Source organism: Zosterops lateralis (assembly GCF_965231275.1).
Source record: "Zosterops lateralis genome assembly, chromosome: 19".
Classification (NCBI taxonomy): domain Eukaryota; kingdom Metazoa; phylum Chordata; class Aves; order Passeriformes; family Zosteropidae; genus Zosterops; species Zosterops lateralis.
In genome coordinates this window covers 6,250,111-6,387,726 of record NC_139779.1, presented here as the reverse complement: position 1 = coordinate 6,387,726, position 137,616 = coordinate 6,250,111, and the positions used below count along the sequence as shown (strand labels likewise).

Below are 137,616 nucleotides of genomic sequence, written 5' to 3'. Positions count from 1 at the left end.
CCCTGTCCCTCCGCCTCCGGCTCCTCGCCTCCTCCTGGGGGCCGGGATGCTGATGGGGGTTGATGTCCAGGTTGGGGGGCCCCGCTGATCCCCTGGTCCAAGTGCCCAACCCCCAGCCCTTCCCCAGCCCCCTGCCCTTCAGTAGGGATGGGGCTGCTCTAGGACGGGTATCCTCGAGTTCCTGGGCAGGGAGAGGGGAGGACTGAGCTGCCCTCGGGGGATGAGTGTCCCCAACCCCAGTGCAGGAGGGGTGTCCTTGGGTAGCTGTGACATGGGGGACAGCAGGGCCAGGGGGTCACTCTCTGCCAGCACAAACACAAAAAGGCACTTAGCAGCCACTGGAACATTGGGGCAGCTTTCCCCTGCCATGGGTGGAGTGGGGTGGTGGGTGGGCAGAGATTGCCCCAACTCCTCCCCGATGCCACCAACCCAGGACACAGAGCTGAGCATCCACCTCTGCCCCTGCACAGGAGAAAGGCTGAGGCAGGTCCCTGCTGCAGAGGGAAACTGAGGCACGGGTTGTGCCCCGAGTATTGGCCCCAGATGCTGCCACCTCTCAGGCTCAGAGTCCAGGGCAGCCCCCTCCCCACAGGACTGTGACCACCCTGCCTGGTGCTGCCTACCAGCCCTGCAGAGCTCAGAGCTGCTTCTGGAGGGACCGAGACAGGCAGGGCTTTTTTTAGGTGCTCCATAAGTGCCGTCTGGGCGGTATTTATATCGGCTCCTTAAATAAGAGCTGCCATCTGAGCCTGACGAGCCTGCTTAATTATTAATGCCCCGTAGGGAAGCAGCACGCCTGCTTGGTCCCGGCCCACCTTCCCCCTGGGATCCCACATCCCAGCTCCCCCCGGCTCCCCACCAGCACCCAGACAGAGTTGTGACAACCTTGACATCCCAGAGCACCCTGGCTTCCCATGGGAACATGTCTTATGTGGGAGCATCTCCCCGAGGGCAGGGAAGAAGGCTGAGAGGGGATTTTCCAAGAGGAGGGTGCCATGGGCATGGGCATTGCTGCAGTTCTTAGCAGGTATTGGGAATAAGGGGAGAGTGGGAGGCACGGGGTGATGCTCTCCCATCCCATCCCTGTAGCTTGAGGTGGTTCCAGGGAAAATCATTCCTGGAAGCCCCGAGGGATAGGGGCAGCCCTGCTTCGAGACAGAGCTTATGCTAAACAGCACGGGAGGGCAGCTGCTGCAGCAGAATTAATTTGGGCTTGGAAAGTGCTTTGAAAGGCTGAGATGAAAAGCCAGGGCTGGGTACAAAGCGCTGCAGCTCCACAGACAGGGGGAAGGAAACTCCCAGCAAAGCACCCTTGGTCTGTCATCAGCCTCACCAGCCATGGCCCTCTCCATTGCCTCCTGTCCCAGGTGAGGCAGCCTCTGTCTCTGGGACGTTTTGGGGAGGGTTGGTGAAGCCCTGAGCTCACCCAGCTGGTGGTTGTGGGGTCCTACTTGGTTGGATGTGACCCCCCAGCTCTGGTTTGTGTCAGGGTGGAGGGGCCAAGGCTGCACCTTGGGGCTGGGGAGGTGCAGGGGAAGAGGGGAAAGGGGCCAGGGTGCCACAGCATTGGGACCAGGAAGGGGTCAGGCAGGGAGGACATGAGGGCACCACTGTCCTGCAACCTCAGGGAAGGGGACGCTGAATCCAGAGGTTTCCTCAGCTTGTTTTTCCACCAACATAATTGCAAGTCACACAAGTGCTCCCCTGGGCAGGCAGCCCCTTCCTCAGGGCAATCCAAGCAGCAGCTGCCTGGGCAGGGGGACTTGGGGTGTGCACCCATCCAGGGAACCCTGGGCAGCATCCCAGGGATGGGACCCACCCCAGCCCACACACCAGCCCTGGGAAATGCCACCCTGTGTCCCCTGGTCTCCACCCAGCAGCTGAAGACACCAAGCAGTCAGGTCACAGTTGGTGTGAGGAGTGGCAGGTGTGCTGGTGTATCTGTAGTGACAACCCCTGGTGTGGGGACAGGCTGGGACACCTGCACCACCCATCTCCCGTGCTGGGCATCCCCTTCCCTGGGCATCTCCCTGGCTCCAAGCAAGCAGACATGGAGGGAAAAGGCACCAGGGTAGGGGCACATGAGTGTCGCTCTCCTGCAGGAAGAGGGGTGAGGATTTCTGGATCCATTTTCATAGCAGTCAGCAGCTCACCCAAGCAAACCTCCAAGTCGCAGAGAATTTCCTGCCTTCCCTCACAGTGTCACAAGGCATTGACAAGACATAGCAAGAAAGGCAAGGAAATGCAAAGAGAAAGACTCCTCTTCCAGGCCACAGGAATTAGCAAAGTGGCACATTTGAACACAGAGAAGTATTTTTAATCTCGCAGGCGGAATTGAGGTTATTAGGTTTTTCTGGGACATCTGCAGAATAGACCCACATCCTTTGGGTCATTGTGATTTCCCAACACAGCAGCTGCCCCAGCCTTTCACTGAGGGCTGTCTGCAGGCACCAGAGGTGGGAAAAATGGATTTAGTGATGTCCAGCCAGCTAACACCTCCAGCTGCTCATGCTGCCCACCAGAACCTTCTAATTTGGACCATCCACCACCAAACCTTCACCCCACTGCTGCTCAGGCTGTGCAACAGAGGAATTAGGTGTTGTGAGGGGTGTTGATTTATACATCAGAGCTCAAAAAGGGGGCTGGATTCACTGCAGATAAATATTACAGCCGGATTGCTACTCTGAAGAATTTACAGCATCATGAATATCCTGTTCTGACCTGTGATGGGGAAGGAAATCATCTGCGTTGGGAAATATATTTATGGCTCTGGTGCTCTGACAGAAATAAATCAGTATTTGCTCGTTTTGGGACAAAAACAGGGTCACTGTAAATCGTCAGAGCTGGGCTGGCTGAGAATGTGCCAGGTTTATGGAAAATACTAGATAAGAGTCCAAAGGTTTGTATGGAGAGGCAACAGTTTTTATTAGGACTGTTGATATATTTGGAAAAATCAGGGGCTCTTCCAGGTGCAAAAGTACTTCTTCAGGTCTGGGCTGGTGTTCAATATTGTCCATGAGAACCCAGGAATTGTACCCAAGGGATAATATTATTTATTTTCCGAGTTAGAGGATGCATATATCCAGCCCAAATGCAGTAGGATCTGTCAAAAGGGGATGAGCAGGGAGCCTGCTCTCATTCATTCACAGGTCTGTGTGTGCTTGGCCCAGATGGGGTGATGCCCCACAGACACCTCCAGATTACTGATAAGAAATGACAGCAACAACTGCAAAAAAAAAAAAAAAAAAAAAAAAAAAAAAAAAAAAAAAAAAATTGGGAATCAAACTCCTTTAACACTCTCTTCCATTCTGCACTTTTTTTACTCAAACCCTCTCCCAAAACTGGCTCTAGGGTGACAACAACCCAGAGCCCCAGTGCAGAGCTCTCCAGAGATGACAGCGAGCCCCCTCGGGAGGATGAATGAGCCTTTATCAGGGGAGAGGAATAAACTGCCCTTGTCTGCGGGATCCCTCCTCGGGGCTGGCCGGGGCAGTAAACAAAGGCCGGGCACAAAAGGCTCCTCTCACCCGGAGCCACGTGCGCTGCGGGGTGTGAGGAGACAGAGTCTGAGCTTTGTAGAGGAAATGGAGAGGATCCGGGCGTGTTTCTGCTCCTGTTTATCACAAGGGGGGGGATTTCTTCTGCTCTAGGAAGCTGTAAACAAAGGAGGATTTTGTGCTACACAAAATCCAGGCGATGCCATTCGTTGTTATTTGCAGAGCGGTGCTAAACCCACAATAACGACGGAGATCTTGCCCCAAAAGGGTGTTGCTCACCATCAGCAGCATTCCCAAACCTGTTTGTCCCCACCCACGTGGGTGAGAGCGTGGCCATGGGCTGTGGACAGCCACAGCAATGCCCTGAGGACACTGACAGGTCCCAGTGCCACCCAGGGCTCCTGTGAGGTTTCAGGAGGAAACCATAGGGCACAGGGACTGGCAAGTGGGATGGCTGAGTCCTCCAGGGTCATCCCCACACATCCCAAAGCACCCGTGTGAGGACAGTGGCTTTGGGAAGGGCCAGGGACATGTGGCACGTGAAGGACAGTGTTCATCTGTGCATCAGCACTGCCTGGCTCTCTCCAACCAGGATAAAGTGTTTCCACTGGGATCACTCCGTTTATTAGACCCCTTTCCTTTCTCCCAGTGCCACAGCATCCTCTCAGCACTGCTTTATCCAGAGGCTTTTTAGGAAAACAGGACCATTAAACCCTTTCATTTCTCCCAGTGCTGTAGCCCCCTCTCAATGTCACTTTACCCATAGATTCTTTAGGAAAGTGGGATATCTTATGATTCCCAATGGCTCTCCCCATGCGGCAGAGCCCCACAAGGCTGGAGCAGATGTGTTTTCATCCCAGGGGTTATCCATGAGTGAGAGCACTGTGTGCCCAAGGTGATCTCCAGTGGGAATGCTCTCCTCTATCGATCAGGACCCTGCCATAGTGGGGAAAAGGGGCCAGGGAAAAGCAGGAGGAAGGGATTTGCCCCAGGATGTGTCACCACAACCTGGCCCAGCACTGCCACAGTGCCAGAGACCCCAGGCACAACAACGCTGGCAGGGTCTCCACAGGAGAATGGTGCATGGGCTGTGAGCAGGACCAGGATGGGAACAGGTCTGGGTTTTGAGTGGATTAGGGTTTTCAGTGGGATTTGGCCGTGAGTGGGCCTGGGCTGTGTGAGTGGGTTTGGACTGTGGGTGGGTTCAGGCTGTGAGTGTGACCAGGCTGTGAGTGGGTCATGCTGTGAGCGGGTCTGGTAATGAGTGTGCCCAGGCCGTGTGTGTGCCCAGGCCCTGAGACCAGCCTGCGGTGGGTCCGAGCTGAGTGACCGTGGGTTATGGATGGGCCTGGGCTGTTGAGCGGGCACGGCGAGGCCGGGCTGTGTGCGGTGTGTGCGGGCCTGGGCTCTGACTGAGTGCACTCCGTGTGCGAGCCCCGCGGGTGTGCCCGGGCTGCGGGAGCGTCCACGCCCTGAGCGTGTCCATGCTGCCAATGGCTCCTGGGCCGTGAGCGGGACCAGGCTGGGAGTGTGCGCGGCCTGCGGGTGCGCCCCTGCCCTGCGTGGGCCCGTGCCCGGCGCTGTCCCGCAGCTCCGTCCCGAGGCCCGCCAGCCCCACGGCGCCTCCCGGGGCTCCCCCCGCTCCCCCCGGGGCCGGCCGCGCCCTCCGCGGCCCACCCGGGCCGGGCTCCGGTGAATCAGCACAGGCGGGGCCCAGAGGGGCGAGGGGGCGGTGCTTTGCCGCGGGGCACGCCGGGAGGTGTAGTCCTAGAGAGAGGCGCCGGTCCGCGCGAACCCAGCGCGGCTTCCGCACCTGAGGACTTCATCTCCCGTCGTGCCCCGCGGGCGAAGGGAGTGGGCGGGGCCGCGGGGGAGGGGCGGGGCGGGGCGGGGCGCGCGCAGGGGGGTTGTGGTGGCCCGCGGCGCGCGCACAGCACCGGGCGCAGCCGCCGCCGCCGCCTCAGCCGCAGCAGCGCCGAGACCGCCGCGCCCTCCTCGTCCTCCTCTTCCTCCTTCTCCTTCCTCCTCCTCCTCCCGGAGCCCGCAGCCTCCTCGCCCCTCTCCCCCCCGGACGCCGCGAAGATGGTGGACCGCGAGCAGCTGGTGCAGAAGGCCCGGCTGGCCGAGCAAGCCGAGCGATACGACGACATGGCGGCCGCCATGAAGAACGTGAGTCCCGTCCCGCGGCCGTCGCGCTCCCCACACACACACACGCACCCTCTCCTTCTCCTCCTCTCGCCCCGCTGGGGCCGCCCTCCCCTCGCCGTTCCCGCGCGTTCCCCGCGGTGGGTGGTGGGCTCGGCCGGGGGGGCCGGGGGGTGTGGGGCCCCGGTCTCTCGCTCTCCGACACCCCCATCTGAGTCTCGTTCCCGCCGCTTTTCCCGATCCAGGGTTACTTTGCTTTTTCCCGACCTCCATCCCCTGCCCTGGAGCCCCCCACGCATCCCTTACCCTGCTCTAGGGCCCTCACCCAGCCCCAGGCATTCTGCTCGCCTGTCCTGGAGCCCCCTCCCCACATCATTCGCCTGCTCTGGGGCTCGCATCCAGCCCCACGCATCTCTCTCTCCTGCCCTAAACCCCCCACCGCGTCTTCTCCCTTATTCCAAGGCCCCCACCCAGTCCCGCACATCCCCCTTCTCTGCCCTAGGGCCGCCTCCCCATCCTCCCCTTGCTCTAAACCCCCGCGCTGTGTCCCCCCCGCCGCCCTGCTGCCTCACCGAGCCCCCCGCATCCCCCTCCCCTGCCCTAGAGCACCCCCTCTGCCTTAAAACCCCTTGCCTCCGCAGCCCTGCAGCCCCCCACATCACCTTCCAGGCGCATTTCTCCTCTCCCCCCACGCCAGGGCCCCCTGCCTGTTCACTTATCCCCTCCCGTGCCCCCCTCCCTCGGCGTGGCGGGGCACAGGAGCCAGCCTGGGGGTGCAGCGCTGCCCGGGGGGGTCACACCGGCTCGGGGCCCCGTGGGGTGAGGCACGGGGGAGATCCACACCTCTCCCCGCTGCCGACATACCTCGCCCGTGCATCCCTTCCCACGCGTGGTCGCTGGGGCTGGTGTGTGTGTGTGTGTGTGTGTGCCCCTGACCCCAAAGATCGGCAGCCCTTTCACTGTCAAAGCTCTTATTTTTACTGCTCTTGGTTGGAGATTTATGAATTGAGTCATGTTGTATTCATTTCACGCTCTTAAAATAAAGACTCTGCATATAGCAGGCTGATCTGATTTGTGACACTGAACGCTCCCCTTCAATACTGACATTTTGACAATATAAGAAGGGAAAAAAAAACATATCTCTGATCTGATCTTGCAAACAAAGCAATCGTGGGAGGCAGGATCAAGTCATTCCAGAAGATTCTGCATTTGTCATATTGCAGAGAGGCTAGACTGGGTGGAGGGAGGGAGGGGGTGCTTTAAAGGGGAAAACTGTTCTTTATGTTTGTCTTCTTAGTCAGGTCTGAACCTTTGCTGGGAGCTGGGGTGTCCTCCCCGGCTGATGAAAAGTGAATGCCGATCTGGGAATGTCGCAGTCTGCCGTGGGTGCAGCTCTGTTTGCCCATATTGCACCATTTTGTCAATAACCTTGCATTTATCAAACAGACAAAACTGTCACAGCCCGAGCCCGGGGAGGGAGGAGATGTCTTATCAAGGAATGAAATACGGATAATCGGAACGAGATATTATCACATTAAACCAGCCGGGCTGTCCCTCTGCTGCACTGTGGCTTTTATACCATTTTCTGGTAGCGGCATCTATTAATTTTAAAGCAAAGCCTGCTGTGTGAGCAGATCCTACAGCTCATTTCCTACGGATAATACAGCCGCCGTGACAAAGCCAGCAGGGATATGCCCGGGGCTCACAGCCATGTTGCACTGTGAATTTCTCTTAGCCTGCTTCCCCAGGCTGAGTGCTCGAACCCCAGGTGTTGTTAAGGGCTCATATATGTGATTTTTCCTTCCAGCCCTTATGGGCCCTGGTGAAACAGTAACCGGGCTAACGCCTCTTATCAGCTGCCGAGTAGTTTGGTCGTAAGGAAACGATTCCCAGCGGGAGCGCTGACGCCTCCCTTCACCAGCAAACAAAAGGCAGAGCTTTGTTCTTCCTCTCCGCACCGCGCTGCCCCAACTCCGGCACGGCCGGTGCGGCGGCCGCGGGCATGTCACAGCCGTGTCACCGCCGGTTATCCCCGTCCCCGCGCTGCCCAGCCCCCAGCCCCGGTTGTGCGGGAGGCTGATGACCTCGCACTCATTTCCGTAGCAACGCCTAGTGATGTCATATGCCATGGTCCAAGCTGCAATGCACCCAGGCGGTAGCAGAGAGCATGCGGGCTGCGCCTAGCGAAGGTGATGCAGAGCCATCCTGCCCTCCAAGCCGAGCCCTCCCTAGCACCCCGCTGAGAAATGCTGGATGGTTCTCCCTTCAAACCTGTCGGGTATAAAAGAGGCTCGTTTTCCTGCAGCTTTGTCTCACCCTCGCGTTTTGGTGGTTGCCTCACATGGGGCAGCTGGGTGGGATGTTCAGCCTCAGCCCTGTCTGCTTGGGAACCTGTGCTGAATGGCCGTGTTAATGGTTTTAAATGGAAATGGTGTGTTGGGGTTCTTGCTGTCTGCTGATTCATCCAGTGGTGTCTGGGATCGCAATAGATTCTCAAAAATAATATTTATATATAATAACTTGTAGCTCCTTCCTTATTGCAAGTGCTAGCTGCCAGTGCCCCTAATTGCTGCCTGCAGTTATGTCGCTGCTACAGGTGCAGGATTGCTCCTTCAGCCCCCAAAAGGGGCAGGTTTACCCGGGGAGGGGTCTCTGAAAACACAGCAGGTGGTTCCCTCACCTACCAGAGGGAGCAGAAGGTGATGCCACACCCAGGAAGGGTGCAGGGCTGGGCCCATCGATCCAGGGTGTGTCTTCATGACCTTGGTCATGTCCCTTGTCACCTCAGCACTGTCTGGGGGTACCATCAGCCCTGTCAGGTGTTGGGGGACAGGAAAGCTCTCCTCCAGTGCCCAGGATGGTCAGTGGTCAGACACTGGCCTCAGGCTTGCTTGCTGGAGTTTCACTTCCCACAGTGCTGGTGGCTGGAGGGAGATGCATTTTTGTGTGGTTCAGCTTCAGGAAGAGCTTTAGTGTCTGAGCCATGCCAGGGCTGGGGATCGATACCCATTAGCTGGGGAGAGCAGAGCTGCTGGAGGCTTTCCGGGGTGGGAGCCCTGCCAAGCCCCTGCCCAGCACTGCCCAGGGAGCAGAGCATGGGCCTCCACACAGACCTTGATGTTGGGGGCATGTGCAGGTGAATGAACAAGATGATTGCAATAACTTATTCAGCTAACAAGTCGTCTTTTAAAGTGTGTGGGGAGAGTTATTGCACTGCACCTATGGATGGTGTTGGTGAGGGGAACACTTGACTTTGGGGGGCCCAACCTCTGCAGCAGGGCTGTGGCTGTGCTTTATGCAAGGACCACCAAGTGTGGGTGTGGAGGGGGGAATGCTGGAGATGCTGGAAAGCAGATGGATGCTCCAAGCTTTAGACATCTTTAGACAACTTGGTGCAGTAAATGGTCATTGTGGGTGGAGGAGGAGCGTGAGGATGGGGAATTGCAGGCCTTCCCTGGCACTGGGTGTGTGGGCTTCTCCCGTGATGGTCACCAGCTGGGCAGGTTATCATCCCCCACATCCAGTGTATCAGTGCTCATAGCGAGGCTTCACACAGACAGCAGGCTCATCCTTGGAGAAAGGGGGAGTAACACAAATCCATCCTGTCTGGAGAGTCCACAGGAGGCAGAGCAGGGATGATTAGCTGCTTTCTGCTCGCAGTGTACACAGACAAAAGGATGGTGTGGAAAGGCTTCTCCAGGAGGAGTGCTGGGCAGGCCATCTGTGATGGTGGGAGGGGACCAAGGAGTGTGAGCTGCTGTAGTAGCACTTCCCAGGGGGGCTGGGGAAGGCTTTGGAGGAACCATTCCCAGTGCTGAGGTGGATGGTGCAGTCATTAGCTGTTGGCATCTAATGGCAGCATTGATGCTCTTGTGCAGGCGGGTTGAATTCTGCCCAGCCTCACGGTGCCTCTCCACATCACTGGTGGAGATTGGAGACAGCCTGACTCAGGAGCAGGGCTTCCTTCCTGCAGGTCCATGGGCTCAGGACAGGATGGTGGCTGTCAGGAGCTCCTGTCCTTCTGACCTTGTTCACAGTGTGGGGTTGTCTCTGTGTGACTCAGCCTTGGGACCTCGTAGCAGTAGCCCGAGTCACATCTGCACCTAAGCCACAGATAGGGAACAATGTCCCTTGTATGCAACTGGAGTGGATGCTGCTCACAGTATCTGGCCAGTCTTCAGCAGATCAAGCTTTTAAAAATTCCTCTTTGAGCTCCTGTGAGTTCTTGTTTAGTCCATTTTGGAAGAGTCACTGGCATACAAGACCATGCTGGATTTCTTAGTTGGGCAAGTGTAGCAGCCAGGGTGGATTTGACCCAAAATATCTCTTCTTGAACTAAACAAAAATGGTGTTTAGACTGTGATGGAGGATTTAGCAGTTGAATTATATCTGGGGGCATAGGAACAGTACAACTTGTGCAAGGGTTCTCCATGAACCCCTGGATTATTTTGGTTTATCCAGTAAATCTCTTGGATGATGTCTAACCATGAAAGTGAAAAAAGATTGGTATGAGTTGTCTTGATTTATTAAATTTTTTTTCAACCACCTTTATTTGCTGCTTCTTGTGTAAAAAATTGGCTGGTTCACAGGAGATTCAATTGTTTTAATACACCAAATAAGTTTCATAATGTTAGTGGATGAGCCCTATCCGCCCCAGCTGTGTTCACCAGTTGATCCCAAAGTTGCTCTCTGGAATAAACTCTTTGGACACTGATGATGTGTACTTGGGCTTGCTGGAATACTCAGGAACAGCAATTGAGGGACAACCACAGACCTTCAGCTCCAGAAATGTTTTGTGGGTTGAAAACTCCAGCATCTAGGGGCATATACACTGTTCTAGGCAAGTGGATGATGTCTTTGGCATCCTCTTGGTGGTTCTCATGGATGTTCTGGGTGGTGCTGTCAAGAGGGTTGTCCACATAACTGTGGTGTATCCCTCTGCCTCCTGCAGCTGGGATTTGGTTTCTGATCTGGGAGATGAAAAACATGGTTCTGCCTCAGCTTCTGCAGCTGATGGAATTAAGATTTTCATTAATTTGAAGATCCCCAGCATACTTTTTCCTCTTCTTCATGTGTATTACTGAACCACTTTTCTTTTGCCTGGTCGAGTAGCATTCATGCTGCTCAGAGGCATGCTCAGCTTGGCTTTCCAAGTAGGAATAAGCAGCCTCAGCTTTGCTAAGTTTAAGATCAGAGAGGTGGAGTAAAAGTGACCTGATGGTCCCCATTAGCCTATGGAGGACTCTGGGTTTTCTTCCCAAGCTGGTGAGTGACCCAAGGTCACAATCCTGAGGACAAGGATTTTTCAGAGCCTCATAGTTCTACTACCTCCGCAGGCTTGTAGGTGGGAATTGGATCTAGTAGGTGTTGCTCCTGAGGACAGGAGGAGGAACATGGCTCAGGGTGCAGCTGATGGAGCAAGGGCTGGGGAGGAGAGTGGTAGCCATGGCCTGACATCTGGAGAAACCTCCATGGATGGTGACACAGCTGGCAGGGCCTAATGCACCAACTCCATGACTGACCTCCTGAGCTTCTGTTTGGAGCACCTTCATGCCATGTAAACCATCCACAGAAGTTGTGTGCAAGGGTAACCTATTTAGGAAAAATAAAGGATCCAAGCTTTTGCATGTCCCAACTGCTGGTGCTTGAGTAATCAGCTGCTTTTTGGGAGGTGGCTTTGTCTGAGCTCAGACGTGTCCTTGGATGTGGAGCACTGCTGAACTTGTTGGTGCTGCTTTTTCCTTGGCAGAGGTGAGTGGTGTGCTGGGAGCTCAATTCCAGTCTGGCAGGGAAGAGCCATGAGGACTGTCAGACTAGTTCAGACCAGAGCTGGCAGCTCGGTGTCCCAGCCAAACACCAGGCTGTTCAGAGGCAGGTTCAGGGAAAGAGGCATTGGAAAATGCCTCCAGTCTAACCTGAGGGAGCTTTTCCTCAGATGGGTCAATGCATGAGGCATTTAGGACTCTGCCTTGTGCTTTTCTGCCCTGTTCAGCTGCCAGAGAATGCATATTAGAATAACTGCAGTACAAAGCACAGTGGAACAGGATTTGCCTGGCTTCCCAAGCGTTTCTTCATTGACAGTCTTGCTAGGATCCAGGCATCATCTTCCACCTCACCATGGCAAAGCTGTGATGCAGGGCTGAGGTTGTCTCTGGGTAGCTGCTGCACCCTCGATGCTTCCAGGCGTTCTTCTACGCCTCACTGCTCTGCAGCTCTTGACAGATCCTTCCAAAGCTGATACTGTGAGGAATATTTTTGTGCTAACTGGTTTGGAGCCAGCTTAGACCTTCTTTCCTTCACTGGTCAAGTCTTTGTCTTTTCCTTCTGGAAAGGTGAAAGCCTTCAACAGCTTCTGCTCTTTACTGGAAAGGTAACTAACCTAACTGGTCCTTAGCTGAGGTCTTGTTCCCCAATGTTAGATTTGTGTGACTGCAGAGAAATGGCAACTGCCTTGCCTGGGAAGCAAAAATTGAGTGAAAACATAAATAATGACTCGATTTGACTAGTGATGGTCACTGCTGGCCAGCAATAGCCTGGAAACCAGCTAACACCAAGGGGAACTAGCTATGGATTGGTCACTGGGCTGCATTTTGGGTGGCTTTGTCTCTCATCCTCTGAAACCTTTGGCTTGACTTGAAGAAGCTGTCTAGGTAAATGGTGGTGGCCAGTTTTATGCTGGTGGCATTGAGATAAAGTGTTCTGCCATGGCTGCTGACTGCCAGGCTCTGCCTGTGCTCCTGTCAGTGCAGCTTGCGGTCATTGAAGGTGGGGGTACTCTTCTCTCCCCATGGAAATGAAATGGGTTTGTGGGAATGTTTTTCCCCTGTCTGCTTGATCTAATGAGCAAAGTCCTTCCTCCCAGCCTAAAATGAAGGAAAATGGGGACCAATTTACTTTCATTCTGCTGTTTAAATTAATCTCTTTTTTTAAGTTAGAAGCCTGAGACTTTTTACCAGAATCCAGACGTCAAGATGTGGGATTCCCACCCATGACTCTGGGTGGGGAGTGTGCCTGTGGGAGGAGCTCAGCAGTGGGATGGCTTTGTCCACCTTTTCAGCGTACACAATGACAGTGAGGCTGAGCTGCTGCATCTTTCTGGTCCATTCTGTGGGCTGGAGCCCTGGGAGCTGCTGGGGCTGGTAAATCATAAGAGTTGATCTTCACCCAGGAGTCTCATGCTGGATGCAGTGCTGGTTATCTCGGTCTAGTCTGGAAGAGCTCAGAAATGGTAAATTCTGGAAAATGGAGCTGAAATGATGAGGCAGCAGTTCTTGGGCTGCAGGAAACACTGACAAGGCAGTCTCTCAAAAGCAAAGCCTTCATGTAGCAGGCAAAACAAAAGCCTTTGTCTGCCTATTTAAGGGCAAACTTCCCCCAGTTTCAGGTTTTTCTATGCTAACCCAGATTTAGTCACATCTCTGACATGACCTAGTACATGCTCAATTAGATATCAAATAAACCTGATTTTTGGCCCCAAGCTAGTGATCTAGTGACCAGGGGCAGTGCATTAGTTAATTGCAGTGGGAGAGTAACTGGAGAACATGTCACTGATGATGGCGTGAGATTCCCTTAAAGTGATCCCCAGATTAGGGATTAGAGTACTTAATATTTTTCTTCTCTAAAGGAGATGTTGGAATTGAGTCCCTCTGTGGGTGTTTGAGGCAGCTGCGCTTGGACAAGCGCAACTCTGCAGGGATTCCAAGTGCAAACCATTCCTTAATTGTTTGCAAATTCCCTCTGATCTCTGCTAGATGGGTTGGCTTGCTTGGGATGTGTCTTTGCTTACGTACCAAGCAAAGCTACTTGGCGTGTCAGTGTGCTGCTGACTCCTCTCTAAGATGGTTTCAGCAAGGCTCTAGGAAAAACACCAGTGAGAAGTCTCAGCCTCAGTGCTAACGAGGCTACTGATGGACACGTTGTTTGGACAGTTGTGGTGCTCAGCAGCATCAAGTTTATTAATAGTAGGTGGAGAAGCTGTTGCTGTGCCATGTGCTAACAGACACGCTCAACAATTGCTGTAGGAGATCTCAACTTGTAAAACGCTAATGCTCAGTGTTGAGCAGTGGATGAGAACTTGGGGGAGATTAACAGCCTTTGATTTACACCCAGCTGGGGCAGGCGTTGGAGCGTTGCCTGTTTATGCTGTTGGGCTTTGTTACACGGGATGAATATTTCATTACCTACAAGTTGGGAGCTTGGTTTCTTGCATTTGGTGGTGTCAAGATGATGTCAGCACCTGAGGGGTTCTGTCACCTGTGATGAACTGAGATGGAATCTGTGGTGGGAGTCCCTTGGGCTTCAGAAAGGGCTGGGAGGAGATGGCTGGAGCCAGGCAAGGGGAGTTAAACAGTTGGATCTAGGATAGTAAAGTGACCCTCCTTGTAATTGAAAATTGGTTGCAGTGCTCCAGAAAGCTGCCAGAGCAAAAACTTGACTTTCTTCTGTTCTGCAAGTTCATTTAAGAAATTAAATAAAACTGCCTTTGCTAGAGGTGTGTAAGATCAAGCCTGAAATCCCCAAACCAGTGGGAGGGTAAAGTACATCTTGAGGGATAATCACCTTACCCACTGATGCAGAAATTGAACCTATCGTGGAGCTGGCATAGAGGAATCCACCTGGGTGTTCTGGAAGTCTCTTGCTTACTCTGGTAAAACATGTTTGAGACACCAAGGAACTGTTGGATCTGCAGACCAAGAGACCTAGAGCAAAAATCTTATGAGGTGCTTTTTTTTTAATATTTCCAGAATCTTACCTTGATGTGCACCAAGCAGGTGTTTCCAAAGTGTTTGGGGGAGTGACATGGAGCAGCTAAAAAACATGCATTCTCACTGCAGGGAGTTTTGTATGGCTGCAGCTTCTCCCATTTCACCCTTTGGAACAGCAGCTTGCAGCTGCCATGGCAGCAGTGACTCTGCTGTCCCCAAGGAAGCCATGCCAGCAGACAGGAATGGCCCAGTCCATCCTGCTCCAGCAGACCTGGGAACAGGCTCTCCCAGCAACCAGAACCTGCTCTGAGCCTTGGGATGGCCTGCCCAGGGCACATCATGTCTTATCTCTCCGCTTGGCTCAACTAGGCAGAGGTCATGGGCACAGGCATTTTTTGAGCCCCTGATTAAGGACAAGCCCTGGCAGTTGATGCTCTGGGGAGGATTTGATGATCTGGTGGCAGGATTCTTACTGCCTGGCAGTGGGGCTGGAGGTGAGCAGGAAAGCACTAAGATCTGAGCCAGATTAGTACCCTTGGAAGCTGTGAGGTAAATCTTTAAGCAGCTAATGCTCCCAGCAGCACTAAACACCCTCCCCACATGAAACTTGGTGCATTTATCTAGAGAGTCCCTGAAATCTGTCTAGCTTGGGTTTGTTTTACCATGAATTGGAAAGACAAAAACCATCTTCCTCTGCGTGGACCAACTCTTAAGACTCTAGAGATGTCCAGTGGCCATCGTGTGGATGGCTGCTTTAGCTCAAAAGCCTATGAGTAGATGGAATCTTCTGAGGAATAATGCTTTAGCAGAAATTTGAAAACCTCCAAATCTTTAAACTCGTATAGAAATGCTTCTGAGGAAAGAGCTGCAGTTACTCTTGAAGAGCTCTTCAGCTCTCACCTGGAAAAGCTTAATGCAGCCCAGAAGAGCCTATAGCAACCATGAATTGTCATTCTCCTTCCAAAAGGATCAGCGGATCAACTCTGAGCTCCTGAAACTTGCTGTGAGCTCCAGGGGTACATCTGAGCTCTCACAGCAGTGGCACTGCTCTTCCACATGCTCAGCAGGGAGCTTGGAGAGCAGGCCTGTCAGCAGGGAAGAGAGCAGATAATCTGAGGCAGGAGAGCTCCCCAAGCTGTTGGATGATGGAGAAGGCTGGTGGTGATCCTGGGCTGCTGCTGAGGCACTCACAGAACACAGCAGTGGGCAGATGATGCTGCCAGCCTGCCATATCCTGGGGAAGGAAGAGCTTGGCATCCCTTCTGTTGCTCTGTAGTTAGCAGGCAAAGGTGCTGGTATCCCATCTGCCAGAGACAGTGCGATGAGCCCTGAGTGACAATCGCCTGAAATGCTGGGGCTGATGTGGTTGGACTTGCTGCTCTCTCCATCTGCTGGCTGGAAGGCACTAGGCCAACAGAGGTTGATCGTTTTCCCCAAGAGTTTTAACAAGTACGAGGCAGGTAGTGGCAGCAAGATGCTGAAACAAGTTGTCCTAGGGCCAGTTTTCATCTTGTTTAATAGCCTGTCAGTAGGGCTAATGGGAGTCAGGGTGTTAATAAGGAAAACAAGAAAACTTGAGAGCATAATTCCTGGCTCAAAAAGCACATGCTGGTTAGAGGAGCAGCTCCCTGTGACAGGACTGTGCAATGCTAACTCAGAAATGGTTTGTAACTCCTTGAACATTTGTTTGTAGAACACTTGAACATACACCAAACTGGGAGGCTGGGGTTTTTCTTTCCAGTTGGTTACTGGGATGTGTCTGGGCTTCTCTCTGTCCACAATAGCCATGGCAGGCAGATGCTCCCTCGTGTTTGCCTTATCTCAAGCTGCAGAAGAAGTCAGGGATACAAATCAATGGCACCCAGGTGTTCTGTAGTGGGGAAAAAAAAAACAACAGAGTCGTTAGACCAAGTGCTGGAACTGCAGTGCTAGAGATAAGGGCTGGTATACAAAACACTGCTGCCAGACACTGAATGGAGCAGCTCAGGGCTCTGCTGCTCTTACTGGTTTTCTCACCTTGGCTCACTTCAACCTTTCATGTGCAAGAATGACCCAAGTAGCTGAAATTGCTTTTTCTCTAACTGAAATCCATGATGGCCACACTGAAACTGGAGTAGGAGGTCTGCAGGCTCCAAGGACTGATCAAACCTGAAGGCAGTGTGATCACATGTAGTTATTAAGCTACAAAGGCCAATGAAATAAATGAGCTCTTGGTTTCCACATCTCCCAGTTTGAAGACTTTGTCTTGGGCGGTTCAAAGTCGCCTTAAGTAATAAAGGCTGCAGAGTGGGATGAAAGCTGCTGTTAAGTGTAGGAACATGCATAAATCCTAATTGGTGTCTGGAGTGCCTGAGTAGCCTTAGATGCAGTTGGGCTACAAGCAATAAACAGTTCTCTGCAGACACTGGTCCTTGAGGCACTGGGAGCAATTTGAAGTGTAATGGCAGAGCCATCCCATGTGCCTTCAGCTGCTGTCCTGTGATGTGAACTGGCCCTGCCAGCTTAGAAAACGGGAACTAGCAGATTATTATTCATACTGAAACAGGCAAAGGAGAAGGCAGTGGGGAACTTGTGTCTGCCCACAACCTGCACGTGCTTTTTTTTTGGTCTTGTCTGGGATGAGAGGAAGGGCTTGACCTACAGCCCAAAACCCCCCTGGCCACACTGAGTTAAAACATGAGCAGAGGGCAGCGGAAGGGGTCAGCGAGCAGAGCAGCAGTTATGGTGTGACTTCCACTTGGGAAGTGTGACATGGGGGCGAAGGCAAGGCAACAGGGAAAAGAGCCCAAACCAATCTGGTAACATTTTAGATTTAGGTCTGGTTTAACACACGCCTACCTCGGCAAAGTAGGACAGCGCTTAAGAAAAGCGTTTTCCCGACGCTGTGATGGAGTTGTAGGACAGCTCACTCTGGGGCTTGGGGAGAAGCTGTTCTTGGTGAGGCTGTGTGACATCGAGTCGTGACTCTCACCAGGCTGCTGGGTCATGGTGACAATTTCATGTGCTTGAGGGCAGCCATTTCTTCAAGTTAGGGTGAGCTGGGGACAGAAAAAAACAGGCAGTCTGTCAGTCATGACCTTCCAAAATGACAGCACTTGGGCTGCCGAAGGTGGACTCGTCACAGAATCATTAAGGTTGGAAAAGACCTTCAAGATTAGAGTCCAACCTTTAACCAGTCACCACCTTGTCAACCAGACCAGAGCACTTAGTGCCATGTCCAGTCATATCTTGGATACTTCCTGGGGTGGGAACTCCACCAACTCCCTGGGCAGTCCCTTCTGATACATGGCAACCCTTTCTGTGAAGAAATTCTTCCTGATGTCCAGCCTGAACCTCCCCTGGTACAGCCTGAGGCCATGTCCTCTTGTCCCTGCACATGGGTGGTGGGGTCCCAGCATCAGACAGCAGCTAGAGATGGGGAGAAAGGTGACATGTCTGCAGGTACTGTGACCTTTTTCAGCTGCTTGAGCCTGGAGGGGTTGTGTGCTGGCTGCTCTCCTTGCCAGTGGCTACAGACCAAGAAGGAATTTCAGTGGTTGGACTTGGTCAGAACATTGTTTCAAAAGCACATTTGCCTTTCAAAAAATCAAACAGAGAAGCAGACCTTCAGGCCAGAGCTCAGACTGAGGAGCTGCATGTGAAGGCAAACAAGGCTCTTGCTAGGGTTTGTGTGGAGAGATAACAAACTTAATTACATGGTGCAGGAGCTTTAGATAGAACAGGAACCCAGGAACCACGAGTGCTGAAGGGGAGATGGATGTTGTGTATCCTGGTGGGAGAGGAGCTCTGGTGATCTTTAAAAGCTGTTCTCAGTGAACAATTTGAAGTTCTTATGGCTTTCTCTGTCTCTCCAGGAAAGCTTAGCTCATTTGTAGCTGTCTGATGTCTCGAAGGACTCAGATTCTCTTTCAGGCAATAAGAAGAGCAAGTGTTGATGTTTATAACATGGGTTAAACTGTCAGATGTTGGTGGCATTCCTCAGGGAAGGATCTCTGGGTCTTCTCAGCTTGGCAGTGCTGTCTGCTTTAAGATAAGACATCAAAGGCAGGCAGAAGCTGTAAATGGGTGGGCACTTAATTATCAAACTAAGTGAAAAGTGTGCAAGGATAAACAGGTAGAATGTGATGGATCTTCACTGCAGTCACTGAACAGACCTCAAAAACAGTCATTTCCTGATGTGTACTCAGACCTACTCATGCAAGATGAGCAGTGGAGGATGGGAGTCCTGGAATAAGCCCCGAACCAACCTAACTTGCTGTTCTCTGGGAGCAAACCTTCCCAGTGGGTCTCACCACAACCTGTTAATCAGGATACTTCCAGAAAGAAGATGCTGTAGAGCCAACCCTTGGGCTTTTGGAGTTTACATACCTTCACATGAGGGGCAGGTAGAGTTTTGCTTGCTCCCTGGCTTCTCCTCATGAGGCTGAACCTTGCCTGGCTGCAATGTGATCCTCGGGCATGCCAGGAGCCTGCCAGGTTTTGGGCAGGGTGCTGAGTCAGAGCTCCAGCTGTAGTGGAGAAATCAGAAGAACCTTCTCAGAGATGGTGCTGCCTCTGCAGTGCTTTGTTGCAGGGGCTTAGATTTGTACAAACCCCATGTCTCCCAAGCAGTATAAGCTCTAAACTTCCAGTATTTTTTGTCCAATGGGAACTCACAGAGTTTCCCCATGGCTTAAAGGCACTTGAGTCTTAGTGGTGCAGACAGTGTGCCACCAGAGAACTGGTGAGACTGGAACTGGCAGTGCCCTCCAGCTTGGTGATGGCCCATGCCTCCCAGCCAGAGCCTGGCAGCATGGACTGCTCCATGCCAAACTCCTGCACTCCCTGCCTAGGTGTCCTTGTGCAGTCTGCTCCTGGCAGGTGTGTTCTCTTTTTTTTTTTTTTTCCAGAATAGCTAAAAGCTTTTCCTCTATCAAGTTTCCACCATGTGGATCAGCTCCTTGTCCTTGGCTGTTTATGCCACTTGACACCATTTCAGGCTCATGCACCTCCTGCCCCTTTCCCCAGTCTCCATGGGCACAAGAATGAGATGAGGCTGGACAGTTACTGAGATTTGCAGAGCAAATTCTGCTGTTCTCTGCAGGCAGCCAAGGAAGTAAAACTCCAAACTGACTGAGCTTCCCAAAGAGCAGGTAGACTCCAGCCAGGGGCTGATGGCTTTGTGCTCCTGCCAAGCCTTCCTAATGCCAAATAAAGATTTTCCTTTGGCTATTTGAAGTCTCTGACTCCATGCAACAGTGCTGGGAATGACATCAGGGGACCTGATCTGGGTAATGCTCTTCTTTGGGGAGGTGAGACCCCTTCAGGCTCTGAGTTAAGAAGGGGGAAGGTTCTGCCCTTCCATAATATGACTACTGCAGTGTGATCCAGGCCTGATGCAAGGTATTGCCTTATTTAATGTTATATCAGAGGCATTCAGGGCAATGCTACAAACTCAATATATCAGACCCTGCTGTTTAGCCTGTGGCTTGATTGACCTCACTTTGTTTCGGTATCCTGCAGTGCAAGAAAAAGAGAAAAAATCAGGATTTGTTTTGGCCAGCACAGGCTACAGAGAAGGCACAGTCCCACATACATGTGACAGGCTGGTGCAGAGGTGTTGGAGTGGTTTCTGCTGGAGATGGACATTGCTGTGGGAAGAGCAGGGTGACAGTGACTGCACAGTCTGGAGTGTGGAGGGGGCTGTGGCAGGAAATGCCAGCACAGGCAAGTGGGCAGCAGGCAGCTCTGGGCAGACCAAGGGCAGGGATGTCCTCAAAGGCAGCTGAACCTGGGATACATCTTTTCCACCTTTTTCTGACTCTGATGAGGCAGCTCAATGTACCCTGCTGTCTGATACCTCATGTCTTGGGCATCTTGCATTTTCTTCCTGCTGGGAATGCAAGAGCCAGATGGTTTTCTGTTCTTCCTCCCTCAGCTCAGCTGTGAACTCAAGTGTGTGGGACTCCATCCTCTTCCCTCTCCTGGTGCTGAGGGCCATGGTCCTTGTCCCCACCCATATAACATCTTGGCCATGCCTCTGCAGTGCTCCTTCCTGGGAGTCTGGGTCCTGCTAGAAAGCAGTGACGTGGTTAACAAGGCTCCCTTCCTTCTTTTACAAGTTCCCTGTGAGCTCCCTGGGGGAATCTGCTGTCTCCACAGGTGTACCTTCCATCTGTCAGCCAGTTTGTTGAAAGGATTTTGACAGGCAACTTTCCTCTGTAATCCTTAATAGCTTCGAATTTATAATGTTTATGGCAAAGCTAATCCCATGAAACTCCCTGTAGTTTTAATAAATCTGTCCTCCAGCAAGACTCTGCTGGTGAGAGGAGCTAAATCTACTTCTTCCTGCAGTGATAAGTATCTGCAGACGTGGCTGTGGGGCACCTGCGTGTTCCTCACTTCAAAACTGGTATCTCTTTTCAGGGAGCATCTTGCTAAGAGCAAAATTTCATGTGGTGATCAATCTTCACAGCCCCTGTCAGGACAGAAAACCCTTGGAATCAGTGAGTCTCTTATATGGCTGTTGGTGTTGGACACTCCATTTACAGCTGGAAGATAATAACTCAGGCTGGGATTTTTGGGTGTTTCTAGTTTCAAATCCCTCACTCAAAACAGGGCAGCTTAGGAGGGACAAGCTCTCAGGAAACCTGGTGGAGTCCTTCGTATCTCTGAGGACAAACAACCCATAAGCTCTGGGGCAGGGGGAGACCTTGGTTGTGCTCCCAGAGACATCTTCAGCTCACAGAATCATTACTGTGTGTTTGTGCAGGTGTCACTGAGAGGGAGGAATGAAGGGAGACATTGTGTAAAACTGCAGAGTAGAGACCTCAGTGCCCCAGGCAGGCTGGAGCAGCGTGAGTGTCTCACCACGGGTATGTGGGCACGTTGTGGTTGTACTCTGCCTGGCCCTGCTGCAGGAAGCAGGATATCACAGGGATCCAGGGCCCTGTGGTTAAACAGTCACCGTTGTCCTGGCTGGGAGAGTGGTGTGAGGGTTGGCCTGGCACTGGGAGCTGCCTGGGCAGCTCTGCCCTGCTTACCTTGGGCGGGAGCACTGGGAGCTGCCCTGGCATCCTGCTCTGTGCTCTTTGTCCTGTGCTGCTGGCAGCTGCTGATAGTCCCAGGAGATCCTGCCCTCATTAATGTGACACCCACTTCCCTGCTCCCTGGGCTGTCTCTTACCCTGGAGCAGAAGCAGTTGTGCTGCTTTGCACAGGAAGACCATCTTCTATATGGAAAAGGGGCTGTCTGCTGTTCCTCTGCCAGGCTCTAGAGCATCCTGTGCAGCAGCACATCCACACAGCAGCAGGGTGGGAGCAGAGGGTCTGCTTGCTGCCTCTGCCTTGAGGGAAAGGGCTAGAGGGGGTCTGATCAGAGACTCTGCTTGGTGTGGGGGAAACAGGCTTAGCTATACCCTGGTTTGGGGAGGAGGCATTAGCCAGAGCATGGCTGAAGAGCTGCAGGAGGAGTGGATGTGCTGGAATGTGCAGGTCAATATGGTGTGAGCAACTGTGAGTCATTCCAGGCCATTCAAATGAGGTCCTGAAGTGGGCCTTTGGCCTCCTGATCCCCATCATAAATATGTTATCTGGACCCAGAGCAAACCTTGTCCTTACAGATCCTTGTGAAAGTGACTCAGTGTTTGCAGAAGCCTCTCATATCCAAACCATTACCTAATCCTTTACTGCCGTGAGGTGGCTCACAGGTTCCTGCTCTGCTGGCCCGATTCCCGGGTGACTGTGCCCAGGGTGTGGATGTGGGGTGGGGGCGTGTCCTGGGGAAAAGGGGACAGTGGCCCTGTCAGCCTTGAAGTGCCACTTGGCAGCTGTAACTGCCCCAGGGGAGTGGCCGTGTGCAGCTGCCTCGTGGTGTCCTGACTGCTCCAAGGGCTTCTCCTGCCCCTGGAGGTGGGAAACTGGTGCAGTCTTGGCCAGAGGTGCTGCCAGGGTGGCTCCACCCAGCAATGGTGTTGTGGGAGCTGGAATGGGATTATTGGGATACCAAGGTATGTTTCCCGAGTTACTGAGGGAGCTCTGTGCTTGTCATCTCTATAATCCCTGTGTGGTTTTTGTGGTGCATGAGGCAGGTGTTAACCTCAATGAGGAAAATCCAGTGTGGGGGATTTCCCCCTCACCATGTGAGCTTTTAAGTCCTCATCTGTGCAGGTGCCTGAGGCAGTTGTAATAGTACCATCTCAGAGATTCTTTGGGTGTGTCTGAAGCGTGCCCCGTGCTCGTGGGAAGCAGAAAAGATGAACACCCTGTAGCTGTGGTGGTGTTAATCCATGCAGGTAGCTCATAACACTGGACCATCTCCTCCCTCTTGCTTTGACTGTCCCTCTCCCCTGCCATCATCAAGCCCAACTCTCATCCTACAGGTGAAAGGCATCTCTTTCCTCTAGAAGATTTTTCTCGTACTGGAAGATTCTGATCTCTCAAATAAAACCCAACTCATGCTCTTCTTGTTGGGGGTCTGGACCACAGCTGGCTCGTGCTGGGATGAGAGCAGAGACAGAGCTGGATGACAGGGCAGGACTTTGCAAGCCAACTGCCTCATCCTGCCTCTCTCTAGAGAAGCTCAGGAACACCCAAAGGTGTGATGGGAATGTCAAACAGCTGGGGCTTAACCCAAACGTCTCTTTTCTCTCCCCCTCTCTCCACGCAGGTGACGGAGCTGAACGAGCCCCTGTCCAACGAAGAGAGGAACCTGCTGTCCGTGGCCTACAAGAACGTGGTGGGGGCGCGGCGCTCATCCTGGCGAGTCATCAGCAGCATCGAGCAGAAGACCTCTGCCGACGGCAACGAGAAGAAGATCGAGATGGTCCGCGCCTACCGCGAGAAGATCGAGAAGGAGTTGGAAGCCGTGTGCCAGGATGTGCTGAGCCTGCTGGACAACTACCTGATCAAGAACTGCAGCGAGACGCAGTACGAGAGCAAAGTCTTCTACCTGAAGATGAAAGGGGACTATTACCGCTACCTGGCCGAGGTGGCCACCGGGGAGAAGAGGGCGACCGTGGTGGAGTCTTCAGAGAAGGCCTATAGCGAAGCCCACGAGATCAGCAAGGAGCACATGCAGCCCACCCACCCCATCCGGCTGGGGCTGGCCCTTAACTACTCGGTTTTCTACTACGAGATCCAGAACGCGCCGGAGCAGGCCTGCCACCTGGCCAAGACGGCCTTCGACGACGCCATTGCTGAGCTGGACACCCTCAACGAGGACTCCTACAAGGACTCAACGCTCATCATGCAGCTCCTCCGCGACAACCTAACGCTCTGGACGAGCGATCAGCAAGACGACGACGGTGGAGAAGGCAACAACTAGACCCCCCCGATGGACTGGCAGCCGCACGCTGATGCTAACTACTGCAGTCTTTATTTTTTTCCCACAAGTGGGGGGGGGTCCGGGGTGGGGGAGGGAAAGGGAGGGGACACCTTCCCAGGGAGGCCCCCCACAACCTGTCTTTGATTGCCTCGTTGACATTTTTGCCAAAACACCACTAGTGGAAGTCAGGCTGGCTGTGCTGGTATGGAATAGCAGCCTCACTGGCATATGGACTGTTCTGTAGATTATTAATACAAGTGGAGCTGTCTTTAATTTAACTTTATTGCTAGAAATAAAAAAAAAAAAAAAGGGTTTTAAGACGAATTTGCGTGGATGGAATGGCCCTCGTTTTTAAGGAAAGCAATGCAAAAAAACATTTGAAAAAAGAAAAAAAAAAGAAGGGAGTTCTGTGGTTCCAGTAAGGCTTCGAGCGTTTGTTTCCGCAGCCCAGGTGCCGTGTGCCCGCACCACCTCGCGGGGCCTCTCTCTGCAGCCCTCTGCCTGCCAGGGCACAGCTGCAAATCCCCAAATTGAGAAGGAATTAAAAAAACAAAACCAACAAAACTAAAGAATTTGGGGCTCTCAAAGCCCTGGGATTTAGGCCATCCAATCTTTTTTTTTTTCTTCTTTTTTTTTTTTTTTTCCTGGTTTTTTTTTTTTTTTTTGTTCTCGATTGAGATATTTATTAGGGTAGCTTACAGTATTAACAGTAAATTGCAGTTTACAGTATTTCTACATTACAGCCATATGACATCAAGCCTTTGATTGTCTGTTTTTCTTTCTTTTGCTAGTTCTTTTGGCTTGCCTTCCTGAGCAGTCCTCGCCTGTGGACTGGCTTTAGCTATTCTGTGTCGCCCAAGGCAAGAAGACCGCCCGCCCGAGGAACATCAAAGCTGCTCTAGTTTTTTGGTCAACAGCTTAACAGGTGCTTGGCTAGCGGCTGTTTCAACTATTTTAAGTCCACAGCAAAAGGTTTAAGAACTTAATTAGACAAAGGGGGAAGTGTTTAAACTTAAAAATGCCACTTAAATAAAAAACAATAAAAAAATTAAAAAAAAAAAGAGCATTCAGGTCTGTATGTCATGTACTGTGTTTGGTATTTCAAAAGACCATCCTGATTTAAGGTGCCACAGCTGCTTCCTCAGGGATTGCACTGCCATTTCACTCTGCCTGACTTTCTCCCACTGTACCATGAGGTTTGTCAGCAGATCTCCGGCACCCAGGGCTCCCTTGTTTGTCACCAGGGAAGCCGGGTGTGTTTTCCTTTCTCCTGGGGAAGCTTGTGGTGTAATGAGTGAACTTCAGGAGCTTAGACACTAATTTGGTAGAGAAATTCCTCAAGGGAAGAGCTACAATCATAGACATTTCTATCCACCATCGGGAGCCCAGGAACCTAGTTCTCTTCTTAGCAAAATCTTTTCCGAGTCTGTCTGATCTGGCCGGGGGTGGGAGTCGAGGCATCTGAGTTGCTTAGCAGGTAATACTTACCCCATTTTGAGTAAAGTTAGCTTTAATTTTGATTTTTTTTCCCATGGTTGTTGGAGGTTCAGCGCTGTTCTCTGGCTGGCGGAGCACTGCGCCCTGCAGCGCCTCCCGCCCCAGCGCTGCGCAGTGAGGAGAACCCGCGCTCGTGCTTTAATTCCTTATTGTGATGCTGACGCTGATTTTGGAACCAGGCTTTCCCCGTCTCTTGCGAGAGCCGGCCCGACGCGGGGCGTGCTGAGGCACACACGGCACCGGGGGACGGACACGGCTCCAGCCCGAGCCGCTGCCCCAGTGCCCGGGAGCGCCTCAGCCCCGGCCCTGCCCCCTGGCTGGGCTTTCTTTGGGCCGGGGTCCCCTCCCCCTGCCCCGAGTCTCCCGCAGGGAACTGGGGGCTCAGCATCCCGGGGCGAGGCTGTGCGGTGCCGCTGCGTGCCGGGACCGGGAGATGCTTTAGGCTTCTGACCTTCCTCTCTCTCTCTCTCTCATTGACCCCCGTCTCCCGTGAGTAGTGTTGTCCCAGCTGTATAATTTGGAAGTGATTTACTGGAATTACAAAACTTATCTTCTCTTTTTTTTTTTTTTCCCTTCTTCTTCTTCTTTTTTTTTTTTTTTCTCTCCAAATAATTACTACTCTTTTTGGCTTTTTGCTCTGGCTGCTTTAGGAAACTTACGCAGGAGAGATGGCACAAGAGGGCTAAAAACGGAGTGGGGGTCAGGGACTTGATTTTTAAGCAGCTTGAATGGTTTCTTTCATTTTTTAAGAGATGCACTTGCCTATGATACTGTCTCTCCAGTGAAATGATTACTGCTCCATTACTCTATTGATACAATATTGTGCATGCTAGTGTCGTATTTCTATACAGTAGCTTGAAATTTATTAACTTATACTGTAGATGTTATGTATTCCTATGACAAAATAGTCTTCAATTTTTTTAAAAAGTTTTTTAATTTATTTTTCTTTCCTTTTTTTTTTTTTTTTCGGGGGTAAAGTTTGCTCTACCAAATAGTGATCGTAACAAACTGATCTGTTATGGATGTTGCTATAGTGACATGCAATTATATATGATTTTGTTTTTAAAAAGGAAAAAAAAAAAAAGCAAAAGAAAACACCAGTGTTAGCTTAATCTTAATGTCTGGTGTTCGTCATGGTGAAATTATAACTATTACAGTGTAGGAGAACAATGACTGTGTTCTTTGAATGAGCCTTTGTTTGTGCTTTTTGTCATGTTATGCAGTGAACTATTTTTAAGGTCTAATCAGTGATTATTTTTCCAACTCCGTGTTTCTGTAAGGAATTATTTCACACACGGACCATTCTTAGCAGTTTTTCCTCAGTGATGGAATATCATGAATGTGAGTCATTATGTAGCCGTCGTACATTGAGCAAATAAACTTACAGATCTGACGTCAGCGCTGCTTAATTGTCATCGCCTGTCTCGACTTTCTGGGGGGCTCCGTGGGACGGAGGGGGCTCCTGGGGACCTGGGCTGGAGCCTGGGGCCTGGGCTCTGCTCCTGGGGCCGCCTCCCTTCCGCTGCTGCTGCTGCTGCTGCTGAGGATCCGCGTCCGGCGGGGTGAGGCCAGAGCCCTGCGGGGCGGGGGGAGCCGTGGGGAGGCTCCCGTGGGTTCAGGACCGGCCGGGTGGGTGTTTCCTCACCTCCGTCCTTCCCCACCTCCCTCCCTTCCCCGATGGTTTTCCGCTCGCAGCCACACGCGCGGTGACTCACGCTGTAAAAATACTCCCCTCCCCGGGAAACTATAAACAGAAAATGCGCCTTGACTCACGCGCCCCGCCGGGGACCGGGGGCTGCAGGACCGACAGCCCCGGGAAGGGGCTGGGAAGAGCTCCCGGGCCCGGCAGGGAGGGGCTGGGGGCTCACCGAGCACCCCCGCACAGAGAGGGACACCCCGGCCCCACCCCCGGCCCCGGGGCTTTTGGGGAAGCGAAAGGCACCGTGGCCTGGGCACAGGAGAGGGGAGGGGGCCGGGGATGCTCCTCGGGGGCCTCTTCCCCTGGAGTCACCTGGGGCTGGAAAAGCCTCACACACACACACGGGAACCCCCCAGGCACAGGCAGCAGGAATTGATCCCCCGGATCTGCCTGAGACGCGTCAAACTCATCCCAGCCGAGAGTGCCGGGCAGAGGGGGCGGGGGGCAGGAGCTCAGGGGGGACATGGAGCCCCCCGAGCTCGGAGAGAGGCCTCGCAGCTGCAGGATTCCTCCCAGGTCACCGTCTGCCTGCGGGATGACTCAGGGAGGATTAGTGGGATTTGACAGGGCCGGGAACATCGGGGGACATGGGAGCCGTGGGCCTGACCTCGGCCATGTAGGGCCAGTCCTGCCCTGAGACCCGGGGCCAGGGAGGGCACGGGGGACACGGGGCCAGCCAGGGCCAAATGGCACAGGGACAACAAGCCAGCCCCTCCTCGGCCCCACAGGGAGGCTGCGGCCCCTCAGCTGGACCCCTCAGACAATGGGGCGGGAGGAAGGGGAGCACTGTGGGACAGGCCTGGGGCTCAAGGGGCTGCACTGCTGGGGTGGGTTCTTCCCCATGAAGCCCCTGTTTGCCCTCTGACCCAAAGGGGGTGTTTGTGTACTTGTTTCTCAGGGATGCAGCATCCCAGGATGGTGACACTGGGATGTGCAAACCCCAAATATTCTGACAGGGCATGTGGAGACTCTGAGTGTGGGAGAGCAGGGATGAGGAGACTCACTGTGCTGAGATCTGGGATTGGAGACACATAGGATGTAGGAGACCAGATTGTGGGAAATTGGAATGCTGAGCCAGGGGTGTTGGAGACCTGGCATGTGAACACCAGAGAGGTTGGAGATCTGGGATGTAAACCCCCCAGAATGCTGGAGGTGGATATGGAGAGCTGAGATGTAGGTGTGGGATATCCAGGATAGGGAGACTCAGGGTGTGAGGTCTGGGATATTGACCCCAGCACGCTGAGGCCAGATTGTGAAGACTCGGGATGAGAACACATGGGATGTGGAGCCCTGGGTTGTGGAGCCCCAGTGCTGGGCAGGGCTCAGGGACTCTCTTGCTGTCCCCTCTGGGTGCTCTGGTCCTGCTGCAGGACCAGGAGCTGCACAGCCGCGGTGCCAGGGGTGGACACAGCACAAGGACAGGTTTCTTTCACCAGCTTTTATTCCGGCTGATTCTTCACATTCATTCAAGGCACTCAGTGGCAAGGGCGAGTACAAAATCAACAATAAAAAGGGGGTGGGTGTGAGGGGGCAGCTGGGGGGCAGTGGCGGCTTCTCCTCTTCCTCCTCCTCTGTCTCCTCCTCCTCGGTGCCGCCTACTTCTTGGCCGGCTCCTTGGCCTGGCTCTCCACGGTGACGGGGATGGTGATTTCGGCAGACTGGATGGCGGGTTTGGGCAGGGGCGCCTCCACCGTCAGCATCCCATCGGGAGACAGCGAGGACCGCACGGCCGTGGCTTCGACGCCAGGGGGAAGGCTGGGAGGGGAGGGGAGGGGAGATAAAGGCTGCAGCACCAACCCGGGGGACGCAATGCTCAGTCCCAAATTGCTGCCTCTCCCACTCCCAGCTGGACTGAGCAGCATTCCCGGTTTGGCCAGTAGGATTTGGAGGGTGTGGGGGGGTGGGAGAACGTCCCCAAAGACCATCAGGGGGCTGTGCCGGGTGTCTCCCCTCCTCCCTGGTACTTACGTGTATTTTCGGGTGAAGCACCTGGAGATGAAGCCGTGCTCATCCTGCTTCTCCTCGTGTTTGCCTAGAAAAAAACAAAACCACTCGATGGCTGAAGGGACTGGCTGGGCGGGAACCTTCCTGCCCCAGCCCAGCACTTGTGAGGGGCTGATTCTGCCCATACTGGCTTTTTCACCATAATATCAGCCTGGAGCAACTTGGGGGGACCAGGGTCTGGGGGACCACTCGGGGTGCATCCCCCAAATTTGAGCTGAGGAAAATGCAGGGCCAGGAGCTGGAGGTGGCCCAAGGGGCCCAACAGTGTCCCCACGGCTTGGCAGGGCTGGAGACTGAGCACGCCCCTCTCTCTGGGGCTGCACCCCGAACTCATCTGGCTGGGGAATTGCTCCCATTCCTTGCAGGGCCCCCCTCAGGCAGCAGGAAGCACATCCTGGCCTGGTGCCACAGATCTGGGCTTTGTCACGGCATCCAGGGGCTGTGGGGGAGCACAAGGGGCTCTGGGGGCTGGTGACAGCCCTTGTCACCCCCGGGTCCCTCTGGGGCTCCAGCCAGGGGGTCCCTCCCCGTGTCCTTCCAGAACAGCAGCGAGGGGTCAATGTGTGGGGCTGGGGAGGGGTCTGTGCACCTGAGTGCACCCTGAGACTGAGCTGGGCCTTCCTCTGCGCCTCCATTTCCTCTTTCCCTTTCAATTTCCCTTTTTTCTCTTGCCTCTCCTCTCCTCCATCTCCCTCTACTTTTCCTCCCCTCACTTCCCATCCCTTACTCCAGCCTTTCTCCCCCAGCAAGCTCCAGAGGGGGGGAGAGCCCGCAGAGCCCCAGCCCAGCACCCACCGGTTATCTCCACGATGTTATCCTTGGTCTTGACCACCAGCTCCTCAGGTGCGAAGTGGTTGACGTCCAGGGTGACCTTCCAGCTGTCGGCGGTCTGGCGGATCTCGGAGATGCCGCTGCTGAGCTGCCGGGTCAGCGCCTGCCCGAAGGGCGAGCCCGGCGCGGGCATCAGGGCGCTCTCCCGGGGCAGCAGGCGGAAATATCCCGGCCAGGCGGTGCCGCTGGGCCACTTGTACCAATCCTCGGGGATGTGCGGCATCCCGAAGGACTGGTCGAAGAGGCGGCTGCCATGGTACCAGTCGCGGAAGGGGTCCCAGCTGGGGCTGCGCAGGAAGGTGAAGGGGACGCGGCGCTCGGCCATGGCTTGTGTGGGTGAGGGGGGAGCGCCCGCCGGGGCCTTATGAAGAGGGCCCGGGGTTATTTTTAGCCGGGCCGCTCAGCTGGCTATTAATGGAAATTGCGGCAGCCCCGGGGAAGGGACGAGAAACTTGTCCGGGGCTCGGGGCGGCCACACGCAGCCGCAGTGGGTGGGTGGGTGGGTGTGCGGGGAGGGGGCTGGCAGCCTCCAGGGCTTCCCCTGCCAAGGAGATGTCCGTCCTCCTTTCATCGTGAGAGGCTTGGCCTGCTTGGGAGTGATGGATGGCTCTTGGAGCGGCTCCCGGCCTCTCCCGCCCGCCTTGCCCGGAAAACAATCCCCAGGACGCGGCGTGAGAGGGGCTGGGGCCGGGCCAGCGCCCCGGGAACGGCGGGGTGACTCAGTGCAGGAGGCTGTCAGTGGCCCTGCACTGCGTCAGCGCCGGCCAGAAGGTTCCAGAGCCCCCCAGCTCTGCTCACTCACCTGCCAGAAGGTTCCAGAGCCCCCCAGCTCTGCTCACTCACCAGCCAGAAGGTTCCAGAGCCCCTCAGCTCCTGGTCACACATCACCAAGAAGGTTCCAGAGCCCCCCCAGCTCTGGTCACTCACCAGCCAGAAGGTTCCAGAGCCCCCCAGCTCTGGTCATCCATCAGTCAGAAGGTTCCAGAGCCCCCCCCCCCCCCCCCCCCCCCCAGCCCTCTGTGGCTCCAGTGCTCAGCACTGTGGGTAGGAAGCACCAGCACCCATTTGGGCTGCTCCAGTCCCCATGGGTGGGGGTCCCTGAGGTCCTTGGTGAGGGTCTTGGGGGCCAGTGGGAGCTGTAGGGGGTGTTTGGGGCTTACAGGACCTGATTGGGGACCGGGAGGCTGATTGTGATAATAGGGTTAGGGGGGCTCTAGGGGGGCAGAGGGACTGGAGGGGACAGGGGGCTGGAAGGGGCAGCATCCTCTCATCCAACAAGTGTCCCTACACACCTGGCACCAGGAAGGGATTCCCATCTTGGGCCAGACCCCAAGCTCCCATCCTGGGGAAGGTTTGTTTTTTTTCCAGTCCAGCAGCTCTGGGACCCCCTCACCTCTGCCCAGTTCCCCTCTGCCCCCAGAGTTGCCTTGGAGAAGACGGGAGGTGAGTGACAGCTGAGCCCTGACACACTCAGTGCATTAATTAGTGACCTCTAGCAGCGTGTGGGGGGGATGCAGCAGCAGGAAATTTGGGGGTGTCCTTTGCCTGGGGCGGAGCCTAGTGCTGACCCTGGAATGGCAGTGAGGGGGAAGGGGCTGTGGGGAGCTGAGCCGTGTGGGGCTGGGCAGGCCGAGGCCAGGGGAACCAGGGGAAGAAGGGGCACTGCAGAGGGGAGGGAGTGGGAGGGATGTGGGGAAACAAGAGGGATGTGGGAGGGAGGGGGAGATGCAGGCGGGGATGCAGGGAAATGGAGAGGATGCAGGGAAGGATGCAGAGGACGATGCAGAGAGGGATGCTGGGAGGGAGGGGGAGGGATCAGAGGAGGGATGCAGGGAGGAATGGAAGGGCTGCAGGTGGGAATGCAGGGAAGGGATGCAGGGAAATGGGAGGGATGAGAGGGATACAGGCAGGAACGCAGGGAGGAGCAGGGAAGGACGGGAGGGATGAGGAGAGGGATGCGGCAGGTATGGAATGGATGGGAGAGTTGCAGGCAAATGGGAGGGGTGCAGGGAGGGATGCCGGGATGTGGAGAGAGGGGAGGGATGCAGGGATGCAGGCAGAGATGCAGATAAGGATGCAGGGAGGGATGCAGGCAGGATGGATGGGAGCTGGCAGGCAAACGGGAGTGACGCAGGGAAGGACGGAGGGAGCCCGGAGGACAGCAAAGGAGCCTCGGAGGGTTCCCCACACAGCGGGATCCTCGGTGGGATCAGACACAAAACTCCCGGTGCTGCTCCGCATGGAGCCAGAGGGAAGAGCAGGGCGGATCCGCGGGGAGCCGGACGGAGGGAGCAGGGTAACCCTGCCGTGCTCCCGGCAGGAAGAAACCTCTCAGTGCCCAGCAGAGTCATTTACAATATATACTGTATATTTATTATAATTGCACCAGCTCACGGCATCTACAGCTGTACTCACAACCCAGAGAGAGAGCGCACGCGCGACAGGAAAATACTGAAGTATTTCTACAGAGTATTTGTTCCAGTTGGCTCCCTCCGCGGCAGGAGACAGAGACTGTAAAAGAGGAAGACTGGAATTTTTCCCTGATGTGCTGGCTGGTCCGCGGCGCCGCTGCAGTCGGGTCTCGGGTTTCTGGGAGCCGCGGCCCCACGGGGGCTGCAGGGCTGGGGCTGCTGGGGAAATCCCCCGCTGCTGGCTTGGGTTGGGATGTTCTCAGGGGATTCCCCCATATCCCAGCAGGACTGGGGGGTCCAGCGGCCGGTCTGAGCTTCCCGTGGGGCGATGCGGGGGGGACGGGGCTGTGGGGCAGCAGCTGGAGTTGCTGGGATGGTTTTTGGAGCGCGTGGCTCAGGGTTTGTAGGGATGCTGGGGGATCTCACGTCCTCCATCTCCCCAGGCTCCAGGAGAGCAGGGCCCTTTGTCTCCTCTTTCTGCCACAGTCGCATCCAGAGCTGCCACCCTGCCCGGAGCTGGCACATGGGGACAAGCTCCACCACGGAGTGCCACGAGTGTTCACCCCATTTCTAACACCTCTGCTTGTTCAGGTGGCCGGGACACCCAGGGGTCTGCACCCATCACTGCCCAGCTCCTGGGATTTTTCTCCAAGGGCTGGTGAATCCTCAGCCTCTGGCTGATCAAGACACGCCAGGTTTGGGAGGCTGACCCTGAAGTGCCCCTTTGCTCCCCCCTCTGCCCTCCCTGATCCTCTGCTTCATCAGGCCACGGCTAACGAGGCTGAGCTGGACTCCAAAGGATGCTCCCCATCCCGAGCGGCTGGAAACCAACGGGATGGCCAAAGCCTGGCTTTCCATCCGGGGGCAGCGGGTTAATCCGGGCAGCTGCTCTCCCACCCAGGGAGGCTCATCCCCATTGTCCTGCTCCAGCCGTGCGGAGAACACGGGGCCACCGGGATTAAACACCAACCAACCGTGCCCAGGGGCCACCGCTGTCCTCAGCGCCTCGGGGGCTTTTTTTTTTTGCTTTTTTTTTTTTTTTTTTTTTTTTTTTTTTTTTTTTTTTTTTTTTTTTTTTTTTTTTTGGAAATCAGCAAAATCCTGCAAAAGCCGGGCTGCGGGCCAAGCCCGGGACCCTCCTGCCTCTCTCTTCCCATAATTCAGTTTAAAAAAGCAGCCACTTCTCCCTCAGAGCAGGAGGGGACTGGGGGCCGCGAGCCCAGAGGTGGGACAGGCCAGAGGAGAGCTGGATGCACCCCCAGGAGTGGAAAACCTCCTCCCCAGCCCTGGGCCCTGCAGCCCCCTCCTCCCGGGGGTGACAGCTCCGTGCCCCCAAACTGGGTGGGGTGGGTGGGTGCCAGGGCCGGCTCCTGAGCTGGGACGAGCAGCGTTGTTCCCTGGATCTCCCCGCTTGGGAAGAGACTTGCAGGCGCTGCCGTCTTTGTTCATCCATGGCTCGGCGTGTGCTCAGGTCTGGGGGGACCCCAAAATGTTTTGCAGTGCCCCTGTCCCCCATGACACCCTGGGGACAACTTCACTGGGGGAAACAGGGTCTTGCTCACCTCTGGTTGGCGTCACAGCCTCCAGCTGAGCCTGCCTGCCCCTCCCCGCTCCCCTCCCCGGGATGCTCTTGTGCTAAAAAACAGTCAAACCAAACCAAAAAAAGCACAGAGGGGCCCCAGAGGTGTCCCCAGCCACCCCCACCCGCTGGCCCCAAGGTCTCTGCAGAGCATTTGTTCCCTCGCTCTGTGCTCGCCCGCCCCACCCTGCCCCACCCCGGCACTCGCACAAGTCAGAAGAAATCCTCCCCTTCCCCATCCCGACCCCAAAACAGCCCGGAGCAGGGGGAACCGCCCCCTCCCGGGGCGTCGCAAGGACCCATTTGAGTTCCCGTCCGCGCTTTCCCCCGCTGCCGGGTCCATCCTTAACATCCCCCGGCCCCTTTCCGCCTCCCCGGCGGTCCCGTCCCTTCTGGGGGCGCAGGCGGCGCGGAGGGGGCAGAGCTGGGCTGTCGGGGGGCTGCGGCCGGGGCCCGGGGGGCTCAGAAGCCGGCGCTCTCCGAGCTGCTGCGGCTGTTGTAGCTGGGGCTGCGGCTGGGGCTGCGGGAGCGGCTGGGGGGGCTGCGAGTCCGGCTGCGGCTGCGGCTGGAGCTGTAGCTGTCGTAGCTGCGGCTGCGGCTCCGGCTGTACGAGTAGGTGCTCAGCGAGCTGGAGGACGAGGGGCTGGGCCGGTAGTAGGGGATGGGACGCTTGCGGGCGCTGCAGATGGAAAAGGGGAAGCTGAGTCAGGCCCCCCGCGGCCGCTCGGGGAAGAGGATCCGGCGCCGGACCCCCGGCATGGCCAAGCATCTAGCCAGGGCAGCCGAGCGTCCCGGCGGCCGGGCTCGGACCGCTCAGGATGCGGCCACCCGGCATCACCTCCCCTTCCATCCAAGCCCGTTCCTCCTCCCCAGCCCCCTCCCCCGGGGTGTTAGTCCCGGATTAGGCAGCGTCGAGGGCGGAAAGTGAGCAGGTTAATGTGGCTTTTGTGTTTCCCAGACACCAAAGACTGAAAGCTGCTGAAAAAGAGACGTTTGGGATTAGCGGGAGGCGAGCTGTGGCCCGCTGGCGCCTGAGGATGAGGAAGGACACGGGGACAGTGGGGTGGGGGGACACAGGGGGCACCGACATCAGGAGTCGGCCCCTTGTCCCTTCTCCCAGCCTGGTGTTAGTGGAAGCAGAGAGTGGCTGGGTGCTGAGGGCATCCTAAGGGGTGAGGAGACACAGAGGGGTCCAGGAGGAAGAGGAGGAGGAAGAGGAGGAGGAGGAAGGGGGAAGGTTACCCTGGGAGCCAGGCTGGCGGCGATGCTCTCCGGGAGGGACCTTGGGATGAAATGGAAAAGGAGAAGTTGGCATCACTGAGGTAGGACCACACGGTGGAGGAGCGTGATGGGAACTGGGGACAGGGCAGGAGGGCAAAGAAAAGCCCTGGGGCTTCTGGCTGGGCTATGGGACAGGCAAGGGGGGCTGGGGGTGTTTCCCTGGATGCCCCCTCCCCACAGCACCCTCTATGCCTCACAGAAATGGCTCTGCTCCTCCTGAACCCCGAGCAGAGCAGGGTCTGCCATCCCCGGCCACCGCAAGGATGGGGATGGGATGAATAGTCCCCACAGGGACCTTGGACTGTGTTGTCCAGCCGAGCCCTGCCACCTCCCTGGGGACATCCTGGTAAAAGCAGGAGCAGGAGGGATGGAAAACCAGACAGTGGAACCTGGGCTGGGAGCAGTTTTCCCAGCCCATTCTCTTTCCAGGGCATCCATCAGGGAGAACTGTGGGGAGCTCTAACCCGTGGGCTCTGCAGTGTTTCTCCTCTCTTTTCTCCTGTCCTCCCTCCTGACAATTCCAGTTCTGCCCAGGCAAAACAAAATCCCTCCCACAGGGAGGCAGAGCTGATTTCTGAAAATCCAGCCCCCCCCTGATCTCCCAGCTGATAGTGGGAAAGACAAATAGGTCAGGAAGGAGGTAATCTCGGCTCGGCACGGCCCCGCCGCCAGCGCTGCATCTTAACGAGGTGCTACATATGCACACAGTGTTTTGTCTGGCACAAAATATTGCCTGTCTTACAGCTCAGGATCCTGAGGCAATAGGATCCCAAGGAGGAGAAACCAGCTTTTGGAGGGCAGGAGAGATGTGATTGCGGACGTGCGTATTGCTGGAGTATGCACAGGCGGATTAAAATTAATTCCTGTTTTCATGCCTCGAAATAGGAAGAGATCAGAAGGCCACAGTATTGGAGGCAGTCTGGTTACCCATCTGTCTGGGCCAGCTGATTCACCCAGTCATCCTCAGGGCTATCTGTGCATCCACAGAGCTGCTGTTGTCTGTCTGTGTGTCTGTGTGTCTGTCCGTCCATCCATCCATCCATCCGTCCATCCGTCCATCCGTCCATCCATCCATCCATCTGTGTGTCCATCCATCCATTCATCCGTCCATCTCTCCATCCATCCATCTGTATGTCCAACCATCCATCCATCCATCCGTCCATCCATCCATCCATCCGTCTGTCCATCCATCCATCCATCCACCTGTATGTCCATCTGTCCATCCATCTGTCCACCCACCCGGGCCCCCTTTGGGCTCAGCTGGCAGCAGAGCTCAGCTCCGGGCCATGGCAGAGCCTTTGCCCCGTGCCAGGACACACCTGGTGATCCTCCTGGGCTCCATGAAGCTGGGGGAGTCACGTCTCCTCTTCCTGATGGGGGAGTAGCTCCTGGAGCGGCGCCGAGGGCGGGCGGGATCGGGATCACCGTGACGTGTTCGGGGCTCGTTGTCCTTCTCTCTACAGCCCGGGGAGGAGGAGGAGGGTCAGGGGATGAGCTGGGGTCCCGCGTGGGACGCGGTGACACCCCGTGACAGCAGTTCCCTGCACGGATGACACTCCCGCCTGGGGCTGGCGTTTCTAGTGTGACCAGCAATGACTTGTGACCCCTCCCCGAGGCCCGGGGCAGCCGGGACCCCTGAGCCCACTGCTCGGCCCCCGCGGTGTCCCCCGTGCCCGTGTCCCCCCAGCCTGACCTGCTGGCTGGCTTTTTCGGCGAGGGCGAGCGGGAGCGGCTGCGTCCTGCTCTCTTCTCCCGGGAGCGGGAGCGCGATTTGGAGAGGGAGCCGCTGGAGCTCCAGGAGCTGCTGCGCTGGCCCGGGCTGCGGGACGGGCTCTTCCTCCGCTCCGAGGCGTGCCGGGAGTGCTTGGCTGACGACTCCGAGCTGCTGTTGGGCCGGCCGCGGTGGTGCCGCTCCTTCACCCTGTGAAGGCAGATCCCAGCACTGCCACGCGCCTCGTCCCGGCTGGCAGCGGCCCCCGGTTCCCATAAGGAACACCTACATGGCACCAGTTTCCCACTGGGCTACATCCCTGGTTGTAAAGCACAGGGCTTTCATTTGTCCCGCATCCTGTGGGGTGCTGTAATCCCATGCTGCCCTCCAGGTGCTGCCCTTGGCAGTGGGATAATCCCTTGCCGGGATGACCCTTCCTACAGCGTGCTAGCATTGACCCGCTGTGGCTCTTTGTCCCCAAACCCATCTCTTCCCTGTCATCATCCCAGGCTCCGTCTCCATCCCCATTCCCATCGCCAACCCGTCCTTATTGCCATTCCCATTCCTGTCCCTTTCCCATCCCTATTCCCACCCCCATCCCCTTCCCATCCCAACGCAGCCCCGTTCCCCAGTTTAGCCCTCGGTGCTTTGCCTGGATGGATTTAAGGCGCCCGCAGGGAGCCGCACCCCAAACACCCTATCCCAGCTCCCGTATCCCGGCAGGGATGACAGGACCCCGTCCCCGGGGACTCCCTTACTTCTTGCCGTGGTTCCTGTCGGGGCCGGCGGGCGGGTGGTAGGGGTGGGAGCCGGCCGAGCCCTCCGAGTCGCTGCTGTAGCCGGCGGGGCTGAGCGGCGGCGGCGGCGGCTCCCGGGGCGCCGGGGGCCGGCCCTTGCTCTGGCCGCGGTGTCGGGACGGCGGCGAGGCGCTGCGGGAGCGATGCCGGTGGCCGTGCTTGGCCCGCTCCGGCGTGGGCGACCGGGGGCTGCGGGCGCCGTGTCGGGCCCCCCGGGGGCGGGGGGACGGCGGCTCCGTCCTGCCGTGGGCCCGCGGAGAGGGGGACGCCGAGGCCGGCCTCTGGCAAGGGGGGAGAGAGAGACAAGGAGGGAGAGGAGGAAGGGGAGGAAGAAGAGAAGAAAGAAGGAGAAAGGGGATTTTAACGGGGGGCGCCGGGCCGGGGCCGCAGATCACAACGTCAATGCACATCGCATAAGGCAGGCTACACAGACGCTACTCTGCACCTTCCTCTCGCCCTCAACAACGTGGGTCATGCAAACCTCCGCATGCAAAACGCCAAAAAAATATAACTCAACTCAAAATCGTAATAAAAACCCAAAGGAAGGGGTGGGATGGGAGGAAACTAAATAAATCCAAGGAAGCCCCAAGTCGTCGGGGAAGGAGAGCTCGAAGGGAAAGAAACGACCCCCTCCCCCAAAAACACCTGGAGAGGGGATAAAGCAAACCCTGGTGCCCGCCCGCCCCGACCAAGAAAGGGGAAGGGAAAAGTGGGACAAAACCCAAACGAAGGAAGGAAAATGGGGGAAATTAAAAACAAAATTAAAAAAAAAAAATTTAAAAAAAAAAGAAGAAAAAGAAAAGATGAGAGGAGGGAAGGTGGGGCAGTGGGGCAGAGTAAATCAGACTGAGCCGAGGGGAAAGGGTCGAACCAAAGAGGGCTGGAGGTGATGGGGTCTGCTCACACAGAGGCATGCACATATATAGAGATATATGTTCTGATACGTGTAGTTTTTATCAATAGTACAGCTTTTGGCTTAAAACAAATCCAGAAACGAGGAAAAAACGGCACAGAGCGACAATGGAGGGCAAGGCAGGGGAGGGGGCCGAGGGGGCGAGAAGGCATAAAAGAAACCAACAAAAAAGAAAGTAGAAAACCATCCAAATCAAATTTAAAAAAAAAAAAATAAATAAATAAATAAAATACAAAGCAAAACTTCACAAATGTCCTCGTTACTGAGATAAACGAATGTCTCTGAGCTCTTCCTGGGACACGCATTGAGCTGTTAGCTGTGACTCTGCAGGGAACTGCTAAGTCCTCATCAGCACTCAACACAGACTTTGCTTTCTGCTTCCTTTTTAAATTTTTTTTTTCCATTATATGCTTTTTTTTTTTTTTTTTTAAGTCCCTCTTGGTTAACATCCACTTACCAAAAAAGTGGCATTTCCTCCTTTAGTAGGTAAGGTATGAAGAGAAGGGAAAAGCGGGGCAATATAAGTGCATCATTAGATTCACAAAAATGCAAGAGAGAAAGAAAGAGCGAGAGAAGGAGGAGAGACAGAGACAGAGCCAGAGAGAGGAGAAATAAAACAAACCAACTCACTTCTCCTACAGGGAGGGGAAACCTTGGGCCACCACCGTGGCCCAGCCCTGAGCCAGGCTCTCACTGAGACCTCAAGGGATTTTGCCCAGCCCTGAGGCTCCCAAATATCTGAGCTCCTCTGAGCCACAAACGCTGCCTGGGTGTTCCCCCCATCTTTGCAAACACCACGAGACTAATAAGATGTGTGGAAACGGCTCCTGCAACACCAGTTCTGACCAGGCTGGCAAACCCCAGCCTGGGGGACTTTAGGGTCTCCTTCCCCCTGGCCACAGCCCAGTGCCAGGTCCCTGAGAATCCCTGGAAGGGTGAATCCTGCACAGGGCATGGCTGAGTCCAGCTGAGGGGATCAAAGGGAGTTCAGGGATGGTGCCAGGATTGGGCCACCACACCCAGTGCTGGTGACTCCTGTTCCTCACCATCCCCTTGCCCCAAATACAACAATGGATGGTCAGTGAATCCTTGAGGCTGAGGTTCTCTCCACCCATCCCACTGTGTTCTCAATGCCACTTTTCTCCCCCCAAAAAAGAAGGGGGCAGGGTGAAGGGCTGGGATTCTGGGGACCACCACAAAGATGCTGCAAAAGAGATCCCAGACTGCTCCACACCCCATCATCCCCTTGTCCCCATGGAAAAGCCAATCTGTCCAGCCACAGAGCAGCAAGCTGCAGCCAAAATGAGGGGACTTGGGGTTTTTATTAAAAACCAGCTGCTGTTGCAATGGCTGCAGCGAGGGGGAGGCTGGCAGTGATGATCAGCTCTGCCCAGCTGCCCTGCAAGCACTGGGGGACATGGATCTGCTCCAGAGGGATGCAGCAGCCCCAGAATAGGGGATCAGGGGAGCCCATGCCCAGCCCCACATCCCTGGAGAGGAACATTAAAGCAGAGAAGATGATGATGAAGAAGAGGATGATGAAGAGAGAAAGAGAAGAGGTTCCTCTTTCCCAGGGTGGCATTTTGGCACTGGCTGGCCATGCCGTGGGCTCGGGCTGTGGGATGCAGGGTTTCCACCCAAACCCTGGAGTCTCCTGCCCTGGCCTGCAGGAAGGCAACAAAGGTAAAAGCATCCCAAAGAAACCCAAATTGCCAAAGACTCAGCTTAAGAGGGGAAACACACACTGGGCACTTGTGGGGGTGGGACAGCCAGTGCAGGGAGCTGTCCCCTGCCCCTCACAGACTGGGATGTCCTGGACCTGCCTCTCTCCACGCAGGAAGATTTAAACCTTTCCCTACTGCAGCCTCCCTCAGTATTTTCCCTGAGCTGGGTTTTTACCCCCTGAGGAGGGGCTAAACCCACACATCTCCCCAGATTTCTCATTTCTTGCCCCATCCATCCACCCCAAAACCCTCTGTACCCACTTCTACCCATGACCACTACCCCTATTTCTCCTTAATTACATTTGCCTTAATTACCCGGCCACTAATGGGGGACTGAAAGGGAACAGCTGTGCTCGGCCCCTGAATGGAAACGAACACAAATTCAGAGGGCTGAAAGACACAGAAATGCATTCTACCGACAGCACGAGGAGACGGGGAAGAGAAAAGGGGGGAAGAAAGAAAAAAATATTACGTGGACAGGGCAAAAAATAAAATATATAAAAATAAAGAACATAAGAGAAGAGCATGGCTTTGCAGCTAACTGGGGAAAACCATACAAATAATAAAAAAAATATATATAGCCACCAAAAAGAGACAAAATGAGAGACAGAGAAGGAGAGCGAGAAAGAAGGAGAAAGAAAGTCAGAAAGAGAAAATAACATTAAATCAAGCTACGGTGCTTTTCAACAGGCTCATCTGCAGAAGTGAACGTGCAGAGGTGGACAAAATACCTACCTTCGGAATTGGCAGTGACAGGAATGCAATAATAAAAAAAGAAAACAATAATCTCCACATTTGGAGGGCAGAATGGGAAAAAGACAAGGACTCTTTAGTACGGCGATCCAGACCCCTCGGCTAATCCCGTTTGCTTTGCTTACAATCTTTAAAATTATTTTTTTTTTAAATTGGTCTCTTTAGCTTCTAATTTTTATTATCTTTTTGTTTGTTTGTTTGTTTGTTCAATGGGAAGGCTGTGGCCCACCGCCGAGCAGTGGGGCCGCGGGGAGGAGTGGCTGGCTGGTGTCTGTAACCCCATCAGGCTGCGATTCAGTCTTTAAAAAGTCACTCTATAACATGGCAAAGTCCCGGATAACATGCAGGGAAGGCGATGGATGGATGGAGGTGGGACACGGCGAGGGATGTCGGGTTATGTTGGCCCAAAGAAAAACCGGAGAGAAGAGAGAGAGGGGCTGGAGGGTGCGTGTGGGTGAGGAGGAGGAGGAAGGACCCAGAAGGAAGGCTGGGAAGGCAGCAGGGATGGATGGAGACAGGACTGGGTATTTAAAAGGGAAGGCAACCCCGGGGCACCCCTGGCTGCCGGCGGCTCTGGGGGTGCTGGGGTGGGCACGGCTCACCCAGCAGACGGGCTGAGCCCGGAGATTTTGGGGTGTCTGCAGGAGGTGGGGAGGGGGGCTGGGTACCGAGGATGCTCAGCACTCATCCTGGCGGGATGCAGGATGTGGGATGACCACAGGATGCTTGGATAACCTCACACCCAGCGGCCCCATCCTGCAGCCGGGGAGGAAAACCTCGCCACGGCAGCAGGATCCAGCTGAGGACAGCGGGCAGTCGCCAATTTGAGGAGGAAAAGGGCAATTCACTCATTTGCAGTGTAGAGCTGCTGGGTTCTCTTCCCTTTTAAATTCCTTGTTCAAAATATAGAAAATGGAAGTACAATGTTCAGCGGTCATAAATGTTTAGAAAACACATCAGGTTTTTGGTTTTTTTTTTTTTTTGTTTTTGTTTTTTTTTTTTTTTTTCTTCTCCACATTAACACACACAAAAGCAAAAAATTCTAGAACAACACGACGACGACGGGGTGGGGGGAAATAAAAATAAGAGAAATATATATCGTTTGCATTTCTGTACATCACAAGGGAAAAGAAAAGAAATCATGAGAAAGGAAACTAAAACAAGGGGGTGGGGGAAAAAGCATGTTTCATTGCCCTTCCCTCCCCCTCGTCCCTGCTTCTGCTGAGCAAGAAATGGAAGTGTATATTACCGTTTGGGTTTTTTTCAAATGGGAGGCTAAAGAAAAACACAGATGGGATTAAAAAGAAAAAAAAAAAAAATAGAAACCAGAGAGAGAAAGAAAAGAGAGAGAGAGAGAGAGAAAGAGAGAAAGTTGTTGGAGAAAAGTCCCGCTGGTGCCGGGGAGCCAAGGGAGGCCGGCGGCCTGGGCGATGCTGGGGGGGACAGGGGGAGAGCGGGGCCAGCCGGGCGGCGCCTCGGCACCCGAACCCCCCCACGCCCCAGCCGAAACCACAGGAAAGAAGAAAGCAGAGAGGTGCCCCGAGAGGTGGGCAGGGTGCTGGGTGCTGCTGGGGGGTGCTGGGCTGGGGAGGGTGAAGGGGATGTGGATGTGGGGTTGGGGGCGCCTGACCCCGGGGTTTTTTTGACACCCCCGTTTGGAGGTGTCAGCCTCGGGTTCTGCCAGCCCAGGAGTATTCCTGCAGGACCTCACTTGCGGGAATAAAGTTCCCCGGGGTAAGTGGGGACCCGTGTGGGCCCCATTAGTGGAGTTCTGCAGTGCCCTGCCTTCTCTCAGCCCTGCCTCCAGCCTCTCCTGTGCCACAGCAGGCTCCTCACCACCCCAGCACTGCTTAAACTGGGGCTGGCCGTGGGTTAGGGCTTTGCCCACCTCAGCAAGGGAGCAGCCCCCGAGGTTTCACCAAAACCCTCAGGACGCTGAGGCAGAGCTGGGGATGCTCAGCTCCATTGTCACCTGCCATAGCGACCTCAAGGTCCTAAAATCTGAGCATCCATCATCAAATCTCCTCCAAACCCTGATTTCGTCAGGCTGGATGTTGGGGTCCTGAGCACTGGTGCTGGCCCCTCGGCACTAGGGAGGGTCGGTGTTAGTGGGCAAACAAGAATATTCCTGCTTTGCCCATTTCTTGGCTGCCTGGGATCAGTCTCAGGGAGTGACCCTGGCAGGTGATGCTGGCCTGCCAAGCCATCATCCCTGGGGGGTGACATCCCCCCGGGAGAAGTGACATCCGCAGGGCGATGTGTGGCTTTGGGGGAGGCACGACCTGTTGGCTGCCCCGATCTCTGCCTCAGGGCGATGGGCTGGCTCCCCCAGGGAGATCGTGCACCCAGCGCGGGCTTGGTGAGCGCCGGGACGGTGCAGCCTGCACCCCGCATCTCCCCCGTGTGCTCCGGCTGGGCAGGGCGGGGAGCCGAGCGAGTGGGGGAGGAGGGGAGAGGAGAGCAGGGGGGCAGTCCTGTGGAGGGAGGAGGGGAGGGAAGCGAAGAGTGATCCAAGAAAAGCCTACGTACATCCGAGGGCTCCGGGAGCGGGGCGCCGTGGCTGTGGCGGCCGTTCTGGGCGCTGCCCTTGTGCCCGTTCTGGTGCGGCGAGGCCGAGCGCTGGGGCGAGGGGGAGGACGGGCTGCGGCTGGAGCGGGCGCTGCTGCCCTTGGGGCCATCCTGTCTGCGCTTGGGGCTCAGCCTGGGGGGAACCGAACCGTCAGCTGCCGGCACCCCCGAGCCCGACCGCGCCCTCGGCCTGGCCCCGGCACGGCCGCCGGCTGCAGCCCAGCAGCCAGAAATCGGGCGAGAATTGGTGCTTTGTGCTTTCTTTAACTAAAAATAGAAACGCCGTCTGGGGACCATGCTCCCAAACCTTCCAGAGATGCTGCAGCACCATCCCACTCCCCGCTATACCTGTCTCAGGGACACCTCTGCCACTGCCCTCCATCCCCCAAGGTACCCACCCCTGGGACACCTCTGCCACCTGCCTCTGCCCTCCATCCCCCAAGGTACCCACCCCTGGGACACCTCTGCCTCCCACCTCTCTGCCCTCCACCACACAAGGGTGTCCATCACAAGGACATCTCTGTCCCTGCCGCACAGGGTCCCGCCGCGGGCGCTGGGGGCTGTTGGTGTGCTGGTGGGACTGTCCCTACCTGCCGGGGGATTTAGAGCCGCTGTCGTCGGAGGAGAGCGAGGCGCTGTGGGAACTGCAGGAGCTGCGGCGGTGCGAGCGCCAGGCCGGGGACTCGCTGCGGGACCTGCGGAGAGGGCGGCCGGGGGCCGAGGGACAGGCTGAGCCACCGCGGGGGACACGCAGGGACACAGAGAGCCCCGCGCCCCCCGCCAGCCCGGCCTCTCACCTCTTGCGCTCTTTGTTTTTCTCCTTCCGTTTGTTCTTGGGGCTTCGGGACCTGCGAGAAGAGCCGAAAGCTGCAGACGTGGGAGCGGTGGCAGCACCTGGGGGTGGCTTTCCCAGCCCACCAGAGCCACCGAGGCTGCGGGAAGAGCGAGGGAAAGGACCTGCCTGGTCTGGAGCTGGGCCCCACTGAGGTTCAAAGCGTGGTGGGGATCCCAGATGGATTTGGGGGGACTGTGGGGTCAGGTGCAGGTTGGTGGGACCAGCCAGGAGAGAAGGTAGGGGACTGGCTCTGCTTTGCATCCTCAGGGCTCAGGCCCATTGTCACCCCCCACACTTGTTTTGCTCTGCATCCTCTCTGGCACCTTTTGTCTTCACTCTTTCCACCCTACAATAGTGGTGTTGGCAGAGGGCATCTGCAGAGCAGGGTAACAGTCAAGGTTTGCCCTGGCCATGGCTGCCTGGGATCCCCCTTCTCCCCTGGGGAACATTCAGGGCCATGTGGGACCCAGCAGAGTGGCCCTGTGCCACATCCAAGGGCAGAGGACACACAGCAATGTCCAGCTATGGGGTGAGGGGGTCCATCACAATGGGCAGAGGGGAGGGGACAACAGGAGGGCAGGACACAGGAGGGTCCTGGCAGGGAAAGCTGGCAGCTGGTGACAGTGGGGTGGTTCTTGGTAGCCATCACTCTTACCTGTGTCTTCTCTTTTTTCGTGACCCCGATTCAGACCTAAGGGGTGAAGAGAAGGCAGAGATGAAGGAAATACAGTGATCTGGCCAGAGGGGAGCAAGGGCTGGGCAATTTTCAGGGATGAGAAAGACAGAGGGATGGCCCTGAGGTGGGCCACTGGAGCAGGTGACAGTGGCTGTGAGGAGGTGATGGGCCCATAAAAAGTCATCAGCATCCATCCTTATCCACATCTAAATCCCACCCCAGCCCAAGGGCCTGAGCAGCCCCAAGCAGCCCCACTGTCCCCAGCCAGCCCTGCTGTCCCCAGGCTGCTGTCGTGTCCATCCTACCTGTCACGTCTGTGTTTCTTTCCAGTCTTCTTTTTCTTTTCCTTGCGGATGGGTGAAGAGCTGTCACAGCTAGAGGGGAAGTGGGTGCCCTTGAGCAGGGAGCAAGGGACTCCCCAGCCTCCTCCCCCTGGCCCAGGGGAGTCTGGTCCCACCACCCCCAGCCACATTGCTTCCCCTGGACCACCCCATGGGATGCATGAACATTGCATGGCAGTTATTTCCTGGGGGATTTGGGTTGGGGAACAGAAAAGGACTTTTGGCAGAAGGGCTCTCGCTGTCTTCAGTTCTGGAATGCCCAAATCCTGCTGTGTCTCATTGCCACCTCGTGGGCTCCACAGCCTCCAGCAGGAGACAAGGTGGCCAATTCCCAGTGGGATTTCAGAGGGTGACAGTGGGTGGCAGAGGCCAGCCCATACCCAGTGGCCTTGCAAGCCCAGAGGGGACCCCACAGCCCACCCAGCCCAGTGGTCACTCACCTGCGCTCTGAGCCAGGTTTCCTCTTTTTGCTGCCATGGGAAAGGCAGAGAAGAAAGGGACATTAGGGACAGCATCCTGCTCAGGCAGCCAGTGCTAAGTGGTGAGGTTTTGGGTAGATGGACCCTTCACAGAGCCATATCCTGCCTGGTGCTGTGCCCTGTGGCAGCGAGCTCCTTCCCCACATGGACCAGGCCAGGTCTCACCAGTGCATGCAGTGGGTGTGTGCACACACGTGTGTGTTGCACTATCAGTACATGCAGGGTTGTACTGCCCCCCAAAGTGGGATGGCTTGCCCCTCCAGAGCCTGGGAAAAGGCTGAGCTGGGAGGTGAGCTGCCCTCCAGAGAGAGGGGACAGCGCAGGGACAGCCAGGGACTCACCGGCTCCGGCGGTGACCTGATTTCTTCTTCTTTTTCTTCTTGGGTGGAGGAGAGGTGGAGCTGCTCGAGCGTCTTTTCAGCCTGTGGGAGACAGAGAACAGGGTTGGGGCAAGAAGAAGGGCCAGGCCCCTGGCCTCTGTGTCCCTGGGTGGGGACCCTGTGCACAGCAGGTCCCCAAAATCCACACAGACCTGTACTCGCGGTGGCTGCTGTCCTCGCGGTAGCACTCGGCCGAGCAGTCACACTGCAGCAGGCAGCCTTCTCCGTAGTCAGGATACTCCACTGCATATTCCTCCCCGTCTGCCCCGTGGTGGTTTTCTATCACACTGCCAAAGGAGGAAGAGCAGGATTAATTTGGGGATCTCCATTCCCTGTCTCCCACCAGAGCAGCTGGGGCAGCCCCAATGCAGCTACAAGGGCTGGGGGACATTCCCCCTACCACAGCATCCCCAGGGGACCTTGGTCATGTGCCTTGATGTCCACCCATGGCAAAGTCCCAGGGTGGAGGTCTGCTCAGGGTCTTCCTGTGGCTCCGTTCCATGCAGAGATCCCCACCAGGCTGGCACAGGGACACTGAGAGACTCAGGCCACCATCTCCCCACAGGGCTCAGCCTCATTTGAGCCCCTTTTGGCTTTGCTCAAGTGCTCGGGCTGAGCAGGAGGCTGGGTCAGCTCAGGTGGGTTGCAGAGCTGGACAAGGGTGAGAGGAGAAGAAGACCAGCTGTCGAAATTTAGGTGGGAACTACCCAGGATGATCTGGGCTTTGAGGCCAACACCCCACAGCACCACCAGCTCAGCACTGGAGCTTCAGGCAGGTAATGGTCAATGTCCCTCCTAGGGCCAGGTGAGGAAGGAGTGGGGGGACACCACGCCTAGAGCCATCAGGGTTTCTCTCTCCCCTGAGTGTCTTCGTCAGCATTAATTTTCCCCACTGCCATGGAAACCGGCATGAGGTTGCCATTGACTACCGGGGCTGTGTGCAGGGCTTGGCAGAGGCCTGGCAGCTGGACTAGGACAGCCTCAGGAGTCCCTGCCCAACCTCTCCCTGATGCCCGCATCTCCCTGGTCCAGCTCTGCCATCAGCCCCAGGAGCAAACCCCACACGGAGCCTCTCATTTGCTCTTGGGGGATGTAGGACATCTCACCCATGGAGGAACAAGGACATCCAGGTGCTCCAGAGGGAAACTTAAGAGATGGGGCAGGCTTGGGGGGTCCCCAGCACCAGAGCAGCCCAGGTGTTTGCTTCCCAAGGGAGATTTGCCCTCAGAAACCTGATGTGGGCTCCTCTGCCCTTCCCAGCCTGGAGGCAAGCAGTCAGCGATGCTGGTGGAGCAGTGCAGCCCCACAGCATCAGCCCCTTGGCAACCTGGCCATTGCCTAAGAAAAGGGAAGCTCCCAGTCCCCGACTGCAGATCTGACAGTGGCACGTGTTGGCATCTTTGGCCACAGCAGGCCACGGGCTGTTTAACCTAATTAGAAATGTCTTGGACCGAAACTACTCACGAGGCACCCTGCCCCTAACCACGAACGATTGCTCAAGCAGGACTCGGGCTCCCTTCCGTGCCACAGCCATGGCTTGCTGGGTCCTCTCCAAGGGACTCCTGCTTTGGCCATGTCCCAAAGGTAGGAACAGCCTTTCACCCACCCACCCAACCATGGGCAGGGGGAGAAAAGAGGCAAAGAGAAAAGGGAGCGAGGTTAATTCTCTGTATGTATCTCTGCTCCGTGAGCAGGCAGTGCTCCATGCCAAAGCCTGCTGCCAGCATCTCACCCATTAGCTGTGCTCAGCAGCTCAAGACCAGCCTTGTGCTGTTCCAATTATCCCTCCCTGCCCAGCACACGCTCGCCTTTGTCTGCAATCCCACCAGCCTGTCCATCAAGCCCTTCTCCTTGGGGACCAGGCTGTACCGAGCTGTGCACACAGAGACGGGAGCTGGGAGAGCACAAAGAGCAAAGCCAGGGACTCAGGTGGTCACAGCTCTGCTCGATGCCTCAGTTTTCCCTGGGGAGTTATGCAGATGATGCTGAGCTCTTGCATAGGCTTTGAAACAGGACCAGCTGGTTCAGACTCACAGTCCCGGCAGTCAAGGACTGAGCGGTAAAAGCCCAGAGCGGTGCTGGAACAGGACCAGCCCACGAGATGTTCTGCTGAGCACTCTCCCAGCCACCACAAGGGCTGACTCTTTTTTTAAAGCTTATTTAACCCCCTTGTCCAGCCTCTTCATGCAACACGGACTTTTGGCATGCAGGATATCCTCCAGCAGCTCAGATCCCTGTTGCTTGAAGAGCCACCTCCTTTGGACCCATCTCCTACCAGCCTCCTCAGGCGCCTTTGGCTTTGCTCTCCTCCAAGCAATCCTTTGCTGTGAGACTGCTCCTTCCAGCTCAGCACTATTATTTATAGCCCTGGGGCTAATCTTTAATAATTACCCTTCGTTTTGCAAAACCAAGCCTATAAAGGTGACAGCCAGGGTAACCTTAAGGCAACTTTGGCTTCCCCATGTGCTCATTACAGTGCTGGTCCTAACGAGCCTGCCAGGAAGATGCCCTAGAGATGACTCCTGCCCCCACCAGCAAAGGCCACTTGTTAACACCTCAGGTGTGATACTCAATGACCTGGGCAGGTTGGTTTTCCCCATGCCTTGTTTTTTGCCTGCCTGGAGGAGGATCCTGAATGTTTCATGCTGTCCTAAGTCCATGTGCCCCACCCAGGCAGGGCACAGCCCTATCCCTGTGTCCCACCCGGCTGGCATGCCAGCAGAGTGGTGTGAGAGAGGCTCTCCCTGCTGCCATGGCTTCCCAGCCTCCCCCCTCGCCCTGATTTCCTGACCCTAATGAAGCATTAATATTCAGTGAACCTGCAGCATCTATTCCTGTCCCAAGTGACCTGGTTTCCAGGCTGATGGATGGCGCACGCCGGGCCAGCCATGCTGCCTGGGCCATTAAGCATTGCACTGATAAATCATCATTGGGCTGGGTGGACTCTGGTGAGGCTGGGGACAGTCCTGTGCAGGGCAGGAGCAGTGACTGGCATGTCACCAGCAGGAGCTGGACTGCTTTGGACACCAGACTTGAGCCCTAAGCCCCCTCTCAGGGCAGATGTATCCCCCCAGGACCAGGAACTGTGAGGAGTGATTAGAAGCAGAGGAACAGTAGAGGATGTCCTGAACAGTACAGGATGTCCTTGGGGAAGCTTCTTCCATGGGGTCCCTGCCTCTGGATGGTAGGGTGAGCCAAGCATTGAGACCTTCTGCACTTGGGTTTCATCATCTGGGACAGGAGCATTGCAATGCTGGCCTCTGCACAGCACCCAGAGGTTTCCAAACAACCAGTGCAGGATAACCTTTAACCTCTCCAGAGGTAGGATACTGCCACAGAGGGGCAAATCCTGCCTCCAGCTGGCCGAACAGCCAACCAGACAACCAACCATCAAATCAACCAGTCAATCATCAAATCAAACAAACACTGACTCAAAGCCAACATCCATCCATCCATCCATCCATCCATCCATCCATCCATCCATCCATCCATCCATCCATCTATCTCTATATACCCCCTCCATGTCCATCCATCTACCCAGTCATGCCCAGATTTACCTTCATCCACCCTCCCACCAGCCCATTGATACTCAGAGGCAATCAAGGATGTGCCTCTCTGGTATGAGAGGCATAGATGGACCAGCTGGAAGCTGCCTGACTTACATTTGGCGCCCGTGCTGGTCCTCCCTGGTGAGCACACCCTCCTTCTCCATCAGCATTTGCCGAAAGGTCCCCACTTTCTGCCGGATCTCTTCTTCGGAGTACCTGGAGGGGCAAAGACGTGGTCAGGGCTGCTGTGGTTGGAGCACAGGCTCCCCATGGACCTGCTGAGGAACTCTTTACCTTTGGAAGTGACACATGGCCCAAGAGGCCAATCCAAAGGGGAGGTGGCATAGTGACAGTCATCAGGGCCTGCAGGACAGCAGGACTTCTTCTCAGTCCCCTGCCACCACTATCTATGTCCTCCTTTCTCTTGCCTGCTTCTCCCAGCAGTGCTTGGCAGAGGAAGGGACATCAGGAAGAGCAAAAAAAAAGGATGTCCATGAAATTACCATTCCCTGTGACTGCCCCAGGCTTTGGGGCAAGCGCCCCCTTGGCAGTGCCACCATTGCAGCCAGTGATTGTGAGGTTCACTCCCAGCATCTCTGTCCCAATTATGAGGTCCCCCTGCTCGTTCCTGTGCTGCTCCTGGCCCTGAGAGCCGTGCCAGCTCTGCGCTACTGCCGAGCGCTGACTCAGGCCACCGCAGGGTTATTAACGAGGGACACTAATCACTGTGTCCTGGCATCTGAGAACAGCCACTGCAAACCACAGCGCCCCTGCTGTCCCCAGCGTGTCCCTGGGAAGGGACAGGTGACAGCCCTGGGCGGGTGGTCCTGTGCCACATCCTGTGGCTGCACAAGGGCACCTAAGCACCTTCCTGAGATAAAAACATCCCAACAGAGGGATGTAGTGGAGAGACCCACGATGCTCTTGGCATCAACCCAGGGGAGAGGGTGAAGGGAGAGGGACCTCATGTCACCACCACACTGCCACCCTGGGAGGGAAGGAGTCAGGCTCTGTGTGTGTCCCTGTCCTCAGCCACAGCCTCCAGAGGGGCTGCTCATGGCCCATTGTTTCCATCACATCCCATCAGCCTCACTGCCATGAGCCCAGAAAAGTGGATGTCAGAGCCAGGCCTAGCCCTGCAGTCCCCAAGGCTGGCACTTCACACACACAGCCTGTGCTTGGGACAGTGATGCCCCTCACAGTGCTCTGGGTGCCCCTGGGTACCCTGGGTGAAGAAGGGCACATGAGATCACCCACCCTTCCTGCAGTGTCCAGAAAGCGGAACAGCAAGGAGAGGGGAATTAATATTAACAAACTCATTTGCATTGAAAGGCTCTCATTAGTTCCCCAGCCGGACTCCACACAGAAGGAAGGCTGATAACAGGGTATGGAGGCAGCCTGGCTGCTTCCTCTCACCTTGCACCTGGGCATGAGGAGCCCCAAAACCAGGGTAGCACCCCCAAATGCTGCTCTGTTCCATTCCCTCGATGGCAGTGCACCCAGCTGGGCAGAGTGGCTGCCCCACAAGGACAGAGCTGCCGGCCTCGGCCATCCCATGGACATCAGCCAGACCACAGCAGCAGGAAGATGTCTGCCCGAGATGAGCATTTGCTGCAGCATACTAAGAACACGGCCGGTGCTCTTGGAGAGGGGACATGAGGCCAAACAAGAGGTGACAGATGGGCCACTGTGGCTGGGCCATTAGCAAATCTGTGGGGGGAGGCCAAGGCGAGGAACTCCTCACCACTTCCAGGGATGGAGGCAGGAGCACCACCAGCCTTTATCCTCCTGCATTCCCCTAGTGCTGCTTATAACCCCGTTGGAGGGGGGTTGCTTTTGCATTTAACATATAGAACGGATTTGGGAAAGAAAGAAAATTTGCTGACACTTCTTTTCTGGATAAGGAATCCAGCCTGTAGGCAGGGAATAACGGTGCAGGCAGCCTGGAGCGAGCTACAGCACAGGCAGGAGGAGCCATCCACCTTTAAGGAAACAAGGGAGTGCTTAAATCCGTGCAGACCCTCCTCTGCTGACACTCACATCCATCCTGGGGCTCTGCCCTCATGAACAACTCCCCCAGTGCCATGGCCAGGAGGCTGCCCCTGGTCCAGGCAGAAACCTCAGGGGTACAAATCCCTTCTCATGGAACCCCCCTGGAAAGCCCCTGTGAGGAGGGGAAGAGCAGGAGGAGGATTAAGCAGGTTGACCAAGATTATTACTGTAATTATATTATCATTTCAGCGTATCGCCATCATCAGTGTTATTAATAGCCTTAATAACAGCAAAGCAATTATAGCAATGACAACAATCCTGGTTGCAGTGTTGCTATTACCCATTGCAGTAATGATACTACCAGTAGTAAGATCCCTACTAGGGCTCGGGAACCCGACAGGAGGCTTTGGGCTCCCCAAAGCGCCAGGTCAGCCTTATTTATTTCCATAATGACAAATTAGGAACAATCATTATTCCAGTCTGTGTGAGACAATTTAATTCTAGGTCACGCTTGCACTCTTAATGAAAGCCTTGGCAAAGCCTTCCCTCAATCCATTTTCCTTCTCCCCAGCTGATACCAGTCCCCATCTACCCAAGTGTGCCGAAGAATTTGCTCCATCCATCAGGTTTTAGAGAGCTGTCAGAGGGATCAGGATGTTTGGCTGCTGCCAGACACAGCACAGCCATGCCTGGCAGGGAGTGTGGGGGGGGTCTCCTTTCTGGCCCCCCAGTCCCTTCTGCCCACCCAGGAGGTGATGTTCTTCATCCCTTTGGGTTCTTCCCTATCCCTTTGTTTCCCAAGGGGAGCAGAGCCTGGCCATGGCATTGGCAGGATGGGGAAACTGAACCCCCAAACCAGCCTGTCCTGTGACTAAACCCCAGCTTCTCCCTTGGATCTCACATCCCAGGCGTGTGGGGCACAGGATTGGGGTGGCACTGATGACTTGTACAACCATGAGCAACTTCTCTCCTCCTTCCTGCTTCGGCTTTCCCTGCAGGACAAGCTGGGAGCCCAAACTTCAAATTGGACTAACTCCTAGGCATTTCCCATCAAAGCTGGTTCTCCCAAAAGTGGATTTACTTCCAAATGGGGACATTTGCTACATCAAGGTATTTTTTAAAGAGGGAAAACAAGGTGCAAAGAGGTCAAAGCATCCCATCCGCCGTGTGCCCGCCACTCACCCCTGCTCCTCCATCATCTCCTGCAGCTCCATGCACTTGAGCTCCACCCTCCTCTTGCGCTCGTGGTCCAGGATTTCCCGGTGAGCCTTCTTCACCATGCTGGGCTCCACCAGCCTCACCTCCTCCTCGCCCTTGTGCCACGTTCCCGAGGCTCCAGGCTGGGGAAAGCCGTTGGAGGCCTCCTGGGGCGAAGGCAGGTCAGCTCCATTGTTGTAGAGAGCCATGATTGCCTGGGAGGGAGAAAAGAGTCAGGGTCAGTCCCTTGCCCTGCTTCCCCTCTCACCCCATGATAGTGAGGGGGCCCTGCTAGGAGCTGAGGGTAAAATCAGTCTTGAAAGCAGGTTGATGGGCACAGTGACTAGGAGATGTCCCTGCGCTTTGCTTCAGTTTCCTCATCCTCAAAGCAAGGCTGGGGTTACTCCTGTCACCATGACAAGAGGGCTGGCTCCTGGGAAAGAGAGGAGGATGCTCCACTCCAGCCTTGTACTGGAAAAACCTGGCTGAGGGTGGGTCTGTGGGGCCCAAGACTATACAGCAGCAGCAGGACAGGTGGGCAGGGGTTCCTCCCAGCCCCTGGACCCATTGTCAGCCAGTGTGGGTTTGGAGCAGGGACAGGCATCCATCCTCACAGTCCTCTAGGGACACAAAGACCTCAGATATCCCCTTGCAGTTCCCAGCTGCACTGGATGGTCTGGTTGCAGTGGTGTGATTTCCTGATGTCTGGCTCAGGCAGCAAACACTTGCTGATGCTCTTGGGCCATGGCCTGGCACTCTTTGGCTATGGGCTATCACCCTTTGCTATGGCCCAGTGTGGGCTGCAAGGGGAGCTGAGGATCCCCATCAGCTTCTGCCCCCCTGCCTTCTCCCTGCTCCTTCACCTTCACATGTCTCTGCCTCCTCTTTCCACCACACAGCCAATGTGTCCTCACTTGGCTCCAAAAATAACCCCTGGAAGAGGACAACTGTTCCGAGCAGCACCGCTGTGCTGAGGCTGATGCTCCCCAAGCCTGAGGGAGGAGATGCTCCCAAATCTCCTGGATCAACCAGACAGACACAGCCCTGTCTCAGTGCCCTCAGGCCCATTGGTGCATGGCTGAGCACCCATTCCTCACTGTCCCTGTTGTCCTGACCTGCCCCAGCTCCCCTGCCCAGCCCTCTCTGGAGCATGGGATGCTCCCACTGGAGATCTGCTGCCTTAACCAGCAGCTCCGCCAGGCTGCAGAGGCACCACCTGGGCTTTACAGGGGCCCTGCACAAAGAGAAATTATCAGGACCAAAGGCAGAGCCTCCTGCCTCACTCTCCAAGCTGGATTTGGGCTTGGAGAAGCGGCTTTTGCCAGAAAGCCACTTCTCTGAGGTGTTTCTATCCCAGGGATCCTGCTGGAGAGGCTTTTCCAAGGATGGGTGTTTCCTGCATGTCATCTCCTATGCAGGAAGCAGCCAGTCCTTGGGTGGCTGACACACGCTGTCCATGGAGGATGGGGCAAACACTGGCCCAGGGAAGGAGGCATCCCTAAGCCCAGTATAAGGAGAAAGGGCAGAGGGACCATGGGCTGATCCACACTGTTTCAAACCCAGGAAGGTCTTGCTGTTCCCAGTGTGCCATTCCAGCAGGATACCAGGCAGTTCAGAGCTTTCCATGGTCATGCCAGTGGGGACAGAGCCAGGGTGGGAATGCAGATCACCCATGAGGGGCTTTGACGAGGTTTCTTTGCTGTTCGAGGAGAGAAAACACCTCAGAGCTCTCCCTGGGGTGGCAGGGATCCCAACCTGGCCAGAAGGCATCTCCCACCCCACAGCATCCTCACAGGACCATCCCTGAGTTTCCTGCTGCCACTGGCTGCCCCACACAGTCATTTATCTCCTGACAAGCCTGCCCAGGGAGGACAGCAGCTGAGTGCTTAATTACAAGGCTTTTTTTCTCTCTTTTTTTTTCTTTCCCCTCATTACTACCATGCAGAGAGGAGCCAGCAGCCTTTATTTCCGCAGAGGCACAGAGGAGATCCTGCTGGTGCAGCAGGAGCCAGCCAGGGCTCTGCACTTCTGTATGCTCATCCCTGCACCTGGAGGGTTCCCCGGTCCTCCCTTGCCTGCAGCACCCACATTTCAAACCCCTTGACACCCCACAGCCCTGCTCAGCCCTCCCTGCCCACCCTGAACCAGCCCCCTCCGTATCCCAGGGTGGAAAACAGAGATGCTGCAGAAAATCCTGCCTTGGGGGCTCCTCTCCCTCTTTCTCCCATCAGGACATGAAGCCAAAAACCTGGAAGGAGGTTAGGGAAAGGGGGAAGCTCCTCATTTAGAAACCTTCCCCCATAGAGGGGCTCAGGGAAGGAGAGGGGAAAGGAGAAGATGCTTTCTGCAGCAGCCTCTGCCTGCTTGTTCCCTGTGGGAATTCATTTTATCCTGAGCCCAGCAGTGGATAAATTCATTGCTGAGAAACCTTGAGAGTGTGAGGGATATAGAGCTGGGCAGGTAGATGGAGACAAACTGGCAGCTGGATGGGTACCCGTGGGAGAAGGCTACATGGTGGGGGGAGGATGCAGATCCACCAGGAAATGCTCCCTGTTTCCATAAAAAGGATAGAGCTGGAGAAATCTCCACGCGTGTGGGGCCAGGAAGGTGGAGCTGGGCTGGGGATGGACATGGTACTGCATCCCAGTGTCCCCTCAGCCTGGAGCAATATCCACCGTGGGAGCTGCCAGCAGCCCCCTGCCTCAGCCACAGCACGGGCAGGGAAACAAAGGAATGGAGAAAAACCCACCCACAATCCTCCTCCCAGCTCTCCAGAGGGGCTCCAGGTAAATCCCTGGGTGCCAAACAGCGCCAGCCCTACACTGCTGGTGACAATGGGGACAAGGCACCGGGGCTGAGGGACCCCACGTCCCCCAGCTGGCTCTGTGCTCTCCCTGCCCTGCAAGGAGAACCCCAGCCATGCCCTGCACTCACAAGAGACAGCTCAGGGACAGAGTGGCTGCCACCACCACGACCTCAATGCATTGGCCAGCAGACAGAGACCACCTGGCTCTGCCAGCACCAAAATGGCACCAAACCCATCAGCACAGCCCTGTCCAAACAGCAGTGGTTTCCCGCCTGGCTCGGTGCTACCCCCATAATAAAGATGATGGTTAAATATTTCATTATCTGCAGTAATTACCCACAAAACATCAATCACTGGCAGGCGCTGCCCGGCTGCCTCGCCCAGAGGGAGAGGAGGCATCCTGGGGTGAGCTCTGTGTCTCCACACACTCCCAAAGGCTGTAGGATGTAGCTGGGGACAGTCACTGGCATCCATTCCCACCTCCCAAATTCCCTTACTGCCACCTCAAATTCCCTTACTGCCACCCCAAATTCCCTTACTATCACCCAGGAGGCTCCAAACCTCCTGGCACCATGGGCTGGAGCTGCAAGGAGACTCCTGAGCAAATCCCTCTTTCCCCATATTAACAAGGCACTCGCCCACATCTTCTGGGATCCTGATCCTCCTCCTACGTGCCACCTTGGGCCTCAGGGAGGTCAATCCAGCTTTTCAGCTTGCAGGTGCTTTCTGATAGCTGGATTAGAGCTTTTGGAAGTGTTCAGAGATGCCCCATCCTCTATCCCTATCTTCACTCTCATCCCCAAATTTCAGCCTCATCCTCATCCCCATCCACCATCCTCACCCCCATCCCTATTCTCCATTTTCCTCCTCATCCCCATCTTCCATCTTCATCCCTCTTTTCCATTCTCCTCCTCCTCACCCTCCATCCCATGCCTGGGTCTCTCCCTCCCCCCTCAGCCATGCTGAATCACACCCAGGGTGTGGAGGACCCGCAGTACCAGCTCAGTGACTGCCAGGACAGACAGGGACAGACACACTGCACTGTGCCCCTGTCACACAGCCAGCACAGGCCCTGCCATCTCGGGGTGCAAGGCCCAGCCTCTCCATCCTGCCAGGGTTTGGGGCTGCTGGTTTCCAGACAAGCTGTGAACGGAGCTCCCTCCCTGTGTGCTGGAGTGGGGTGGCCCCAGGATGTCACCGTCCCCATGTCCCAGCCCTGGCCTTTGTCCAGCTCATGGGTTCAGAACTCCGGCCCGAAAGAAAAGCAAAATGATGGTGAAAAGAGTGTTATTTCACCAAACTCCTTTGTCCCTTTTATTTCCCAGCCCAGAACAAGCCCCTTCCCAGCCGGCTCTGCTGCAATCCCCCCTTGGGCCCCGCGGAGCCCCCGGGCCGTGCCCGCAGCCCCCGGCGCTGAGCGGCGGCGCCGCAGGGCCCTGCCGCCGTACTGCGGATGGAGCCGCTTCCCGGGGGCAGCGGGGATGGCAGCGAGGGGGGCCGGCAGCGCCTGGATGCTCTCCCGGGTGCCTGGATGCTCTCCCGGCATCTCTCCCTCGCTGGGGGAAAGGCGGTCCCCGGGCATCCTGCCCCCTCCGCGTGCCTCGGTGCTAATTAAAGCCGCCTCCGGCCGGTGGCTCCATTAATTCTCGCCACATCCAGCTGCACCAGCCGGGGCGGCCGTGAGCACCCGAGTGCCGGGATGCGGGCACGGGATGTGGGCAGGGAGCCCAGCACGGCGGCTCCCTGGACCACTCGTGTGCTGAGCGTGCCAGAGCTCGGCCCCAACGCGCCAGGGACAGCCCAGATGAGGTGAGGATGCTCCAGTCACTCCAGAGAGGCTGAGAGGGGTGGTCCCCATGGTTCTCCTGCCTGTTTGGAGCTCATCAGGACACACCACCACGGACTGAAATCATAACCCTGTCCCCAAGCATGCACAGCAGCCCCATCCCAGGCTGCTCCCTGTCTGTGCAGTGGTGACAGCTGGGAGAAGATCTCTTTTTTCAGGACACTAAATATGCCAGAACACCACGGCCAGGCTGTCTGAACAAGCCAGGCCTCCTCTGAACACCCTGCTGGAGTTACAAGGAGGAAAAGTCCGGGGTTGCTGCCATTAATTGGGCTGACCTTCTCTGGAGCTGCCTTCCAGTGCCAAAAAACATGAGTCAGACCTTCAAGAACGAGGAAAAAAGGCAAATCTAGCTTTAAAAGTGCAGCCATTCTGGGGCTCGTTAGCACTGCCCTCCAGCCTCAAGCCACAGGGATGATGCCTGTGGGAAGGGGCAGTGGGAATGGATCGCTGACAGCCGTCCCAGTGCTTCCATCTCTACTTCCCCAAGCCCAGGGCATCTTTTCCTATAGCTGCCTGACCAAAATTTGACACCTCACAGACTTTAAAGCAATTAGTAAAGAATATATGGAAGCTGGCTGGGGGGCCAGGAGCTGCAGCTGCATGTTCATACCTACGTCTGTGCAGATATATATCTGTATCTATATATATATATATATAGATATATTTTAAAATAGATGAGGAGGCTGGTGGAGAAGCTAAACAGTTGCTAAGCAACTGGGCTTCTTCCTGGCTTGGGGATATAGGGATGGGGGAGCCAGGACTGGGGACTGACCCCCCACTGGACAAGCATCACACAGAGCTGTGTGGGCACAGAGATCCCCTGGAGACAATCCAGGGAAAAGGGCACAACAGAGGGTGAGGAGCCAGGATTTACTCCTGTCTCCAAAACGCCCCCCGGGCTGAACCCCTTGGTTGGCTATTGAGAAGCTCCATTCTCAGCTCTGGCTGGAGAAGAGCTGGTGGGAAAGGGGTCACACCATGATAGGGAGCAGCTCCAGGACCCACACAGTGACCCCATTCCTGAATCAGGGATGAGGGAAGGGAGCAGCACATCCACGTGGCAACAGCAATCGCCCCATGCTGAGTGGAGAGGCAGCAGATCCAGGGTTTTCCTATGGGATGCCCAGCCCCTGCCCCTTTGGCCACACTTTCCTCATCCCCTTGGGAATGCCCTGCCAGACCTTCCCCAAACAGGAGGTGCTTAAACAAGGAATGGGGATAGAGAACAGCCATCCCAGGTTTTGCACCTTTGGGGCCATTTGCTTTGCTGGGCAAGGAGTCAGGAGGAGGCGCAGTCAGCCTGAGGCCCATCACCCCTCCGAGGAAGGGGAGTAATAACACTACTACAAATAAAAGCACATGGAGGAGCAGGGGTATGACTGTCACAATGAGGTCACCTTCCCCAGTGGGGACACAATCCTGGCAAACAGCCCCTGGGGCTGAGCACTGCAGGTAGAGGGGGGTCACAGCCAGTGCAGGGGGAGCATCCAGCTGGGAATCCCCCCCACCATCCCCCCCCCCCCGTGGCTGGTTGAGTGGTTGTGTAACGGGAGGAGCTATTCCGGGGTTTGAGCACATTATATAAGCCACGGGCCACCTGGCTGGGGAAAACGGGAGCTGGGAGACAGGAAGAAGGAGGAGGAGAAAGGGCTCTGGGGATTTGGGACCCCCCACATCCGGCAGGCTCTCAGTATAAGCATTAACCCCATAGGGTGACCTGCACCCCGCAGGCATCCCCTGCCCAGAGATACGGGGTGAGCACCCTCTGATCCCTCTTCCAGCAGCCTCCAGGACCCACTTCCACACATCCACCCACCACTGGATCTGTCCCCTGGGGCACAAGACCCTTTGTCCAGAGGAAAAGCCTCATGTTCTTGGTACCAGGGACAAAGCAAACTGAGACTCCTGCACCCCTCTGCCAGGGAAAAGCCTTGCTTGCCGTTCCCAACAGTGACCAAGGACCAAATGTTCCCTTAAAATCTGCCGAATTTCTGGCTCTGAAAGCCCTAGACATTCCCTGCACGTGTTGTCAGGATGAGTCCTGGGGCAGGGGAGGCAGGTGGGACGCCAGGGGGATTTAGGGGAAAGCAGGTGAGACATAGAGGGTGGCACTGAGGCCACGCTGACAGAGTGGGACAGAGCAATGACAATGTGTGTTTGGACACAAACACTGTCCCCAAAATCCACCCCGCCCAGCAGGAGTGTCCCTGTGCTCCTACCAGAGAAGAATCCATATGCCACAGAGCAAGGAGACCAGTGAGCATCTGTACCCTCAGAGAAGGTCCTTGACATTTGTCATCAGCTTGAGACATCCCCAAATGCCTCCAGCCTCCAGGTGACCCCCCTACCTACAGCAGCAGGAGCACAGGCAAACCAAGACACATCCAGTCTGAAATCTTGCTCTGGAGGGAATGAATGAACCTGTGTCCTCTGAAAGCCACCTGCTCCCCCTGAGCCATGTCCTGACCCCTCACCACCAACCCCCTGCACGGCACAGCCAGGACATCCCTGGGGACAAATCTCCTGATCTGGGAAGGAGAAGCACAAAACACTCCCAAAAGACAAGCGCTGGAGTTGCTGCTGTGGCTCCCCGCTGCCAAGCCTTGCCCCCTCTCCTTCCCTCGTGCAACACCCGCAGGGTTTGAAATCTCATCAGCCAAACCTTCCCCAGCACAGCCTGGGGATCCACGCAGCAGGGAGAGAGGGGGGCTTTGGAGACCTTGTCTCTCAACCTCGTCTCCCACCTGCACTACACAAGGCACCAGCTGAGGGATCATCACTGTCCTGTCCTTCCCAGCCAAAACCCTACTGCTGGGGGTCACCCACTGTCCCAGTCTGTCTCTGCCCAGCATGGAAAAGAGGGATGTGGGTGCCCCCCCAGCCACTCCCTCAGCACCGGGGAGCCCCCGGCACCCCCATGTCTCTGGAGGGACCCCCTGTGCCCCAAAAAGCACCTCATCTCCAGACTCCTCACCCCATCCCACACCCCCAGGAGCATCAAACCTCACGGAGGGACACCCTTGGTACACCCCTCCCGGTGGGGTCCCCAGCTGTCCCAGCACCCCCTACACGATGCACGCCTTACCCATCCCTTCCATCCACGTCCCTTTGGAGACCCCAATTCCCAACCCCCTGAGGAGCAGCACCGCAGCCCCAAATCCCCATCACCGGAGGTCTTCACCCCCCTACTCCCAGTATCACCGGATGGGTGGGGGGGGGCCTCCGTCCTCCCCCACCCCCGGCACCTCCCAGCGTCCCCCCCATGGCCCAGTGCGGTCCCACCGCCCCCCGCATCCCCTGCTGTCCCTTCCCGCCCCCCCCCCCCCACGCCCGGTGCCGGCCCCACAGCCCCGGGCCCGGCCGCGCCTCACCTCGCCCCGCCGTCCCGCTGGGCCCGGCCCCGCTGGGTCGCTGTCGGCCGCGGGGGGTGCCGGTGGGTGCCGGTGCGAGCCGGGGGTCCCGCCGGGCGCGGCCCCTCCCGCGCGGCCCCGGCGCGGCCCCTGCTGAAGTGCTGGACAGCTCCGGCACACGGAGCCGCCCGACACAGAGCGCCGCCGCCGCGGAGGGAGCGCGCCGCCACCGCCCGCAGCGCCGCCTGCCGCCCGGAGGGCGAACTGCACCGCGCCGGCGGCGCTGCTCCCAGAGCCCCGTCCGGACACCGAGCCCCCGGCATTACACGGGCACCCCGACATTACAGAGCCCCGTCCGTACGCGGAGCCCCCTGTCCTTCCATAGACCCTCCTTCATTCTTACACAGAGTCCCCCGACCTTACACAGAGCTCCCCGTTCTTACACGGAGCCCCTCGTCCTTACACGGAGCCCCCCGACATTACACAGAGCTCCCCGTTCTTACACGGAGCCCTCTGTCCTTCCATAGACCCCCCTTCATTCTTACACAGAGCATCCCGACCTTACACAGCCCCTTCTCATCCTCGCACAGAGTCCCCCATCCTTGCACAGCCCCTTCATCCTTACAGAGTCCCTCCATCCTTACACAGAGCACCTCGACCTTACAGAGCCTGGCACGGCTCAGAGCACCCTGTCCTTTCACAGCCCCCCATCCTTATATGGACCCCCTAGTCCTCAGAGAGAGCAGCCCGTCCTTCTACAGCCCCCTTTCATTCCTCCACAACTCTCCCACAGTGCACAGAGCCCCCCATCCTTCCACAGAGCTCCCTCTCCTTGCACAGCCCCGCTCCACCCTTTACAGAGCCCCCCCTCAATTCCTGCCTCAGAGCCCCCCATCCTTCACATCAGCCCCCTTCATCTTTCTACAACCCATGCTTCATCACTCCATGGAGACCCCCATCCTTCACCCCACAGCCCCAACACACCCCCATTATAGTACAACCCTCTGCCCCAATCCCCCAACAGCTCACGGCTCTCCCCAGAGCCCCTCCACCTCCTCTTCAAGGCTGCCCTGGGCTGTTCATGCCTGGGGGATGCAATTGCCAGAAATGCCCCTACCCTGTACCCCATCCTGTACCCATCCCACTGTGTTCCATCTCACCCCATAACTTACCCTGAATCCCAACCCATCCCACATCCCACACTCCATCCCATATCCCAACCCATTTAATATCCTATCCTAAATCCCATCCTATATCTTACCCTGTATCCCAACCCATATCCTATAAAAAGTCCCAGCCCATCCTATACCCCACCCTTTATCCCATCTCATATCCCACACTGCATCCTATCCCATACCACACCCTCCATCCCATATCCTATATCCCATATCCCATCCTAAACTCCATCTTATACCTCACCCTGCATTCCATCCCATATTCCACCCTGTATCCCATCTCGTATCCTACTCTGAATCACATCCCATCCCAAATCCCACCTTGAATTTCATCCCACCCTTTACCTCCTCACTGTGATGCCCCCAGACGTCTCCCAGTACCAGCCCAGTGCCTCCCAGCCCTGCCCGGTTCCCAGCTGATTCTCCAGCACTGCCTGGGAGCACCTGGAACATCCCTACCCTGGCAAGTGTGGGGGCTTTGGGATGGTGAGGGGGGTTGTGGTGATGCAGGAGGTGTTGGGTCCCCAGTGGGGACATTCCCCAGTGCTGCAGCTCAGGTAATGAGTCGGTGTTAATGAGCCCATAATTAATTTTCATTTCCTTCAGTGATGCCGAACACTCGCCCTCCTCGGTGGACAGGAAATGGTGAAATCAGAGAAGGGAGAAAGCTCCCAAACCTCCCCTAAACCACCTCAAAACTGCCCAGTGTGGTCATGGCCAGGGTTTGTCTTCCCAAAACAGTCTGCTCTGCACCTGGCTGGGGACACCTGGTCCTGCCCCCGGCTCAATTTCCCCTGCAGTGCCTGGGCTCTGCATCCCCTGTGACCAACCACACCTCCCTCCTGAATTCGGCTGCAGGTCCCCAAGCAGAGCCCAACAAAAGCACCTGGCTGTTACTCCGTGGGGGATTTGGCCTCAGAGCAGGATTTGGGAAGGGCGTTGCTGCAGGAACAGGGATGGGAAGCCAGAGCTGGGGTCTGAGCAGGGCTGTCCTGGGGGCAGCCAAGGCTGGGGAGGCCTGTCCTGGGGGGGATATTTCTACAAGTGGTGGAGCTGGGTGATGCTGTTTCCTGAGGGAGGATAGACCCAGGAACCAAAATGCTGCCAGCAACACCAGCCCAAACCCACTGCATCCCTCACCTTCCACCTCCTGCGTCCCTGTGCACAGGGCTGAGGTGGCAGCAAGCCCTGGGGGAAGATCCAGCTGGGGGTTCACAGTGCCTAGAGGCAAACAGGGTTGGAGAGCACGAGCATTCTCTTTCCACAAGGATTAAACAACAGTTTGGGGTTGTTTGCTACATCTGCTGAGCAAAACCCTGCATCCTGCATCCATTATCCATGTAAGGACTACATAAACAAGTGGCCATGTGTTGGACCTTTGTCTTTATTAAACTCCAGCCAAGCAATGGGGCTGGATTTGGGAGGTGCAGCCCCTGGAGCACTGCCCGGGCCACTGCTGCCTCCCCCTGCTCCCACCTTTGTTTCCACCACGTCCCCCCAGGGCTGACAGCAGATGTCACCTCCTAGGAGGAACCTCCTGCATGGTCAGGACTATTCCTGGTTTAATGCTGGAGGGGGAAATCAGCCCATGACAGGAAAATCCAGCATCGGCAGGGTGAGCCTGTGCCCTTTTGCAGCACCATTATCTTCCCAACACCCCGCAGCGTCCGCAGCGCTGAATAATGCATCAGGTCCTGCGAAACAAAGAAGATGAGGGAGGAAAAAGCAGCACCGGGAGACCCTGGCATGGCCAGGACAGGAGCCCCATGGGGCTTCCTGGTTTTGGGCAGCAGCCAGGGCTTTGTAGCAGGACCACACCGGTTTGACCAGTAGCGTGGGAGGACAGCAGTGGGAGATGGAGCATAGCCCAGCCCAGAGAGCTGGCACGGGTGGCAAACACAGCCAGAATCACACCTGGAATGGGATGGAGAAAGGCAATATCCATCCAGGTGGGAAAAATTCAGGAAAAGCAGGAAGAAAAAGCTGCCAGGCAGGCAGGAAGGCAGGATGAAGCCACGAGAGCAGGGAGAAGCGGTGATCTGGTGGAGAACAAAAGGGGGAGAGATGGAAGGAGCAGAAGGGTCGGTAATTGCAGGCAAACAGGCAGAGCCAGCCACGGCTGGGGGGAGAGGAGGAAAATCATCACTTGAAAGAATCCGAGGATTTAGGAAAGAGGAGAGAGAAAAGGCGATAAATAATTAAAGGAGATCAAACGAGGCAGGCAGCAGAACAGGCCTAATTGCAAGGATTTGTGCTGAGGTTCGACATCTCCAGCAGCCTCCTCCTGACGCAGAAGAAAGGGCGGCCGGGAGTGGCAGGAACGTGCTGCTGGCACGGCGCAGGCAGGAGCCCCTGATCAAAGCCTGGCACTGCCTTTCATGGTGCTCAACAACCTCGATGAGGCAGGGGAGGGAAGAAAATACCAGAAAATTTGGGGGGGGCAAAGCAAAGGCACGAAGGGGAAGGGGCTGGGGGAACTGTGATCCTGTGAGAGCCCAGGATATGATGGGGACAGGGCATTGGAACAGCCCCACACGTGCCCAGGGTGACCTTGGGCCGTTCGATTGTGGCCCAGCAGCTGGAGGCTCCCATCGATTTGGGCTTGACCATGTGGCCCAGCTCAGTGCTGGGGTGGGTTTGCTGGGTTTCCTGCTTCCTCAGGGTTCCCTGACCCTCCTAGCCCTTGGCAGGGGTTTTTCTCTCCTGTGGATTTATCAGGTCACTCTTTGAAGCCCTGGGAATTGTTCTGTACCTGTGCTGTGCTGCAGCAAGGAGATGTCCACCTCCTGTACCCACTTCCCTCCATTCATCCAGGGGCTCCTGTCTGCTGCTTTCCTTGGCACTTCCTTACCCAGAGGTAACAAGTCCAGGAGGAAAGAATGATCCAGTGCTGCCCTTCCACCCTGGAACTACCTCTGAACAATCATTCATCACCAGAGCCATCCTTTGCTTTTACAAACCTAAAGGGCAAACCCTCCCAGAGCATCACCCAGCGTGGCAGAAGCAGAGACCTGCCACTCCCCCAGAGTCCCCAGCTGCATCCTTGCCCATATTCAGTGCCCACAGTCTCATCTGTGACCCCATCCAATCTGTCCCAATGTCCCCACAGAGTCCCTGCAGGCAGCAGGTGCCAGGGACAGGCAGTGTGGTGGCAGAGCTCAGCTTGAGTGCGCTAACCTCTCCTAACAGGCAATCAAATCCCTGCCCCGGCAGGACTCCCTGCATATTAATTGTGCTGTGTTATCCAGCCATCTGTTCCCACAGCCAGGAAAAGAGCAGTCCCTTTGGTCTCCTTTATTAACAGGTTTCCCTGTAAATGCAAACAAACCCTCCTGCCTCGGTGCTGCTCTCCAGCTCTGCTTTGAGGCACCCGGGAGGGAAGTGGGAGCTCTCGGGCATTTCAGTAAATCAAGAGCAGGGAATGCAAAGGTGGTGATTTCACAGTGCCTGTGGCCAGGAGGGAGAGCCAGGGGAGGGGGAGAGGCCTGTGCAAAGCCAAATCCGCAGCTCAGATGGTTTGTGGTGCTCCTGTTCACGTTAAAACCCTTTGCCCTTGCCCTGCAAGGAAAGGGGGAAGCTGAGCTGGCTGTGGGAGAGATCTGCCTGCCCCCCAAGCTACACCCAGCCAACCTCGGGGTGTATTTCCACCTCTCCTTTCCCCATTCCTGGGCAGGGGATGAGCTGCCTGCTCTGAACTCCCAGCCCCAGTAACACGAGGCTGAGCACAGAGTACCCCAGGGTTGGTGGTGCATGGGCTGGGCTGCCCAGGGGAGGGAAAGGGCAGGAAAGTCTCTGTCCTGGCAGCTTTTGTGAGGAGAAATCACTAGACATTGTGAATTTTGGAGGTGGGGTCCTGAGAAAAGGCAAGAGTTACCCAGCACCTTTCTGAAGTACCTCCAGCCCCTCCAGTTTTGCTCTTTTGCTGGAGCTGGGAAGGCAGCCAGCTTTGGCAAGGCAGAGGCTGCACTAAACTGTTGTTTCTTCTGCTTCTCCTAAATGTCACCAAAATGCCATGGATTGTCCTCAGACTCAGCCATGCCTGCTGCAGCTGTAACCAGCCTCACCCCAAGGAAAGTGGCTGCTGCCACCTCTCAGCGCCCAGAGCTCCCCAGGGTGAGAGGTTTGTACCCCCACACCAAAGCACCAGCCATGGCACAGAGCCAGGAAGGGAAAACAGAGTTCCCAGAAGTAATGGACACAAGTCTGGCAGGCTGCTCCTGTGGTCATCCCACCTGAAGCCCCCCAGGACAGCAATGATCAGGATGAGACCTGAGTTACACCATCCAGCAATTGCTTTTCTCCTTGTTCTATCCTTTCCTGCATTTAACATGCTGCTGCAGCAGCACAGGAGCAGCAGGTAGGCTCGAGTGACCTGACATACGGCCATCTGGAGAATCTTTATTTATTACTCTCCACACACATCTCCTCTGTATCTTGACATCTGTGCTCCAGTGCGGGGCTGGGCTGCCTGAGGAGGCAGCAGCTCCATGTGCAGAAATGATGCTGCAAGGGAAGAGGTGCTTAGGGACCATTGAGACAGAAGTCTGCTCAGTAAAAAGGATGCAACCCAAGAGATGTGCACAGGGCAGGTTTTTCACCTCCTCCAGACCTGGTCACTCCCCTCCACAGGAGGTTAACACAAAGGCTGCCAGCACTGGGGTGAGTGCTGTGACTCAGCAAGGCAGCCCTTACAGGAGACAGGATGAAGGTCTTGTGTCTCAGAGCCACAGCACCAGGAAACAACTCCCAGCACAGTGTGTTGGCTTATCTGGGTACACCCAGCTGAGCCCTGCTCCTCCTGAGGAAGGATATGCCCCAGATCCCTTCCTCCTCCAGGGAATCTGCTCAGAGAGAAGGGGTGGGATCTCCTACACCTTTACAAACCATTTCCAGTCTTCGGAGGGATTGTTACCCACCACAGCACTGCTCAGCCACAGGGACAACACGGTGACTGAGCAGGGAACACTGACACAAGTCCATTTCTCACCTCCAGCCAGTGTTCTGGCCTCTGACTTCATTGCAGAAAGCCTCGAGAAGGGTGTCTCATCTCCTTTCCTAAAAGGGAGAAGATTTCCAGCACAGGGAATAGCTGCAACTCCAAAAGTGGAGCATGGGACTGGGGAGAAGAATAAACAACCCCAAAATCCAAAGAGTGTAGTGACTTGGTTAACATTCAGGAGATTTGAAGGAGACCCTAGAGAACCTAAAAGTCAGCAGGTGCTGTGACATAATCCTCTTCCACCTCAGCTCCACTTGCCCATGCTGCCCCTGAGTCCCTACTGGTACAAGCAAAGCTTTCTGCTTGTCCATGCGATTCCCCCAGACTTTGCTGACACAAGAAAAGATTGAATAACCTAAGCCACACAGTGAACATCAAGTTCTAAAACATCTCCAATGCCCAGAAATCTGCTCTATCTGCTGTATTAAAAATAGCAGGACTGGAACAAATGTGTGTTCCTGTCCTGGTGGTTGCAAGGCTTTCCCTGCAGCCTCGTGGAGCAGTGCCCCTGGACCCCCTGGGCACCCAGACTGGACACACACCTCTGCAGGCGCACACACACCACTTTTAACACCCTGTGCTGCCTATTTCAGGTTTGAAATTGCTGACAGGCTTGCAAGACCCCTACACCCAGTTAGTGCAGTCTGCCACATGTTTTCCTATTTATTGTTTGGAACAGTCTCTGCCACATTTACCAGGTCTGGCCTGTCACTCCTCCTCAGTGTCCTCCAGTTCCAACATCCTCCTCTGCTCCCTCCAACACGATCTTTAATTCTATTAATACCACCTAATAATTACTTTGTTCCAAGCCTGCTGAGTAATGACTGCCAACGCTTCTATTTCATTACTATTCTGTAAAGAAACCAAGTTTTTAACATCCTGAATTTCTGCAGAGTGACAAGGACTGTGCTTCCTCTTCTCCTTGCCCACACCTTCCACAGGGCAGGAAAAGAACCTGGGATTTTATTCACTGTGCATCTACAACAGTCACAACTGTGTGATCTGGTTCAGAATGATGAACTAATTAAAATCAAAGAAATAAAAACCCTGTAAAGAGAGCTCAGAAAAAAAATTACACGTGGGAGGAAGATAAAAGGTGGCAACCAAAGAGCATCTATGACTTTTAGGTATCTTTTCTTGTAAGCAACTACCCCATGTTCTCTGGCTGAAACCAACCTTCACCTCAGATCCTCCAGAGGTGCTGGGCTTTGGTGTTTCCTTCAATCATCAAAATAGTCTGTTCAACTTAGAATTCAACCTACACGGATGAGAGCAATTCAAAGCAACAGCGTAAGCAGCGCAGAGCACGGAGGAAGAGTGAATTAATAACTTCCTTCATTAAAGCTTACCTTCAAAGAAGTCAGCAACAGAACTCGTCATCACCATCTTCTCGCAGACATTTATTTTTATATTCACAAGAGGATGAATGTAAGAGAAATTTATGGAGATGCTAAATCAAGGCTTTTGTTCCTAACTAGAAAGAAGTCGCTCTCAGCAGTTTAATTATTGTCTTAGCGCGGGACTGACATTTCAAACGCTGTGCTCTTTCACTAACTCCTTTAAAATCAAATTACATAAGAGATTAAGGTAACACAAGGTAACAGAGGTAGTGCCACCTCCTGAAAAAAACACCTTTTGGACCATTTCACTCAGTTATCCCTTGGGCAGCCCCTACACCCAACTTGATCTGGTCACACCTGGTTCCCAGTGGCTGTGCTGAACAAGGAGCTAAATCCAGGCAGAGGAGAGTTGGGAGCAATCAGTTCACCCCCTTTCCAAGGCTATTTCATCCCTGCTGAAACCAATCCCCTCTCAGAGACCTACAGCCTCCACCTCCCAAAGGACAAGCACACCAGGACAACTCCACGTGGTACACTGAAAAAATGAGGCCGTTTTATTGATGATTAGACTCTGCACTGGCAATAAGCATCAAGCTAATACAGACAGACTTCAATCAAAGCACGAGCTTTGACTCAGAAGTCGTAAAGTGACATGATGCCTTAATAAATTAAGGAAGTTAATTCCTCCCCGTCATCAAGTCTTCACTTGAAGTTCTTTGCAAATTCCTCTCCTTTCTTAATAGAAGCCTTCAGCTCAGACATGGCCGCAGCAACCATCTTCTCTTCAAAGGGGGAGAGCTTGCCAAGGCCTAGGTTCTTCTCAACTCCTTTTTTCTGAGGGGAAAGAGGATTTAAGGATTAACCATTCATTGAATGACCTAAAGAATAGCTTAACAGCTCTGACTAAGTATTATCCAGCTGAGACGGAGACCCAGCCTGGCACCTGTGTCATCCCTAGTCTGCCAACCCTGTGCTTCCTGGAAAGCCTCAGAAGCCTCTTACTATCTGTAGCAACTTCTGCAGCCCTCACAGACTTCTCATTCACTGTTCAGATGTGTGAAACCAGAAGCCAACCCAGCAGCTCCTTCAAGAGGAGACTGACAGCAACTGATCCTTCCTAACTCCACACCTATCATCTGGCAAGAGGATCTTTGGTCTATGTCTTTTGCTTGCCATCTCAAACTGCCTCAGAGTGGCACTCCCAGGCTTTAAAGATGTCTGCAATTCCTCTTAATATCCCTCTGCTTCCATCCCCTCACCAGCCTGCCCCTAAGACAGCAAACACCACCCTTTGCATCCCAGCAGCCATGACAGGGCTGCAGCACAGTGTTTTCCACCACTCCCCTCCAGGGTATGGGTGACAAAAGGAACACTTCTTTCAGAGCTCAGCAGAGGTCCTGAAAGCAAGCTATTAATCCTAATCCATGCTGTAGCTCCCCATGTGCCTCAATTTCTGAGGATTTGCTTGTAGCAGATCAAGCTACAAGGAGACAGGATTGCTGACTCTGATTAATCATATGAAAGCCCAGAGTAAACAGGCCTGACTTGAGGCAGGCATGACCTCTTAAGCCAAGTCTGAACCTCTGGTTACTCAGTGACCTGCAGTCTAAGAGCAGATAAAAGCAGCAGCATCCTTGTCAAGCTGAGCTATGTGCCAAAGTATTATATCCAAATACTGCAGGCTCTTAAAGGCAAGCTCAGCTGTTTACTCCAGCAATAGCAGGCATTGAGCTCAACTGAAACCACTGAGTAAAACCCACATGACACAAGCAGTAGCTGCTGTTTCTAAGGCTGGTGATGTAAAGTACATACCCCGAGCTGCAGAGGTGTGGAGAAGTATGGGACCTCTGTCACATCTGATCGAACAAAGGCACATTCAACAACCCCCTGTTTTCCACTCATGGCATCCAGCAGGGAGAACACAAATCGAGCACCAGCATAGGCCATGGACAAGGTGGCAGACCCTGGAAGAGTTAAACCACTCTCAGAACAGATCACCCTGAAATCTGATATCTACTTTAGCATCAAAGGTTTCCACACCGGTGTGTTTACAAAACAAGAGTAATTCGGTGTCATTGACTTCAAGCTCACAGCCAGGGAGATAAAGCAGCAGCTTTTGCCAGCTACATGTATCTAATTGACCAGATTTATAAAAGAAACAGCTTAATTTGACAGAGAAGATTCTTTTAAAGCCAAGGGTGGTGTGGGATCAGTTAATATTTAGTCTTACATACAGAGCTGTTTCTAGTAGCATAGCCCAGGCAGCAGCTGACATAGCAGAACAGTGAGACTGACAACCAGCAGTTCCTAACCTGTAAAGGAGATTAAACTGCAGAGGACTGCAGCCCTACAAACAGTCAACAAGAATTACTTGGAAGCTTTACTCAAGAACCCACCTGCTCCTGCTTTAGCTTGGACAACTTCAGTCCCAGCTTCTTGAATTCTTGCTGTAAGCTTCTCCAGCTGATCCTGAGGAAACTCCACTTTTGGTGTGCACTGGATGGGAAAAAAGAAGTTACTACCAATACCAGAACGCCTCCAGATTCAGCATAAAGCACACAATACTTTTTGTACCACTGCAGTTGTTACCAACAGTCCTCAACCGGACAAAATGGGTTTCCCCAGCTGTGTGACACTGACCAGCTGCAAAAGTCATCAGGGCTGGGGTTACTGCATGGCCTGGAACAGGAACCCAGCTATGCCCAGCTTCCTCAGGGACAAACCACAGCCTCACAGCCAAACCAGGGATTGCCATGGTTCCTCACTACTGTGTAGTCCTGGGCACTACAGACATCCTCCAGACATTAGGAATTTCAGAAAGTCATCTTGTAAATATTTGGGTCACCGTGGCATTATGGAAGTTGAGCCTTATGAAAGATCCAGTTTCCCAGCAGGATTTAGGAATTCACTGAACCTTCAGATACAGCTTCACCAGCTTAAGCATAGCTTAAGCACAGTTGTGTCTGTCCCAATGGACTGTTTAACCAAAGCACCTCTCAGCACTTAGCTCCTCCAAAGCCCTTGCTCTCATTCCCAAGAAAATCCTTCTCTAAAGGATACTTTATTCCCTACTTAAAGCACAGCTTTCCCCCTTTGTTACAGATTGCTCCTTGGCCAGCATCTCCCCATGAGACTGTAGCTGCTTTAGAACTGCATTTCAGCCTGGCTGAAGGGCCAGACTACCAGTCACAGCTGGAACAGGCCTCCCTGCACAGCCTGAGCTGTGCCTTTCAATGCTGGAGGTTCAGGTGGGGTTTCCAGTCCAACATGCCAAAATCAATTCCATTTTTCTCCTGAAGCCAGGTACTCCTGTCATGAGATACCTGCCACAAACAGTGCCAGGACACCTGAATACTCGCACTACCCCTCGGTTCTTATCCTAAACTCCTTTGCAGGAAAGCTGGAACTGTTTACACTACCCAGAGGGGTTCAGAGTTAGATTGCTGCCTTCCACCTCATCCTGCAGCCCCATCCCAGAAGGAAAGCAGCCATGAGAGCAGGAAAGACTCTCTGCTCTATCCTAGCACACTGCCTGCCAACACAAAGGCACTTTATATCAACCCTAACAGGCTGACAAGTGTGCTGCCACACACAGAGCGGCCACCCTGACTCACCTGAGAGATCAGAGGGATGATGGTCTTCCCAGCATGGCCACCAATAACCGGAACAGTTACCCGAGCTGGATCCAAGCCCTAAAGGAAACATGAAACTTTCCAGCTTCTGAAGCACACGGGCAAAAATAACAACAGAAAACACCACACTTCACTCTGCCCTGGATATCAGGACACACAGGGCAGGAGTAGCTGCACTCCAGGGACAAAGCCACATCTACAGAGCAGAACTCCGGGTTACTCAGATCACTTCATACAGTTACAGGATATTATTACTGCAGGGCTGGATAAAGAGCAGCACAACATAAACACCACCAGGGTTATTAAGAGCAGTAACGAATTACAGCTCCTGATACTTTGTCGAGTATCCTGTGACACACAGCAGAGTTTGACTTGCAAACACACACCACAACTCAACCCTCTCCTCTGGTTGCAGGGCAGGGTTGGGAATGCCAAGGGAATTAAGGCCAACATGTAGCTCACTTGCAGGACACAGCTATGAAAAGGAAAGGTCAAAGTCTCTTGAACCACATTTTGCAAGAAACCTTATCTTCAGGCTCCTCTAAATAAAGGAGACAGGGAATCATTGCCTTTGCCTCCAGCTGCACAGAAATCCGAGCTCCTTTGGCTCTCTGCAGTGATTTTGGAAGCACTTCTTTATAGATCTGATGACCAAAGCAGGCAGTATCCCTCCCCCTGCACGTTAACCATGACCTGCCTTTAGTTCAGCCACAAAAGTATTCGCTCTGACGATGTCCAGTGTCGTAACACCAAAGATTTTGTTGGGATTATACACACCGTGCTTCTTGAAGACTTCTGAAGTTATTGGGATGGTTGAATTTACCTACAAGCGAGAACAGGCAAGCACTGATTAAAAGCAGTTTAATAACAAAGCCAATGCATGAACTTAATAGGCCAATTAACAACCCGAACTATACTTCCAATTTGGAATCAACTGTAGCCAATTATTTTAATGCCTAAATTGAAGAGCAATTTACAGTCAGGCTGGAATAAAAATCATTAATTTTAAATAACCATTAAGACAATAAATTTGTTCATTCCCATTACAAAGGCTCCTCCCTTAGTGAGCTAAGGCTTTTATCCCAGCAAATACACCAGCTTGCATTATAACCAGCCACATAGACTTGGAGATATTAAGCACTTTCACATCCAAGTTTTCTCTGAATTAAATACAGCCAAGAAAAATTGGGTTAGTAGAACCAGGCTCTTCTGCAAATACACTGCAGACTTGAAAGATACTGGTCAAAATTAGTAGGAATTTGGATTGGTATACTCTAGTATCTGGACATTGATGAAGTTTTTCCTCTACATTTCAAGATCTCCAGAAAACACTTACTGGGTTAGAAATAATACAGATCATGGCTTCTGGACAGTTCTTTGCACAGGCAGATGTCAAAGAGGCAACAATGCTGGCATTGGTGTTGAACAGGTCATCACGGGTCATACCTGAAACACAGCCAGGGCAGGATTTTAAGCTATTCACACTTACCATCATGGGCAGCAAATCCAATCAAAATCCAGTATTCTGCTCTGGACAGACACACATCAGCTTCTGCTTGCACAGATCAAGAACAAATTCTCCAGCTGCAGTAATGAACTGGATCCACAGGCAACTGCCCTCATAATAAAAAGATCAGCCCTTTCCAGGAGCAAACAGCCCAACTGCCCATTGTCAGAACCCACTTCACTGAGGCTGCCTGAAGCACACTGTGACCACACAACCCATACCAGTGCTGCTCAGAGCACCACAACTGCTCCCAAGATAAATTCTCCTCCATTTTTAAAGTCACTTCCACAACTACAGTTTAAATGCCAACTGTTGCATGCAAAATATTGCTGGTTGTGTAAGTGCCACCCCCCATTTCTCTTGCTGTAACATGAAAAATGAAGGTTTAGGAAGAGCTAGGCATTAAAGTCTAGAATTTTGTTATGCTCCTAATGGGATACTGGAAAACAGACTGGGAATGGAGAAGGTCAAAGATTCTAGGAAGGCTTAACAGAATTTATTTGGAGATGTCTCAAGAAGTTGCTGAACAACTGATGCAAAACAAAATATATTATTTCTCTTCTGCTGAAAAATGAAACAAAGAACCAGTTTTTATTCCTTAAGCATTGCTCTGGGACAAGAAACACTAAGGGAGATTTAAGATCACTTGCATGAAAAGTCTTTTCAGCTCAGCCCCAAGTAGGAACTCCAGAAACCACTTTAGCCCATTTCACAAGGGACAGTCTAAGAGAGGCTGAATGAGCTGCCTGATACCACAAGGAGCTCTGGGGCAGGGGCATTAACAGAGCACTCACACCCCAACAGACACAGCTCTGTGTGAGCAGCAAACTGCAGACATCCACTCCAAAGCAGCCCTGGGGCTTTCCAACAAAGAGAACCTACCTGGTTTTCTCGGGACTCCTGCTGGAATAACAACAACATCACAGCCCTTCAGACATTCTGGCAACTGCTCAGGTCCCATGAAGCCTGAAATGGAAGACATTCAGGCATTATGTTGTGGACAGTTATTAAATAGCTGACACTTTAAAGTATAAAATCACGCCCAGGGGCATCAAAGTTCTTTTTTAAAATCTAACCTTCAATTTAGACTTAATGCTGAAAAGCAAAGAAACACAATTATGGATGGATCCCATCTGAGGTTTTATCCTTGTTTCAAAACTTACAGAATGAGAGTGGTGAGAATTTCAAATTCACCTGTTTTCCAAACTCCCAGTTCCTCCTGCTATGTGTATTTACTCTCCAAAAACCTTGGCACTAGAGTCAGTGCCCCCAAAGAATTGCAGACTGGCATATTCATGTAAAATGTCACCTTTTGGTGATCTTCAGATAAAAGAAAGATGTGCAGATTAAGTTTGATTTAGTCAGAATCTAAGAGAAAAGAAGCACGTGGAATTCATGTGGACACTCAGGGAGTGTTAAACCTATTTCTAGTCAAACTTTTAAAATTTAACACTCTGAGATAATTTCACTGAATGTCTCCTGCCAGACGTCATAAAATTCCCCTTCATCAGTGCAACCACAGCCCATTTTCATCTCCATGCACCTCAATCTAATCAGCTAAACCTTAATTAATCATCTGCTGCTGGAGGAAAAAGCTACTTAAATTGATACTGGGCTGTAGCCCTGAGATGTTTTGGTTTTCTGAAATTCTTTTCTCAGGGAATTTTCTGTAAACGAGAAAAGTGTTTTTGTAACTATAACTTTGTTTACATTTTTCTCTAGGAGGGACTTCTTGATGTCCCTCTGTTCTGACCAATGTGATTGAAGAGGTTTGCCTTTGTTTCACCAATTAAATTGGTCTGTGTAGAATAGTATAAAAGGGAGACACATCCCAAAAACAAAGGAATAATTTTCAGCCTTCTCAAACTCAGTGTCTGTGTTGTTGTGGTGTACAACAGCACCACTGGGCTGCAGGACCAGTGGGTGAAGATTTCCCCTCACAAGCAGTGGGCACTCAGGGTCCCCAAATCCCCCATTTGGGAAGATCCCTTTGGAGGTCAGAGCATTCCCCGGGTACCTTTGACGTTGGCTTTGGTCTCGATGTGGCTGAGGTCGGCAGCCACGCCCGGGGTGTGGGCGATGTCGTAGAGGCTCAGTTTGCTCACCAGGGGGCTGTTCTTCAGCAGCAGCGACAGCGGCTGCCCGATGCCCCCCGAGGCCCCCAGCACGGCCACCTTGGCATTGTTCTGTGCAAAACAGACGACAAACACGTTGTGGAGCTCTTCCAGAGTTACCCCCCTGCCTGTCCCCCAGCAGTGACCTTGGGGGATTTCACCACTCTTTCTTTGCTTTTAGTTCTGTTTCTCAATTTTTTAACCAAGCACTGTGCAAACTTGATAGTCTAAGCATACAGGAAACGATCCTCAGGGCAGCCTCCCAGAAATCCTACAGGTTTATTGGTAGGACAAGCTGGAGGAAATGGTTACCTGTGATCTGAAGCTCAAAAAGGGAAGCAAGGCTAAGGCAAAGGAAACCAAAGGATCACCCTTCTCCCAGTGGAAATGCCTGCCTGAAACTAATACCTGCCACCCTGTGGGCCCAGGCCTGACTTAGGGCAAATCTGATTTTGTAGTTTTTCTAGTTTATGTTGCCAGTATCAAAAAAAAATGCCTTCCATCTGCCAAATGAATACATTTAATGGACTGCATGAAATGTAATAACCACTGCATATATGTGAAGAAAATGTTTACACCTGATATAAATCCAAAACAGTATCTGCGGATGCCTCAAGATTGAGAGCTGAGAACATGAAGTGACTACAATTTCCATCTTTGACCTCCTGGTTGAGAATCAAGTAAAATCAACTCTGCTTGGTTGCCCTGTGAACCAATTTTATCCTAACTCAGGTACTGACTGGCAGGGTGTGATTTCTCCCACAAATCCCTGTTTGCAAAGTGTTGCTCCACAGGAGGAAAGCTCCTTCCAGGGGCCAGAACAACCTCAAACTGCAACACTGCCCAAGTGATGGAAAATTCCTGTGGAGATGTAACAAGCAATTACTGCTGAGAAAGCCATTCTTTATCACAATCTTAGCAGATAAAAGCCATTAATATCTCCACGTCCCTTCATGAACAGCTTAATTACTGTGCTATGACGGGAAACAATCTACCCAAGAACTGTATCAGGCTAACCTCAGCCCAGCTTTCTTGCTATTGTAACAAATATCATTTTGCACAAAACTCTTTAAGGGGAAGCAAAGTCTGGCATGAGTCACTGCTGAGCCCCATTTGTGACCGAGCTGACACCGTAGGGTCAAAACCTGGCTGTTAATAAATACAGTTCCCATTAAAAGACTTCAGACAAGGTGCTCCTGTACAGCACATCCTTATAGCTGCAATAATCACTCTTTGACATCCCACCGGGACTGTTAACATCGGATGGAGGTCGGTCTCTATCCGTGCAGCCACAGCAGCAGTGGTTTGCAGCCAGCACAGTGGATTTCGGCACATGAAGGATTACTGCTAAGCCCCACCCGCCAGCTTTAGCTCTTAACACCTCCGGAACGCAGGGGCATTTTTGCTCTCGAGGGAGGAAGCAGAAAACCCATCACCCTCCGCACACCACCAGAGAGAGGGAGTTGGTACAGGATTATCACCCCCTGGAGCTGCTGGGCTGAGACCCGCAGGAGCATAGCCCCGGCACGGTGCTGTCACCGGACACAGCCCGGCACACCGAGACCCCCAGGCCACGCTCGACAACCTCCCCGCGCCCTCTCCCCCGCCTGAGGCACCGGCTCCCAAACCCTCTCCGAGCAGTTCTGGCCACACCCGAGCCCTGCAGCCCCTCAATGGGGAGGTCTCGGCTCCACCGACCGCTCATTGAGGCCCTGGGGTCCTTCCCGGCCCCGCAGCCCTTCCCGGCCCCGCAGCCCCTCACCGAGGGTACGGGGCCCTCCTCGGGCTCCACCGGACCCCCGCAGCCCCTCACCGAGGGTACGGGGCCCTCCCCGGGCTCCACCGGACCCCCGCAGCCCCTCATCGAGGGTACGGGGTCCTCCCCGGGCTCCACCGCAGCCCCGCAGCCCCTCACCGAGGAGACTCGGGGCTCCACAGCCGAGGAGGGCCGGGGCTCCTTCCCCTCATCGAGGGCCTGCATTCCACCCGAGCCATTCCGCACAGTTCCTCCATGTCCAACTGCGGCCGTGCAGGCCCAGAACGGAGAACAACCAGGCTTGCATCCCGGCCCGGCACGCCTTCACCGGGCACAGCCTGCGCTCCGCACCGCCCTCACCGCGCACTACCGGGGGCTTCTCCCCGCCTTCCCCCCGCCGAGCTCCTCAGCAGTCCCCAGCAGCGAGGAGGAGGACGCGGGGCGGCGGTGTACCTGTGCGGAGGTGGCGATGCCGCGGCGCAGGGCGGTGGCGGCGCTGAGGCGGGACAGCATGGCGGGCACGGCGGGGAGCGAGCGGCGACGGCGGCACCGGTGACTCCAACGACCTCCAGGACCTGCACTGCGCCTGCGCGGGCCCGCCCGCCGCTCTCGCGAGACTGCCGCCCGCCGCGGGAAGGGAGAGGAGAGGGAGGGGGGGAAGTCTCGCGAGATGTCGCCGGAGGTAACCTTGGAGACCGGCGGGCGTCGCTGGCGGCGGCCGGGCGGGGAGGGGGGTGCGCGGTGTCGCGATAGTCGGCGACAGGCGGGTGGATGGGGCATGGCGGGGGTGATGTACTGCGAGCCCCGACAGCTCTACAACATCATCAACCAGTACCGGCGGAGATTGCGGCTGACGGAGCCCAACTACTTGTGCCTGCTGGGTGAGGCCTCGGCATAGTCCTGTCCCTGTCCCTGTCCCTGTCCCTGCCTGCCCCTGTCCCTGTCCCTGTCCCTGTCCCTGCCTGCCCCTGTCCCTGTCCCTGCCCCTGTCCCTGTCCCTGCCCCTGTCCCTGTCCCTGCCCCTGCCCCTGTCCCTGTCCCTGTCCCTGCCTTGCCTTGTCCTTGCCTGTCCCTGTCCCTGTCTGCTTCTTCTGCCCCTGCCTGTCCCTGCCTGTCCCTGCCTGTCCCTGCCTGCTGCTCCTTGTCCTTGCTGCCGCCCCTGTCTCTGCCTATCCCCGTCCCTCCTGCTGCCTGTGCATGCCCTTCCCTGCCCCTACCAGTCCCTGCCTTCCCCTGCCCTGCCTGCTGCTTCTCCTGCCTGCTCCTTCTGCCTCAGTTCCTGCTCTTGCCCCCATCTCTCCCTGCCCCTGCCTGCAGCCAGGCACTGTGCTCAGCCCAGGCAGATATCCTGAGCCAACAGGGCTTGTGAGGAAAAGCACACACACATCACTTCTCATCATTTCTGGAGCCTGGCACTTGGGGCCTTCCTCCCGGCCCACTTCAGGTGCCATGATCTGTTGCTGTTTTGGTTTTCCTCATGCTCAGCTCTCCCTGCTCTCATCAGCCCCATGGATATGCACTCTCCCCTGCTGCACCCAGAGGTTTTAGAACTGGACTAGATTTCTCAACCATTACACAAAGATTCCTGATCACCACTTCCATTTTGCATAGTGCCGATACCCCCAGAATGGTGCCTGATACTGCAATTAAATGTTTTGGTGAGGGAGTTAGCCAGTCTGGGAGTGGGGTTGGGGTCTTTCCAGTGCCCCTCTCCCCAGCTCTGGAGCAGCAGAGGCTGAGTTGCTGGGCTGGTCAGAGCAGGGACAGGGCAGAGCACAGGATTGATGCTGGGAATGCTGCAGGAGCACATTTGGGTCAGGACTGACACTGCTGGTTATCACTTGGTGTTACACACAGACTCACATCAACCCTGGAGTTTGTTATACCCACACCAGAAGGTCTGTGTTTCTAAAAAAACCCACAAACCAATCACAGAATTATCAGGGTTGGAAAAGACCTTCAAGTTCATTCAGTCCAAGAGCTGACCCTGCAACACTATAACCACCCCTAAACCATATCCCCAAGTGCCACATCTCCAAATCTCCTTCTCTGAGTGATGCCAGTGCTCGAATTCCCACTGACAAAATACAAAGAGGATTCCACCTCTAAAAGCCAATTGCTCTGTCTTGGTTGTTTTGTTTTTGTTTTGTTTTGTTTGTTTCAGATGCCCGTTCTCAGCGTGAATTCAACGAGAGCCACATTATTACAGCCCAAAGGATTGAACTGGTGAGAGGATTGCTGTTTGTGCGAGCCACCCCTGGATTTAGCCATTAGCAGGAAGCCAAAACCGGTTTGAAACCCACGGGGAAATGTCCCAACCCCTTTCCCTGCCCCGGCCGTGCCCCGCGGCCGCCACTGGGGGGATGTATTCTGTCACCAAGCAAAGGTGGCTCCAGCAGCCCGCAGGATTGGCACATGCGAGCCGAATATCAGGAGAAACATTGCACAAGAGCTCACGCAGTGCAGCCTTGCCTCACAAGGACGGCGCTGGCATCTGCACGGCTGCTGCCGGTGGAGCAATCGGCGTGATTTGCATCACTCCTGACTTCTAACCGGGGCTGTCAGTGCCGCGTCCGCCCACACGTGCAAACACAACGCCCACATAGAGAGTTGTAACTTACAGGGAGTGTTGGTCCCCCCAGAGAGGAGGGGAGCCGTGCTCCTGATGGAATTGCTCTGTGATTTTGGTAGAGTCCCGAGGGGCAGTACCTGATCCCGAACCCCGAGGCGCTGGCCTGTGTCAGATTCTGTGTGGTCTATGACCTCGACACGAGCTTTTTTGGCTGCACTGACTATCAGGAGGAGGAGGAGATAGAAACAGGTACGTGTGACCCGTGTCAGTCCAGGCCTCGCTGCTGGACAGAGAGTCTTCCCATTCCTCATTTAATCTTGTGAGCTTGTTGGAAGAGAAGTAAATGTTCCCAGTTTTATATGAAAAACTGCTCTGCCTCTGTTTTTTTTTTCACTGTGTTGTGTATGTTCTCGGGCTTCAAAAATCCAGGTTTGATTTCAAAGCATCCTGGCAGCCCTGTTTTCCCACCTGTGGGTGATCTTCTGAAGCTCCTTGTTGCATGTGAGGAATGGGTTCTTTTATTTGCCCCATCTCCCTGAGATTTGGCTTGTCCAATGATTGCCTTTCAGAGAGCAGTTCTTCTTCAGAGACTGAAAGCACCAGCTTAGCTTCCACACGTTCCCAGAGTGAGTACTTCCTTCTTTGTGGGTCACAAAAGGCTTTCACTTCATGATATTTAAAAATATTTACCTTTAATGGAGGCAGGGTTTTGATGAAGTTCATCAAGAAATGTGAATTGCATTTTCCATGGCATTGTTCAGTCTTCCCTTGAACCATGGAAGTGTTTGGCTTTCACACATCCTTTGGCAAGGAGTTCTGCTGTGAGCAGCAGAACCACTTCTGTTTGTTTGAGCCTTTACAAAGGCTACAGGAGTTCTAGCAAAGATTTGCATCACTTTTTAAAGAAAAAAATAAGTGGGGGTGTGAGGGGAATGAATAAAGCAAGCAGGTTCCTAAATGCTCAGTGGTGAGGCAGTAAAGGGAAGGTGTGAAGAATCAAAACTGGGTTTCTATTGTGCTGATCTATTTCTAAAGCAGACATAGCTAGAGGGAAGCAGGATGGATTTCTTGGGAGGAGGAGGAGCAGCCATCTCACATAATCTACTTCATTGAGGGAGTGTTTAAAACATTCGTGAAAAATTTATTTAAGACACTTCCTTTTTTTCTCTGTTTGCCTAAAGCAAACTGAAGAAAAGGGCCTCCATAAAACTAAGATTATTAAATTTAAATTAATAAAACTTCCCTATTATGGGGACTTATTACAAGGATTTCCCAAAGAAAAATGAGGAGACAAGAAGAAATCTGGTCCTAGAAAAGAAACCAGGAGAGGAATAAAAGATCAGGATGAGAGGGGAAAAGCAGCAACCCCTGTAACTGCAGCAACAAGTAAAGAATAAGTCGGGATTTTAACAAAGTTTTCTCCAGAGCATCAGATGGAATGAAAAGGGATTTGCTGAGGATGTCAGGGAGGCAGATGGAGACACTGAACCTGCCCAGGCAAACAGCTCTTTGGTCTCTTTAGGTGCTGGGGAAGGAGATGCCCTCCTTCACGCCAGAAACTTGGAGCATTTCACCCGCCACCCTGTGCTCCTCCTGAAGGGAGGGTACAGGCGTTTTTCAGCTTGTTATCATTTCCTGAAGAGCCAGAAGACACTGTGGATGCCTCAGGTGAGATGAGACTGATTTCCAAGTAGAAAACATTCGTATCCAACTGATGATGGCTGGTGAATTCAGGTTAGATGGTGTTGCAAACCTGGTATCGCAGTAATTTCAGACAGAGGAATTAAATGTAATTTGAGTTACTGTGCTTGCCCTGAGTCTCACCACTGATTCTTTTACAGCCACACTTTTCCCTCTTCTATTGCGTGAAAGGAAGTTCATGGAAACAAGCTGGGAATGTTCCCCTGATAACCCCGAAACTGGCCCATGCAGAGTACAGATAACTGAGCAAACAGTAGCAAATGATGACAAGAAGCAGGCTGCTCTCTCACACGTGGTTATCTGGCATAGTACACAGCAAATGTTTTCAAACAGAAGGACAGTTCCTACCAAGCACTGTGATCCATGTCTTTTCATTGGGAAAAGTCACAAAGCAAGTGCCTAGTGCCTTGTTTCAATAGGCCCAGGAAGAAAACAGCCATCTGCTCGAACACTGGTGTCCTGATTGCTTGGTTTCACCTATAAACATCAATCTATTCAGTTTATGAGAAACAATTACCCTTTATTGCACATTTAGGACAGGCTGGGCAGGTTAAGAAGGTGCTGGACAACAGAGCATTTAATTCCAAGGTGTATTTTGTTCCCATTGTTCCCTTCTGGTTCCCAGGAAATAGCCCATGACACGGTGCTAACCTGTGGATGCTACAGCACAGGAGAGAAAATCGAATCACTTTGTGCTGCTCTGTGAAGAGCAATTAATTCACTGCTGAGCTTCCCCCTCAGACTCAGCTGGACACAGGCACCTCCTTGCCTCTCAATTTAAGCTTTAAATGGTTAGACTGCTCCTTTGTGCTCCTGGACAGTATCCAGGTATCCAAGTACCCCTTAGGGATGTTCAGGCACTGTTGGCTGCTGGTTTGTTTTCCTTCTCAGCCTCCACAGTGCCGACACCGGATGCAGTTGCAGATTTGTGCTGTGCCACTCCAGGGCACCTGCACCTCTGCAGGTGGCAGATGATTTCATTTAGCCTTGCAAACAGTAACTAGGGAGAACATCAAACGATTCTGTCATGCTGCAGCCCCTCCAGACAATGGAAAGAATGTATTCTACCTCCTGTTTATCTGGGATTTGCTTTGAGTAACATCACAACAACAGTGAGGCTGTTAATTATTCTCAGTAAAACTAGCAAAGACTTCAATATACAGCAAATCCAGGTGACTGAGTGAATCATTACACTAAAATATGTCATGGGCTGCTGACTAAGTGCCTGTTCAACTCTTCACATTACTTTTGTTTAAGAACTTATTGAGCTAATGGGAGCAAAGACACTCTCTAACCTGAGCCTGTGGTTTCTTTCTGGCAGGAGCTAGACACCTTCCAGCCATACCCTGTAGAAATACTGCCTGCAAAGCTATATATGGGCAATTTCAAGCAGGCCAGTGACAAACAAATTCAGAAAGATCTGAAGATCAAAGCACTGGTCAACGTCTCTGAACAGCCTGTAACACTGTAAGTTAAACTGTTCAAGGCTTACCCTCGCCAGTGTCTGTGATGTGAAAAAATGAGGTGACACAGAATTTATTGGCAGAGGAGTCCGTGCCTGTGGCCTTCCAAGGAAACCTCTGTGCAGATTCCAATGCCATTTCATGCTCAGTTTTCTAATTTCTGCTCCAGAGTTAGCACAACAGCAACACAGTCCTGCAGCCCTTGACTGTGCCACAGGTGAATTGGGTAAGAGGAGGACAGAGGAACCCTTGGTATTTCAAGTCTGTCACATACCACCACTCTTCAGGAAAAACCTGTATCTCTAAATAGCTTTCAGAGAAAAATCTTACCAGTACATCAGTGTAAAAGCTAAATCACCAATATGTCACATTTTTGGTCTTCCTTCCTTACCTACTCTGTCCATGACCAGTCAGCTCAGTCTGCAGGCCTTGCTGGAAATGGAAATTTCACACAGGAAAAACCCAGTATTGGTATTTCTCAAGGTGGTGACCCAAACAAAGTTACAAATCCAGTTCCCCACCCCAGGATATGTGCACCAGCAGATATTTCTCATGCCTTTGGCTCCAGAGAAATGTCTCTGCACTGTGGGTAATATTCCCATGCCCTCTGCATGATGTGCTTCCACAGTTTGGAACTTCCTCACCAATTTTTTGCCCCGTGAGTTCTCTGAGTCTGTGGAAGGAGGAGATGCTGCCATAGAAAACCACAAGAAGTGAACTGGGGGGCTCCACAAAACAGCCAACACACACTCTGTGAAAGCACACCTGTTTTCAGCTCATCAGTTTTCTTTTATCTCTCTGTAGGTTATCTGTCTGTAGGTTAAGGCATCATTGCTGATACCACTGAAATGGAAAATCAGTGATTAAACTGGTTCTGTGTTACAAACATCTCTGTGCCTCACCACAAATCCTTTATCATGTTAATGATGATGATGATGAAAAACCCACACGGGTAACAGCAAACAAAATGATCACCTTGCCTCCAACAAACACATCTTGGTCAAAGCTGCTTCTCTGCTCCATGTGCTCTGTGTGCTCTTTTTCCAGGTTTGCAGAAGAAGGTAAATCCCTCCATATATCTGTTCCAGATTCAATCGAAGCAGATCTTTTTTCTTCCTTCCCCACCATTTCTCATTTCATAGGTGAGTGGATCCTGATCTGGAATTCCTGAGCCCTTGCTCACTGTAGGACATTAGATGGGAGTGACAGGAAGCCCAGACAGGAGAGTAAGCAGGCCCACACCCTGATGGATACCAGAGCTGCCTCACTAACCAGCCTGATGGACCGAGAGGAGATTTTACAGGACATCTGACTCTGATGTCCCTGCTCACTTTAAAGGATACCTCAGTCTGATAACAGGGAGCTTTCCACCCAATCTGAAAAGGCTCTGCAGCAGGGTATCTACCAGGGCTTCATAGGATTGCCTCTTACTCCTTTGCAACAACCATTTGACTGTCACCACCCCAAACCTTCACCCACCAGAGCTTCATTTGAACCAGTGTGACAGACATGAGAGAACTCAGCACGAGGCATTGATAATCTGTGATTTGCAGTGCAGACCCACTGTAGGGCCCAGGAAGACTTTCAGGTTGGACAGCATGAACCTGCCTTTAGCCGATTACATCAGATAGGGCAAGAAAAGACACAGTCTGCAGCTCAGTGCCTGCAGCTGCACAGCAGACACTGCTCCTGCAGCTCCATCCTGATGCTGTCCAAGCATGTTGTTATCTTTTATTGTGGTTATCAAATAACACCTGCCACAGAGCAAGGCCCTGCTGAGCTGTGCTGGACAGAGCCAGAAACAAAAGACCATCCTGTCCCCACAGACCTTAATCCAAATACAATACCAGACGTGACAACTGCACACAAAGAAGCAATATTTGAAGATGTAATTTTGTATCCTGAAACGAATTTCATTATTTGGTGCACCTGAATGTTTACATTCAGTTGCTTGCCTTTCATTGTGTCTCATGCACATCCCAGCAGTATTTCAGAAGTTTCCTTCTGACATCACACAGGGTTTGTGGCTGTTTCCAAACCAGACTACAAGAGTCTATTAGCTGCACTTGTGGAAGTGTTCCACTGTTTATCTGATAGTGGAATTGTTTACTTGGCAGTGGAGAGCAGATTACTCAAACCAGAACATGAGACTAAAGCTCTCCACATACTCCAGGAGGAGTGTGCATGTCCTCATGCCAGGTGTATGTTGGAGTGAGGCCAGTTCTACCCAGATCTTAGGACAGAACTAGTATCTCACAATAGAAATGAGTTTTAAAATGCTGGCTTAGTGCTTGGGGGAAAAAAAAAAGAACAACAACAACAAAAAAAAAATCTTGACAGCACTAAAAGAAAAGGCTTTGCTCTATGAATTCTGGAGTTCAGTTGCTAATGTTTTAAAAACATCATTCTGTCTAGAGAGGGAGAGAAAGAATTAAAAGGTTATTAATTAAATATGCAACCTTCCAGGCAAAATGAATTTTCAATACCTTTAGAGCTGTTTGGGGAGAGTTTGTGATGCTGACCACAGCTGAGAGGTCATGAAAGACCATTTCTCCTCAGATCCCTGATGTGAAGGTGACACTGATGTGTAATGAAGCATTGAGTGGTCATTGTCATTGGTGCTGCACTTCAAGGCCACATTTTAACAGCGGATTTTTAAGAAAGGAAAATGCTTACAGAAATGGGAGCTGGCAGTGCCCATATGCTGCTGTCAGGGCTCCTGAGGGCTCCTGTCTCTCAGGCTGCAGCCCCCCTGTGTCAGCTGTCACTGAGTTAGTGCTTGACTCTGCCACGGGAAGCTCCATTTCCCAGCTCACTAATTTGTGATTGGCATTTCTTGCCTCAGATGCTCAGCTGGAGGTGGGAGCAGTGCTGGTGTTCTCCAGCCTGGGGATAAGCCGGAGCAGCACAGCCACCATGGCCTATCTGATGCACTCCTGCCGCTTTTCCCTGCAGGTATGTCACTGTCACAGTCCCCAGAGAAACACCCTCTGCTCTCCAGTGCTCTTTCTGAAGCCTCAGCACTGTAATAATAATACATTCTCTGTGATTTCGTGCACAATTTCCACCTGATAATGGAACTGATTATATGATTTGAGATTGCATCTTCTTTAGACCATTAAGGAGGTGGCTTACGTGTGATTTTGGATCTGTGAGTCCTTACTCTAGAACTTGTGATATTTTTGTTTTCCCTAATTAACTAAAGGGCTAGGAAAGGAAAGCTGTGGATACAGAACATGGGATTTCTCTCCTGGATTTGAGGAAAAGAGTGGAAGCTACGGCAGATAATTCTATCTCTTAATTCCATGGCATTAGAGAAGTTCACAACCCAGTGTTTACAGGGCTCTCATTTACCATTGACTTCAGCACTGACTTCTTTCAAAATCCATTTTTATTCCTCCAGAAGCAATCCTCTCTCATAGACACTCCTGTATAGAAATCTGGAATGGGATAATACTTGTCCAGGAGGGGTGTACAGGTCAGATGGCCAGTACAGGCCGTTCCATAGCTCTGAATAATGAAAGAAATTACTAAAGGATGGCTGGGAATGGCCTGGCTGTGGGCTCTCCCCTGGTGCCAGGCCTTTCTCCCTTTACATACAACACACAGGCACCATCTCCTGGTGCCTCCTCACATGGAGCAGGAGAGTTCCCATGGCAACTGACGAGCCTCTCCTTAAAAACCTCACCCGTGTTTGGAAAGTCCAGGAGCTTGAAGGGATTGATCCAAACTTCACTAAAGCTGGGTTTGTATCTGATAAGGTGATTGATTTTGTGCAAACATGTCCAATGTCAGAGGAAAGCTCTTTCCATGGCTGTGTGCCAGTGGGTAATTAGAGGCTGAGGGTGCCAGCAGGGCTCAGGGTTCAGTCCCTGCACTAACAGGGCTGTGATTGCTCCTGCAGGCTGGTAACAGCCACTCACTCACTGAATCACAGAATGTGCTTCCAATGGCAATGCAAAAGTCAAAGGCTGAGCCTTGCCATTCCTCTCAGTTGGCAGCAACAGGTTGGTCTCAGCATTTTACTAAATGCCAAAAAAAATAAGAGAAAATATTGACAGAGCAGTGCTTGCCCACTGCTGGCTGGGAAAAGCTTTCCTGAGGGATTACCCTGGCAGACAAGTTTGTTTCTTGCAGACAAAAGCAGTGCAACAGATTCCTGTGTGGTCCTCCAGCCAATCCAGGCAAAGATCTTTGAAAGCTTCCAAAAGGCAAAAACAAGGCAGAGTTGGGATGTGCAGCCCCTGATTCTATTAGTGAGCAATATGGGAGTGGATTGAGTCCAGGGGAACCAGAGACACCCACACTGTGGATCCAGAGAAGTAAATATTGGAATATCAGAGCCTGCAGAATCAGCAAGATTAGAAAAACAAACCAGTGGAACACTATCTGCTGACCTTTAGTCTCATTTCACTTAAGCAACCCTCCAAGTGCAAGGGGCGAGCTCTTTTATGAGCAGGAAGATGAGCACTGACAGGAAAACCCAGGGATGGAGCTGGAGTAGTGCTGGTGGATCTGCCCTGTGTGTGTCAGAGTTTCTAGGTGATTACTTGGAGTTAACAATTAATTAAGATAGCTGTAATTAATACACTGGGATAACTGCGAGGTCGTAACTGCTCTGCCACATCAGGTCACACCAATCCAAAAATGTGATAACCTTCATTGCTTTATAACCTTTACAGCTGATACTTCACTGCTTTGCTCATCATCTGTGGAAGGAACAGCATTTTAGGGTAGAAAATCCAGGATTGCATTGCTCCATCAGAGTAGAGTAACACTAAGCAGTGAAAGCAGCCTGAGCTGTGCTTGTATCCAGGAGAGCAGAGCATGAAGGGAACAGGCTTCTCTCAGGTTCACATCTGGATCCAGCCTGTCCCAGCTTTTGGTACCAAACTCTTCTCGACAGGTTCTTGCTGTCCAGCACGGGGAGCAAATACAAAGCCCTGTTGACTGAAGTATAGCTGCTTTGTGAAAATGCCACTTTCTGTTCAATTCCTAACACTTCTTTATTTTCCTTCTGTTTACAGAGAGCTTGGAAATACCTTCTGAAATGCAAAATGAACATGAGACCAAACCGTGGTTTTGTGGAACAGCTCTCAGCCTGGGAGACCCAAATCTATGGGTGGCCAGTCACAGACATCTCTGAACCAAAATACTGACACGGAACATCCCACGGGGATCCCACTTCCCTTCCCCCTTCTGAGGAGAAAGTTACTTGAACACTGTGTGAAAAAAGACTGGAATGTAATGGAAAAGCTTTCCTCTTTAGCTCCACGCCATTTTGGGTCAACATTTGGAGCCTCCTGGGGAACTCACCTGTGCTGGAGGAGGTGGCAGTTTGGGAATGCAAGTCCTGCAGGATGTGACCCGTTAGACACAGCTCTACCCTTTTGTAAACAAAGGGGGTTATAACCACAGCTGTGAGGCAGTCACTAGGGTTATCTCTGTAAAGGTCCATGCTATCCATGGTATGGAATAGTGAATTTAAAGTCTAACAGTGCCCACTTCCAGCCCGGAGAGGTGACAACAGAATTTCCCCGTTTCAGAAGTCCCCGTGCCCTGTGAGTGCCCTCTGAGCCTCTCACAGACTCGCTGTCTGGATCGTTGACAGGTCCACCCTTCCCATTTGCTGCCTTCTAATCCTACCACCGAACCTCTTGAGCACAGCTGGTAATTTTAAAGCCTCAGCGCTGTCACATGAAACCTAAACTAAGCACCCTCCTCTCTCTTACGCCACTCCGACTTCTGTTCTTTGACATCACAAAATAAAACACTCCCTGGCTTTGCAGCACTCCGTGTTGGGCATTCAGCGCCGGGTTTGGGTTTATAATGACGGCACGACGGGGCCGGGAACGCACCCCGAGCACCCACACGGCCCGGCACTCCGCGATTTGAGGGCATTTCTGGTTTTCCTGGCTCTGAAATAGGGGCCTCTGAATAAACGAGGCCCCGCCCCCGAGGCCCCGCCCAGGGGCGTGTCCGGAAGGGGGCGTGGCCCCGTCGCCGCGGGCCGGGCCGGGCCGGTCGCCGCCGCCATCGCCGCCATGGCCTGGGGCGCCTCGCTCGCCGAGTGCCTGCGCGAGTGGGAGGAGCTGCAGGACGGCTACCAGCGCATCCAGGTACCCCCGGCCCCGGGACAGCCCCGGCCGCGGCCCCGGGGAGCGCTCCGGCCGAGCGGGGCGCGCCGCGTTACCGGCACCGGGGCTGGGAGATGCCCCGCGGGTGCCCCGCAGCGTCCCCGGCGGGTCCCGCCCGGCTCTGGCCTCCGGAGCGCGGGTGCCTTCCCCCCGTGCCCAGCCTTGGCGTCCCGGCCCCGTGCTTTGGGGCAGAGCGGGGGTGCCGGGCCGGGCCGGGCGCGGGGCTCGCTGAGGGCGGGGTGCCCGGTCTGTGGGTGCCACAGCCCGCCCTGGACTGGCCTGGAGCCCTCACCCCTCCCGGGAGCGGCGGCGCCTGGCGCGGCACGGCCGGACGGGGGGCGCAGGTGCCGTTTCGCTCCTCAGGGCTCCCCTCGGCCCGGCTGGGACAGCCCAGCCCCGCGGGACACCCCCAGCCGGGCCGGGGGCTCCGGGACCCCGCACCGTGTCCCTGTCACCGCCGGGCCCCGCGCCGGGAGGGCGACTCGGTGTCAGAGGTGCTTCACCTGCTCCGTGTAATCCCCGGGGAGGAGCGGGCAGGGCTCGGCTCCGCAGGGTCACCCCAGGGGAAGGTTGGCCAACACCTCCCGCTGCCCCCGGGTCACTCGGCCCTTCCCGTTCCCTCCGTCCCGCCCGGGGGTGAAGCGGATGTTGTTGCGGACACGTCGCTGCCGTGCCCAGATCTGGGGCAAGGGAGGCTTTGAGAAACCTCCTCTTGCTCCATCGGGGTGGCGCGGATGTCGCGGGTCGCCCGCTCCGAGCCCCGAGTGCGGCACTGGGCTCCAGCCCTTCCCTCGGGCACCTCCCCCGGTGGGTCCTCGCCCGGCGGGGCTGGGGCTGGCACGGCCACAGCACTTGTCACAAACGCCACTTGCTCACGGTTAACTCCGGAGCCGGCAGGAGGGAATGTCCTCGGATAAATCAGGGACATAAATCACTGCCCTGGAGCCGGGACTGTGTGGGATCCGTTCCCTCCTTGCTCGTCACCAGAGGGAGAAGCTTTCCCTCCTCTGTTCTCGGTTTCACCTTTCCCCTTTGGGAGCAACTTTTAAGATCTGGTGATCAAGTGGTTGATAAGAGCTACAGAGGTTAAAACTTTTTTTGTGCCAAGGTCTAGTCCAAGGGTTGTTGTGAGCAGCGTGTAATTCCCTGCTGGAGGTGGTGTTCAGGCTGCTGTGGCCAAGGTGAGGCTGGTTTCCTGCTGACCTGGACAAGCAGCAGCATTGATCCAGCAGCTCTCCCCTTTCCCTACTAAATAGAGTGGAGAAATGCATCCAGCCTCACCCAGGTGTGGTTGGGTTACTGAGCGCTTGGCTGCAGCCCTGCAGGGAGTCCCTCCTCTTTGTTCAGCTCCCTGACAGGCTCCTGCCAGCCTCCCAGGGCTGCTCAGGTGGAGCCCCAAGGCCATGAGTTGGGGCTGGGAGACCTGGAGGCACCAAGGGCTGCTCATCCTGTCCCAGCACTCAAAGCCAGTGCTCTGAGTGGGCCACAGTTGTCCCCTGGCCCACACAGCATTTATGTCTTTACTATCTGCTGTGTGCAGTCATTCCTGAACACAGGAACATCCCATTGGGGTTGGGGATGGGCATCCCCATGGAAGCAGGGCTGGCTGCAGGCTGTCCCCAAACACACCTGGCCTTCTGCAGCCACCCCTTCCCTCACCCAACAGCTGCACAGGGGAAATTAAGGACATTTTTTCACAAAAGCATCATAGAGCATCGTAACAAAAGCATTATTTTAACAAAAAACATCACCCCCCAAGGATGGGGTTGGGCAGGCAGCTCTAATGCATGCTGGTCTCTCCTTCCCAGGACAACCACAAGCTGTACAAGCAGAAACTCGAGGAGCTGACCAAGCTGCAGGATGGGATCTCCAGCTCCATCGCCCGGCAGAAGAAGCGGCTGAAGGAGCTGTCACTGTCCCTCAAAAAGTGAGTCAGTGCTCTGTGACAGCACAGGAGGGGAGAGCAGCAAGGACAGGGCTGCTGAGCTCACCTCATGTCTCAAATGCAAACCTCTCTGCAGCCAAGTGCTGTGGCGAGGCTGATCTTCCCCAGCCCCCCTTCTCTCTGCCCTGATTTGTGCCCCGTTTGCAGTTCAGAGCTTGTGGGTACCATGAGCTGCTCCCCTCCTGCACAAAGCTCTCCCCATCCTTCCTAAGGCTGAGAGACCCATCTGGCCTCACCCTGCTCCCCTCTCTTGAGCAACATCACAGCCTGACAGAGGAGCTCACCCTGCAGATGGAGTTGTGGACTTGCCTCCCTGTCCTTGGGGTGTCCTTGCCCGAGTCAGTCACCTGTGGAGTGCCAGCACGTGCTGATCATGTTACAGAGGCTCTCCTGATGCCAGTGCCTGTGTTTGCTCCCCAGATGCAAAGCCCAGGCGACTCCCGCGCAGGAAACATCCATCCAAGAGACCCAGAGCCTGATTAAAGAGAGGCAGAATGTGTTCTTTGAGATGGAGGCCTATCTGCCAAAGAAGAATGGGTGAGGAGGCACCTCAGCATGGGTGGGGCACCAGGGCCACCCTCCACATCCCTGTGGCTGTGAAGCTGCAGGCACAGCTCCAGAGCTGTCACCCTGCAGTGTCACAGCTGTGCATGTTCCCCTGGGCATGAGCTGCCCCTCACTCCTCTGTCTGCTCATGGCCATCACCCACCTTTGGACAGTGGTTGTGCGTGAGGAAAAGCCCTGGTGAACACCCCAGTGCTTCCCCTGCCCATGGGATGGTATTCCAGAGGGTTTGTGCCTGGCAGCTCTGAGTGGAAGCACCTGGGGGCTCATCCCTGGCCCCACTGGTGGCACAAGAGGGGACAGGTCCACAGGCAGGTCCTTGTCCTAACGCTCTGCTCTCTCCCCAGGTTGTACCTGAGTCTGGTGCTCGGCAATGTGAACGTGACACTGCTCAGCAAACAGGCCAAGTACGGCCCCTCCTCACTGCACCTCTGATGTGCCTCACCTGGGGTCCCCTTGGCACCAGGAACAACAGCCCCTCCCAGGCAGACACGGGGCTGGCTTGGCTCGCCTGGTGTAGATTCCCTTCCTGAGCTGTTCTCTGCCTCATTTCCCAAGAATCAGCCAAATCCTTGGCTCCCCCTCATATTCCTGCCCCTGGGCTGGGATAGACCATTAGCTCTGACAAGTTAATGGGATCCTCCACCAAAGCCATGTCTATGTTTCCACTGTATTAAGAACTTCCAGTTCAGACAGTGGATAGTCCCCTCCTCTTCCCTTGGGGAAGCACCAAAAGTTGGTTTTGTCTCCTGAGAGCCTTTCCCTTGCCAGAGATGCCCAGCCAGGAGCCTCTCCACTCTCCTTTTGTTGCCCAATCCTCCCCTTGGAGACATGTGCAGATCCCAGGCTGCCTGTCTTCCCCACCAGGCTGGGGTGGTTTGAGGTGCTCAAACATGTCCCAGCTGTGGAAGCAGCCTGATGGATTCTGCTCTCAGAAATACCCCCAAGGCAAGGTTCTTCCCAAGTGTGCCCCAACAGAACATCACTTTTACCCAGCCAGATGGGGTGGGAGGACACAAATTTCCAGCAGCCCCCCTTGCTCCAAGCCTGTCCTTGTGCTTCCCTGCAGGTTTGCATATAAAGATGAGTATGAGAAGTTCAAGCTCTACCTCACCATCATCCTCCTCATTGTCTCCTTCTCCTGTCGGTTCCTCCTCAACTCCAGGTGAGTCTGTCTTGGTGCTGGGCAGAGCTCTCCTCATAGAGCCCCCTTGCCCTTCTCTCCCATCCTGGAATATTCAGAGGTGAACAGGAGATCCTGGTAAAGCATCTGGACACTGCCCTGGAGGTGGGGTGGCCTTTGTGGCCGCTGTGGCCATGGTGGGTGGTGGGGAGCAGGTCCCTTCCCTTGGGGGTGGGTGTCCCAGGGGCTGTCAGGGTGCCTGTGTCCCCATCCCGTGCCCTCACACCCTGCTCTGTGTGACCCAGGGTGACAGACGCCGTGTTTAACTTCCTCCTGGTGTGGTACTACTGCACCCTCACCATCCGCGAGAGCATCCTGATCAACAACGGCTCCAAGTGAGTGCCCTGGGCCTCCTCTGCAGGGGCCTGTCACAGGGGAGCAGCTCCCTCCTACTCAGGGTGTGTGTGTGGCAAACCCTGCTGGGAGCTGCAGGAGCGGGGCAGGAGGAACCTCCCCTGTGGAGGTGGTGAGGGAAGGTGGAGCTGGAAGGGCCCCAAGGCCCTGGGTCCTGCTCTGAGGAGCATTTCCCACCCAGCCCTGGGAGCTGTGGGGTGGCTGGGGCTGGGCTGCTGCACTCTCCAGAGTGCCTTTGGCTCTGGATTCATGCTCCAGATGTGACACTGCTTCTCTGTGTCTGCCCTCCAGGATCAAAGGCTGGTGGGTTTTCCATCACTACGTCTCCACCTTCCTCTCAGGTGTCATGCTGACGTGGTAAGTCTGTGTCCCCTGTCCCATGCCTGGGCTGTGGGCAGTTCTGGCCAAGGGCCCACAGGGGCTGTGGGACAGGCAGGGCTGGCTGTCCCCTCCCAGCCCCACGTCCCCCAGCCAGCACCGTGTCTCCACAGGCCAGATGGGCTCATGTACCAGATGTTCAGGAACCAGTTTCTCTCCTTCTCCATGTACCAGAGTAAGTGCTGCCACGTGTGCTGGGACAGGGGCTGACCCCCAGGTGCTGGGACTGTCTGCAGAGCTCTGCAGCAGGTGGAGACCTGGCTGCAGCTGCTCACAGCTCTCAGCTCACCTGGCAGTTCCCTTGGCCTCAGGTGGGATCCTTTATGGGATGATGCTGGGGCTGGAGGGTGATCCCTGGGCAGCTCCTGACAGCAGGCATGCTCTCCTTGCAGGCTTTGTGCAGTTCCTGCAGTATTACTACCAGAGCGGGTGCTTGTACCGGCTCCGGGCGCTGGGAGAGAGGCACAACATGGATCTGACTGTGGGTGAGTGGGATGGCCCCATCTGGTGGTCTCAGCCTGGTGCTCAACTCACTGGGAGCTGTGGGTTCTACTGAAGGAAATGGTGACACTTTGATTTGAGGTCACTTTTATCAGTGGCAGGAACAGTAAAAACTACAAGTCAAACCAAAGCTCCCAGAGCAGCATCACCCCAAAGGCTGATTGTCCCCCTCCTCCTGCTCTGCTGGGACCACCAGCCCACAGCTGGCTCCCTCAGGATGGGAGGTGGCAGTGGATGTGCTCCTGGGCATCCCAGATTTCCCCAGGAAGCTCCTTCAGACGTAAAACATCCCTCCAACACCCCAGGCGCTGTGGGCTGTCACCTCCCCTGATACTGAGGGCAGGAGCTGGGGGCCCGCTCCACTGGATCCCAGAGCCCTGGGATTGCTGGATTAGGAGTCCCTGCCATTGTCCCCCCTGCAAGTGCCCACAGTGAGGCTGGAATGGCAGCACCTCCTCAGCCTGGCATGGTGTGGGCACTGAGCCTCCTGTTCTCCACGGTTGGAGGAGCTATCCCCTGTCCACCAGCCCCTTCCAGGTCCTCACAGAAACTTCATCCTTTGCAGAGGGCTTCCAGTCCTGGATGTGGAGAGGCCTCACGTTCCTGCTTCCCTTCCTCTTCTTCGGGCAGGTGAGGCTGCCCCAGTCCTTGTAAGATGCCAGAGCCTCGGGTGGGAATGGGATGTGCCACATTCCCAGCTTGCCCTGGACATGGCACAGACCCCATAGGCTGCCACAGCCATGTGATATGGGATCTGTGGGGCAGGGAAATGCTTCCATCAAATGCTGAACCTTTCCCTCCAAAGTACCCACCACCTCCACAACTGGGGAAGTGAGATGGGGAGGAGCTGAGGTGGTTCTGCTGAGTGCTCAAGTGCAGAGGGGCTGCAGTGAGAACCCTTCCAAAGCCTTTGCAAAGCCTTTTTGAGCTCCAGCTTCGAGCTGCTGCTGCAAAGGATCGAGTCCATCCTCAGTCAGATGGTTGAGGCTGATGGCTAAAGGCTGGCCTGAGGCTTCCTCTTGGCCCTTGGGCTCCACTGCCCTGAAACAGGGGGGATGTCCCAGCTGGGGTCCTCTGGGAATGAGCCTTCCAGCCCTGAGCCTGGCTGGGGTTTCAGTGTGGGATTTATACCCAGAGGTAGCAGCTGGATGGGCTCCAGCCTGAGCCTCTGAAAGCAGCAGCTCCCTGACTCTCCTCTCTCCTGCAGTTCTGGCAGCTCTACAACGCCATCACCCTGTTCCGCATGATCCAGCACCCCGAGTGTAAGGAGTGGCAGGTAAGGAGGCTCCTGGGAATGCCCTGGGACGGGGAAGCCCCAGGCAGGTCCCTCCTGCTGACCCCACCCTCTCCTCCTACAGGTCCTCATGTGTGGCCTCCCCTTCTTCATCCTCTTCCTGGGCAATTTCTTCACCACGCTCCGTGTCGTCCACCAGAAGATTCAGAACAAGAACCAGGACACGAAGGAGAATTGAAGTGGGGCAGTGTGGGGGCCTGGACTGTTTCTCCCCACTGGCTCCATCCCCTATCCCCATCTCCTCAATTCCGTCCGGACTCTGGTGTCTCATCCTGTTCCTTGGAGGCCCCGGGTGTGGGACAGAGCTTAGAGCCTGCTCCTGGACAGTCCATGTGCTCACCATGGGGCTGGATCCATGCTGGAGTCACTCACCTGGAGTCAGGAGCACCCTGCACCTCCTGTCCTGGCTGCCTTGTACATCCAAACAGCAGGATGCTTGGGACAGCCACTCCCCTCCCTTTTACTGGGATGTTCTCTGGATATTGCTGCTGCTCCCCACTCCACTGGGACAGGGCAGTGTCCAGGGACTGCCTCACACAGCTCCTGGTGAGGGCAGAGGCCCTAGGTCAGCCTCGTCCAGGGGTGGATTCCAGGGGTGCCCCAGCTTCTCCTCACCTTCAATCCAGAGGGAAGGGGCAGCTGGGGCACGGGAGGGGTAGGAGCAGCAGGAGTCTGGTCCAGGCCTCACGCTGGAGCTGTGCAAGCAGCACCCTGGGCTGGCAGCTCCTGAGGCTGCATGTGTGAAAATAAAGGGAAGGAGCTGCCCCGGGTAACTGGGCCAGTCTGGGAACAGCTTCCACACTCTGCTCTGCAGCTTTGGTTCATCAGGAAAGTGGGTCCTGACATAACCTCCCTGAAAGGAGGGTGGAGGTGGGGGTCAATAGGACAATTGTCACAATAGGACAGAAGGAAACAGCCTCAGCTTTCACCAGGGGAGGTTTTGATCAGATATTAAGGAAAACGTCTCCACAAAAAAGGGTTGTCCAGCCCTGACAGAGGCTGCCCAGGGCAGTCGTGCAGTCACCATCCCTGCAGGGATTTGAAAGCCATGGAGATATGGCAGCTGGGGCCAGGGTTGAGTGGTGGGTTTGGCAGTTCTGGGTTAAGGGTTAGATTCAATCATTTGGAGGGGTTTTCCAGCCTAAATGAGCCCATGATTTTATGAAAAGTCATCTCCTTGTGCCCTTCCACAAGCCTGGGCAGCAGTGGGGGGCTCCTTCCCATGGCACCCCAGTCTGCACAGGCTGTGGCCACCCAAGGAGCCCAGCAGCACCTCAGTGTCCCTGGAGGTGGTACCCTGTACCAGCTGTACCACCACTGGGAGCTCTGGAAGAACCAAAGAGCAGGTTGGGCACAGCTGCACCCCAGTCCAGAGTCTCCCACTGTCATCCTCCTTCCCCTCCCACAGCCCAGCACTCAGGGTAGGGGCTGCCCCCAGCTCAGCCTAAACCCAGAGCTGCCACCACATCCCCAGATTTCCTCCCAGTTATCATCCATTGCTCCTCCTGCCTCCTTCTTCCCTCTGGTTGAGCAGAGAGAATTCAGGAAGCAAACTCCAGACACAGTATTTTTATTCCAAGGGCAAATGTATTTAAATAATTTACAATCATTGGACAGCCTGAAAGTCTGAGGGTTTTGTCTTTTTTTTTTTTTTTTCTTCCATGCTTAAATCACAAAGATGTTCAAAATAAAAACCGTATTTAAAAAAATGACCGTACACGGCCTGAGGGAAGGGCTGGGCTCAGGGGAGCTGCCGGGCCCCGGGGAGGACCTTTGGGCTGAGACCCCGCCTCCCAAACCGGGTGTATTCCAGAAGGAGAGGAGCTTCCCGCTGGTGCTGGAGCGAGGGCGGGCAGCGGGAATGGAGCAGGATACGCTGGTGGGGCCATGGGACAGTTCTGTGCCCAGAGCTGGGCAAACAGGGCTGGCAGGAGGGAGGCAAAGCCTCAATCCCAGCCCAAGCACAGCCTCTCCACTGCTCTGCTGTCCCTGCAGGCCAGGGTGGGCTCCAGCCCCAGGGATAAGGCAACACCTCATATTCAGAGAAGGACTCCCTGGCAGTGTCCATCCCTCCTGCCCCAGAGCAGCTGTGTCCCTGATGTCCCTGGCTTCAGGGAAACGCTGGTGCCATGGGGTGCACCCTGAGGTGCCGGTGACACTGCAGCTCCTGGACAGCAGCCTGAGCTACCCCCCTGCCTCTCTCAACCCTTTCCACCTCTTGGGTCCACAGCCTGCCCGAGGGGCTGCTGAGGCCCCAGGAAGGGTTGGGAGTGACACTGGGGTAGCTGTGGGATGGGGACAACAGCATCACCCACAGCAGCAGTGGGTGAGCAGGCAGTTTCCAGCTCCCCTGGCCCACTCCTGGAGACCTGTTCTCTCCCCAGCCCCGCCAGCCCCGCTCTTAGCTCCACACATCCAGGGAGTAGCGGCCCTTTGTCATCAGTTTCTTTACATAGTCCACAGCCTGGGGCTGGCTCATGTTCCCAAACTCGGAGACGATCTCGTAGAAGGTGTTCTGCACGTCCCGGGCCATGTTCCGGGCGTCGCTGCAAACGGGGAGTGGGAGTGAGACACCACAGCACAGCCACAGAGCCCTGTCACCTCCCACTCTGGACACAGAGGGTTTGCTCACCCCAGCCCCCTGCCCTCCCCTGAGCCAGGACAGTATAACCCTCCCAGGGCTTGTAATGCCCAGCTGAGGAAACTGAGTCACACTCCTTTTCCTGAGAATAGGAGCATTGCCCCCGAGTCCCCATCCTGCCCCCAGACCTACCCACACACATAGATGTGAGCCATTCCCTCGTTAACCAGCTTCCAGACGTTTTCCTTGTTCTTCTTCAGTAAATGCTGGACATAAACCTGGGAGGAAACAAGGTGGGAGTGAGGAGAGAGGAGCAGAGCCCCCACACCACAGACCTTTGAGAGGGAGGGAAGGCAAGGCTGTGCTCATGGCTTTGGGAGACAGGAGAAGTGCTGGGTGCTCCTTCCTGCCATGGGAGTGATGGTGGGCAGCAGAACAGGGGGACAGGGTGGTACCTTCTCAGCCTGGTCCCTGGAGAAGGCCACGTTGAGCTGGGTGAGGACTCCCTCCTTCTGGAAGCGGGCCAGCTCCTCCCGGTACAGGTAGTCCTCGTGCTCATGGCGGCAGCCATAGTAAAGCACTGTCTCACCCACCTCTTTGCCTGCAGGGTCACACAGCCCCCATCAGCTGGGCCCTGCCAGCCCCCAGCCCTGTCCCCTCCCAACCTCCCCTTGTCCTGACACCCCCAGCAGGCCCCAGCCCTGTGCTCTCCCCCACTCTGGGCTTGCAGAGCTGTATGATGGCTTCTGGTTGTAAGAGGAAGCTCAGGACTGACTCCCAGAAGTGGCCACAAGCTTTAGAATCGAGTCTGAGTGACCTGACTGGTTATTTGGAGGTGTGGTGGTGGCAGAGATCAGAGAATTGCCCCGTGTCTGTCCACCCCCAAACATCCTCTGTGGCCAAGAGAAGGACCAAGCATCCTCCTGTAGACAAAACCACTCAGCTCTGTGTTCACCCTGCCCTACCACTCTGCTTTGGGCTGGGCCCACCAGCAACAGGACCAGCAAAGCTGCACCCTGGAGGCACCAACTGTCCCCACAGAGTCCTGCAGCAGATCCAGTCCCTGGGGGAGCCCCTGGGCACCCACCTTGCTGCTTCAGCCAAGCCCGCTCCTGGATGAAGCCGATGAAGGGGGCGATGCCCGTGCCTGGCCCGATCATGATCACGGGCGTGCTGGGCTTGAAGGGCAGCCGGAACTGCGACTTCCGCACGTACATGGGCACCAGGGAGCTGCTCCCGTTCTGATCAGGAACCTTGTTCTTCAGCCAGTTGGTGGCCACCCCTTTGTTCAGCCGGCCCGTCTTGGTCTCATACTCCACCGTCACGGCACAGATGTGGATGGAGTTGGGATGAACCTGCAGGGAATTGATGCTGGAACCAGGCAGAAAAGGAGCCCCAGCAACCCCACACTGCTTCCTTGGGCTCAGGAATGGGGAGAAGTTTAACCTCATGTTAACATTGGGACAGCTACTCCTCCCTGTGCACTCCTCACAGGGCTTCTGTCTTGTCCTCAATTCATCACAAGATCATTGAGCTTCCCTGGAGGCTGCCAAGAGTGACTTTTGACCAGCCCCTAAAATGTCACCTTTCCAGGCAAACAAGCAAAGAGGAGCATAGCTCCAGAGAGTGTGGGGGTATCAGGACACACCTGGCTGCAGTGTGGGGCTCTCCACAGATGCTGTGGGAAACTGGGATAACTCCATGCATAGATCACTAAATCTGCCCCTCTCATAGCAAATGTCACCGGGAGAAGCTCCCCATGTCCAGCTCCACAGCCACACTCCCTGCTAGAAGCACACCCACCTTGGAGGAGGAGGCAATGGAGTAGTAGCGGGCCTGCAGGCGGGGCAGGAGCTCGCACAGGTGGTCGATGGGGGGGCGCAGGGAGGGCATGTCCTGCAGGATGGCCAGGATGTTCCTGCGGGCCTCCACCACCCAGCTGAGGTACAGTGCCTGCAGGCAAGGAGAGCACAGCCATCACAACCTCCCCACACAAATACCCCCTCAGCTCTCTGGGTGCATTTTGGGGATCCCCCAGCCCCCAGCTGGGAAGGGAAGGGCAGTGATCCCACCTTGCCCTCAGCAGCAGAAGAGGCCATTTTCCGGAGGCGCTCCTGCTCGCCGCTGTCGGTGGCGTACTGGGCCAGCTCGTAGAGGACGTTGGTGCGGGGAGGGTTGGTGATGTCCAGGTAGTAGGTCAGGGCTGTCCTGTATGATGTGGGGCAGGGGAAGGGATGCTTCTTGTTGGATTCCTCTGGAGAAGCAGGAGAGAAAGAAAAATGAAAAACCATCCACGTCATGCTGTTGTGTTATGAGGTTTTGTGCCGGCCGCTACACACGGGTGAGGGCTGGAGACAGAGCAGAGTGGGCTTCAGGGAGGAGAGAGCAGCCTGTGGGTCAGAGCCCCAGCTCCACACTGAATCACCTCCCTCTCCAGGCAGCTCCATCTCCCAGCAGCCCATTTCGTGTTTCACAGATGCTGCCTGACAGTTTAGCAGCAAAAAATACACCCTGTGTTCCCCAAGGAGCTCCCTGCCCTGAGATGTGAATTCACAGCCCAGCAAACCTTTCCCAGGCTAAGCATGGGACTGCTCTCCATGGATAATTTGACCTCAGGCTCCATCAGATCTGGACTCAAAAGTGTCCTTAGGCTGTGTCAGCTATGCACAGCTGTGCCAGCAGTCAAGGCTGGAGCCATTCTGCTCAACCTTGAGAGGTCCATAAGGGACAGGAATGACAGTGTGAGGCTGGACGGCACTGGACACTGTACAGGGGGCCACCGGCTCCAGAAATGCATTAAATCCACTTCCTCTCTAGAAACCAGGAGCTCTCTCAGGCTTCTGGGCCAGCACATCTGCTGCCTCAGGTCTGGCTGTGCTGCTCCAGCAGTGTGATGGGCAGCAGCTGCCACCTCCCTCCTGCCAGAGGCTGGCTCTGCTGGGAATGCTACTCAGAAGAGCTCTTTGGATCAGCACAAGTGCTCCCTGCTGGCAGTTCAGTCCCCAAGCCTGTGCCTCCTCCCAGGACCGAGTAAGAACATCTCACATGCTCAGGGCTCTGAGGAGCTCTGGGGCTGCTGAAGGATGCTCTGGTGGGCTGATGCTCCATATTTAGGAGTGTGCTGTTACATAATTTGTTGTTGAATGAGCTCACTAAGCACATTTCACAAGTGACCCACTTCAGCTGATCTCAGCAAGCAGGCTCTGAGCCCCTGCTAAAATAGCACAACACTGACAGGGGCTGTGGGACACCTGGAGATGCTCCATGGGATCTGAGGGTGAAGGACAGAGGCCACAGCTGGAGAACTGGAGACCCTCAGGGGTCATCCACACTCACCATCCAAGTTGTTTAGGGACATGACAGTGTCCAGGTCCGTGCCCAGGATCTCACCAATCTGGTTCACCAGGGAGGAGTCGTTGGCTGGGTACACAGCCACGTGGTCCCCGGACTCATACCTGGCACAGAGCAGGAGGAGAGCACATGGAACACCTGTACCACTGCTTCACCACCCCCAGCAGCTCAGCCAGAACACAAGGGGGCTGCTGCAAGAGGCAGCAGGACAACACTGAGGTCTGATGCACAGGACCTGCATCACCAGGATCCACAGAGCCAGCAGTGACAGTGACATTCTGGGATAATGGTTTCCCAAGCTTTTTACAAGAGATCTCCCAGGTAACAGCAGCTTTGCCAGAGTTCCAGCAGGGAGAGGTCAATTTCCCAATAGAACAGAGCAAAGCTCCTCAAAACCTCTGCAGCTGTTATGTTAAGCCACCTGGATTCATGACTTCCTAACAATTTAAGGAATTTAAGCCAGTGAGAGGGTTTTGAGAACAGAGTGTTATTCCTCCTATACTTGTACACCTAAATCAGGCAAATACAGGCAAGAGCAATTCTCAGCTCTCCCTTCTCTCACAGCTCAGCTGCCCTCTCATTTATTGAGTGACTCCTGGACAATTCTTGCCACTGGGACTGCTCAAGTAGGTCAGGGATGTGGGATGGGATGGACCCAAAGCACTGCATGAGCTGGGAGCAAGTGCTGGCAGAGGGTACCTGGCACAGAGGCCCAAAGGGGCAGTGATAAGGAGTAAGGCCCCCTTCTGAAATGCTGGATGAGGCTGGTGCCACACCCTTGCTCTTTGCTCCTGACAAAACAGAGAAGCAGTCTCTAGTTCTCCCAGGGAAGTACCTGATTTTGGAATTGGAGATATCCAGCTCCAGGTGCATCAAGTGCCGCTCTCCACCCTCGTTCAGCTTGCGGTTCTCCGTCACCTGGGCTAGGAAGGGATTCTTGGCATCAAATGGGCTGGAAGAAAGACAAGGGTGTTCTGGGATACCCTCCTGCAGGCTCATGGAGCTCCTTGTATCCAGGCATGTTCCCTCTGACTCCAGAACAGGCTCCCATGATTTGGTTCCTGCTCCAAAGCACGCTGCACCACAGCAGAAACCAAATTATGATCCTGCTGCTCTCCACACTGGCACAGAAAATAGATCATGATCCTGCTGCTCCCCACACTGGCACAGAAAACAGATGTTTTTCCTTCTCAGCACAGCCCAGCAGTCAACAGCTTCTGTCCCATTAAGGACACATGGCACAGAAGTGGATTGGAGGAATTATCACATTTCAAAGAAATGTTTCAGGCTGGAATTAATGTTTAAAGCTCATCTCCCCACAGCAATACTGCCAGCAGCCATCAAGCATTGGCCATTGCAGGTAAAGAAAGGCTCAGGACAGATGCTGTGGATATACCAGCCAAACAGCACATGACCACAGCTATCTCCTCACCACAAATGATTCATTATTTGGAGAATCTCAGAGTCCCAGTGGAGATCTGAGCCCATTTCTCTTGGGCAGAGACCTGCTGGGCTGCAGGAATGGCACTGCCTGCACAGCAGGTGCTGTCAGAAACATCAAGGAGCCACCAGCCAAGACCTGCCCCACGTACACCCTGCCCAGGGGGTTTGGCACTCACGGCTTCTGGTTCTCGTAGCTCTTGAGTCGGCCCATCTCCCCCGTGTACACTTTGTTCATGTTCACATCTGTGTGCACCACCAGCTCGTACTGCCGGATGCTAGAGGGGGAAAGGGGAGAGGAAAGAGAAACAAGTCAGACTGGAACCCACAGGGAACAGCTGGAACCATCACCCCCTTTGCTGGATTTGCTGCAGCTCAAAAAAAAATGCAAATTCCACCCCTTTGCCCCCCTTGAGACATGAGGGACATTTTTTTTGCAGAAAGCCCAAAAGCAAGGGGAACCCTCAGCCTCCATGAAGCCTCATAACCAGCACAGCCAGCCCCAAAGGAAACCAAACCAAACCCATCTCCTCACTCAGAACAGAAATCCAGAGCTGGGCTCAGACTCACACCAGGACAGGCTCAGGCCAAACAGCACCACACCCTGCTATACTCCACTTGTACCCTCCTTGAGTCTGGAAGGGGAGGCAGTACAGAGGAAAGGGAACAGCAGCCCAGGGTTGATGGCACAGCCACCAGTCAGAGGTGGTCAGTCTCTGCCACCCAAGAGGAGTTGCTCCCAAACACACCTGGACTCTTCTCCTGTAGCCTCCACTCCAAAGTGTTCACACACTGCTGGCCAGAACTGCTCTCTCCAGGTGATGAAGTCCTCTTCCAGGCTAGCCAGGGCAGAAGAGAGAGTCAATAACCCAGCCCCATTCCCAGAGCAGCCACCTGAGATCCCTATGGTCCTCCTCCCATCACTGTGGGAAAAGGCATTTGCCTTAGACCCAGGCACCTTTGGTACCTCCAGAGGCCCACAGATCACCAGGAAAGCATCTGCACAGCACTGAGTGGGAACTGTTGCTACACCAGACAGTCCTCCCTTCCCCAGGTCTGCCAAGGAAGGCTTTGTTAGTTAGGCTCAGTCTTTAAAAAACTCAGCTCCCTGCTGTCCACCCCTGGCACAAGGAGACCTTCCTAAAAGGTCATGATTCCACTTATTTTTCCAGGCTCAGAGCCCTCCACACAGGGCATATCCCTCCCATAAGGCCCTGCAGACCTTAGAGGTGGAGCCACAGATTGATGTAATGTCCCAAGGTGCTCAGGTGAACACAGGGAGATTAAAAAAAAAAAAATTCTCATTGAGTTGGAAAATTGCTTCCTCTCACCACAAAACACCTCCCAAGGAGATTAACCTGCCTCCTTCACTGAGATGGATGAGTTTATCCACACAGGCTGCAGCAGGGCAAAGGCAGAGGAGTACCCATGTGCGTTTAAAGCTGATGTGGGATTTCCCAGACACAGGATCCCTTAGGACACTCCCTGTGCACAGGGAGCTGATTGTGGGAGACACAGCAGACACAGACACTCAAAAAACATGTCAACCCCAACAACAAGCCCTGTGGAGTTTATTTCTGTCTTGGTAGTGCCAAGGTCCATTTTACGACGCTTTCAGCCAGCTCTGACCAGCCCCTCAGCCCAAGGCACTCACTTGCCATCATCATCTCCCAGCCCCAGCTCAAAGATACGCTGGGCTCCGAGTTCCTCCAGTCTCTTGTCCACGTACTTCCCCATGGCATTGAAGTGCTCATAAGTCTTGTTCCCCAGCCCAAAGACCTGGAAGGGAACACTCATGAGCACAGAGAAGCAGGAGGTGGACTTTCCCCATCCATTTGGCATCCTCTGGGCTGGTATCACCCCACAAAGGATGTAGAAGAAAGAGAGTGAGACCTCTCCCAGCTCCCCCATCAGTTCCCCAGTAAGAATCTACTGCTGGAGAGTGTGTGGTTAGGAGCCATCAGCACCTCCCTTGAGCCTGGATGCACTTCCAGGAGCTCCTGCACCTCTCTTTGTGAGACCAGTAAGAACCTGGACTGCCTGGAGACCCATTGCTGGCCTTTGCCTCCCACAAACCACACAGTATACAATTTGCTCACTGCTTCACACAGAGCAGCCTCACAACTCCTCCACCAGTGGATTTTATTCTCATTTGCAATATTATGCTGCCTAACAAACTTGGCCAGAGTTTTGGTGAGGTGGTTGTTTCTCAGCCAGTTATTCAGCTCAGCACGGGAAGGGAGCTACACACTCCTCCAAGTGATTTAATTTGTGGGAGAAGATCTGGCCCCAGGCTGCTCAATTAGCTTCTGAAGAGCAGCAGCAGCCTGTAGCTCATTTACAGACTTGTATTCAGTGCCTACAAGGCTGTTTGGGGCTGTTCATACCAGGAAACCCTCGTGATTTAGGGAGTGGAGAGAGAACTCTGACATTTGCATTTAAAGCCTCCAGATGTACATTTGCAAGTGTCCACAAAGCCTGGGGCAGGAAGACAGCAGGGACCTCATCCTAGACAAGGTGTACAAAGTATAGACATCGTGTTGGGCCTCTCCCCAAGCCAATTTGGAGAGCTCTTGGCCTTCCTGCCCAAATACAACACAAAAATTGGAACGGGGCCACTTACTGCAAAGCGGAGACCCGACAGGTCAGCATCAGCCTCCTGCAGCCAGTCGTAGAAATCCTGGGCATTATCTGTGGGATCCCCCTCTCCATAGGTGGCCATGCAGAACACAGCCAAGGACTTGTCAATCTCAGAGAGGCGACTCAGGTCCGACTGCAAGCAGAGGAAAGAAGGAATCTTCAAGGATCCCACACTGCGGCTGTTGGGCAATTCCTATTCCCACAGTGTACGTGTGTGAACAGCACCACACGTTTACAGAAGGGTTGGGAAAGGCCAAATCCACACAAAATGGCAGGAAAAATAAAGGCAGCCACCCTCACTGGACTGCAAGTCAGTATTTCTACCCCACCAGAAAAGCAATGGGATTTTCCATGCAAGGCTTTAAGGGATCAGGAGAATGCAGAATGGCAAGGACCAAGCCCTCAGCCCTCTTAGGCTGATCTTTTCTCCCCTAAATGACACAACTGTCCCTTGGCCAGGGTCATTGGATTGTTTTAGGGGGAACTAAAAAGTTGTTTCTATCCCAAGGCTGCTCAGGGCTAAATTACCAGGTCATACTCCTCTGGATCTGCTGCCATGCCCCGGAGGCCATAGCGATGGGCATCTTTGGAGAGGCGATTGGCAAACTCCTCTGCTGTGCCCGTCTGGGAACCATAGAAAACCACAATATTTCGGCCCTGGGGAAAAAGAAAAACCCCTTTTAAATGGTGATTAGTCATTTGGCAAATGCATGGATGAAGCACAGACAAAGGAAATGCCTGAGATCAGGAATCCTGGACTGCAAACCAGGAGTCTGCGCCTGTGCAGGACTCCAAGGGTTTGGCAGAAAACTCAAGGCTGAGCTGTTAATGAGAACATGACTCTTGCTACTCTCAGAGGGGAGACTCAGGTCAGACTAAAACCCAAAGTAAAGAATAAACCTTCCAGATTTATTCTTAACTCTGAGGCTGCAGCGTGACTCCTGGAAACAGGGAACACCCTGGATGAGAATGCAGAACTTGCCAAAGGCTCTGGGTAAGTGCCTAAGCACCAGAGCTCCTGCTCTGCTGCAAGCCAGCTACTTTGAAATAAAATGGAAAATGCATCCAGCTTTTCTTTCTTCCTCTGCTTCCTCCTGTGTCCGGACCAGCAGAGTCAAAAGCTGACAGTTCTGTGTACAACAATTCCCATTCCTCAGCCAGCCAGTTTGGGAACCAATCACACAGATAAACAACTGCCAGCCAATGACTTTTAAGTCTCTGCCATTTCCCTCCTGACTTTGATCTCATATTACATTATTTTTTTCCACCGAATTTTCACTTTAATTTCTTCTCCAAGAACAACTCTCAGGCACAGACTAAAAGAGCTATTCCTGGCTGCTCACACAGCCTTCCTCTGGATGCTCTCTGCAGCAGGCATATGTCTGCATCCAAACCAGTTCCTCCTGCTGACAGTTTCCAGAGGAAACTGAGATGGCCATGAGTTCCCCCACCTCCCCAGCACCCCTTGGAAGCAGAACTAGCAGCTTACCGTCTTCTTCATCTTCTCAATGAAGCTGCTGTCTCTCGCTGGAGCTACTCTGAAAGACAGGAAGAACCTCTTTTCAGATGAGCACGTTCATTTTTGAGGTCAGGAATAAGCAAGTGGGGGGAAAGTGGCACCCAGATCTCAGGAAAGCTGCCCAAAAGTGTGTGAATCCCCAGTGACCACTGTTATCTATCCTGTCCCAGGGATGGCCACTGCACAACCACAGGGCTTCTGCACACAACCATGGAGCACTTGGAGCAGAGGAGAAAAGCTGAGCCCCTGCCTAACCCTCATCAGTGAATCCTTCCACAGGAAAAGCCCAGGCACTCAGCCCTGCCCACCAGGAAACCTTTATCAACTGCTCTGAGAGGTTTCACAGCTGAGCAGGTTAAAGGATCTCAGAGGAGCAGGTCTCCAGATAAGTCTCAGGGGCCAAGCCATGGTTTGAAAGAAAGGAATGAAGAACTCCCTGCTTCCTACACCACTGTGGGCAGGCAGGATCAGTCCTAAGCCATGCTCCCCATGCCACATCCCCCAAACCTGAAGTCAAACAGGGCTAAAAATCGGCTGTTTCAACCTCAAAACAGCATGCCAGACATGAGTCCCAGAGCTGGAGAACCCTGTGGAGCAGCACATGCAGCTGATCAGACCCACAGAGCTCCCAGAAAGGCAACTACTGCCAGCCAAGGTCCTGTGGAGCTCGTTCTATGCTGGGTTCCCATCCCCAGGATGGATCTCCTGTACAGAACATTTGCATTATTGTATGGACATGGCTTTCCCAAGCTTGGAATGGAGACAAATCCCAGCAGAGCCAGAAACATGGAGGTGGGGATTCACATGGTTGTGGCTGCCCTGTCAGGGAGGGAGACAGAAGAGCTTTGCTATCATTAGCACATCTTTGGATTTTCAGTGTCATGGAGTGAAAACAGCCCAGCCCTGGGGACCCTGGGAGCCTCATAAGCAGAGGTGACCATAGCTACAGTCAGATAGGTGCTGGGAGCTTTTCAGAGCAGGCAAGGACAGGAGCTCCCTTGCTGTCCTCCCCACCAAAACTTCGGTAGCAGGGAAGATGAATGTGGGACCCATTCCCATTCCACAGTGGAAGAATGCAAGGCCGGGTCTCCTGTGGGAAGAGAGAAGCCTCCAGGCAAAAAAAAACAAATGGTTTTGGCTCCAGCCCATGTGAGAATGTGAAGAGCTTGCTAACAGTTTCCTCAACTCTGTAGCCCAGAGGGAGGGATCCTCTGGGTGGATGTGCCGAGGCATTTGTGGAGAGCACGCACACGCAGAACAGCAGGGTGGGGGACATTCATAAAACATCCCTTCGAGCACCCCTTGATACCCAAAGGGATCAAGGAGCTCCCTAACTGGGCCCGACAGCTCTGAGCACCACCAGTCTCATACAAAAGACAAAGCACACACAAAGGACAAGCAAAGCCGACCCTAAAAAGCTCCCCAAGGCAGCCTTGCTCCCAGGAGAGCTGCCTCACATCCCTGCTTGGCTCTCTCAGCAGTTAACAGTCTCCCCATGTTGTCATTTGTCCCCTGTTGGGAACCGGGATAGCACAAATACCTCAAGGGAGCAGCCCCAGCCCTGCCCATGCTGCAGCCAGAACAGGGGCTCAGGAGAGCTCTCAAGGCACAGCTCTCACTTAGTTTTTGGCTCCTTGGTGAACTTCTTTAATTCCTGCCCTCTGCAAACGAGATCCAATTAAAACAACTGTTGGGTTAACTACTAAACAAAATACTTTTAAAGGAGGAGAAGAAGAAAAGTTTTTAGATCCTTTCAGCAAGCTCCCTTTGGAAGAGAAAAGGGAGCAGCACATGGAGCTCGTCTGTTTTCAAAGGAGGCAACCCTGCACTGAAGTGAGTGCTGGAGAACAGGCTGTGGCTCAGATACAGAAGAAATAATGAGCCTGGCTTTGGAAAAAAAGGCTACACAACTCCCTGAAATTGCTTCATCAGGGTGGCCTGAAAATCTGAGCAGCGAAAACACACAGGCACCAAAGGCAGAAACTACACTCATTTGCACTGCTCTGCCAGGAAAACTTGGAAAAGAAAGTTTGTCCTCAGCAAGGACTGCTCTTACAGCTTACACAGCTCAGGGTAGCAGTTACCAGCACCAGAAGAAGCGTTGGGTGGAAGGAAGGGGATTAACCCCATTGTCAGAGTGAGTCTGTAGCTTGTACAGCTCTCCCACCCTTGGTGAGAGCCCACAGCACAAACAACTCCCTGAGCTCTCTGTCACTTTGGTTCCAGGAGAAAGAAAGGACAGGAGAGGAAGCTCTCAACAGCTCAGTAACAACAGCAAAGTCTGTCTCAGCGGAACACCTCTCCCTCAGAAAGCTCCTGTTCCCGTGGCTTTCCTGCTGAAAGCACAGATACATCCAGAAGTGACAACGCAGCCTGGATGCTGCACAGAAACCGAGCACCAACAGCAGGGTCTCCTCCGGAGCAGCCAGCTTCCAAGCAGAGCCTTTCCCCTTCCTTCTCCTCCTTTTGCAGAGGGAGGAGGCACCCACTCCACCCAGCTTTGGAGCCGGAAGGATCCCGCCAGCCCATCGGGCAGAGTAACTCACCTGGCCACGGCGGGCTCTTCCTGCGGGGCCGAGTACACACAGCCCATGGCAGGGCAGGGAGGAGGCAGACAAAGAGTCCAGGGCAGCTGTGTGTCTGCAAAGGGAGCTGTGGGGGGACGGATCTAACTTAGCTCTGGAGCCACAGGCACACAGGCCTTTCCATTCTGCTCCTCCTGGGTGTTAAAACTGAGCGTCAGCCTTTTGTTGAGGAGAAGAGAGCCGGCACAAAAGGTCCCGGCACGGGTCATAGCAGGAGTGGTCCCGTCCACTCCAATCCTCCTGGTGGGGCTTTGGAAGTTACTGAGTGGATCTGCGCAGTCCTGAGAAACTGCAACATCTGGCAGCAGTGGCAGAAAGGAATTAGGAGTGGAGAATGAAACCTCCCAGGATCCTCCGCAGCACACGTCCCTCTCCCATCCGCATGGAGCAGGGGACGGGACACAAAACCCTCCCCCAGCCTCGTTCCCTTGGAAACTGTTTATATCACAGCTGCTTTTATATATATTCTTTTATTTAAATAAAAAAAAAAAGGAAAAAAGCTTGATGCTGTAGCTGAATTAAACGATTCCAGACACTGCGTGAGCAACGCTTCGGGTAACTATGGCAGTGCCATTACGGAGGCAGCTCAAAGGAGTTTGTTTTCCTCAGGATCCTATTAAATTAAATTAGAGATGGTCTCTCTCACACACACACAGGCAGAGCAGAGAGCTAATCAGGCTGACTTGGAGCAATTCCTGCCACAGGAAGCCCTACAAGTACCAGGGAATGGATTTCTGCATAGCTGCAGAACAGAGATAAGCCAGTTTCTATCCCAAACAATGTTAGAGAGGGGGGAGAAGGGAGAGGGTGATACTCAGCATACCAATGGCTGTCCTACCTGCATCTCCCCAGGATGATTGTCTGCAGAGTGGAGACAGGAGAAGGGAAAGAAATCTGTGATTGAGAAACTTGCAGAGGAGGAGCAGCCAAAGAACAAAACTAAATTCCTGTGTTCCCCAGCAATGGCCCTGCGAGGAAGCGTGGTGGCTGTGGCTGCGTGGTGATCCAGAGCTGCTCTCCCTAATGACATCTGCAGAGCAGGCTGCAGGGAGGGCTGCTCTGGTGGTTTTAATTAAGTCTGAAAATGGTCAAAACACAAGCAATGCTCAGTCAGTGGGATCCCAGCCTGGCCCACACACACGTTACACATCACAGGTACGGGACACCTCATTTGCAGGAAACCACTGCATGTGCTGGGTTCTATCCCTTCTGTGGGCACTTTGGGCAAGAAAGCAGCTCCACTTGGCTTAAGGGTGAAAATCAGCAGCCTGATCCCTCTCTGAGCTGTGGCTGAACCTGGAGATGCACTGCTGGTGCAAGATCATGATCCCAGGCCATGCAAAGAGAACCCAGTCCAGCTGCCATCCAGGACGGGGCATCTCAACCACGTATCTGCTCCTCCACAATCAAGGGCAGTAACAACAGTGGCATTTCCTTTGCAGTCCCTGCTGAGCTGACATGGTTTTATGAAAGTGTGCTGCTCTCAAAAACCCCAGAAGGGCACTGAGGTGCTGGATGCTGTGTTTAGGTCAGAGATTCTGCTAGCACTCTTCAGCATTGCAACAAATCGTTAAAGTAGCAGCCACTGTGATGTGTCTGAATTGTTATTCAGCACTTTCATCCTCCAGTATTCTGAGGCTGAAGTTGGGGGGCCAAAGTGACACAACAGAAACCATCACCCAATGCCATCAGATAAAACAATTCAGGGCACTTTGGCAGAGCTGCAGAGAACGAGCTGAGGAAATGTAACCCCTCTAAAGGTCAAGGCTCTCCTCTCCAGCCAGAGACAGCCCCACTGAAGCCTCTCTGCCTTCATGGGTCTGGGACAGCTTCCCTGCCTGCCCAGGGGCCCACCAGCCAGCCACAGGCAGAGGCTGACAGTGTGATCCTGATTTGCTTGTTCATCAGAAAGGAAACTCCACCCCAGATTCAAGGATTACAGGAGGGAAGGAAACCCAAGGCTGACCAAGCTTGTTTTCCTATTCATTTTTCTCCCAGTTCCAGGAGTCTCATAAAAAACCCACTGCAAAAGCTGCAGGAAGTCATTGTCTCTGTCCTGAAGGATGGATGTGCCACCAGCCACAGCCTTGGCTTTTAGGGTCACACTGCCCTTGGATCAGCTTGATACAATGACCACAGCAAGGCTGCAGCAGGGTACAAGGAAAAACCACTTCACAGTCTCCTCTTACTCTGCACTTGCCTGGCTGACACTTTTCTGAATGCAGTTGTGTCAGACAACTTGCAGAACAACCTCACTTCTCTGGTTATCAGCAACAGGAGGTGCTGCTGTTCCACATCTCCTACCAGGAGCAGTTGCTCCCTCCCATCACTGCTCAGAGAGACAGAGAAGGCAGCACAGACCCCACAGAGGAAACAAACTGCCTGTGAGGCAGCTCAGTGCCAGGACCTGCAGCCAGGCTGGGATGGAAGCCCAAGTACTGAGGCCCTGCAGCAGAACAAGGTGATAACACACAACCAGAAGTCAAAGCTTCTCTGCAAGGTCACCACAGCCTCTGGAAGAGCTGCACATGATGGGCTGTAGGTGGAATCAGTCACAAGGACAGGGAGCAAGGGAGCCCAGGCTGTGCCATGCCAGGATCCAATTTCAGATGGGTAGTGTCCTTTCCCCAGCCAGCCCAGCTCTCACTGCAGCACAGCCATTCTTACACTCTCCAAAGGTGACCACGTGCACTGACACACACAGCCCTGGCTGGCAGGCACAGGAGGGAAAGCTTCCCAACAATCCAAGAGAACACATTCCCAAGGTAAAGCTGGGCGGGCACAGGCAGCTAGGCTGCTGCCAGCCATGTGTGTACACCCATCTGTACAAGGTACCGCAGCCAGGGACACTGCTGTCCTTTAAAACCCTGCCAGCCAGAAAATGTACATTCCAACCTCCTGCAACGCCAGAAACAAAGAATGAGCTAAAAGGTCCAGCAGAAAACTGATATTAAGTTTGGAATGTGACTGAAACGAGGAACAAAATGCACCCAGATCTCCACCTGCATGGCTCGTTCCTGGTACCAAGCCTTTTGCAGAAGACAAGGTGGAACAAAGCATTTCCTCTCCAAATCCAGTCTCCCACTGCTGTGGTAGCCTGGCATCAAAAGCCAATCAAGTTTTACAGAAGCTGCCAAGTGGGTCATCCCAGGAACTATCTCCCAGCTCCCCAAGACTATTCCTTTCCTTCATAGCTAAGGGTAGATAAAATCTCCAATAGGAAATCTGTTTAGGAGCATGTCCACCTTTCTCCAGATCTACCTAAGTGTGACTTTTATCAGAAAACACCGAGAATAAAATCCTTAAGAGTTCTGAAGTACAGCCAGAGGCTTTCCTGCCTTGCTTGGGAAAGGCCAGTTCCCACTTTGGGCCACACGGTGGGGCAAGGCAGAACTGCAGCCCGGCTCTTCCACCGGGATTTCTGCATTGTGAGCAGAGCACGCAGCAGCTGAGGGCAGAGAAACGCCCCCTCTCCGACCTCCCACAATCCAGCTAAGCCTCCTAGAACCCACCACAAGCAAGAGAGAAAAGCTCCACCGGTGCCACGAAGCCTCAGAGTTGCTACTTACACTGACTGCATTTTGGGGAGGTCGGGCACTTCCTCCTTTTTCTTGCGGAAGAAGAACCAATAGGTAAAAAGTCCAGTGATGAGGGAGATGAGGAACACGTCCATCATGCTGAAGAGAGAGTCCTGCTGTGCAGTGCTGTCAGCAGCAGAGATGGTTGGGTCCATGCTGGAGTCCCCCATGGCAGTCAGAGGCACTGTGAGCAAGGAAAAACAATGAGCACCAGCAGCCACATGGGACAGCATTAAAGGACATCCAGAAAATGTTTTTTGCTTTGTACTTAGTCTTAGGAGCACAAGGCTGCCCAACATGTCTTTGGAGAGAAGCCTTGCATCACAACTCTGCAAGGTTCTTCTGTGCCCCAAGGTATCCCATCAAGCTTTTCCCTTCCTGTTGGATCCATGCTGATCCATCTGAAGTATTTGTGTTACTGGGAGATGACCCCACTCTCCCAGTCACCCCACAGATCTGGGGCTTTCTCCCTCCTTCCCACAAGGTGACAGGATGCCCTGGCCCCACTGCTGTGCTGGCAGACCACAGAGCAGGACTGTGACTCAACTCCCATGAGCATCCCCACAACAGGTTGTTACAACACAAATTAGGAATACTTCTGATTTACACTCCACTGCAGATTGGATTTACTACTCATCTCTTCCTGGGCCTTTGACTTCCCAGTCCCTTCCATGATCTCCCCCAGTTTAACTTCAGTCTCCTTGAATTGCTCCTTTCCACTTACCAAGGCAGAGTTTAGGTGATTTGGGCCTCGCCCACAACCATATCCAGAGTCTGTGATAGCACAAGGGTCAACACCCAGTCCTCAAATACCCACGCAGCCCTATGGCCCTTGTCCTTCCCCTGGGAGCCACCCATCCCTCCCTCCCTCCCTCCCACTGCTGTGCCAAAGCTCTGAACTCCTCTGACCCTAATCCAGATGGCAAGATTATCTTCCCTACATGCAAGGACACACTCTGTCCAAGTAAACAGATAATTAACTCAAAACTTCCAATCAAAACTTGATTTGGAAGGGCAAAGTGACTTTCTCCTTGTACTTGGGCATCCTGCCAACCCAGGAGATCATGGACATTAGAACTTGCACCCAGAAAAGTGCCTCATAGCCATGGTGGTGCTGCAGGAGGGAAAAGATATGTGCCATGGCTGAGAAATAAAAGTGACTGAGGTTGAAGGTTGTGCTAATACATTCAGAAACTGGAAAGAAAAGGGGAGGTGATGCTTAGGGAACATTAATGAGAGAGACCAGGTACAACCTTCAGCAAAGATCAACCTCTTGTTGTTACCCTCAGGAGGGAAGTGCAGCTCCAGACAACCCTGTGACACAGGGCATCAGCTATAAAAACCACCCCGTAGAGCAGAGGGAGAAGTCCACAGCCACATGGGAGTAACCCTGAGTGGGTACTCTGGCAACTCAATCAGTGCTCAACCCCACAAGAAGTTTTATTTGGTGGAGAACTTGGCAAGTAACTGCATTACAAAGGGCACTAAAACACCACTGCAAAGCTTCCTTTAGGTTTCCACAGAAGACATCAAGGCAGGCTGTTGGAAGAAAAACAAGTGATGTGACTGCAGACAAGAAAATTGCACATTCCTCTCCATCAGACAGGTCACTCTGTCCCTCCTCCTTGCAAACAGGCTTTTCATGGCTGGATCTTGGAGCCAAGCAAGAGCTGGATGTTACCTCAGTACAACTGTAGACTAAACTAACTGTTAGTTAAAGTCTCCACAACTGGGGCTTAGTTGCCAAAAAGGCACAGCTCCCAGGAGGATCCCTCTCCTCCTCCTTATCTGGTTCCAGTAAATTACCAAGGAGTTGGTCTGGCAACCAGCACCAGGGGAATATGCTGGTGGGGGAAAAATGTTGCTGGTTTATTGCTTTTATTCATGATTAAAGCTCAGAAATTTTAATTACAAGCTCTTCTCCTGTTCCCCTCGGCCACCCAACCTATAAGAATTTCAGTCAATCTCAACCAAAACCTGCCAGGCGACCCTTCATTTCACAGAGTTTTGGGGTTTTGGTTCTTGCCATCTCACCCATCACTTGAATTGCTCATTACACCTCATGGCAGAGAAGCCCTGAGGGCCAGTGGTCCATCATTCCTAGGGAGCCTCAACTGCTGCCTGTGCACAGCACAGCCCAACTCTGCAAAGAGATGGAGGAATCAGTGCCCAGACACAGGCAGGAGTGAATATCTCCAACTCTGCAAGGTGGGTTGGTTTTATCAGTAGCAGTTTCATTGCCCAAATTACACAAGAGTGGACAATTCCCCTCATACAGGGCAGTGATGGCCATGTCAGTATAATTATCCTCAGAACAGCCTGTCTTTCACTCACTTTCCCTGAAAATCCCAAGGCACATAAGGCAATGACAAACCTTTTCTTAGAGGAAGCCATGGATAAAAACAAGGCTGATGGAGATCACACTGAGCTGGTTTGGGGAAGGAGCTGCAGCTCTTTCCCTTCTGAGCACCAAACCCAGCAGCAGCTGGGCCCTGGGAAAGGCTCCTTGCACAGAGGACAGCAGACTCCCTTGTCACCAACAGCACTGGGAGGAGAGTTCCAAACCAGACACACCTGTGGTGAGCAGCACCCAACCCACAGCAATTCCCAGCTCCAGAGAGCTCAGACATGGATATTCATGAGCTGTCCTGGGTGAGCAAAGAATGAAGGCAAAAATGATGAGCCTGTTCTCTCCCCAGCCAGGTGAGGGCTTTGTCTCCAGCCAAAATTCATCACTGTGCTCAAAGCAGCAGAGCTTCAGCCCCCAGAGCAGAGGAGTTTGGCTTTCTCAAGCCCCTAGAGGTGGTCTGCTCTCCCAAGCAGTGCTGTCTTGGAGAGAGGCATCCTCAGGGAGGCAGCTCCCAGGAATGCTGCCTGGGAGGATGTGGGGGTGGAACCTGTGCTATCTCCTTGCCTTGACCACGCTGCAGCTCTCCAGGGCTTCAAAGGGAACCCTGCAGCTGCAGCCAGGCCACCCACTCACTGCCCACAGCCAGGGAAGGGAACATTCCAGGAGGTTCATGGAGCAGAGCCTAGTTTGCTCTCCTCTCTTCATTCATAATCTCCACAGCACAAAATTTCTACACTGACCTCTAACCCTAGGAGGAAACATGGTCATGGCCTAGTGACGGAACAAGGCACAAGAGCTGCTTCAATTTGGATGCTGGGCACCCTCTGGTCCTGGACATTTGGTTATTCAAGCCTTATATTCCAGCTACAGATTCTTCTTTTTGTTTCCCCTTCACCACTCCTCCCCTCAGGAAAAGGTTTGCTTAGATATAGCAAGAGAAAGGTAAAGGATGTGAAATTTGGTCTCATTTCTCTTTTTTAAAGGATTGTTATTACTCAAGAACTGTTGAACTCACTTCACTCAGCACAGGAAGATTATTCCTCAATTTATCTCAGTCTCACCTAGCTGGCTGTAACAATTATTTTCCAGAAGTTCACAGTAACTAATTTTCAAATACATGTCCTTTATTAACTTCCAGTGAAAAGAAACATGACTCTTACTTGAAATTTAGCTCTCCTGGGAATCCTGCAATCTCTAGAAGGACCTTGGTAGAATCAAACTAGGTTTTTAAGAGGAAAAGGAAATTTATGATGCAGAACTAAAACTTTCCCTGACAACAGTTTCAAGGGTGGTCATTTTATCCACAATGTTTATTATATCTTCAATCAAGGTAAGACAAGATGTCCATATCCCTGGGGCTTTTTTTTAATGGTGGCTCCAGTTCCTGGATCCCTGTTTGTGCACACAGCAAAGCCATCAGTCTCAGCAAGATCTGTGTGAGAATTTACATCACACAGAAAAGTCACAACATTTTGAAAGACTGCAATCAAGCAATGCTGTGTTTTAGCACAGCTTTCCAGCCCCTGAATGTGAGAATCTGCTTGATACATGGCAGCTCACAATAATTCAAATCATCAGGGACCTTCTCTGCACATCTCCATGCTAGCAAACAGATGTACCTCATCCTCATATTAAATGAAATGTATTCCTCATTCTCATGCACACCTTGGAAAAAAAAAAGGACTGGAAGCACTCTGTGCCAGGCATCCTCAAATTCCCCATACAGACTAAATGTGCTGTAAGGTCACAGGGTTAAAAATACTTATATATATACAGAAACAGTATTACAACAAACAAGGCAGGAGTGATGAAGGCCAAGTGCTCAGCAACCTAAACAGATTTATTCTCTTTCCTTGCATCAGGAGATGGTGCATCAGATGCCCCTAAAAGCACCCTGGGACACAGCACCACAATCACAAAATGTGGCTGGGAGGTTTCCCCTTCTGGAAGTCACATTGTGGTACCTCTTAGTGACCAAAAGCTTCCGAAACTAAACTAGCAATGTGGGCAGGAAGTTGTCTCTCTTGAGACTGAAGTAGCCTTTTCTTTTTAAATGTAATATCTGTGATGAGTTTCAAGTACCTCAGTTGGACTTCCCAGTCCCAGACCAGGACTGCAGCCTGTGACTCTTGCCCCAAAAATGAGTGATCAAGTTCCGTGCTTGACTCTGCCCTGTGCCACCATCAGCACACCCTGATCTGCAGTGTCAGCCTTGCTGAGAGGGAAAGGAGAAGGAAAACTGCTGAGCAAGCACAGCCCAGGGCTGCTCACTGCTCCCACCTCTGATAATCAATCCCCAGCACCAGCCGTAGCACCAAGGAGCTCCTGATTCCAGCCCAACACATCAGAGAGGGATCTCCACAATCTCCACACACCCTGCAGACACTGCCTGTCCTGGCACACAGGCTGCACACCCAGAGCTGCCCCTGAGCTATCAAAACACCCAGAGTTTTCCCAAACATCAGCACCCTTTGGACACCTGCAGATAAGCACAGGAGCTGCAGGTGGAACCTCTGTTCTGCAGCGTGGGCAGAAAAGGAATTGGCAGTGATGGAGTCAGAGAGGAATTGGGTGACAGATGTGCAGTGCCACCAGTCACTCTCTGCCTGACACTGGCACCAGTGCCAGGCTCCATTCAAAGGGAGCTCAGCAGGGTGCAGGCAGAGAAGCCGTCCCAGCCCACAGCAAGGTCCAGGCTGTCTCAGCTGAACACCAGCAGGGACAGCAGGTAGTGATTTGGAGCCAAACCACCTCTGCTCAATGAAATCTCCTCATTTCTCTCATCATGGTTCCAACTCGAGCTCTGGAGCACCCATTTCCTTTCCACCAGCCCACCCAACCCATCCAGCAACACTTACCAAAGGACTGCTTCCCAGGTTCTCATAAACAGGAGTCCATGCAAGTCTAACAGCAAATATAACAGCAACACACACTTAAAAAGCTCCTTCAGACCAACCTTCTCCAGTTCAGACTCCCAGTGGAAGCCCTGCACAGCTGCACAGGGCAGGGGACAAGGGGGCACTGCTGGTAGAGACAACACTCGTGCTCCCTGCAGCCACGTGACAATGGCCCCCATGTCCCTGACTCAGCACAGGAGCAGAGAGGAAGTGCAGCTGTCACGATTTCCAGTGTTGGCAGCTCTGCGTGGCTGGGGATGTCACCATTGCCACCAGATCTGCCAGATCCCTCTTTCTAACCAGAAAAAAAAAAATTCCCAAAAATTAAAAAAAAAATCCCAAAGCAGGGGCAGGTGTGTGTGCCCAGACTTCCCACCTCATCTGCCCCAGGGATTGCCCCTTCCGTCATGCCGACCATGGCACAACACAGATTAGGGGTACGATCAGTCTTGAGAAGAAGCCTTTAAAAAGCCCAGTTTTAAATCAGATACCAATTTTTTCCCACCAGCATCATGGCGCAGCCCCAAAATTCAACCTCAGAACAGACACACAAACGATATGCAACCAAACCAAGTGAAAACTCCGATTCTTTGTACAGCACTGACCTGCAGCCTGAGCTTTAGATACAATGGCAAAACAGGAAGATTGTAAATAGAAATTAAACAACTGAAACATCTGGGAGGAAAAAAGAAAACCACTGGACAGCCCTCTCACAGGTCTGAAAAGTTTGTGGAGAGCTAACAGAGATGGCAGCACCAAATGGAAGCTGCAATGAGATCCCATCACTCCTCACAGCAGCAGCAGTGCTGGAGAAGGAAGAGATTTGCCCACAAACAGGAATGCAGTCTTGTGACTAGCCAAGGGCTTTCTTCTTTCACCCACTAATGCCATCAGGGTGGTTACTGAAAGCTGTGAGGAAGAGGAGCCCCACAGACACAAGCCCAGGAGGAAGGAGGAGAGGCAGCAGCAGCAGAGAGAGCAGGGCTGTGGTGGAGGTGACATTCCTGCCCAGGCTGCTGTGCCTGGTCTCCTCTGAGCCCCACTGCAGCCAAGACTTCCTGCATGTTAGTGTGTGACACTAGGCCAGCAGACCCTCGGGGCAAAAACAGATCTTCTCTTATTCCTCTTAGAAATGCAACCAATAGACTAAGAAATTCTGTTTACATCAGCCCGTGCCAGCCTTAAATAAGCTCTTTTTACTTTCCTTTTTAGTAAAAGGAGACCTGGCAGGAAAAGTTGGCCTTTCCAAAACAAAAGCAGTTCACGGAAGCAGGCGCTCAGATCCAGGTTATTTAACAATTGCCTTGGATCAGCCTTTTCCCCACAGCTCTGCCACAGGGAGATTGCATTTCCCACCAACAAGAGGATGCTGATCTGGCCAAGACAAGTGGCCCTGTCTGGCCTGGTCTGCACAGGCTCCCTGCTTTGGGTGGGAATCATCACACAGGTGATTCCCTGGGCTGGTGGAGAAGGAAGGCACAGTGAGAAACCTCACAGCTTTCCTTGCCCCTTCAGCCTCTGTTGGACCACATCTCCTGGTGTGAAGGATTGCTACACTTAGAGCTTCCTTATCATTTTCTTTCCACATTTTTCCCTCAGTTTCCCATTAACCAGCTCAATGAAGAAGGATAGAAAGTAGCAAAGCCTCACACAAAACCAGGGAAGTGGTTCTGCACACTTCCACCAGCTCAGAAAGCCCAATCCAAACTGAGACTTGGCTGCAGCAGCACATCAAGCAGGGAAAGGAACACAAAAACTGTTGGGTTTTTTTCTGTGAAATGAAAGTTACTCTCAATGTGAAAGGTCTCTTCTACCCAGACCCTGACACATCGGCTCAGACATCAGCAAAACTTCTATTTTAAGCACAGGACAGACACAGAGTGTGCATCAGTCAGTCTGGATCTTGAAATACTGCATATTTGAGCTTCCACTGTGTCACACTTGCACGTTTTCTGGCTCCTGGGTCTTATTCAAGGACAGCAGAGCAGCTGCAAAAGCAAGGAAGAGAGCAAGAACTGTTTTACTGAGGCAGAAAGGAAATCTATGCTCTGGGTATGCTCAGGTGGGGCTGTACAGTCACTGAACCGAAGGATTTAAGGCATTATCCAACACAAAAATGAATTCAAACTTGCCAAGCTGCCCCAAAGCAAGCTAGAATTACTGAACTTGCATAGTCCCTTTCACCAGATCAAAGCCTGTCTCTGAGCCTTTAAACATGGGGGATCTCCCCAGCTTAGGCACTTGGACACCTTCCTTTATGGATTAATGTGAGCCAGCACAGAAAAACAGGAGTTCAGGGTTACAAGATAAACAAAACCTGAGAATGGCAGGTAACTGACCCCCCTGTGAACCAACACTGCTCTCCAGTCTCCCCTCCCAGTGAGGGACAAATCCAGAGCACCACACTTCAGGAATTGTTTGGAAGAGGAACAGGGGTCCAACCAGCACCAATATTCAGGAGCAGGGAAAAGTCTGCAGGAGTTTTAAACCACTCCATGGGCACCTCTCAGGCAAACAATTGCCCAGAGGGCTGCAAAACCTCAGGAATAACCCATCCAGGCATGGACTTTGCATGGCTCAAGTCCTGCTGAAGATGTTTTTCTGAGATCAACAGGGAAAATTACATCTTTTCAGCAGCCTCTTCTGTGAGGGCTGTACCCTTGCTGCCACAAGCTGGAAGTTCCTCTCCTCCCCACAGGCTTTTTGTGGGCCCTGTGCCTGAGTTTGTGGAGGGTTGGTGTGACAGGCTGTGGCTTTGCCTTCAGCCAACACTGGGAAAGGGGCCCAATGGATGGGGTCAGTAGCCAGAGACTTTGACTTCTTCCACCAGGAAAAGTTTGAACCGCAAAACTCTCCAATGCTGGTCTCTTTTGAGAGGTTTCCTTTGAAACCAACAGCTGAAAGAGCACCAGAGGGACAGGGTTAAACAGATCTTGCAAAGTTTTCAGAATTCTCAAGGCTTTTGATGGGAACAGCGTGTTTTGGGGATTTGTTTATTTCAAGAGAACCCAGCACTGTTTGTAAGGAGCCAGGATATTTTATATTTATAAGTTCAGTTTCCTTTCAGAATGCAAGAGCTTTTCAAATATTACAAGCCCATCTCCTACATTGCTGTAGGGGATGGAAGTGTCACTGCATGATCCTTGCATCTCTTGGAAACTCAGCAGCAGAGCTGTCCTGCTCTGGCTGCCCTATCAGGAGAGTGTGCAATCACCCTCCCTGCCTGCCATGGGTCAGCAATCTGACCTGGACTTCACCTTTTTGAAATTATTTGGGAAACACGACTTCCCAGCCCAGCCCCTTGCAATCACACATGGCCACAACAGACTTCAGAAGATCAATTCCATGCCCAACACATGACACAGGCCACAAGACATCAGCCAGCTCGGGGGTCACAGGCTGAAAGGCTGGTCCCAAGCTGCAAAACCCACAGCTCTCCAACTCCCCAGCACAATCAACACAAAGAGAAGACACTTGACACAGGGAGTTTTTTGTTCCTTCGTAACAGGAGCTGCTCCTCTTACAACCAGCAGTTATGCATTGAGTCCTGTTACACAACCAGGACTTGCACAATCCTTGCAGACATTTTATCAACCTACTCCTCCAAAGCTTGGAGTTAGAGAGGAGATGCAGCAACGACCCATGAAAGAGAGTCAATTGATGTGTTTCACAAACAACCATGCAGTGAGATCCAGTGTACTTGCCAGCACTACCAACTCCCCAGGCTGGTTGCTAAACCTTCCCAGCAGACTTCCCATGCATTGCCAGAGCCAGATGTTACCCAGGAGAAAAATACAACCCCATTTCTATGTCCAAACCTCGCCATCTCCTGCTTCACACAGCAAGAAAGGCACGTAAATAAAACAGTACCTCCATTCCATGCCATGGAGGCATGGATGTGGCTGATTACTAAGCAAAAATACTACAATAATCTGCCACCTTGGGTCAAACTCAGCCACTCTTTGGACTTGTGGCCCTCCAGAAACCACCAGAGATGGCTTCTGGTCTCCCTGGATTCCATGGTTGACAGTAGCACGTAATTAATTTTAAATGTTCACTGGGAGATAAACAGCAAGAGATAACAGCCTGTAATTATTTATTCTGACCTATGAAATTTCAAAGCCTATAAAAAAGACAATCCTGGCAGAAGTGCACCTGTCACTGCAGGGCTGGTGACTCACTCTCCACATCAGCATGCACAAAGTAATCTCATCACTGGGATCAAACGATCACGTTGGGAAAGCAAATTATGCAAGTTCTACGAATTGTGTTTTTAGAGGCAGGAGAGTCGACGTCATGAAACAGAACAAAGTTCAGTGGCCACAGAGGTAACTGCAGGTGATTTTCTTTTATACCAGGGGAGGAGATGGCAGAAGCACAGACCTGAACAGGGAAGCCTTTTCACCAATCCTTCAGAAGTGAGCAAACACAAACTGCTGTATCACAACAGGGAAAGACCAAACGGGATTTCAGTCAGACAGTTCCACACTTTGCTTTTGCTGCAGGTAAAGAAACCACCACTCCCAACACCCACTGCCAGCCATCCTCCCCAAACACAGCTGCACCCAGAGATGCTCCACAACCTGTGACACTCAAAAGAAAGGGGTTACCTTGCACCTATGGGTCTGCAAACAAGAGCTGGTGGGGCCTGTGAGCTCCAGCACGGAGGGTGGTGAGCAGCAGGGAAACAGTTTCAAGGGGTTGTGGTTGTATGGCTCTGTCGAACTCCTCCAGCTGCTCTACAAGAAACAAAATAGAAGTTGCAGAAGGCACAAACCCAGAAATTACTGACTGAACAGGAGGCAACTGTGAAGTGTTGACAAGCAAGAGGCTCTTCCCTGTCACAATTAGAGCAGGACTAATAAACAGAGAGTTAAGACAGATTTGTGACACTACGCCCTCCTTCCTGCCCACTCTGCACCTCACCTTCCAAGGCTTTCACACTTGAAGGTTAAAAGCAAGCACTCAACTGGAGTTTCTTCCTGTGGTTCTGTATCCTCCCAGCTCCATGTTTTGCAAATACAGTTCTCATGCACCCTCCTATCCTATTTGCAGAACTAAGACACACTCCATGCCCTGCACACCTTGCTTCAGTGCTGTCAACCAGCCCAAGAAAAACCTGTACTGAGACAATGCTGGGTCTTCCAGGAAGGGCCTGGCTCAGCAGCCCTCCTAGACAAAACACTGATTTCCTCATTTGCAGCAGATTAATCAGAGAGCTGCTTTGAGAGTGTGCAACAGCTCCTGGGGATTTCTCAGAGAATTACAGAAATATTGGAAGAAAGCCCATTCCCCTATATCTAGCAAAAGGGATGCGTGCATCACTGCACCTCACTAAGCAAAAAAAAAATTAAAACTATGAAACCCCACAGCTGCTCATGACAGCCCACACAAAGTGTGGAGGTCTGTTGTGGAGGGGATGTCCCCACCAACGCTATCACTGATTCACTTCCACAACTCAGAAACAGACCTGACTCTCTTCCTTGCACTTTTCCAGCTTCTCAGCCAGATATATGTTTCTACTTTTTAACAACAGCTATAAAAGCACAAACCCGTTTCACTTTTCCAGACTCATATCAGAAAGCCTCAGTGATCCCTTTTCTCTGTACACATTCCACTAAGCATTCCCATTTCCTTTCACACTCCAAAAGCTAACCCAAGGTCTAAGCACTGGCAGAACAAAGCACACTCCAAGCCGTACCAGCAGTGCTTATTCCTGCAATTAAGACAACTCCCCAGGAACCAATTCCACGCTGATGACTAACTCCCAACACAATCACCCAGGTACCTTCACCCCCTCCAGCCTCAATATTCCCAAAACTAGGGGGTTCCCATTATTTCCTTTGACAAGCACACTCCCTAAGTGAGTAATTTCACTCTTCCAAGAAACTCCATCAGAGAAAAATCAGGAGCAAACAGCCTTCCCACACCCTAGCATTTTATAAAGCGAAATAGATGGAGCAACAGCGAAACAGCCCAGCCTGCAGCAAAGGTATCAATTAAACGCTGGGAATAACGTTCTGCAGGGAAGTGCCAGAAAATTAAGCTTGTTAAAGGCTTTTAACCAGCAACAGCCTGGGATGGGGTAAGTCTGAGCAAGCCTTCAGTGCAGTGGAAGCAAGGCAGGGCAGGGCAGGCATCATCCCAGTCCCAGAGTGCCCACCCTGCCAGGGGCGCTGGTCAGTCCCCCAGCCCACAGGGTGACAGGTGGGATAGGGGTACCCCCCAAATAACAGGGGGGCACTCATGCCATGCCTTGGTCACCAGTCTTCCCAGTAGCAGGGTGCTCAGCAACACCAGACATTCCCAAAAAAGACAGGCTCTGGTCATGAATTCCTCCTACCAGAAACAGGGGACCAGTCACATCAGACTCCCCAGATAACAGGGAGCTCTGGTCATCCCGGTCCCCCCCAAATAACAATCACAGCACACTCCCCAGATCACAGGGGTCATCCCAGTCCTCCCCATCCCCTACAAGAAGAAGGATCTCTAAACATCTCAACAAGCCTCAGTAACGGGATGCCCGCTCACCCCACAGCTCCCAGTGAACAGGGGGCTCTGCTCGTCCCAGTCCCTCCCCCAAAAGAGATCCATTCACATCAACCTTCCCGCCAATAACAGCGGGGCCGCTCACAGCAGCACGCCCACACAGGGGACCCCAGTCATCCCAGTAACAGCCAGCCAGTCACACCAGTCTCCCCAACATAACAAGAGCCCCCATCCCATACCAACCCCACCAGGGGATGCTGGACCGCCCCTCCCCAGCACAGAAGATCCCGGCAGCGGAGCTCAGCCCCCCCCCCCCCCCCTCAGCCCCAGAGGCCCCCCCCCCCGTCCCGCTACATGTCCCCGGTGTCCCCGGTCCCCTCACCCACCGCCGGCCCGGCCCGTCTGGCGCTGGCGGCTCCCGCGGCCCCGGCGCGGCCGGCACGTACAGCGGACCGCACCACCCGGCCACACACGCGGGGGAACACGCTCCGCCCTCGCCGCCCGCCAATAGGCGGCGAGCGCGCCAGCCCGTGGAGATCCCCCCTCTGCGGCGGCGCATGGTACAGCCCCAGGAGGGGAGTCTTAAAGGGACAGGAGCGCCCGGGAGGGGCCGCGGTACAGTGGGGGGTCAGGGGTGAGTCAGAATTGGGGCGGGGGGACAAAGGTGGGGTCAGGGTGAACAAGAACAGGGTCCAGAGGGCACAGTGCGTGCAAGCAGGGGTCAGTGTGGGGGGCAGGGTTGGGGTCAGCATAGTAGTTTGGGGGTGAGTATGGGGACGAGAGTTGGGGTCATTGTGGGGTCAGAGTTGGGGTGACAGTGGGAGCAGGGCTTGGGTCACTGTGGAGTCACGTTTGGGGTCATGGGCTGAGCCAGGACCCGCAGACCCAGGAGTCCTGTCTGCGGCCACTCCTGGGTGCACATGGTGCTGCTGTGGGACTGCCAGTTCCCCCAAGGTCATTGCCCAGGCCAGGGCCCCGTGGGGGGTCAAGGGGACCCCACGGTGGAGGCTGGCACCCTGTCACTGCCACCCTCCGTGGGTGCCGGGGGCTGCTCCACCCGGGGCAAGCACATGCTCCTGATTTAACCACAGCCCAGATGATCCGGATGTTTTAGGGTGGTCTTTCCTTCTCTGCCACACCGGGAAGTTGCACAAGCAGCTCTGGAAGCATCCCCCGCAGTCCCAGTGGAAGATTTCGCAACCCAGACCTCCAGAGCCCGGGTCCCACAGGGACCGCTGCTCTTCTCTCTGTTGGTTTTTTTGGGGAGGGAACCCGGGTTACAATTCCGCTGTTTCCAGCTTGGCCAAAGCCAGAGGCACAGCTTGCCCTGACCCCACTGAGCAGCCCCACGCCTCTGTGGGGTCACCCCGGGCTGAGTCCCCTCCCTTTGCCTGCTGGGCACATCCAAAGTCACCGTCCTGACGCTATCGCTGTGTTGACGCTCGCTCCTGAGTCAATAAAACACTCGGGGAAGGTACAGAGTTCGAGCTGGGCCTGGCAGGGGCCAGAGGGGCCAGAAGAGGTGTGAGGGAGGGGCACAGACCCAAAGAACACCCTGTTTCCTGACAGCATTTGAGCAGAGGGTTGAGGGGTGTGAAGTTATCTGAGTACTGGTGCTGCTCGCATCAGTTTTGGGATTGACCCCATGGAAGCTCCCTGGGGTCCAGACTGCTCTGTGACTGTGCCCTGTGGGGTGAATGGACAGGTTAAAGATTAAAGATCCCAGTGGTCCTGAGGACGGAGGAGGTCTATGGCTGGGGTCATCCCATCAGGTACCCTGAAAAGGGACAGGTATTATGGCACAGCCTGTCCCCACAGGAAAGGGGTTGGGGTCTCATCACACCCAATCCAATCCCCAGGGGGAAACAGCAGAGTCCTGCAGCCCACAGAGACCTGTTTGTCTACCTATTTCTCCTACTTCTCCAGCTCTCCTCTGTTCCCAGCACAGTCTGAGGCTGAACTTTTGGACACAGAACCCTCACAGTGCCAGCAAACACGGGACAGCCACGGAGGTGGCATTTGGCACTGTCCTGGCCCTGGCAGAGGGAACCTGGCCCCCAGTCAGGATGTCTGCATGGGTGTGCTTGGCCAAAAATTAATGACAGGAAAGCAAAGAAACACAGACCCATTTTCAATCCAGCATCAATGTCTGCTGCCAGGCCTCTCCACTTTGTGGGTCCCCTCTCACTCCTGGATGGGGCAGCAATGCAGGTCCAAGTCAGTTCTGCTTTCCTCGTGCATCCCTGACTCCTTTTGCCTTGCACCATGGTGGGAGCTGAAGAGCAGAGGGGTGGACTTGGACTTCCAGAGCATCCTTCCCATGGCAGGACCGCTACTCCAAGGACAGGGAACAGCTGACTCTGCTCTCAGCACTTGTCCCCAGACTGTCACTCTGCAGTGACCCTCTGAGGACACAGGGGCAACTCAAGGGGCTCTCTGGACTCTGCACAACCTGTGGACAGACACAATCCTGGCATGGAATGAAGTAGCAGTTTTACGGAGAATGAGCCAGAGGAACAGAATAACAAACCTCCAGGGACAGCACGTTCCCAGGGGCAGCCACCCCAGGGGGAGCCATCCCAGGCTGAACTGAGAGGTTATTGATTTTTTTTTTTTTTCCCCTGCTTTAGGAACTTCAATTCTCTGTCTCCCCGCCAAGGCAATGAGCGGGTATTGCAACGTGTGATGAGTAACATCACTGTGAGTTTAGTTAGGCAGATGCCAAAGCCCAGTGAGCTGATGACTTTTACCTCCCTCTCTTCTAAATCTAAATCCTCTTCTCAGCCTTAGGCACATTTGCAAATGTCTCATCCCAGCCTGTTTCCTCTCTCTCAGCAACTTCACTGCCCTGGGTGATGAGTTCTGAATTCACCCCAGCCCTGAGGAACTGGGACTTGCTGGACTCCATTGTCCCAGAGCATTTCACTGTGGAATGGATGCCCTCAAAAATGCAAGGAACAGAAAAGAAATCTCCACAAACATCCATTTGAAGGGCACTGAAGACAGGTCCGACACATTGCACACGACCAGTAGGTGCAGCTGGACTCAGAACACTCCTGGGGACATGGTGGAAGCTGTAGAAATCAGAGAGACCAAGTGATCTGCCACGGTCACCGAGAGGCTCCCAAAAGAGCTGGGAGCAGAAAGAAAAAAAGTTCAAACTGCGGTTTTGTGCTTATCCGGCATGTCCTGTCCTCAGGGCCCACCTGGAAGGCTGTGGCAGTTGTCTTGTCCCAGCATGGAGAGGTTGGTACCTGCTCCTTCCCTCCTGGAGGGAGCTTTGCACCACCCAGGGCTGGGGCTGTTCCTGCTGCCGGCAGTGACACCGCGGTGACAATTCCAAGGCTTCCTCTCCCGCTGTAAAGCCAGGAAACTACTGGAAACACGCCATCCCTTTGACAGCTCTGCGAATCGCTCACGAGATCGACTGATAAAGAGCAGGACAGGAAAAACAACCGGTTTCCAGCGTTTTCCAGCGTGCAGTACCGCTTGTCCCCAGTGCTCGTCCTCAGTGCGCGTCCGAGGCCACCAGCCTGACACGCAGCTGCGCCCATCCCGCCCCGAGGATCCCATCCCACTGATCCCGGCCCAGGGATCCCATCCCACTGATCCTGCCCCAGGGATCCCATCCCACTGATCCTGCCCCACGGATCCCATCCCACTGATCCCGGCCCAGAGATCCCATCCCACTGATCCCGGCCCAGGGATCCCATCCCACTGATCCCGGCGCAGGGATCCCATCCCACTGATCCCGGCCCACGGATCCCATCCCACTGATCCCGGCCCACGGATCCCATCCCACTGATCCCGGCCCAGGGATCCCATCCCACTGATCCCGGCCCAGGGATCCCATCCCACTGATCCCAGCCCAGGGCTCCCATCCCACTGATCCTGCCCCAGGGATCCCATCCCACTGATCCTGCCCCAGGGATCCCATCCCACTGATCCCGGCCCACGGATCCCATCCCACTGATCCTGGCCCAGGGCTCCCATCCCACTGATCCCGGCCCAGGGCTCCCATCCCACTGGTCCTGCCCCAGGGATCCCATCCCACTGATCCTGCCCCAGGGATCCCATCCCACTGATCCCGGCCCACGGATCCCATCCCACTGATCCCGGCCCAGGGCTCCCATCCCACTGATCCTGCCCCAGGGATCCCATCCCACCGATCCCGGCCCAGGGATCCCATCCCACTGATCCTGCCCCAGGGATCCCATCCCACTGATCCCAGCCCAGGGATCCCATCCCACTGATCCTGTTCCAGGGATCCCATCCCACTGGTCCTGCCCCAGGGATCCCATCTCACTGATCCCGGCCCAGGGATCCCATCCCATCTATCCCGGCCCAGGGATCCCATCCCACTGATCCTGCCCCAGGGATCCCATCCCACTGGTCCTGCCCCAGGGATCCCATCCCACTGGTCCTGCCCCAGGGATCCCATCCCACTGGTCCTGCCCCAGGGATCCCATCCCACTGATCCTGCCCCAGGGATCCCATCCCACTGGTCCTGCCCCAGGGATCCCATCCCACTGATCCTGCCCCACAGATCCCATCCCACCCATCCCCCAGAGGGGCTCGCTCCAGCTCCCCATTTATAAACAAACGCAGAGCAGAACTAGTCTGTCTTTCAGATTCTATTTCAAGTTCACAGTTTGGAGATACACAACATTTGTGATTGCTATCGATCCTCATTATCCTTCTGGGGAAAAAATCAGTGATAAAATTCCTAAAGTTTACAGGCAAGGATTTCACAAGGAGGAAAATCAAGGCACTAACAGGAATGGAGTGTCAACATTTCAATGTTATCTCCAGCATTTCTTTCCTGGTATTACAAACATGCTTTTAAATTCCAAACAAGCTCCTTATCCCGCTCTTGCTCCACACTAAAAATATAACAATGCAATTGCTGTCAGCAGGAAAAACATGAAATCAAGTTCATTTGTGATCCCACAGAGGAGTGAAATAATCAGGTATGAAACAGAGTTGTCCTCCAGCTCCAAGCTGGTTCTCAAGTTGCTGAAAGCCCTGCCTGGGGTGCTCACCTTTGCAAGAACCGCTTCCTACTCATGCCTTACTGATCTGAGGTGCAAGTTCTCAGCATTGACTTTGGTCTCCTCCAAAAGGAAGCCCCTGCATCCCACATGGCACCGTGGCAGTCATTCCAGAGGGGCTGCTGGAGAAGTAAAGCAGCTGGATAACAACACAGGGCTTCTTCAGACCCTGATGATGGAAAAATCAAAGAGGCAGGGAGTGCTTTGGAAGTGCAGCTGCCACAGACTCACCCAGAGCAGGGAGGAGCCCCAAGGCTGTTGAGTTTCTGGGGATGGGTAAGGCACTGCAAGAACATCTCCAAGAGCAAGAATGGCACTTTGTGCTCCATGGAGCACTTTTTTATGGCACACAGCAAAAGTCCAAGTAGAGGCAAAGGCAATTGTTGAGATCCTGGCTGATTTACAGACACAGAGACAGCAGATTCCTCCTGGGCACTATACAGTGGGCCACACAGCTGGGAATAAAGCTCAAATCCCAGCAACTGGACCAGACTCCTTCATTACAGCCTCAGGCACCAAACACTGCATCCTATTGCAAATCCCTGGCTGAAAACTCCCCTCTCCCACACACATGCCCACCAGCTCTGAAAAAAACAGAGAGAGATTGTGCTAATATTGGTGGGTGAGATTTCTAAAGCTGAGCAGTATGAACAGCCCCAACAGCACTGCTACATTCCACTTAATTCTTCTAACCCATTGTTAAGGTCCCTCCCAGCTCCTTGGATTTATAAACACTTGCTCCACAAAGGGTAAAAATTCCTTACTGAAAAGTCTCTCACTACTTCACAGGCATTTGAGGTTGCCTTATCAAGTGCTGGTGACACAGGCTGAGCTGGTGCAATGCTTTCAGAAAATGAAGGCAATCCATTGATGCAGGCACAGAACCCTCAGCATTTTAGAGCTGTGTTTTGGGCAGAAGGAGGTATTCTGTATTCTATTCTCTTGCCCCAGGTTGGTGTAACAAGCCCCTTCAAGGCACTCTCTTAGTGGACAAGTCACCAGTAGAACAGACATCTGTTCTCCTCCATTTAATTTTAAGTTACATACTAAACTTAACTAAACTCCCATGATTCCCACTCCTTTTGGGTTCTAGCTACATCACACCTGTAAAAAAGACAGGAATGTAAATGGGAAGTGCTTATTGCTGCAGCTTAGTAAAACCCCAGATTTGCTCAGTGTTTTGCCAGTGAGGTTCCTACCTACCTGGGCCTGGTGCACTGGAACTCCAGTGGACTTGTGGAAAAAGGCAGCTGCTAAATGCAGCAAAGAAGAAAGACTTAAAAAGGATGAGAAGTTCACAGAAGTGATACAGTTCCCATTTTCCAGCCATATCAAAAAGTAAAAAAAAAAAAAAAAAAATTATAAAGGAAATATAATTCAAGTAGACTGTGCCAGGGAGCAGGGGAATGGCCTTCACTGGAGCTGCCAACCCATTCCAACACTCACCTCAGACACAGCAAAGATACCAGCAATGCCCTGCTGTGCAAGCCTCACACAGTGGTCCTGCCCCTGTGAGGGTCCTGCTGCTCCTTGGAGGATCAGTACACCTGGACTCTGGTAAATTCAGCTGAAACAGGGGCCACTGGGGCTGCTGGATACCCTGGTGCTTGCTGAACACCAGGCAGAAGGCCCGTGGCTGCAGGGGGCTGTGGGACAGGGAATTTGCCCAGCTGGCAGCACTGTCCCAGCAAAGCTCCGGCCTGGGCCTGCCCAGGACACTCTCCAAAGGCTCCTCTGGCCTGGCAGTGGGAAGAACTGAGGCTGTGTTCTGCTGCCTGGCCCTGCTGAGGTCCCTGGTGTCCCAGAGCGTGGCCATGTCCTGGAGAGTGGCTGTGATGAAAGCTCTGAGCACTGGGATGAGCAGGAAGAGCCAGAGGCGAAGGGCAGTGGTAGCTCTGGGTGGGGTAAGTGCCAGGCACAGGTTTAATCCTGGGCAGGAAGAAAACAGAAGGTTACACTGTGTTCAGAACTGACATTGCCTGATTAGTGCTGGAAGTGCCCTGGGGGCAGATTTCCTCCTGACCAGCACTCAGAGAGGTCACTGCAATCCATCAGAGGGATTCACTACAACAGAAGCTCTTATTATAAGCAGCACTTGAGTAAAAAATGGATTTAGTGGCCTCCCAGGACAGCTGTTCCCAATCCCAACCCACTCTGACTCCACACCCACTGAAGGAGCTTGGCTCTTGGCCCAAGACTCTTTGTGCAAGGAATACACAAATCCAAACTGCAACAGGCTTTGAGATCCCTGTGCACATCCTCCCTGCCCTGTGAGTGACATATCTGCCAAGTCATTAATCAGGAGAAGTTACAGCTGCCAAGTGTTATTTACCAAGAGAACACAAAGGTCTTTGGTGTGAGTAAGAGCCCAGAGTATAGAGGGAAAAAAAAAAAAAAAAAAAAAAAGAAAAAAAAAAAAAAGGAAAGAGTTAGAAATAAAAGAGAGAGACAGAAATAAAACTAATCATTCGGAAGCAAGGGCTAGGAAGTGTTTGCCAGCAGAAGGCATGACTCATCCTGCCAAAACCTATCAGGAGAGAGGCAAGCAGCCTGGAAGGCTGAGCCTCTGGGACTTCAGGAGTGCTGCTCAGCCCACGCACAACATGAGGATGAGAGCTGAGAATCCAGGCAATATTCATGAAGGCATGAGTGCCAAGTTCCCAGCAAGAAGAAGAGGCTGGGGTTTTTAGGCTTGGAGATTTCTTTTTAATTATTTGAGGCATGGGTTTGAGTTTGGATTTTTTTTTTTTTTTTTTTGTATTTGTGGACACAAACATAATGCCAAGGCCTGGACTTCAAAGAAATATCTCCTGTCTTGCCACAATTCAATGCCTGGATCTTATGAAAATTTAACATGAAAACAAATCCCAAACTATTAAGAGCTCTTCCTTGGAAATAAGAATCAAAATAATAAAAATTAAACTCCAGAAGCACTTACAGAATTTGCATCTAAGACACAGACATGCAAATTCAGCTGCAGCAGTGGAAGCATCCTAGAAACACCTTCCCACGCCCTGCTTGATAGTCAAACGTTCATGTAAATACCTTTGTGTCACAGCAGTCTGTGTCACCTCACCAAAGGAGGCAGGTTCAGACACTGGGGTGCTGTGCACAGCAGGATGGGACTGGTGCTGACACAGTCTCAGCACAGCCAGGCTCCCTCTCCTCCCAAAAGCTGCATTTGCACAGCAGGGAGAGAGGGAAAACACCAGTTCTGGGTCTGTCTGGCCTCCCCTGCAAGCACTCACACGTTTTGAGTTTCCTGATGGACCTGGGGGACATTCCTGCTGCAGGCAAGGGTTGCTTTTATGGTTTCCCATGGGTGAGGGCAGTGCAAACACCTGGAAATGCTTCTACCTCAAATAAAACTTTACAGCAACCTGATAGCTTAAACAATACATAGAATTTAACCCTGAATAGAAAACTATTTTTCCTCTGTGAAACTGAAAGGACACCTTAGAATAAGTAAATATTTGACCTACATTTACAAGCTTTTTAGAGTACAAGTGAATTCTCATGGTTTGTGTTGAACTTAAAACCTTTTCTGCACGTCAGCTCTGGGCCCCAAGGTTTCTTTTCTGTAAAGCAACATTGCCTTGACACTGAAAACCTGCTGAAAGATTAAAAGAGACCAAAAGGTCTGCACTGAACTTTGTAAGTGCCATCCTTAATTTATAATGCTCTGATCCTAAGTAGGTTTGGACAAAACTCACTTTACAGCATTCCTGGCAGGAAAGGTGGGGCAAATAAAGATAAGGATCATGCCCCAGGGAGCCATATAGTCAGGAACAACTGCCTAATTTGGGCCAGAGTTACACAACTTAGCCTTCCTGTCAGCCAGAGCTGCAATATTCCCAGGTGTACACGCTGCCCTTGCAGCAAGGGAGAGGTCTTTAACCTCCATTTAGCTTTCACTACAGACCTGTTTGAGTTAAAGTGTGGTAATTCATCAGTGACACTAATGTCACCAGTGTAACATCAATGGGTGACTGACACCCAGGATGGGAGCAGGAGAGGCACACTCCAGCTTTCAGAGACAACTGAAAGCCTCTACTCACACCTCAAAATCCCCCTACAAGATTTTTCACGGGAACTCCTGTACTTACGTGCTGTTTTCAGAGGCTCTTCTCTCTGCTGAGGACCCTGGGATGTATTTCAGCCCTGGTATCCTCTTCAGCAGAGTGAAAGGGAACACCCGGTCCAGCTTAGAGCCCACTGACTCTGGAAAATCCAAGCAGAAGCAGTAGCCAAGGCCATCTGAACTCAGGAGCTTGTTAAGGACAAAACACACTAATTTCTGACACAGCCACACAGAGCCTCCCTCTCTCCACAAACCACCTTCCCTGGAGAATTCTCCCAGTTCTACCCAGAGACCGCTGCCCTCCTCATGTTCTCTGCATGCACTGAGAAGGGGCAGCCTGAGGGGAAATACAAATGCAGAATGGGATGGGATTGAGCATGAGCAAAACCACACGGGTTTAGTGCAGAGGTTTAGAGGGTTTTAGAGGTTCAGAGGGTTTAGTGCAGAGCAAGAGTCCAGGAAAAGCCAGTGCACCTCAGCAATGAGAACCACAGCACTCCCTTCCCACCATGATCCCGCTCTGCCTCAGGGCTCCCCACTGGGAAAGGATACAGGCTTCCCCCACCAGGAGCCCACACAGGTTCCCCAGGAGGGAAGAGTGGGGCACAAACCACGCTATGCAGAGCCCAAGCCATGGCACCAGCACCACAGGAACTGCCAACCCAAAAAGCACAGTCCTCCTCATGCGTGAGCGGGTGGTGGAGACCCCCAGCATGGCAAAAGCCACTGGCAGGAACCCTTGGGCATCTCCCACTTGCAGCAGCCTGGAGACAAGGGGCTGCAGGAGGAGGTACAGCAGGGCAGAGAGCACGGAGAAGGCGGCAGTGAGGATGCAGTGCTTCGCCGTGCCCACGTTCTTCTCAAAGCTGCCAGCAAAGTACCAGGTGATAACAGCACCACAGGCCAGTGAGATCAGGTCCTGGTAGGTGAAGATGTAGGTGATCAACCTGTGGACTGAGCACAGCAGCACCTCAGACAGGCACAGGCAGCGCTGGGGTTGCCAGAAAACATTTACATGCTTGAGCAGAGGGAGAGTGAGCCCAAGGGATTAATTAATAGCTTTCATTTCTATCCTGGTGTAGAAGAGAAGGAACCTGAGGCCTTTAAAACCAGGAATAAATAACCAGATAGAGTGAAAACAAGTGCTGTCTTGGGTGTCACAAACATATGGGCTGGCTCTTGCTGCTTCCTGGGAAGCTGCCTGGGAATTTCAGTCTTATTAAAACAGAAGGCAAGAGACATAAAAATAACCGTTACTGTACTGACGTTTTTGGCAAAAAATAAACACTTCTTAAATTGCTGGAAGGCTGATTTTCATCATCAAAAATGTCTGGAGGTTACCACACCTCAGAAGTGCTTCTAGGCCCTTTGTTTAGGTGCTCTCCTAAGCACACAGCAAGGACTGAGACAGACTTCTGCACCTCCCTCCCATCAAACTCAGTTCCACAGCCAGAAAAATGCCAGTGAGACACAAAACAACGCAGTGGAAGCCCTGGAGACACGTGAGGAGATGGTGGAATCCACCCATCAGCTCAGAGCCCTGGACTGATAAAGCAAATCACTGCACGGGGGTAAGCTGGAAAACGGGAATTAAAAATGTGTAATTAAAAATCCTTCTGAGAATACCACAGGGACTGAGAAACACACATCCCTCAAGCTGCTGGTAGTGTTATCCACTGAGCTTACTGTCAAAGGACAGAGATGAGGGGGTGGGGGAGCAGACTGATGTCGAGGGACTGACAGGGGTGCCCAGCAGGCTCGGGGCAGCTAAGGGGAAGCACATGGAAAGCAGGAAGAAAAGGGGCACGGGGAGAACAGCGGACTCGGAGACGGGCTTGAGGAAATTCACAGAAACGGGGGCTGCGGGGTACCACGGGGACCAGGGCAGGACAAGGAGAAGGGCGGAGAGAGGGGACACAAAGGCTCCGCTGGGATCTGGAGAAGGCGCGCAATGGGGTGGGCAGAGGGACCAAGGAGGCAGCGGCTGCGCCCGCCGGCGGCCCTGCTCACCTTCCCCGTCGTGCAGGGCTGCGGGGCTCAGCGCGGCGGCGGAGCGGGCGCCGGGGACAGCCCACAGCAGCCCGGGCGCGGAGGCACCGACCGACAGCAGCACCGTGAGGGCGGCGGCGGCCGGCGGGGCCGAGGGCGCCGCCATTGCTGCCCCGCGCGCCCGCCGCTTCCGGCCGCGGGCGGAAGGCCCGGCCGTTGCCATGGCGACAGGAGGCGCCGTGGGGTCGTTACCAAGGAAACGGAGGGTCGCGCTCGCGCTCTCTCTCCCTCCGCCCCCTTTTGAATTTTTATTTGATTATTGTTATCTTCACCCTGTTCGGAAGGGAAAATATCGCAGCGAGAGGTGTGAGGTCTCGCTGGGAGCCCGCCCAGGGCTGGGTTATAGCGGGGTGTTCACTCACGGGGCCGCCCCAGGGTTTGGGAGGCCCATCTAGACCCGTGCGGCCACTACTACCCTGGGCCGTGGGGTCTGGCTGGTGGGAATCAGAGTCAATCAGGCTGGAAAAGGTCTCTGGGATCACCGAGTCCAACCCGTGACCGATGAACACCACCATGTCAATTAGACCAGAGCATTTTGTGCCACATTCAGTCTTTCTGTAAACACCTCCAGGGATGGGGACTCCACCACTACCCTGGGCAGTCCCTTCCAATGTCTAATATCACCCTTTCTGAGAAGGAATTCCTCCTCATGTTCAGCCTGAACCTGCTGTGATGCAGCTTAAGACTCTGTCCTCTCACCCTGTCCCTTGGAGCACATCCCAACTCCCACCGGGCTACAACCTCCTGTAAGGTAATTGTAGAGCACAAGAAGGTGCCCTCTGAGCCTTCTCTTCTCCAGGCTGAGCCGTCCCAGCTCCCTCAGCCTCTCCTGGTGTTCCAGGCATTCCCCCAGCTCTGTTCCCTTCTCTCGACACGCTCCAGCCCCTCAATGTCCTTCCCAAACTGAGGGCCCCAGGACTGGACATGGGTCAGGAAGGCTGAGTGTTCCCTGCAGGTGTGATGGGTGGAGATGGAGAGGAGCTTCCACACCACAGCTGCTCCTGCCATGTTCGTACCAAACACCTGTGTGATGTTTGTGTTATGTGCACTGTCTGCCTTCAATTCCCCAGAATGTTGGTTTAATTGTTTGGCCAGTTCTAGCCAGGTCTAGGAGAGGAATTGGCAGCTCAGAAATAAAGATACCAAACTTCTTACAGGTCTCGTGGACATAAAGAGATGATGAAGTAGGGAGAAGTGTAAACCTGCCCTGTGATCATGAACACTGGCAAGCTTTAGACAATTAGCACTAACCACAGTTGCACCTGTTCTTGAGCTTGTAGCTGGGGACGTAGCTGTGGATATTGTAGTAGGAAAAGAGAATATTTGCACAAAAGGAGAAAATCGTACATCCCACCTGGATGTGTTCCTGTGTCACCTGCTCTAGGTGACCCTGCCTTGGCAGGAGGGTTTGTGGATGATCTGCAGAGGTCCCTTCTAACCCTAAGGGATCCTGTGAAATCTTGCTGTGTCCCCACACCGTCTGGCTGCTAGTTCATAAAATCCTGGAAGGGTTTGGATT

The 137,616-nt window shown here is 53.7% G+C and overlaps 8 protein-coding genes across 10 annotated transcripts; 3 read left to right on the top strand and 5 right to left on the bottom strand.

Moving 5' to 3' along the window:
* Positions 1–5,415: 5,415 nt before the first annotated feature.
* YWHAG (tyrosine 3-monooxygenase/tryptophan 5-monooxygenase activation protein gamma) lies at positions 5,416–26,540 on the top strand. The gene is made up of 2 exons (XM_083875140.1): positions 5,416–5,666; positions 22,994–26,540. The coding sequence occupies exons 1-2, from the start codon at positions 5,580–5,582 to the stop codon at positions 23,648–23,650; spliced, it is 744 nt and encodes a 247-aa protein (XP_083731266.1). The 5' UTR covers positions 5,416–5,579; the 3' UTR covers positions 23,651–26,540.
* Positions 26,541–28,278: 1,738 nt separating this feature from the next.
* On the bottom strand, positions 28,279–30,156 carry HSPB1 (heat shock protein family B (small) member 1). Its single transcript, XM_083875444.1, has 3 exons — positions 29,646–30,156; positions 28,815–28,878; positions 28,279–28,601 (listed from the first exon to the last, which is right to left on the bottom strand). The coding sequence occupies exons 1-3, from the start codon at positions 30,004–30,006 to the stop codon at positions 28,442–28,444; spliced, it is 585 nt and encodes a 194-aa protein (XP_083731570.1). The 5' UTR covers positions 30,007–30,156; the 3' UTR covers positions 28,279–28,441.
* Positions 30,157–34,133: 3,977 nt separating this feature from the next.
* On the bottom strand, positions 34,134–53,075 carry SRRM3 (serine/arginine repetitive matrix 3; the record flags this gene model as incomplete). Its single annotated transcript, XM_083875297.1, has 14 exons — positions 34,134–34,350; positions 36,272–36,409; positions 36,646–36,873; positions 37,422–37,741; positions 43,380–43,551; positions 44,009–44,113; positions 44,216–44,266; positions 44,909–44,944; positions 45,235–45,303; positions 45,711–45,740; positions 46,091–46,171; positions 46,282–46,416; positions 49,792–49,893; positions 52,852–53,075. 14 exons carry the CDS (start codon positions 53,073–53,075, stop codon positions 34,134–34,136), a joined length of 1,908 nt encoding a protein of 635 aa, XP_083731423.1.
* Positions 53,076–68,916: 15,841 nt separating this feature from the next.
* MDH2 (malate dehydrogenase 2) lies at positions 68,917–77,967 on the bottom strand. Its single transcript, XM_083875398.1, has 9 exons — positions 77,848–77,967; positions 75,542–75,710; positions 74,407–74,490; positions 73,354–73,463; positions 72,715–72,840; positions 72,000–72,077; positions 70,782–70,881; positions 70,198–70,349; positions 68,917–69,219 (listed from the first exon to the last, which is right to left on the bottom strand). Exons 1-9 carry the CDS (start codon positions 77,905–77,907, stop codon positions 69,088–69,090), a joined length of 1,011 nt encoding a protein of 336 aa, XP_083731524.1. The 5' UTR covers positions 77,908–77,967; the 3' UTR covers positions 68,917–69,087.
* A 131-nt stretch (positions 77,968–78,098) lies between these two features.
* STYXL1 (serine/threonine/tyrosine interacting like 1) lies at positions 78,099–88,918 on the top strand. Its single transcript, XM_083875399.1, has 9 exons — positions 78,099–78,275; positions 79,559–79,620; positions 80,086–80,219; positions 80,543–80,592; positions 81,489–81,634; positions 82,989–83,134; positions 84,178–84,272; positions 85,976–86,085; positions 88,158–88,918. Exons 1-9 carry the CDS (start codon positions 78,173–78,175, stop codon positions 88,287–88,289), a joined length of 978 nt encoding a protein of 325 aa, XP_083731525.1. The 5' UTR covers positions 78,099–78,172; the 3' UTR covers positions 88,290–88,918.
* A 229-nt stretch (positions 88,919–89,147) lies between these two features.
* TMEM120A (transmembrane protein 120A) lies at positions 89,148–96,926 on the top strand. The gene is made up of 12 exons (XM_083875478.1): positions 89,148–89,249; positions 91,076–91,194; positions 91,633–91,749; positions 92,124–92,183; positions 92,846–92,941; positions 93,205–93,294; positions 93,605–93,670; positions 93,805–93,866; positions 94,084–94,176; positions 94,758–94,822; positions 95,400–95,468; positions 95,551–96,926. Exons 1-12 carry the CDS (start codon positions 89,175–89,177, stop codon positions 95,662–95,664), a joined length of 1,026 nt encoding a protein of 341 aa, XP_083731604.1. The 5' UTR covers positions 89,148–89,174; the 3' UTR covers positions 95,665–96,926.
* A 166-nt stretch (positions 96,927–97,092) lies between these two features.
* On the bottom strand, positions 97,093–125,329 carry POR (cytochrome p450 oxidoreductase). 3 transcript variants are annotated; one of them, XM_083875475.1, is made up of 17 exons: positions 125,303–125,329; positions 123,038–123,161; positions 113,172–113,364; positions 106,988–107,036; positions 106,027–106,155; positions 105,482–105,631; positions 104,513–104,637; positions 103,608–103,697; positions 103,038–103,136; positions 102,254–102,370; positions 101,404–101,522; positions 100,140–100,321; positions 99,871–100,020; positions 99,155–99,422; positions 98,523–98,668; positions 98,260–98,345; positions 97,093–98,032 (listed from the first exon to the last, which is right to left on the bottom strand). In XM_083875475.1, exons 3-17 carry the CDS (start codon positions 113,348–113,350, stop codon positions 97,888–97,890), a joined length of 2,034 nt encoding a protein of 677 aa, XP_083731601.1. In that variant the 5' UTR covers positions 113,351–113,364; positions 123,038–123,161; positions 125,303–125,329; the 3' UTR covers positions 97,093–97,887. The 3 variants fall into 3 exon arrangements, with proteins under 3 accessions (XP_083731601.1, XP_083731602.1, XP_083731603.1); XM_083875476.1 differs by having other exon boundaries at positions 123,038–123,166; positions 125,299–125,317; XM_083875477.1 differs by lacking the exons at positions 123,038–123,161; positions 125,303–125,329 and adding an exon at positions 118,389–118,576.
* A 4,208-nt stretch (positions 125,330–129,537) lies between these two features.
* On the bottom strand, positions 129,538–136,203 carry RHBDD2 (rhomboid domain containing 2; the record flags this gene model as incomplete). The annotated part of the gene is made up of 4 exons (XM_083875397.1): positions 129,538–131,896; positions 134,074–134,224; positions 134,601–135,002; positions 136,059–136,203. 4 exons carry the CDS (start codon positions 136,201–136,203, stop codon positions 131,506–131,508), a joined length of 1,089 nt encoding a protein of 362 aa, XP_083731523.1. The 3' UTR covers positions 129,538–131,505.
* Positions 136,204–137,616: the final 1,413 nt, after the last annotated feature.

What these genes read in the sequence shown, in the direction of transcription:
- POR (XM_083875475.1), bottom strand. Translation starts at nt 113,350, where the DNA reads ATGGGGGACTCCAGCATGGACCCAACCATCTCTGCTGCTGACAGCACT. An exon ending in CCAGGGACCAGGCTGAGAAG is followed by an intron (nt 98,346 to 98,522) that starts GTACCACCCTGT and finishes GTTTCCTCCCAG; the next exon opens with GTTTATGTCCAGCATTTACT. An exon ending in GCTCACATCTATGTGTGTGG is followed by an intron (nt 98,033 to 98,259) that starts GTAGGTCTGGGG and finishes CCCCGTTTGCAG; the next exon opens with CGACGCCCGGAACATGGCCC.
- YWHAG (XM_083875140.1), top strand. Translation starts at nt 5,580, where the DNA reads ATGGTGGACCGCGAGCAGCTGGTGCAGAAGGCCCGGCTGGCCGAGCAA. An exon ending in TGGCGGCCGCCATGAAGAAC is followed by an intron (nt 5,667 to 22,993) that starts GTGAGTCCCGTC and finishes CTCTCCACGCAG; the next exon opens with GTGACGGAGCTGAACGAGCC.
- HSPB1 (XM_083875444.1), bottom strand. Translation starts at nt 30,006, where the DNA reads ATGGCCGAGCGCCGCGTCCCCTTCACCTTCCTGCGCAGCCCCAGCTGG. An exon ending in TAACATCGTGGAGATAACCG is followed by an intron (nt 28,879 to 29,645) that starts GTGGGTGCTGGG and finishes GTTTTTTTCTAG; the next exon opens with GCAAACACGAGGAGAAGCAG. An exon ending in TGCTTCACCCGAAAATACAC is followed by an intron (nt 28,602 to 28,814) that starts GTAAGTACCAGG and finishes CTCCCCTCCCAG; the next exon opens with CCTTCCCCCTGGCGTCGAAG.
- STYXL1 (XM_083875399.1), top strand. Translation starts at nt 78,173, where the DNA reads ATGGCGGGGGTGATGTACTGCGAGCCCCGACAGCTCTACAACATCATC. An exon ending in CAACTACTTGTGCCTGCTGG is followed by an intron (nt 78,276 to 79,558) that starts GTGAGGCCTCGG and finishes TGTTTGTTTCAG; the next exon opens with ATGCCCGTTCTCAGCGTGAA. An exon ending in GAGGAGATAGAAACAGGTAC is followed by an intron (nt 80,220 to 80,542) that starts GTGTGACCCGTG and finishes TTCAGAGAGCAG; the next exon opens with TTCTTCTTCAGAGACTGAAA.
- TMEM120A (XM_083875478.1), top strand. Translation starts at nt 89,175, where the DNA reads ATGGCCTGGGGCGCCTCGCTCGCCGAGTGCCTGCGCGAGTGGGAGGAG. An exon ending in CTGTCACTGTCCCTCAAAAA is followed by an intron (nt 91,195 to 91,632) that starts GTGAGTCAGTGC and finishes TTTGCTCCCCAG; the next exon opens with ATGCAAAGCCCAGGCGACTC. An exon ending in CAACATGGATCTGACTGTGG is followed by an intron (nt 94,177 to 94,757) that starts GTGAGTGGGATG and finishes CATCCTTTGCAG; the next exon opens with AGGGCTTCCAGTCCTGGATG.
- MDH2 (XM_083875398.1), bottom strand. Translation starts at nt 77,907, where the DNA reads ATGCTGTCCCGCCTCAGCGCCGCCACCGCCCTGCGCCGCGGCATCGCC. An exon ending in TCATCCCTCTGATCTCTCAG is followed by an intron (nt 70,882 to 71,999) that starts GTGAGTCAGGGT and finishes TTTCCCATCCAG; the next exon opens with TGCACACCAAAAGTGGAGTT. An exon ending in CCAAGCTAAAGCAGGAGCAG is followed by an intron (nt 70,350 to 70,781) that starts GTGGGTTCTTGA and finishes TAACTCTTCCAG; the next exon opens with GGTCTGCCACCTTGTCCATG.